The sequence below is a fragment of the Tasmannia lanceolata genome, unplaced genomic scaffold (assembly GCF_043159265.1).
Source record: "Tasmannia lanceolata isolate RefF3 unplaced genomic scaffold, GAP_Taslan_0.1 ptg000054l, whole genome shotgun sequence".
In the NCBI taxonomy this organism is placed as follows: Eukaryota; Viridiplantae; Streptophyta; class Magnoliopsida; order Canellales; family Winteraceae; genus Tasmannia; species Tasmannia lanceolata.
This window is the reverse complement of record NW_027518731.1, coordinates 95,647-216,646: the sequence shown is the minus strand read 5'-3', so window position 1 is coordinate 216,646 and position 121,000 is coordinate 95,647. Positions and strand designations below refer to the sequence as shown.

The window sequence follows — 121,000 nt, the reverse complement described above, 5'->3', positions numbered from 1 at the left end:
AGTTTCATGATTACGAATTTTTTGATTTAATTCAACCTGATTTCCTACAAATCGACCCAAGTTGCACTCAAAAATCAACAACAAACAATACACATTATTTGGACGTGGGAGTTACAAAGCAATTTCAAGCAAATGAATGGTTCGGGTCAACCAAAGGGGTGTTGTATCAGGTTTTGGTTGTGCTGCAGCATGGGTGCCCCACATTACATCAATGCATGCCTCCCGATGGGTGCAATTATAAAAACTAGGGGTGTGGGAAGATAGTAGTATCTCACATATGGTTTTAAATTCCGACCGGAACAAAATTTCGGATTTCAGTGAAGATCGACACTGAAACAGACGAAATTTACCAAATTTCGATCAAAATTTCGGAAATTTCAGGAATTTCGGCGAAATTTGCTATAAAATATTTTTATTTTTATTCTGTTAGAGAATTTCATAACCAAAATTCTGGTAATTTCAGTCGAAATTTCGTTCCAAAAAAACGGCATTTCATTATCTAGTAAGGAATTTCGGCTGAAATTTAGGTTTCGGATAAGTCCGAAACAATAGCAGAAACTGAAATTTAAAACCATGATCCCACATCAGTGAAGAATGAGAGTGCCGAAGTGCAGAATGAAAACAGTACATGTAGGGACAAAATTATATGAGTTGAAGAAATGGATTGACGTGGCTCTATTTGGATTGCAAGAAAAACTTTTATTTTGGAAATTTTTTTTCTCTAGAAACTTTGTTCGTTCCACAATTTAGAGGGAAATAATATGATTATGGTTAATTTAGAGGAATATCATCTTTAATTGAAGGTCCCTCTAAATAAAAGTTGAAAGTTATATCTTTCATGGGTAAAAGGAGTTGGCAATTTTACAAATTTTCTTTCCAAACTTTTCCACAAGATTCCAGAAATCCAGAGGGGTGGGAATATCATAATGCCACCACAGTACTCTTTAAATAAAGAGTATTTATGTCTTTTTCTAACTAAAATAATCTGCGGTTTCAATTCCTTGAAATTACCGTCGAATTTACTCCATTTGCGCCAAATGCCACGACTCGTTTTGCAAAACGTCAAACTTGACGACTCTATTTGCAAATAATCAATATGAGAAGACTCTTTTTGCAAAAACCCCTTATTTTAATTACCTTTTTCACGGGTTCTACAAACACCCACATGATATCAGCATCCTAGAAGAAAAGTTTAAAACAAAGTGGGTAGTGCCATTATCAAAATATGATGGTGCAGATATCAATCAATTTATCTTCTTTCTTAAGGGGTTGGAAAATATCCACTGGAGGGAAGGAAAATATCACTTCCCAGAAATTAAGATGAAAGTCAGTCTCAATCAGTCAACCGTACGATCAGTTTTTGGGTCCCACATGAGGACATACATGTGCAATTGAAATTTCTGATCTAGAAGGCTGTGGTCACGGTTTCACACGGAATAGACACTTCATATGTGAGATAAAAGTTGCCAAAAATCAACACCTTTTCAGTGGAACCTTAACCAAGGCCTAGGATCATTGCACTGAGCCAAACTTTTGATCAAAGTTGGGTTCCAATCACTTATAAACGACAAATGTGGGGCCTAATAGTTTACCTTATCTCCTTGTCAAAAGGACAATTTTGTCATTTAGTCATTTTCCATCACATATGGGTGTTTTGTTCATCTTTCATATGATATGGTATTTCGTTATTTTCCACGAAAAATGGGTATTTTTATTATTTTTTATGAGATTTATCCTTTTTTCATGAAATAAGATCTCTTTGTTCATTTTTATGAGGAGAAAAGGGTTGCTGCGTTGCGCACGAGCACATAAACAGGGGGTGGGGCCATTAGGGGGTGATCCTAACCATTCATTTGAAAGGCCTCATCATGGATGAGGGGCCTACAAAAAATCAGCTCTGTTGGATCACCAATGAGTGTCCATTTTTGAGGCAAAAAATGGACAGATACTGTTGACAACCTACGCATGAAAGGGCCCATCAAATGAATGCTTTGGATCTCACCCAAAATGTGGCCCCACCCTGTTTCTGCTCTCAAGCGCAGCTAAGCTTTGTTGCGTTCGAGCGCAGCAACTCTATCCTCTTTTATGAGATATCTGTACTCTAGTAATTTTAATGGGCAAGGATATTTGCATTACTTTTTATAAGATAAAGAGGATCTTGGTTATTTTTCTAGTAGATAGGATTACCGTGGTCACTTTTAAGAGACATGGGTATTTTTATTATTTTTCATGAGATAAAGGAAATTTTAGGAGCGGATCCAGGAATTTACACTGGGGGGGGGGACTAATTTACCCTTCGCGTGTGTGTGTGTGCGCTTGTTGTGGGGGGGTGGTCTACACTTGGGGGACCGGAATTTACCCCTGCAAACAAGGGATCTTGCAAATCATTGGCTGCCGTGGCCACCCCCACACTATATGTGGCTCCACCCCTGGGTATTTTGGTTATATTTTTGAGATACAGGTGCTCTGGTGATCAATTCTCACGGGATAAGGGTATTTTAGTATTTTTTCATGAAATATCCTGGTCCATTTTCATGAAATATAGGTATTTTTGTCATTCTCTACGAGATATGGATTTTTTGTTGATAAAATTTTATGAGATGGGGTTGAGCCTCTAGATCAATTGGTTAAGGCTCTAGGCTTCAACCTTGAGGTCAAAGGTTCAATCCCAGCTTACCTACCAAAAAATTTCCCTGACATAAGGGTTGGGCAATTATTCTACACCTTGCATAGCAGGGGCCATGAATGCTAGTAAAATTATATGCAAATAACATTCCCTGAGTATTGTCCTGGAATTAATACTATTCGATCATGAGTCTATTACGAATTTCAGAGTTGAACATTGAATCTTGCAACCACTTCATGTGTGGCAATGTAAATTGAATACAGTGAGGATTCATTGCTCTGTACCAAAAACGAGCTGAAAAGATAGTTGTACTTGACCATGGTGGGTCATGCATCCAAGTTTAACCATTTATCTTTTAGGCCTTGCATGATGGGCCTCACACCTCTCACACCCCATCAAGGTGAACCGACGTAAAAAAAGCGTTAAAAAGGCTAATGCTTTTTAAGTCAATTCACCTTAAAGGGGCGTGAACCATCCTGCAGCGGGCGGGAATTTATCATCACCCAAATAAAAATACAACATGCATCATATACGAACCCGTGGATACGAGCCAAATCGTGCACCTGATGAACTTCATCGTAGTTAGTTCATAGCCCAAAAATCACAAAAATCAAGTTATTATAACCAATGGATAACATTCAAAAGGCAAATGTTCCCTTATTTAATGGTTAGGATCAACATGACCCAAAGGCAGATCATCAAATCAATATCATTTGCAATGGGCGCTAGATTAGGAGTCACTGACAGCAAAAAAAATGATAACACCATACGTTTGTCTTATTTTTCTTTAAGATACCATACCATTATTACCGTCTAAGGCAGAAAGTCACTATCGGGATCAGTCTTAGCGTGGGCTTGATCCCGTATTAGATTTGAAAGGTCCTTCTTGTGGCAACACAGCTCATACTCCTCTACAAAGGAAACCCCATCTGAGGTCGTCTACGAAGACCCCCTCAACATTGCCAATAATCTAAGAAGGAGATGATGTTATTTTTTCCATTCCCAAATGCAGCGACATAAAGACGTACTAGCAAAGACTTTCTCTGACATAAGCTACTTTTAAGAGTTGAAGGCTTGATTTTCGGATCTTGCTATTGAGGGGAATAACAATTTCAGGCGCAGGGGGACTTATTACGTGCATGAGGATGTATTTGAGACAAGTGGTATGCTAGGAATAGTCATGTTGGTCTTGGGTAGATTTTCTCCTTAGTTAATAGGAGTTACATTAGGAGGTTTATTGTTATAAGTTTGTTAAGTTATAGTTATTTAAGAGTTTGTTTGGGGTAAAATTCGCCGCCAATCGGGAGTGGACACATGGCATCAATTGGAGATGGGCAAGTGGTGGGCATCCAACCAATAGCAAGCAAGGACTATAATCTCTCTTATAAATAGAGGCACAATCTCTAAAGTATGACACTTTTTACCATTTTTTGCATTCAGACAGTTCAAGAGTTATCGTCATAGAACTCATACTATGCTGCCGATTATGACTTAAGCATCGAAGAGCCTCCCGCGTGGTTTATTGATCTGTTCATGAGCGCGCATCATCTCTTGAGGAATGCTTCCAGCCAAAACCACATTCAACCTCAGGTCAGATTTCTACGGCAACAAAGTCATTGAAGGTTAGGAAGTCTGTTGCTATTATGCTGGAGGTTTTAGAGTCTTATAAATGTAATGTGTTGATTGTATGATTAATGAGAATACCTTTGAAGTCTGGTTTTTCTCAGATTAAACTAACAAATCATCTCTTTTCTTATCCGTACGTGTGTTCTCTTGTTTATATTCTTTAACCTTTCAATACTCAACCAATGTAGTGTGAAAAATGGAAGAACAGAGTCATTGCTAAGGAAGTAGCACAGGCGTATGGAGGAAAAAATGGGGACAAATTTATCACCTCTAATGGGAAAATGTATTGAAAGACTTTTCTAGGAAGATGATGTATGGGGTTGGGCCTGTAGCTCAATGGTTGCGGCTTTTGTTTCTCAGCCTTGAGGTTGCAAGTTCAATCCCAGCTTGCCTAAAAAAAAAAGATGATATCTTTGCCCCCTAACATTTTGTTTCAATTGAACTATTTTGAGTTCGGGTACTACGGAAACGATATTCACTTGGATTTGAAAAAATAAGGATTTTTCCTGAAATTTCAAGACTTCGTTAATATTTCGTTTGAAATTTGTGAAACATGCAACTTTTCAGATAAAAAATGAAGTATCTGCAACGGGATTTCTTTAAGATATTTCTAAAGAAATAAAATAAAAAGAAAAATCAGTGGAGAAGAATCTTACCTCAATCTTTTTCTGTGATTTCGTACCTAAATGTTCCAAACCAAAATGCATTTCGCTAACGACTGAAACCTATACTGAAATTTGAAACCTCGTGCATGACTACTTTTTTTACACAAAACAGGGAAGAAAAGAAGAAAACAGATATTACTTCCTCTTTTCTAATTGCAAAAGCCAGTACATATGATTGCCAAAGGCTCCCAGCGGGCTCTAGGCTTTAGGCTTTACCAAGTTGTAGAAGTAGCATTTTTCCATGGGAAGTGATATATTTGCCCCTTTGTTTTAGTTCGGACAGCCCCTCTAGTGTATTTATGGTTACTCATTTTTAGTTGGGACAGCCCCTTCTGTGTATTCATGAGTTCTTGGCTACTCTTTTAGGCTAGGGGGCTCTCCCAAGGAAAAAGGGGGCAAATATATCATGGGAAATGTCATCACCACTACTGTATTTTGATGAGGGCACTCCTCACTTTATTGAAAGTACGGTATGGCCCACACCATAGGATTATCCAAACCGTCCATTAGATGGGCCACAACCTAGATAGGTTGTGCCCCAAAAATTATTTCCATAGGTTGATCTTAAACATTTGATTTGAATGTTAAAGGGTTGGGACCCTCTATAGATCGGAGGGTTAGGATCATCCTATGGAAATAATTTTTGGGGCACAACCTATTTTGGCTGTGGCCCATCTAATTGACCGTTTGGATTATCCTATGGTGCGGGTCATACCGTACTTTTAATAAGGTGAGGAGTGCCCTCATCAAAATAGAGTAGTTCTGATAACAGAGTTTTTATATGATGCTCGACCGTGAAAATTACATTTGGTTTTTGATTGGAGGAAGTCAAAAAAGGTGGTTTGACCAGATCAAAAATCATAGGGCAGGGTTTTGACGTCATCGCTTGTAATTTTGACGGTGGGTCACCATATAAATTCTCTTGATAACATTTCCCTATGGCTCTGTTCACTTCTTTTCCCTGGTGCTGTTTTCCCTAGAAAACAACCCTCTTTTTCCCTGACAAGACCTTGACAAGAAATTTTTTTTGTGGTCACTTCTTCTCCAGAGAAAACTATTATCATATGTGGAATTTCTTATTTAAAAGCTAAAAATGACGTGGAAATTGACTTTTTCCTTATTACTTGAGATTTGCTTTCCGATTAAATATATCGGAAAGAAACTTTACAGGGAAAACGAAGCCTCTTCCTCTTGATTCCTTTTGCCTTGTCACCCGGAAAGGGAAGGAAAACGAAATTCTTTCCTTTCATTTCAGGGGAAAAGAAGTGAACAGAGCCTATATCATTTCCCCCTTTTCCGCATAAATTATGATAATTTCCACCCCCGGTAATTAGCTCCTTCCACCCACATTTTCTTAAACCTAGCAAGGGGCCACCATCTACGAGCGGGGGGAAATATCTATTGCCCACCACACCACACCTAGGAAGAAGAGGAAGAAGAAGAAGAAGAAGAAGTAGAGGGAGGAGATGATATTCTCTGCAAATTCCTCCATCTTGGCCAGTCCTTGTGTCCTTATAAGCCATCCTCGAACCAGTCCTACTTCAGCTTCTGTCTCTTATTCCTCCCCTTGTTTTATTTCAGTTTCCATCCCAAATCACCCCACAAAAACCCTTATCCGATGCCCTTCATACTTCCAAGCCGCAGCCAAGCAGCAAAGCGGATCAGTCAAGAAGAAAAGCACGGGAAAAAAGAAAGGGAACCGCCTGGCCGAGGAGGAGGCGCTGGAAGCTTCAGTTTCTTCACACCCTTCTCCCCTCCCAAAACCCCCAGCTGGGTTTTTACTCGATTCTCATGGAAGGGTTCTTAAGGTGTCTTCCAAACGTATTGCTACCATAGTAAGTAGTACACACTTCATAATCACATACAAATTCTATTCAGAAAACCCTCGAATTTCGTTACTGTGAAACAACCAATTACTCCAAAAGCTTATGATTTTAAAGTTGGTGTTATTTAATTATTTATACTTCAGATTTTTAAATATCAAAGAGTTTTTGGTTTTTGAACCCAGTATCTGCCTTGAGGCAATAACTATGATATCATGTGAAACGACCCATTAATCCATAAGGTTAAGCTGTTAGAGTTGGTATTGTTTAATTCTTTATACTTCAATAGTTATGTGCCTAGATGAGTTCCACTTTAGGGTGGAATAAATTAGTTTATATTTTGTGGAATTTTCACATTGGTTGTTTGGTTTGGATAGGAATCTTAGATATAAGGACTGGCCAATCGGGTTTTCTATAAGTAACGTGTAAGTAGTCTTTTTCAAGGGAATGGGGAATTTCAAACTGAAAACCTTGTTTTTGCTCACAAAGTAGGATTGATCCTTTCCTCGAAGGGCGTCAAGAGGCTAATCTTCCCTCTAAGAAGATCAATCGTGTTGCGAACTGATTTGGGCTTGTAATAAATTTTCACTTGATATGCTTGTATTCGATGAGCCTTGGTGCAACGGTATTAAGATTGCTCCATTGTGACCTGGTGGTCACGGGTTCGAGTCACAGAAACAGCCTCTTTGCAAAGCAGGGGTAAGGCTGCGTACAACTAGCCCTCCCCATACCCCGCAATGGCGGGAGCCTCGCGCACTGGGCCGCCCATGCTTGTATTTGATGAATACCATCACTGGGATGTTCCTTTTCGGGTTGTCATAGCAGAGTTGAATTTTAAATCAGATTTTTTTGCTCTTGTTAAATCAAATGAATGGAAAGTTAAGGGGAGGCCTGATCTCAATAAAATACTTTTACTTGTTGCACATACACAAATTACTATTTATTGCAAGAACGATCAATTTTAGGTATTCTCTTGTTGCAAACCTTCACAATGAATTTGTTTATGCAATACTTTTCCATGCAATGTATTATATTTCAAGTGTGTGGGAGAAAGGAGTATTCAACTCAACTCAACTCAACTAAGACCTTGTCCCAAACTAGTTGGGGTCGGCTAATGAATCCTTTAGAAAGGAGTATGTTGTAAAAATTAAGAAAAAGAAACTTATTGTGCATATTCAGGTCCAATTATTAGGTTATATAGCACACAGTACCATACTCTAGTTCCATTTTTTCATGTATGTGTATTCTAAACCATAAGTAGACATTTTCTTTAATGTCTTGCCTTCATTCTCTGTGGATATGAAAGATGGCTTATAGAATGGGGGAGGAAGATTTCTCCTATTATTGGGAATTTGGGTAGAAGTTAGAAAGGATGGGAATCCGGCGTTAAGCCAACAAACGATGTTCAGTGCATAACATTCATAAAAAAAAAGATGTTTAGTGCATCCCTATCAATCCCTAGCGGGGTAAGTGACTCACTCTGAGAAGCCAAATGCAAGTGTACAGGATTTAGTCTCCATGGCATTCAAGGAAGAAACCACTTGGCTTCGTCATTTAGCGACACCTAAGTTGTCAATTTTGTTTCGTTTTGGTCGAAATGGCGAAACATTCCGGTTTCATTCGAAAATGGGAATGAAACGACCAAAATTTCGTTTCGTTTGATTTTGGGGATTTTGGACGAAATCCCGAATTTAAGGAATTTCAGACACTTGAAATCCGGGATTTCATCCTATAAGTAAATGTCTTTACTATTTTTATTATCGTCCATTTACTTAAGATCTACATGTAAATAACGGAATACCCCCCATTTGGATCTATTAAAAATATTTTCAAGACCCAAATAAAAAAGGATAAAACGTTATTTTTCAAAAAAAATAAAAAAGGATAAAATGTCAACTCTCCAGTTCTAGTACAAAATTCGAAAAAACGGGTCGGGTCAAAATCTTAACTTCCAAATGGTGGGGTATTTTTCCAATTTAAAAAGTCATAAATTCTATCATGCCCAAACATTATTAAACCCCAAAAGTCTGGTAAAAAAATCTCATAATTTGTTCTCCTAAAATTTTTCATTTTGTCAAGCACTGGTCAACAATCAATACAGGCATTTCATCTGACTGATAGTGATTTTTATTTAAGTAAATGTTGGATCTTTTATTATTTGGTTCATTTAGTTGTTTCTTATATTTTTCTAACAATTTTTTATTTTTTGGGAATTTTTCCATATTTTTTACTATTTAAAAAAAAATTTCATCCTCATAGTGGAACGAAAAGTTTCAAACGAAATCGGGCCGAAATGGCCGAGATGACTGAAATGTACCGTCCCGGTGACCAAAACAAAATGGTCACCGGAACAAAATTGACAACTTAGGGTGACACACTTTCAAACCTAGTCTGGTTTGTATTGCCTTTTCTGTTGCGGTCAAAGTTTAATTACAATCGGGACTCGCACTCCAAAGTCCAAACATCCTCAGTCTTAACATTAGGTGGTAGCAAATAGCCATTGATTCCAATGTCATTTAGAACAGCAATGTACTGTGGAAACAAAGATGTGATTGAGCTATTTCCAGCATTTGTAGGATTTTCCTTGAATCATTGCCCTTGCAAAATATGCATGAACACATAAGGAGAATCTGGCTTTACGCTTATGCTGTTTTGCTATTGCAGAGGAAAAAATTTACCACAAGTGGTCACATGGATGCGATTCATTGTTTCTTGAACTTTTCTTGTAATTATAGTTGATTTGTTATTTCATTGAGTATTCTATGTGGTTGTTCAACTATGAACTATCTTCTGTATTTTCATTTTTTAAGGTTCTCTTAAAACTCTGTGCAGGTGGATTCTACCAATAATTTACCCTTAGAATGCGTAATCAGGAGAGTTTTCAGAAGTTCTCGAGGAGATGAGTGTATGCTGCTCTGCCCAGTTGATACGTAAGTGATTATGTTCCTAAATCACATACTTTTCTGGAAATATGACCCTTTTCAAACGGGTAGCGTTTCTGTTGCAGGCCTGTTCAAATATTGAAGAGCACAAATTTTGATGGATGGGCTGCTGTATGTCTCACACTTCTATTTGTTTTTTCACTTTTGTGATCGTGAACGTGCATTATAATTAAGAACTTCCACTGAAACTACTGAATTTCTATTTTATCTCTTAATGCTTGCCTAGTTTTTGTAGCTATGCTGTAGACATTTTGTTGGTTTTTTGCCCATAACCTCAACAGATGATGGTATCTTTACCCAAATATTTTCTCATTTAGTAGTTGCTAAATGCTTTGTGAATATTTTTTGTTTGTGTCTTTGCCTTAAGGCCTCAGTGCGGTTGTAAAAAGACTAACTCTGATGAGATTCTGTGACTGTGTGGTTAGTTTATCCCTGTTGACAATGATGAATATTAACCTTTTTTTAGTGGAAAGTCTTCATCATATCCTTAACCATTTATTTTTTATCCAAGAATTATTAGTGAATGAGGTCAAAAGTCATGTCTTAAATCAATAGGGTGAATCGATGCACAGTTACACATTTCTATCAGACGAACTTGTTTTGTCAGATATTTTCAGCTTTTACAAACTTCATTAAGAACACCTTCTTGAATGGATGAAACTTTCAATTTCTCTGAGGATGATTTTAGCCAAACCGGTTCTTAATTAGTATTCCCTCTGAAATTTACTAGTGGATTAATTTCTGCAGCACCGTTTTCTGTGCCAATGACCATCCTGAAAATCCTACTGTCATTTTGACCTAAAAACTAACTCCCTCTCAGCGATTGTAGAAAAATTGATGAATCATGAGCTCTCATCAATCTGCTGAAGGCCGAAGATCAATCTGTCAAGGTACCCCCAGTGTCAGGAGTCTGCTTCTGTTTAAGTATTCTTGGACATAGTTTGCTTTCCGGATTCCTTCATAAGAATTATTGTCCCGAGCACGGGTGGGTAAATAAGTATTAACGAACTTCGTTTATATGGGCTTCTTATAAATGTTTTTCATTTGTATAATACAATAGGTGTTAAATTAAAACTTGAGTGGTATCTGGAAAGGTGCCTATCAATCTTCAGATGAACTGACTCCATGGTTTTGGTATCTCAAGATGATAAAATTAGATATTATTTTGGAGGAAAAATGAGAATTCTCTTCTCAGATTTTCTTACTTTACTAAAAAACCAGTTGACTCTCCCTGCACTCGTGGAAATCAGAGGAATGAAGATCTTCTTGAAGAATTAATGTCTGTATATAAATTTAAACCTGAGGACCGACCTCCTTTGACTTCATGCATAGAAAGCAGCAGATTAAAAAAGCGGAGAACAAGTTTATGGAGTCTCATTCAGCTCCTTGCCACATAAAATAGTGTCTACAACTTGAGGCACAAAGACTAAAACATCCCTTCAAGTATTGTCATTAATTAAATAATAAAGAATTATGGTAGTGGCTTTATAAAATCTGTATACAGTCTATGTCGCTTTAGACATGGAAATGTATTTATCTACTGAACATAGATACACGATGTCAACCACAGAGAGCTTGCAAGACAGGAATGCTGACATGTTCATACATTTGTATATTTATATTATATTGGAAAGTACATTATATATGGATTTTTGCTTATAAAAGCCTAAGACACAGGAACTCTATCCTAATAATTAAAATTACTTCAGAACTATATAACTAATCTAACATAATGCTCAGCTAAACTACATAAAGGAAGATAAATTGATATTTTTTGCTCTTAATAATTGGACTTATGTTGGACCTGTGTACTCAATCGATTCTTTAGAAAATGGTGTCCTTGTTAAATGACATAAATATGTCTGCTAGCTGCTTGTAGCTTTAATAGACATACTAAAAACAGCTAAGTGTCAATGACAAAGTTAGATCTTTACTATGTTACATTGAGGATTATACTTTCATCCCCTGGTTTTTAGTGCTATTATTGTAACTCCCCTCTACCCAATTCCAAACTTAGGTCCAAATAGGTAGATAATGCTAATCTACAGAAGTGGAATCCTATGATTTATGGAATGGGTGGAAGGAGTTATGTCTTAGCGCAGAGCATCGGCATGTGACAGAACAGGGGTGGAAGCCTCCTGGTCACGGATTCTTAAAGCTTAACTTTGTCGGGTCCAGCATGGGTAACCCTGCCCCAGCCGGATTGGAGGTGTCCTGAGAAATGAGGTAGGGGCTGTGATTTGGGCTTATGCAGGCCTCATAGGGGTCACGGATTCTAGCGAGGCAGAGGTGAGGGTGGTCCACTAGAGGGTAAAACTATTGGATTCAGATAGCTTTGATAAGGTGGCGGTGGAAGGGGACTCTCTCAATGTCATTCAATGGCTTCAAGGCTCCCAACCAGTGTTTAAAAACTCGTTGACTCGATTCGGGACTCCCTCGAGTCGAATCCCTTTTACCTTGGCCACGTTCCGTGTTGCACCGCATCTGCATTCCGCGTTTTGCCCTACAGAGTCAATAAAACTCCTTTGACTCTCCCGAGTTATGACCGCGTCAACCGCGTTCTTGGCCGCGTTGACAAGGATTTTTCTTGGCCGCATTCTGCGTTACATCCGCGTTTTTAAACACTGCTTCCAACCATGCCCTTGGAGATTCACACAGTTTTTTGATGAGATCCAAGATTAGGTGGGTGCATCAGTGATTTCCTTCCACCATGCCCGTCGGTCTGCCAATGGGATGGCAGATGGAGTGCTCAAGGAAGGTATGAAGATATTCGATTATTTTCCTTTTTGGTTTTCTTTCATTTCCGATCTTCTTGTGGTTTCTATGTAGTTTTCCTTTCTTCGCTTGTCTTTTGATTTTGCACTGACCATCTCGGTCCTTTCTGTTTTCTCCCTAATAAAATCTCTACCATTCAAAATAAAATAAATGCTAAACTGCAGAAATATTTTTTGCTCTTAGTAATTCAACTTATGTTAGACCTGTGTGCTCAATCGATTCTTTAGAAAATGGTGTGTCCTTGGTAAATTACATAAATACGGATGCTAGCGGCTTGTAGCTTTAATAGACATACTAAAAACAGCTAAGTTTCAATAACAAAGTTAGATCTTTGCTATGTTACATTGAGGATCATGCATTCATACTTTCACATTTTCCCTGATATTGTAGTGCTATTTCTTTAATTCCACCATACCCAATTCCAAACTTAGGTCCAAATGAGTAGCATGAAATAAATCAATGACTGCTTGCTTTGGAGAAATATCTCATCCCTTTCTCAAGTGTAGGACTATAATCTAGTCCAACCGGTTTCAAATGGTTCAAAAAGTTATCAAATGATTTCTCAATGTCGCCAGAGTTATCTTTAAATTAATTCAGGATTTACTTGTACCTGATTTTAACAGAATTATCTTATTGACATTTATCCACCTATCACTAAAAAATGACAATCTTATTCAATTATATCTGTTCGTAACAATTTGCGTATTTCTGTGTTTCAGGTCAATGATGAGGAAGTTGAAGCGCTCATTCCTACCGCTGCTTATGCACTTGCCAAAATACATATGCATCTGGTACTTAGCGGGTAATGATCATCATGGTCGTAGGGTTTTGAAGTTTTTTTTTTGAATGGCTAAGAAAATTTTATTAAATGGGACGCAAAAGCTGGAGACCGAGGTGGCCCCAGTACAAGATAGCAGTACAAAGCGCAAAGAAAAGAGTACTTCTTCAGATGGATAGAGACGGGGAAGATACAAATAAGTTGTAATCAAATCGCACTAGCTCCTCCTTAGACACCCCTTCCCTTCAAAGAGCGGGACAAATCTCCAAGGAAAGGGAAGAGATCCCTTAAGCCAACAGATTACGTTGAGGGTGTCCCCTTCCGCCACCATTCTACGGAAGGAATCTTTATGGAGGAGCTTGATCCCCTGATGGACTGCCCACACCTCTGCCTCACTAGAGTCAGCTTGTCCAATGGGGCCCGAATACGCCTATCTAACCTACATCTCCGCATCCCTTAGCACCCCCTCTATCTCTGTTGGGCCTGAGTTGCCCAAGCTGGAGCCATCAAAATTGATCTTTAAGAAGCCATGGCCTGCTGGCTTCCATTCGTGTTTGAGAATACTCCTACGAGCTGAGCTGGAGCATACTTCTCTCCATCCATTCCATAAGTTAAAAGCAGAGACGAACTGGAAAGATGGGATGATTCACACCCATGAAATAGTCAAGGCGATCACTTTCAAAATCACATATGGGGAGCTCTTCACCATACCCTTAAACACTCGAGCATTTTCTCTTTTTAGATAACCCACAGAGTAGCTAGAAGAGAGACGTTCCATAAGATCTTGCCTTTCTTTTTCCAGGGGCTAGAAACCAACCCTCTAGAAGATCAATAAGCCTTGCTGGAAATACCCATGAGAGACCAAACGTTCCCAACAACTTGCTCCATAGCTCCCACGCCAATTTACAATGGATGAAAATATGGTCCACTGATTCCCTTGCCTCAACACAGAGCGCAATGGTCAATGATAAGTCTGCTTACTCCGCAGTAGATCTACCGTATGAATCATGTTGAGAAGAGCTTTCCGCAGAAGATCTCCTTTAGTATGTCTATGTACATCCTAGTTGTTATCTACTTGATCATTCTACCCATTTGCAACAATCTTCCTTTTTGCAATGCTTTCCCGAACCTCTATAGATCAGCTAGAGAGAAGCGAGCTCGGGTAGCAGATCAAATTGAGAGAGTGAGGGGAATAATTTGTGATTAGGTGCTCCATCGGAATCTCAAGGACAACGAGTTTGTTTGGCTCATTCAGCCTTATGTTCCCTTCTGATGTATGGTCTTTAAAGGAGATTTTTGTGGTTTTAGTGGAGAATCAAAGAGTTCGGGGGTTGGACTGTGTGTCCCAAGGTGCGGTGCTGGTCTTGCACCTCGTCTATGGGACACACATCAGTATTGCCTTTGATATCATGTTTGAGATTAATAGCTGACAATTGATTCATTTCACTTTAAATGTCCTTTTAGTTTACTTTATTTTCAAATTATATTCTGTATGTTTTTTATGACTTTTTCCAAGGAATCAATTTCATTTAATCAGTATATGTTTTCTATCAGATTTTGTTATACAGCACGAGGGGGATTTTGCTATTCTGAAGAAGACATACTTGAATTTCGGACAGGCAATGCCTTTTTCCTCCTTTTATTTTGTCCTGCATATTGTGGAATTAATTTTGATTCTTGTTCTTCTCCATCCTCATGAATTCATTTATGCAATGTTCAGCTCGTGATGGGATTTTCTTTTAAAAAATAAATTTGTAGGATGAGGTCCCTCAACGATTGGCTTGAGGATACTCCTACTAACCCAGAAAATTAATACACATTTTATACCAGTAGCTTATTCCATGTGGTTTTTATAAAGCTTGCTATCAAACATGTTCTTCTCTCATTGTGTGTAACGACCCAAATCCGCATCGGGTCGCTACGGAAAAAGAAAGACAATTAAAAACACAAAGGATTTTTTTTTAAAACAACAAAAACGATACATGAGAGAAATCCAAATAAAAGAAAATAATTTGAGGAATCTTATTTCATTGAAGTAAAAGTCTATTACATCATTCAAAATCAACCTACTAATATCCATGTCCATGAACTAAAATAAAACTGTAACAAAAAACTCAAACTAAATACTCAAAGTCTGTAAATCAAAGGGAATAAAATATCCCTCTACTGGATATGACAACCGACACTCCAAACTCTATGATTGCTCTTTCCCCATCCAAAGGTGTTTCTCATGTTCGTTCGCAAAAGCATCTTCCTCATCACCTACAAAACCTGTGCATGGTAACTGAGTCAGAACGAGCTGAACAAGATCCCATAGTGGCTCACATAATAAGAGTGCACAATAATGAAATTGCATTATAACAATGGTCTTTATGTCAATTATCAGATAGGCAATAGAACGAGAATAAGAATATGAGAATCGCAATAAGAGAGTATGAGAACGATAGCCAAAAGATATAAGAATAGGCAAAGGAAGTATGACTAGATCATGGTAGAGAAAATGACGCAAAAAAGCAAAACATCGTATAGGTGGAAAGATAGAGATAGATACAGTAAAAAAATCACATTGTATACAAAACTATACGATTCTTCAGATTCATAATATGTACATACACCGGTCAACATACATCACATACCAAAACATGCGGATCAAAGTCATCACACACACACACACACACACACACACACACACACACACATATATATATAGGTCAAACATCGCAATACCGAAGTAAGGCGGCTCATAGCATGGTGGGAACCCACCATTTTACACATCATTTTTTGATGAGATGGGTCCCACCATCTCCACCAAACTCTTGCATAAGGTGGGGCCCACAATTCACACCTCATATTTTGATGTGGTGGGGTCCGCTATTTTACACCATGTTTTGATTGTGTGGGCCCCAGTATTTTACACGCATGCATAGCATGGGCCAAGAATGCTAGTAGTCCTATAACCATGGTATGCTAACATTTTGTGGAAAGTGTTGGTATTCAAGTATATTTTTTTGGGGTTTGCTAAGGGCCATCGCAGAAGTCATTTCACGGACGGTTTGTTGCATGAGAGAGCAGCCACATCATGAATAAAGACAATCTTTTGAAAAGTGAGCGCCAAACTCTGTTGAAAAGTGAGCCTATGGCTGCTCTCTCATGCAATAGACCATCCGCGAAATGCCTTCTGCGATGGTCCCTAGCAAATCCCCATTTATTTATATATTTAGCATATAGCTTCATAAAGCATTGGGGTCATACTGTGACAATAATCCATGCCTTCTCATACAATGTAACATAAAAACGATAATAACTAGCACTGTAAATAATTACACGAACATGCTTATTAGTGTTTATGATTTGTGATACTTTTTACTGCTTTAGATCATCTAACATTTAGAAACAGATGATGATAAATCTCTTCCACAATTATGCAGATGATGGTCAAGAAATTGATGGCTTACCTGGTGAAGGTGTAGAGATAACTTGCTTCCATCTGGTGAGTTTTCCTTTATGATCTTCCACTCTTATGTCATATATTGTGTAGGATGAACATTTTTTAATTAACTTTATATGAAATAAGACTTATTTCTTGTACAGTAGTTAGATTGTATTTGGGGGGTGTATTCTGTGTAATATATGATTTTATCATTAATGTACAGGAATAGCCTCGAGTGGGAACTATTCCATTCACTCCTCTGTCTCTTCCCCCGGGTTTTCTGAGGCAGTAGTTGTTCCTAAGTGGTAGGAAGCTATGGAAGACGAAATGCAGGCCCTGGTAAAAATTGGAAGTTGAGAATTAGTGGGCTTGCCAAAAGGAAAGAAGCCTGAGGGTAGCAAGTGGGTATACACAGTTAAACACAAGGCCTATGGGTCAATTGAACAGTACAATGTCCCGACTGGTTGTAAAAGGATTTACACAGAAGTAAAGGATAGACTACAAAGAAACCTTTACTCCGGTTACCTTCTTTTTCTGCAAATGTGTCTTGGAAGCTTCATCGACTAGATATAACAAATGTTATGTTTTACATGATGATTTACAAGAAGTCTGCTTGTCTCCTCCTCTGGTGTTAAAGTTCCCGAATGTAGAGAACAAAGTATGCAAACTAAAAAGGTCCATATAAGGGTTGAAGCAATTTCCCTGGATATGGTTTGATCGATTTAGCCAGGCCGTAAAGATATTTGGGTATTCACAAAGCCATGCTGACCATACCCTCTTTATTAAAAGGAGGGTTCCTCTAATCACGGTCCTCATAGTGTATGTAGATGATACTGTGGTGGCTGGAGAAATAATTCCTCATAATTTCGGCAGTTGAAGGCTGTTTTAGCAACTGAGTTTGAGTTCAAGGATCTAGGTGAACTCAAGTACTTTCTTGGAATTGAAGTAGCAAGGTCCAATAAGGGTGTTTTTATTTCTCAATGGAAATGCGCCTTGGATTTACTCATCAATTAGGTCCAATTTTGAAACCGAATATAGAGCTATCTATGATTAGATCCAATGGCGGATTTTTCTTTGATGGTGCAACTTATGATTCTCCTATAGCTACTCCTTATGTTTGAATTATTATGCTATATATATATATATATATTCATCATAATATTTGGCATCCGTATCTTGTAGGTTTTTTCATTGATCGTACATGTTATAACTTATAATTCTTCTATAGCTAATCCTTGTGTTTGAATTTTTCTTCTACTATTATTAGTAGGTGATGGGGATTCATGGGCATCATTTGTTGTTCTTACTTCTGCATCGTATTTCCATATAGTGGTATACATTACCTTTGCAAAACATAATTTCCTTCTGTGCTTTTCTAGGTTGAAAACCATAACCTAGTGCTGTTACATTGAATGATACACCATTGATATTTAACATGTATTCAAAACTATAATTTGGAGCTCAAGTTTTCAATTCTAATCTTGTATCAATTTTGAGATTTATTTTTCAGGATGGTTCACAATTTATGATTTATACACCATCCGATCCACTTCTGTTTGTTGCTGTTAAGGTACATGTCTTTTCTTTTACTTATTGGAACAACCTAGTGTTGATACTGTTAAGTATATACTGCTCTTGCTTTCTAATCGTAGTTCTAAAATTCGGCGAGCAACTCGTTCGAGCTCTAAGTTTATTTGATCCATTGACAAAATGAATTGGCTTGCCAATGATTCGGTCGCTATGGTGAAATTAAATACATGACCATAGAGTCAATCCCACAACCTAATTTCTATTAATATCATAGTTTTAAAACTCCCCCGCATCATCGTCGACTCGCTTGAGTCGACTCCATATTACCTTGGTCGCATCCTGGTCCAAGTCCATGTTTTGCCCTATAAAGTCCATCAAAACTACTCTGACTCTTCCGTGTTTTGATCGCTCAACAGAGTACTTAGCCACGTCAACCGAATACTTGGCTGCGCCGCACCGAGTTGACTAGGATTTACTTTGGCCGCACTTTGGCCTGCATCCGCATTTTAAAACAGAGATTAATATACATTCTCTCTCTCTCTCTCTCTATATATATATATATATATATATATATATATATATATATATAGAGAGAGAGAGAGAGAGAGAGAGAGAGAGAGAGAGAGAGAGAGTCTTAATAAAAAATTATACCGTATTATTTATTGACCGGTCGAGTTTACCTGATCCAATCCACTTTCGAATTGAATCGACCTTTTGAGTTTTTTTTTTAACTATGCTTCTAATTGGATTCACTATAAATGCAATTCCTTTGCTAGTACTCTTTGTAGATTGTTTTCCCAAAGGCCCATTTGCGAAATATTTTTTCCATCCTTTTGCTAACTTTTTTGATTTTTTTATAAGTCAAAGGTTTCAACGTCGCTGGGGATGCATCAGCAATTATTAGTTGCGCTATACTGATGATCCTCTAAGCAATGCAACACACTCTTTCTCAAAAATAAAATAAAATAAAAATACTGATGATCCTCTATTTTGCATTTTCAGGATGAAAATGGCCTATTGAAAATCGCTGATGATGTAAGCAGTCTCATTGGTTTCCACATTTTTGTTTCTGCTGTAAAATTATATGTGTTTTGATTAAATTGCACTTTTTCTGTTTGTGTTGACACTTCATTTAGTCTATACCTCAAATCTAATAATTTCGGAAGCATTTCTTAAATGGTGACACGCTATCAATTATTCAATCCATGAGTAATGTCACACACATGTATACTTTCTCTGGACTAGGTTATTTTATATGTATTGTCACATTTTTGTGTGGTTATTGATGTTGTGGCAGAATTGGGATCCCCTTTGAGAAAGGAGAGTGGGTGGGGGGTGGGTTGCCTGTGTTGTAGTCATAGATGATCTCTGACACTGAAATGAAAGAATTCTTAGAATCTTCAATGGTATGCCTGGGTTGCCTTGGTAATTTAACTTCGCTCATCAACCTATCCATCAACTTGTTGCATACACGGAAAGTGTTTTGAAAATTCCGGTGGGAGGCTTTTTTGTGATTGGAAGAAGATTTCTATGAGCTGTCATTAGTCGGATAGGACTCTGCCCAGGTGGGATCTTCCTTTGTTAAGCTTCATCTAGCTTTTTCATTAATCTAGGTTTAGTCGATCCCGAGTGTTTAGAAACAAGTTGGTGGTGAAGGTGACCATCAAGTTATCTTCCTGACCTAATGATGTCACGGATTCTAGTGGTGTGGAAGCAGGATTCTTCTTACTACACCACATCTTCAAGGCAGAATTTTTGGGGACTTTAAGAGTGGAGCAAAAACTTTTCAAATATTATCACTAGGGTATAGAGATCATGCATGTTTAATTTGGTCTCACAATAGGCAAGGAGATGAAGAAATAACATCTGTCATAGTCTCTTATTTTCATAGCTTTTGTTTATCTTTTCTCCCCTCGTCTGGAAAATGATACGGGGATGTCCCTTCTAGAACCACCCTCTAGTAGGATGACCAACAACAAAGGGTCTTGGGTGTGGGGGGTCCACTAGGCATGAATGTGGGCCCACTTGTCAAGCAATCTAATGATCTGTAGTTCTTAAAAAAAGGGGAAAGCCATTTTCTTACGTACTTCTTATCTCTGCCTGACCCTCTCCTTGTGCGTCCAAAGTCAACACTGATCACCTTGAAACCAACGTCGACATTGAGAAGCTCGTCCCTGTCATTGTGCAACCAATGTCGACACCGAGAAGCTCGACCCTCTTGTCGTGCGGCCAACGTCATACCCTTCCAGGGCATATCAACCTCTTCAAATGCTTCTTTTATCATTTATTTGTTCTCTCATCCATTCCAAATAATTTAAGTTTGAGACACCTGAAGAAAAGAAAGAAATACAGTGAACAAAGGATATAGACCTTAGTGTTAAAAGCGGTCTAAAAGTTTATCAGGGGTATTTTGGTCATATGACCATCTATACCATATACTGTTCCCATACAAATTGAATGAAACAAGGAATTGATATTTAAGTATTCATATTATAACCATTATTTACATACTATGAAAGGAATCACACATCTAGATCGAGTTACATCCAATCCCCCCACCCAAAAAACAAACGACATTTAGTTCATATGCATCACAAAAGTTTTTCCTCCCATTCTCCCTCCACTCTTCATCCTTCTCTTTCTTGCAGTAGTGAATTCTTCACTTTCTTTTCCCAGTCTCGTCACTTTTTTCCCTTTTTTTTTTTTTCATACACCCCAATTTATCTAGGGTTTCCCTCCAAATCTCATGATCCCCTTAAGGTTTCTCACCCTGCTTTCACTCTCTTCCTTTTTGCCGACTTATGTGAGTTGCAAGGTAGCAACTCAATTAAGTTCTTTATTTAATACACAAAGAGATCCGTCCCTTTCACTCAAGTTGGTGCATTTTAGCACAAAACTAATTGGAAAATAGGTACATGTGCAAAAATCAAATCCCATAAACATCTCTCTTTTCCCTATCCATTTTCACATGCTTGTAGTTTTTTATTTTGAAAATTATTGCCCATTGGTTTGGGCACATTACCTTTATCGCTTTCCAATTTAGCTTCCACCATATATGCTAATGTTATTCAAACATTTTTTGAAACAGGATCTCTTGGAGGACCCTGCCATTATTGATGCCATAGATGAGGAGACAGAGTTCAATGCTTTGGTGGTACGTACCCAGCCTTTGCGCTTGTAAAACATGCTATAATACTACTGGCTACACTGGGTTTCTGATCATCGTTATTTCGCAATGTTCGAAACATCGGTAGGAAGAGGAGGCAGCACTTCTTGAATCATTGTTAGGAGAAAGATAGCCCTTTTAATGCTGAGCGGAAGTCAAGCGCTTTTAAGCGCTTATCATATTCAGAGGAAGCTAATTCACAAGGCAACTGTTGATGCATTTTGTAGTTCTTTGTTTCTCTGTATATGTGAATGTACTTGTATTGCTTATATGCTTACATATACAAGCATGTGTATATGTGTTTGAGTTCATAGGACACATTCTCATATAGAGCCGATATTCAATCTGTTCTTTGCACAATTTAGATGGAAATGATATGATTTTGGTTAATTTAGAGGGATATTATTATAAATTGAAGATCCCTCTATGTAAAAATTGTATAGGTTTGGTTCAAGTTATCTTTGTTCATATGTACCCATCAAAAAAAATAAATCTTTGTTCATATGTCAAAAAGGTAGGAAGTTTTAGAATTATTTTCCTTTCCAAACTTTCCCAGAAAATTCCTGCAATCCAAAGAGAGCCTCTATAATAATTGAAGATCCCCTCTATATAAATCATAAATTGAAAATCCATCGATGTAAAAATTGTATAGGGTTAGTTCAAGTTATCTTTTTTTAGAAATATTTTCCCTCTCCAACTTTCCTAATAATTTCCTGCAATCCAAACAGGTCCTTATTGGAAGAAATCCAATTTGGTAATATGTGGATTCCATGAATGAAGCCATTGGACCCTCTTGTTTTCAGTTGGGAACCCATGCAAATACAGGGCTTCTCAACATTTCAGGCAGGGTTCCTGCTATTTCAGCCAAAGGAAGCCTATGCTTTACAATACCTTTCTCTTGGTTGGGGTCATTCGCTTTGGTTTGTCTTTTGCAGCATTACCCCACCCTTAAATTACAAAGTACAAGTAGCGACCATTTGCTCAAAATCCACCCCATTGGATGATTCTAACCCTCCATTTCGTAGCCACTAAATGGGTGGTGAGAAAATAAAAAAGCAAGGGCGTGTATTTATCAAGAAAGCCACCGAACAATGGAGGGTCAGATCGTCAAATTGGGTTTTAAATTTCAACCGAAACCCTTGAAACTCGAAATTTCGGGTTTTGGTGGAGAACGAAACCAAAATCGTATATACCCGAAACAGGTTGCAATCATCCTATGGAAATGATTATTTTCGGCACAACCTATTTACGTTGTGGCCCATAAAATGGACAGTTTGGATCATCCTATGATGTGGGCCGTACAGTGAATTTTGTGAAACATGGGGCCCGTCAACCGTTTTGCATCTTTTGTTTTTGTCTACTGTTGCATTATTTCTTTATGCACGATCAGTTCGGATTTTGCCTGGTGAATTTTCCCACAAGGGGTTGTTAACTTACCAACTTCTCCAATAGCTCAAGCTGTTGGAGAAAGGCAGTATTTAATCTTTTATACTTTAACACTCCCCCTCACGTGTGGCCCCACTTTCTAGGGTTGGCCTACACGTGGCACATGTGGCCCCACTTTTGGGTTTAGCCATTGCATGTGGATTTTGCTATCAAGGAGGTTTGAACCCAGGCATTTGCTCTGATACCATGTTAACTTACCAACTTCTCCAATAGCTCAAGCTGTTGGAGAAAGGCAGTATTTAATCTTTTATACTTTAACAGGGGTCGGCATTATTCCGAACTCTTTTTGTAATGGTAGACCACCTTATGTAACAAGAAACGTGTAGCAGGACTGAACCCATAACACATTTTTACTCCCGTTCTTCAGTTGGGTTCGTAAACAAAATGCTATTGGTTGTCTTGTTACTACAGTGAGATGGGCGTGCCCGTATCATTTCTCTGCTCACCCAAAACATCTCAAGTCATATGAGTGGACCCACTTAGAAGAGAAACAAAGACAGCACACATCGTATAAGTGGGTCCACTGATGAGTAGAGGGGTGTTCATATCAATGGTGACACCTGGATAAGTTTAAAGAAGCTAAAACAGAGGAGGATGTGTGAGCTCTCTCTAGCTCTCAGCCGCTGCCTAAGCCCAAGCTTCGCATCATTTGCACAGTCCCTCCATGCCCACACTCTCAAACTAGGCAACCTATCCAACCTCCATCTCGCAACCCGCCTAATAGTTGCCTACTCCAAATGCGGGTCAATCAAATATGCACTCCAACTGTTCGACGATATGACTCTCTACCCATCTTCACTAGACACCATATCTTGGAACGCAATAATAGCAGGCTGCATCCAGAACGCAAGGGACAAAGATGCTTTCCAATACTTTAAAAAAATGCAATTCCATGACTATTGTAATAATGGCTTCTTTGGGCCTGACTCTTACACCATTTCAAGCCTACTTTCTTCCACCCATTGCTTGGAAAATCAAGTAACAATCGGCGAACAGCTACATGTGTATGCCACCAAGGCTGGAATTCTGTCTAATCTTTCAGTAGGCAATGCTCTAATCACCCTTTACGCTGTGTGGGGCCGGGTTCAAGAATCAAGGCTAGTTTTCGAATCGATGACTTGGCAGAATGTGGTGACTTGGACTGCGTTGATCTCGGGGCATGCCCGGTGGCCGGGCCACGAGGAAGAGTGCTTGAGACTATTCTTGATTATGATGAGAGAGGACGGTGGGGAGAGACCCAATCAATTCACTTTGGCTTTGATGTTCAGTTTATGTGGGAGACTTGCCTGGCTCTCTCAGGGGACTTACTTGATGGCATTGGCTTTGAAAATCGGCCAATTTTCTGATATCCATGTTCAGAATTCTCTCGTCGGATTTTACTCGGAATGTGGTTGTTTAGAAGATGCCATGGCCGTTTTTAACGCCATAATTAAACCAGACATTGTGTCATGGAACTCTCTTCTGAAGGGATACTCCCAACAAGGGAGAGGCAAAGAGGCACTTAAAGTTTTCAAAGAGATGCATTTGAGGGGCACAAAGCCAGATTCCATCAGCTTCCTTTCAGTCCTTTCTGCGTGTAGTCACTCTGGTATTGTGAAACAACCAATTACTCCAAAAGCTTAAGCTGTTAAGAGTTGGTGTGATGTATTTAATCATTTATAAAACAGTCCTCACGTGTGGCCGCTCTTTTTTGGGCTAGCCATACAAGTGGATTTTTAATATCAAGGAGTTGCTGGGTTTTGAACTCAGGACCTGCCGTAAGGCAATAACTCAGATACTATGTGAAACAACCAACTACTCCAAAATCTTAAGCTGTTAGAGTTGGTGTTATATGTTTAATCATTTATACTTAAACAGGTATGACGTCCGAAGGGCTCGGATTGTTCTGGAGCATGGAGAGAGATCATGGGATTGAGCCAGGAATGGAGCATGTCTCCTGCCTTGTCAATCTATTGGGACGTGCCGGTCAGCTTCGCGAAGCAGAGGAGTTCATTGATGGGATCAGATTCGAGCTTGGTCCTTCCGTATGGAAGACGCTGCTCGGAGCTTGCCGGGTCCATGGTAATGAGGAGCTTGCAGAGTTGGCAGTGGCCCAGCTTCTTAAGGTAGAGCCCCGCAATTCGGAAGCTCATGTAGTCCTCACCCACATATATGCTGCAAGTGGGAGATGGGATATGGTGGGCAATCTGCGGCGTTCAATGAAGGAGAAGGGAGTAGAAAAGGAACCTGGGTTTAGCTGGATTGAAGTTAGTAATAAGGTCCATTCATTTGTTGCAGCGGACCGAAACCATCCCCAGATGGATTTGATTATGAAGAGGTTAATAGAGCTTACCAACATCATCAAGGACGAAACCATGTTACACTAATTCTGTTTAGTTATCTACAAAACAGGAAAAGAATCAAGGAAAAAAGAATGACAGAAGAGATAGCCCCTAATTCTTGTAAATAAATACAAAGACAACACATTGAAACCTCAATTCTTTATGATTTTGATGGTCTTGACAGCGAGATTAAAAGGGGTATAGAGCTGACACCGGTACCTCGAGATAGTTGGCCTTTTCTTTCATCAACAGAAAGCACCAATGTCACCATTTCTATAGGGATTGAATGCACAAGCATGGTGTCTCTCCACAGTATGCTATTATAAACAGTTCAAGCAACAAATACCACATGTTGCTCAGGATGTTGGCTCTCCAGTTGTCTTAGCAGAACTATTGTGAAATGTTCATCATGGGGCTTGTGTTTATTTTTACTTTTTTGTTTATATGTGCACGATGGTTTGCCCGGTGGTTTTTCTCAACAGATTACATTTGGGTGTGATTTTCTCAACAGATTACATTTGGGTCTGAACATGTGATTTCTACCTCATGCATCACCCACTCTTCAGCTATCATTGGTTTAAAGATGGCTCTTTTCTGGCACATTCCATTGAAGCAATTTCGGATATGGACAACTCAAAATTTGGGAGCAAAATTTGCTGGTTGTCGGACAAATGAAATTTTATAAATAACATTTATGGAGTTATAAATAACATGCGGAGATCAAAACTATGCAAGAGATTTCCGCAAGAGTTAAATGCTAAACAATGTGTATGATGACCGATTGGGCACACAGCTGTATAATAGATGTAATAGAAAATTTTCCTTAAACTAAGGAAAGGAAGTTGATGGAATGTATCTATGGAAAATACACCATGAGCCGAATACGATGGAAATACTTAAGGGCCCGTTTGGATACCTCAGATTTTATATTTGGATTTGGAATTGAGTTTTTAGTACAAAATAAATAGATCTGCGTATTTATTCTTTCCGGGCCCGCATTCTCTGGGTGATCCAAACTGTTAATTTGTTGGGCTACATTAGGGTGTGCCCCAAAAAATCTTCTCCAAACCGTTCATCCTAACCCTCTCTTATGTGCAGATTTCAACATTGTACTGTCAATTTTAAAACTCCATGAAATGGAGGGTTAAGATCATCCTATGGAGAAGATTCTTTGGGGCACATCCTATCTACATTAGGGCCCAACAAATGAACGGTTTGGATCACCCAAATAGTGTGGGCCCATAGTGATTTTGGGTTGCACGTGCATATATGGCCGGCCACCATACTCTCTCTTTCTCTCTGGAATGACGTCTCTCAAGGTCTCAAGTGTTCATGTTTCTCGGGTTTCGGGTCGCGCCGGGTCTACAATCCAAAAGCCCCCATGAATCTGGGGTCGAGCCGGGTTTTAAGGGCCCGACCCAACCCGAGTTACTTAAGTTATATTATGTATTTTTTTTCTAAAACTTGGTTACTTTAAAAGTGAAAACTTAAAAGTAAAACTCACGTGCACACAATCACAGGGACTTCCTGTTCGTTTCCCCCTTTAGCTCTATGATGGGGTTTCAAGTTTCAACTAAATAGTTAATGTACTAAATAGTTTATTGTTTATCTCATATGAGTATAATGACAACTGATTGGGGAGTCCCCAACCAATTATTGGACTCAAATTTAGTGTAATTTTTGGTCCAATAATAGGTTGGGGACTCCACAATCAGTTTTCATAATCTAAAACAAACGCCTTAGTTATAGTTAATTGATGCCGATTGAAAGAAGCCTCATGGGTTTGCCAGATAGGAAACCGACTCCTAAGAAACCGCACTAATGGCAACATTAAGAGTCCCGAGTAGCTTGAAGCGGCTTTTAACCGCTCGACGCTAGACTTCCTCTCCACAATTTATAAGAAACTAATACAGATAATTAGATGCGGGCTATTAATAGAGTTATCACTTAAATTGAAGCTCCCTCTAATTCCTCTCCACAATTTATAAGAAACTAATATAGATAATTAGATGCGGATTATTAGTAGAGATATCACTTAAATTGAAGCTCCCTCTAATTGAAACTTGAATTCTACTGATTCAACTCATTTCCTTTCCTGTGTAATTAAAGTGATGTGAGCAAATCCTTAATTTAAGGGAAATTTAGCATATTCTCATTGCAGGTGGAGTTTTACTAACTATGATTTGGACGGTTAAACCTTTCATTTGTAAGATGTTTGCCATAAAATCGATGGTACAAAAAGTTGAATAAAAACCGGTTACCGGTGTATCAAGTTGACAATTTGGAGGGTTCTAGATCGTAGGACCCACAAATATACCCCTAAGTCAAAAAGAAGGTTCTGAACATTGAATCTTAGCGAACAAGGAAACCCTCTCTGCAAAATAAAAGGAGCAGAAAGAAGAAGAAGAAACAGCCATGGCTTTCAACAGATATTTGCTCTGCAACTGGTGAAACCTCTCATTATGCCTGAACATCTCTTCCTCTTTATTATCTTACTAGTATTCCTCTTCTTTACTTCTCCTCTTCAATCACAATCTCCGATTCTCGAACCTTCTTTTTCTCCTTCCTCTGCCGAGGAGCAGCAAAATTACACATCAGATCTCCTCCTCGAGCTCAGAGCCCGTTCTTCAAACAGTGCCCTAACCATCACTCTCTACTGCTCTATTCACATTCTCCACTTTTCCTCTGATCAACGCCTTCACCGGATCCGCATCCTCAACGTCCGATTCAAACCCTTCGAAGCTTGATTCATCGATTCCTCTCATTTTTAATATGATTTTGAACCTTCATTCCTCTGATTTTGAACCTTATTTCCTCTGATTTCTCTCCAAGAGCTTCCTCAGCGTCCGATTCAAGCCTTTTGATCCTTGATTCCTTCGATTTTCCTCCAAAAGCTTCGTCAACCTCCGATTCAAGATTTTGGATGTTTGATTGATTTATCTCATTTTGAGCCTTCATTCCTCTGATTTTGAACCCTAATTCCTCTGTTTTTCCTCCAAGAGCTTCATCAAAATCCGATTCAAGCACTTTGATGCTTGATTCCTCTGATTTTGAAACTTGAGAGCTTCTTCAACCTCCGATTCAAGCTCCTTGAAGCTTGATTTGTCCGATCTCTCTTCTGCAATGAGTTTCTTCAAACTCTCTTCCTTCTGTCATTTTCTCACCTCCCGATGGATGCCCTGCAACGAGTTTCTCAACTCTCTCTCGTCTTCACTTCTCGATCGTGTGGTTATTTTTGCCAGTCAAAGCAACATCAAAAGGGAAAAACGTTGTTCGATTCTGCGGGGGCCGAATCGTGAGGCTCTTAAGTCTCTTCTTGCGTTGATGATGATTTGCTTAATGTTAGCAGAGATCTGGTTCATACCGTCCTCGTCCATGTATCCTACTCTTCGCATTGGGGATCGGATCATCGCAGAAAAGGTTTTTTTTTTTCTTATGTTCATTTCTTGTCATAGGTTTCTCCTTGAGAGTAGACCAGCTTATCAAAATAGGATCATTTTTTTTTTCCAGCAAGAAATGCATTTACAGAAATAATGACAGAAGGGAAATGGATCAATCAGTTGGCCAAATAAGGGCCTGTTTGTTTTAGGTTCTGTTCGTTCAAGATTGTCAACCAATTATGACTGCCAAACCAATTATTGGACTCAAATTTACGTTTAAATTTGAGTACAATAATCAGTTTGGCACTCACCATTGGTTGCCATAATCTTAAACGAACAGGGCATTAGGTTATGACAACCGATTTTGGAGTCCCCGACTGTTTGTTGGACTCAAATTCAGTGCAATTCTCTGTCCAATAATCGGGTTGGGGACTCCACAATCGGTTGTCAGAATCTAAAACAAACAGGGCCTCAGTATTTGGTGAAAAAAAATGGTCGACCAACAGAAATTCAGAACCAGGGTCACTCAATAAAGTCTTGTGACCAACTTTCAGAAAGGGTGTTGCTGCAAGCACTGGATAATAAATCAAGATTAGCATATAGAAATGATATACTACGGAGTTGTAAGACAACCACATTTAAAGTACATCTTTTCAGGGCACTTCTATTTTGACAACTTTTTAATGTTTTTCAGACAGCAGTATGTGGTGTCATATGCACAGTGGAATTAACATAAACACTAAAAATGTTTGTCTCCTCCCTATTGACTACTTATACCACCAATCTACAAGGTATATGCATCAAAACAGAGCCTTAGGGTTTGATGAGGTTGGAAAGCTATTTAATCCCCTTCGCCGTAAATTTTAATAGCTTTTTTAAAAATATTGGAATAAATTTTTTTTTTTTTTTTGGATTTGATAATTGGCATTCTTTTTGGTGTTATGTTGGAGAATTTTTTGCTGAATTTTTGCGTGAGAGCTCAAGTGGAAAAATTGGGAGTTAAGGTGAAAATTGCTTTTAAGTTGGCAATATATTACTGGTAATACTTTTTTCCTGCATCAATGGCCTTATAAGTTTTCATTTCATGTTTTGTGCTCCATGTAGCATGTTTAGATCTACCTAAGTGATGTCCCTATGAATATGTGTATGGCATTTTTGTTTTGTTATTATTTTGTTGTTGTTATTATTAAATTTCACAAGTGTAATTGCATTTTTGGCTTTAGCACCTTCAAAAGATTAATTTGGAATCTCTATTTTATTTAAAAAAAATATGAAATATGAACTAGTGGATGGTCTCATAATTATACAGATGTCCATAGGAAGTGTTTATTTTCAGTATTCAATTGTTTTGGACTTTAGAGCTCCACAAACTAGCTAGTTCTTACTTTGCAAGTTAATATGCCCCCCAAAGATGCAATTTTATTACTAGAAACCCTACAAAGTGACAAGTTTATCGGCTGAATTTGTTTTTTTTTTTTGGAACAAATTGTGGCATTTTTTGTTTTTTTATTTTTTAGACCAACTCAAAGGTAGTTATATTTTAAGCCTTTTTTACAAATTACAAAAATGCTACCTTGTGATTTTTCTCAAAATAGCTCACCAGCTATGATTTGTGATTTTTCTCATGAGCGTCGCGAGTTGACACAGACACGTAGTGTCGGACACCGCAAACCCTCAAAATTTAGAAACAGGGACACAACTAAAATAGAAAGTATATATAATCATGATATGTGGATACGGCTTCATGTGTCGAGTTTCCACACTTATACAAATTGTCTCGCATGGCAACATCTAAAAATCTAGAAATGGTGACACTCACACGCGTGTAAAAGTAAAACTACTGATTACTCATTATTTGTAACAATATAAATATGGTATTCATTTAACAAAGTAATAATTCTTAGAATTAATCAACTATAATCTAAAACAAACATGAAATAATCAAATAACAACGCCTTCATCAATTTAATCTAGTTCTCTTCCGCCTCCAATATACAACGAGAAAGAGAGACCAATATGATACCGTGAATATAGTATTGGAACAATAATTTGTTTAGGGTTTTAGGTTTAGGGGACGGGATATAAGAACAAATATTAGTTAAAGAAGAGTTTATAATAAAAGAGGTAAACTCAATATTTAATAGTAAAATAGAATGCCACACTTACAGGATACAAAAACGGGTCCACTAGCTATGATTTGTGATTTTTTCTCATGGCTGTTGCGTGTCGACACAGACACGTTGTGTCGGAGTTGGAAGCACGAAGCGGGTGCGGGAACGGGGACGGAGTCGAGAGTGGGTGCGGGGAAGCGTGGGGTCTAGAAGAGTCTAAGTTTGGGAGCGCCATGGGAGCGTGCATGCTATATTTTATTTCTTTATCTTTCAAAATTTAAGTACATCAAAAAATAATAGTTTCTAACCATTGTCATATGTATCTTTCAAAATTTAAGTACATCAAAAAGTAGTAATTTCTAACTATCTTCACCATCTTCATTTACGTGCACCTGTTCCTCGCGCCTTCTGAAGATGCACAAGCCTTTGTTGTTGCTCCTATGAAGTTCTTTGAAGAGTTGGAGAAGTTTGATGCAAGGAAGTTAGTGGTGTGACTTATGGAGTAATAGAAGCAGGTGGGAGTGTCATGAGAGCGGTTCTTGTCTCTTTGTGTTGCGCTCCCTTGAAGCTCCTTCCTAAGAAGCGCCGAATCGATGTTTTGAGGTGGGAGCGGCACCCCGAGGGAAGATTCCTGCTTCCAAGTGTCGGACACGGCAAAACCCCAAAATTTAATAAAAGAGGTAAACTCAATATTCAATAGTAGAACATAATGTCACACTTACACGATACAAAAACAGGTCCACAAGGCCCACATTAAGTCTAACACTTCTAGCAGTACATTTAAAAGTGTCCAAAGGAGTGTGGACACGTGTGGACACTTGTGTCGCGTTGGACACGGCAGGACACTTGTGCCAAGAATAAATTCAAAGTGTAGGCTAAATCATAGCTCACCAATAAGTTGTTATAAGTTGTAGCAGTATATTAGAAACGAGAGTAATGAGAAATGATCTCGCATTCCTTTTATGAAGTCATCTGTGCCAACTTATGTGGAGCTCAACAAGTTAGTGTTGTTTCAGGTTGGGGTTGATAGGGAAGGGGTCGTAGAATAAATGCTGTCACATGGTGCTCTTTAATCAGCATTTACAGTAGGCTCGAATTTCTGCCTTTTATTTCGGTAAGTATGTTGGGATCATTCAGGGCTGTGAAATAGCACCATTCAATTTCAGTACAGGTCCTGCCCTTAATTATCTAGACTTAATAGGAGAAAAAGAAGCCTTAGAAGTATCTTTAGAAGAAAGAAAAGAGACATTGTCTGAAGTTGCATAATGAGTTAATCTATAAACTCCCAGCAGTTATAATATATGGAATTTGGTAAAGAATTTCATCTCAGTGAGAGTATATCAAAATTTCCTCGTGTTTTGATATTTGTATGTCAGACTTGAGTAATGATGTATTTGGCATATACATATGATGCAAATGTGTTGTATATCTCCACGCGGCCTCCAAAGACATAAAAAAGCTAACATGTTCTCATTTCATACTTCTGGGAGGTAAGTCATAAGAATAACATGTCAAATCCCATTCAAAAAAGAGAAAAAAAAGGAATAACATGTCAAACCTAGGTGCTGCTATGTACATGAAACCATATCAGCACTTAGGGATGATCATGGATTTAAATTTCGGTCGAAATCCGGTAATAAAAAAAGGTGTTATTTTATTAAATTCCAAATTTCGGCCGAAATTACCAAAATTATGGCCGAAATTTGGAATAATAATATTTAGAAGTTAAAAAAATCATTTTTTTGAAATTTCGGCTGAAATTACCGAAAATTTGGCCGAAATTTGGGATTCGCGAAATTTGGAATTTCGGCAGATTTCGGTTTCAGTCCCAACTGAAATCCGGATTTCGGACGAAATTTAAAACCATGGGGATGATGGGAGCAATATTTGACTGAATTTCATGTTCAGCTGACTTCTTGTCTTGATGATGCAATTCAACTCAAATTACATAGTTGCAGATGTTTTCATGCAATGTTAATGGTAGCATTAGGCGGAGCTATTTTTCTATTGTCTGGAAATCAATGGTTCTTTTAGAGGGGTTTGTACATAAGAGGATATAAAGTTCATGATTCAGATACATTTTATAGATATCTTTGTTATAGTTATATTTGTCTACAAAAGGTTGTTTCTCCTCTCGGTATTGATTGTCTGTCTTGGGGCGCATGCTGCTTTCTCATTATCAGAATTCTACCATAAACATATTGAGTTTGGGTTCTCTCTCTCTCTCTGTTGATCGTCTGCCTGAGGGCATATGCAGCTATCAGTATTCCACCACGCCTTTGTTGATTTTGGGATGGTTTTGTGGAGCTATGATCTCTTTGGTGGTTGTATAACTTGTTCCAAAGCTATACCTGTAATAGTTACTGCTTAAATTGTGCGAGCAGCTTCTAATTTGCCAAAGGAAATACCGAAATACTATCTGCATTGGTAGTCATTGATCCAACTTAATTGCTTATGTAATTTTACAATGCCGATGCATTTGTTCTTTATCAAATTCTAAAACCTTGATTTCATTTTCGATTTTCTTTCAGGTCTCTTATTACATTAAGAGTCCTGCTGTACATGATATTGTGCTTTTCAGAGCACCCAAGAATTTACAGGTGGGGCTGGTATATGCGTTGTTAAAAAATTCACATGGTTGACTTGGAACTCAGCCAAGTTGACTTGGATGGGTCAATGCAAAACTCCATGTTCTCTATTTTTCTTCTTTTATTTTGGAATTTACAGACATTTTCTATGGTTCTCATTGACTCATCCAAGTTGTCTCTCCCAGAATCTGTTCAACATTGAGACTGAGTTTTTATGCATGCTCAAACTTTTAATCTTATTATTGACTTTATGTTACCATTCCGATCCTTTTGCTGTGAAATCCATAGGAAATGGGAATCAGCAGGGAAGTTGTATTCATTAAAAGAATTGTAGCCAAGGCTGGAGACTTGGTTGAGGTATGCCTTCTGATAAAATTATTTTCTTATTCTTTTGTCTTTATGTTCTTGCTATTTACTTAGGATATTTGGTTAATGTCATATCTGCAGCAATTACAGTCATAATCATGAAAAGTTACATATTCTATTTTTTTCTTCTCCTGCTAGGGGTACGAGGCATATGAAAAGTTAGAACAATACCTTTAGAATTTTCCCTGTTAAAGTCGAAATGTCCTAACTTGTTTGCCCTATAATTTTCAGCAACAAAGTTATAAGATGTAGTTAGTGCATTTATATGTTTTGTTTTAGTTGACATTGAAGTGATTTTATGAACTAGAACCTTCTAAGAAACTGTCTATTTACTTCCAAAATTGGAAACTAACGCAGCTCTGCATTTGTTTTTGTTAATTTATTGGTATATCGGGCTTCATCGTAGAGTTTTGGTTGATGGATGTTTTCCTTTTAGTTGGTTGATTATTTTGTTACTACCGGCCTGAGAAGGTTTTTTGTAGGGTTTTCGCAGTAAATCATGTGTTACTGCATTATTTGCATTATTGTCATGAGATTAATGAAGTGGAAATCTTGTATTAAGGTTTTATTGAGGATATGGTGTAAACTTCTGAAGCATTTTACTTTACTACTAGGATATGATCATCCTTGTGGTGCATAACTTTGGTTATGCTATATTGAGTTGTTGAATTTCAGATTTATGCAATATCATTTGAAGAGTCTCTGTAAATCAGTTGCAACGTCCACTTGTTCTTTCTTCTTCCCTCCTTTTATTTTCTATTCTGCTCCCCCTTTATTGCTCTCTTGAAGCTTTAGATCAGCCATCTACTGTTAGTTTCTCTGGCTATCTCTCTTTTTTCTCCCCTCTTTAAGGAAGCACCAGTCATCTCTCTTTTCCCCCTTTCTTTCCTTCGACTCTCTTTCAGAAAAGTAATCAGTGAACCCTGGGTTTGCATCGATTTGGTATCAGAGCCTAGGTTCGAATGACTTATAGGAATAGCGAATTATGATAGAAGATTCAATATAGTGCAATATGATTAATGGGCCAGTACTACATGCAATGAGCATTGCAAACATACTGCTTTGTGTAACCATTAAGAAAAGAACATACTGCTGTGTGTAATACTAAAATTATCTTTCTTCTTCTAGGTTTTAAGTTTTAAGTACATGCTGCTTCTGCATCTGGGTTTCCTTTTCTTTTCTTTTATTTTGTTTGACTATTTTTTTAAACCCATGGCCCTAGCATTTCTTTTCTTCTATTTATTCTTTTTAATCTCTTAACATATTACATCACTGAATCATTAAAGTAGTAGTCTTTATATTTCAGTTTTTTATGCCTAAATGTTTCCTTTTGAACTGTCAATTAGGTTCACCACGGATTACTTCACATCAATGGAGTTGCTCAGATGGAAGCTTTTATTGCGGAACCGCCAACATACACAATGATTCCAACTGTGTGCCTCTATTACCACCCTGACTGCATTTTTTTCTACAAAAATCTTCCAAATTTTTCATGTACCAGCAGAGCGTGTTCTTGAACAACATTTGGGAGTATGCATCACCATGGAATGGTTCCAGGCAGTTCTCCTGAAGGGTATTGGGAGAGAGATGGAGTGTGGAACAAGAAGAGAAAGAATTGGCCTGGTTGGCTCCATGTTGTTGACATCTGAGTGCTTTTCATGATATCATTTGGAGCTATCATGGAGCCTCAGACGGTACACAGTCTGCTTGGTCTCTTCCTTATTTGCTAATTGTTATCATCTCATGTCACTGGATGTGCAGTATGTTCCAAAGGGTCATGTTTACGTAATGGGTGACAATCGTAATAGTAGCTACGACTCCCATTTTTGGTGAGTACTCTCTAGAGAAACTTTGTATCTTTAGTTACTCATCATTTCATGTTTATTTGAAGATGAAACTCTGTCTTTTTGGCTTCTGATTGCAGGGGATCTCTTCCTGTTGAGAACATTATAGGAAGATATGTAATGTGTTGTTCGAGGCCGTCCTACCAGTGATTCAAAACTGGCAGTTTTTTCAGAACTCTTGGTTAGCGATGAAGGTATTTGGGCTCTTCATTTATTTTTATTAACTAAATCAAAAATAATATAAATATAAAAATGGAAGATGCTTCTCATGTGCTAGATTATAGTCTTGTTAATTGTGCCTACATTCCAGCACATGAGTCGCTCTACAAATGAAGATGCGGATAAGCTAGCTAAACAAGAAGTGGATAAGGAGGGGATGATGATAGTTCTCTCTGAACAGGGGCCGCTTGGATACATGGATTTTATAATCCAGGCTTGTAAAATCCAGACTAAAACCTTGATCTTATAAGCTAAAACCTGGATTTTACAATCATGGATTACAAAATCCTGGTTTTAGCTTGTAAAATCCTTGATTATAAAATGCATGTATCCAAACAGTAAAGCATGCAGAAAGCTTGCTCATCAAAAGAAAGAAAAAAAAGCATGCAGAAAGCCTGGTCTAGGATTTGGGAAAGATTGATGGGAGTGAAGTGCTTTTTGCTCTCTGCTGTATCTTTGGTTTTTCGTTGCGGATGTTAGCTTTTGGGACACCATGTCCCCCGGCCGTTTTCTTGTTTTTATTTCTGATCTACTTAATAAAATTGTTAACTTTCAAAAAAAATTATCTTTTATTACCGAGTGATTGGATGGCCAATAATGGATTAGTGTGTATTTATGATGCCGAGTTGTTTAACCTTTCCTTTTTTCGTGTGATGTATATGATGCAGGAATCTTAGTTGCCTTCTGCTGTTGGAAAAGCATTGGATTCCTTCAGGTAGTAGTACACTTCTCTGCTTTGTATGTGGTCGTACAGTTCTCTTAAATGGCAGGCAAGACCATTGGTGTGTGTATGTATATGTACTCCTTACTATGTTTTCCTACTGTCCTGTGGATGATGTGTTGTAGATAGTCCCTTATTTTCCTGCCTGTGGTGTGTTACAACTTGAAAATAATACCTATTTGAAATCCAAGAAGCCATTGTTGCTTCATGTAGCTGAGGAACATTGTAGTTTGCATTATTACTATTGAAATCCAAGAAGCCATTGCTGCTTCATGTAGGTGAGGAAAATTGTAGTCCCACCATGTTAGTTTGTCTTATTATTTTTTTTGTTACTTAGTTTGTCTTATTTAATATGCCTAAATAGCATTATTACTATTTACTATTTATATAAATTTCCATCTTTGCATACCTCTTTATGAGGAATATTAGATGCAAGGGACTTGAGGCTGTGTGGACTTGCAAACTGTTGGGGACCTGCGTCTTGGGACTTTGAAGATAAACTTCGGCCATGTCTGGAACCATGAAAAGTTTTTCACAATAAATTAGTTCCTCCTAGGCCATGTCTGGCTGTCAGGATTTTGTTTTTCATGATAAATCAGTGTGTCTCCAAGTGGTAAGAGAGCGCAGTGGGAGGAGAGAGAGATTTTAGAGGGCACGATTGTGATGCATCTGATAAGTGGGTAATGATCAGGAAAAGGTCGATCCGATCTTGAGTATAGTGTTTTGTTTCCTGATTTTTAGGTAGTTCTAGTCACTTGGAGACACTAGTTTCCTGTGTTTTTTTTTCTTGTTTTTTAGCTGCTTCACCCTCTTCTCCAAATGTAGACGCCAATTTATTGTGAAATAGGCTGTGTTTTTTGTTTCCAGGTTTCTCACCGTCCTTAATCAATTCATATCTATTCCTGTCCCAGCCTCCCTCACCATTGGGTAAGCTAATATTCCAGGACAACAAAATTTATGGCAGCCAAACATGCCCTAAATGTAGAAAATCTCGGCATTTTCCTCCATTTTTTAAGAAGTTTTGGGGGATATGGCAGGCCTGCCACCTTGACCGAAGTCCCTGAAAATGCCTGGGATTTCTCCTTTCAAAGGCCAACCAAATGGCCAAATGGGGCATTTTGATGACGTGGCACCCAAAACCCCTACAAAATTGGGTCTCATGTAGCAAGATCCCTTGTTTATTTGTCAATATAGCATGACATTGCAGGAGACTACTGGGGATGTCAAACGTCCCATCCCTATGAAATCCATGCCAAGATCCACTAAAAGGTATAATTTTGCTTGGATTTCTTGGTAACGACACCACATACTACTACTCTACATTGACAACCAATCACTACTACCGCTATTCTACTAGGCAAGTTCCAAGTAAATCCAATGCTTGTTTCCTCCCTGTTGACTACTTGCACCTCTAATCTGAATTTGGATTGCAATAACTAGGCACTGAAATTGGTATCTTATTCTGATTCCGTAGGTGGTACAAAAAAAATGAATGGCATGAAGGGGTGGAGATGGAACCGGGTTGGAATTAAAGGGGGGAATGTTGGAATCTGTTTCTCGGCCAAGAGGTGGTTATTAAAAAAAAATTGAATTAATTTTTCCATTCCATTTGAAAGGTAATTGGAACAGAATACTGATTCTGATTTCTAATTCCACCAATCTGAATGCAGCCTTAAAATTTGTGTTGATTTTTGGGGGTTCGCAGGGACTTTAAAGTCTGTAAAATGAGGAATGGAATGATCAATTGCATCTGCTAATCAAAAACTGAAAGCAAAAGTCATTCCACATCTGAACAAGTCAGAGAACAAAACCTTTCTTATTGTATGTAAATTCTCGGAAGTAGAAATGTAATTGAATCATGTGTATGCTTTTGTTATAATAATGAACTGGCTAGATACATCAACCTCTAAAAAGGCAATGAACGCTTCCAAACATTAGCAATGAATACACCATCTTTCCTAAATCTCTGAAAGATTTAAGGAAATGGGCACACCCCATTTAGCAGAAACTCATACAGCTGATGTTTGAAGTCAGGAAATCATTTAGAATGAAAAGGAATATCTCAGGTAGAACAACAAACCCTCTAACGAGAGTAAATTTGTAGCATGTACATAAAAATTTGACAAAAATAAGTTTTCTATCTCAAGTCACAAACTCAGGGCATCCCAAAACCATATCTCATTTTGTGCTCACCTATAGTGACCAACAGGTGAAGCAGTTCCGAGATTTAAAATAAATAAATAAAGGCTTTCACATGCATGAATCAAGGATTGCAAGAATTCAATTTGTAGGTAAAATAAAGGTTCAAAAATAACAGAAAAATCAAGCTTACAATGAAAAAAAATCTCCATATACATGCAGAAGGTTGAAGAATAATGACAGATGTACTTACAAAGAAAAAAATTTTGGTCTAATCCCCACCCCTTCATAAAGAATTCTGGTCAAATTGAAGAACACAGCATGAAATTGAAAGCAAAGATGGCTGGTAGAATAAATTCTCCAACACATCAAACCTGGCTCCTCTCCGTTCATCAGTTGAACAAGATTAGCCATTCCATCCATCCCAACTAGCCCAAAAGAGTCAAGAAACAGTAACTGTACACTGGTATACACATTGTGCTGTTAGCCGCTCAGCCTACTGTCAGTGTTTTGTTTGGGTTAAAAAGGAGAAAGTGTTCGCATTAGAACGTCCACCATCCATCCATGAAGAAACTTTTTATTTGGAACATCCACGATCCATGCCTATTCCATTGCACAGAAAAGGAATTAGATGTTCATGGACCAAAGATAGAGGTGCAACTTAGGTTGATTTTTGGGAATCCGGGTTGAAAATTTACCATAAAATCAGGTCGGTATCGAGTTGATTCCAATTCATTTTTTAGCAAAAGATCAACCGGATCCGACCAAGTTGCACCCTTACCAGAATTCCCAAACTGACCTGACTTTATGGTAAAAGCTCAATTCGAGTTCCCAAAAATCTACACAAGTTGCAAACCTACCGGAATAGAATATAAGGCCATGTTTGGATACCCACAAGATTTATATTTGGATTTCTCACATTTGACAGTTGAGATTTGGATCTGGATCAAATCCTTAAATTTCCAAATCAGCTACAACAGTGAAAAAAGAAATGATTTTCAAATCTGTTCTACAAGTCATTATTTGGAAATCCACATTTGTGGCAAGTACCTTCACCCTTGCTGCTCCTCGACCTTGCTGCAGCAGTAGCAAGACGTCCCTCCCTCCCTCCCTCCCTCTCGTACAACATGAGCATATTTTGTATCCAAAACTCAAATCCAAATCCAAATACAAAAACATGAGGTATCCAAACGTGGCCTAAGGGTTTTGCTCATCAACACAAACCTGTTTGCAAACATCCCTTTGTCACAAGGGTCTTGAGACCTATTCTTTGGTAGGGTTTCCTTTCGGGTCCACATCGGTAGCATTGAGGATGCTGGTATTAGGTAGTATATGGTCAATCGACGACTTGGCTGCTATTGAATTTGTTCCTGATCCACCATCAAGTTGGAGGTTTTTCATGCTATCTATGAGAATATTCTGACTAGGGCTTGTTGGGCTCACTGAGCCACTTGGTGAAATCCAGGTATTCCAATCACCACGTCTGCGCATCTTATTCCCCTGGGGAACAACTGGTATTAATTAACTCATAAAAATCTGGTGAAAATGCGTGAGGCCAAAGAGACTTACCTGTACTTCTACTAGGGCTGAGGGGCGTAAGGCATCAAGAATCAAGTTAATATCGCTTGTCAAGTGTTTCACCTGTAAGATATTATGAAGCAGTATAGATTAACCAAAGTTCATCTAAGAGGAAACAAAACTACTGTAAAATGCAGCCCAATGATTTATGGTTCAATTTTTTTCTGTAATTTTTTATTTTTTGAAAATATTGAAGTGAGTGAAAGTAAAAAGAGGACAGCCTGTTTAAATCAGCACTTGAGCCTCCTCACAATGCATGCCGACAGACCATTAATTTGGTAAAGAAGGGACTTATAAGTTGTAACTGTCTGCTTCTCCAGTTTGAAGCTATAAAGATTCTTTGTTTCCACAGTATTTCAAATAGCCTCAATTTCAGAGGAATTTCTTCGAAAGGGAATTTGAATCTGTTGCCGGCTTGTTGCAATTGTTGACGGAGATTTATATCAGTCAGAACGGAACAGACAAAATGGTATGGATTTGGGATTCTTCAGGCGAGTTCTTTGTCAAATCTTTTTACTAAAATCTAGTGGCTAGCCCTGCATCTTCCAAGGTAGCTAAGATTGTGGTCATTCCAGGCTCCTCCAAGAGTGAGTATTTTCTCTTGGGCGGCTCTGTTAAGAACCATTCAAACAGTGGATTTCTTGAGAGAGAGATTCTCATAGTAGATCATTGCGCATTATGTATTGAGGATGGGGAGTCAGTAGATCACTTGTTTTTGCATTGCAAAACCACCAGGGTCGTTTGGAGCAAGCTTCTAAGTAGATTTGGGATAGAATGAGTGTTTTCACCTAGCCTCATGGATCTTTTCCAAGCATGGTCTCATGTTCCATAGAAGAAAAAAGGAAGAATTCTTTGGAATATGTCCTTTGCTGCAATCTCGTGCGGCTTTGGAGAGAAAGAAACGCAATAATCTTCAAAGGGGTGTCTAAAAGCCCATCATCTCTCTTCATTAAAGCAATGGCGTTAACTATAGCATAAGTTAAGATACTTTCCTGCTTTAGATTTGTATCCGCTTATGATCTTTAGGAAGGGTGTAGAGAAGTTTGTTTCAGTGTGGAGGCTAAACAAAAGGTGGTTCAAGTATGGGAGCCACCTCCTCCGGACTTCCTAAAACTGAACTTTGATGGTTCTAGTTTGGGAAATCCGGGCCTGGTCGGCATTGGGGGAGTCTTGAGAAATGACATGGGGGAGGCATTATGGGCCTATGTCAAACCCATTGGGGTAGCAGACACGTCGGAAGCGGAAGTTCGAGTAGTTCACCAAGGGATAAAACTAGTTGATCGACATCATTTGGGTTCCTTGGTTGTAGAAGGTGACTCCTTAAATGTGATCCGATGGTTGAAAAGATCGCAAAATCAACTCTGGAGATTCGACAGTTTTTTGATGAAATTTTTGATAGGATTGGTTCATCTCCCATTCCATTTTTGCATGTAAGACGATTTGCGGATTTGGTGGCGGATGGATTAGTCAGGGAGGGTGTATCCAAAGATTCTTTAGCTTTTTTTGACTCCCTCCCTCCTTGATTTGTTGTCTTTTGGAATAGTTGTTTTTCTTTATTTCCTCCTTTGTAATCTGACCATCTCGGTCTTCTCTTTTTAATTTATTCTTGGCTACCATTCAAAAAAAAAAAAAAACAGTATTTCAAATAGCCAAAAAGTGATATTGAACTTAGAAAAAGAATATAAAATAGGGAAAATTACATTTACACCCCCTCTAGTTTCTGACACATCCACTTCCACGCCTATAGTTTAAAATGTGACAAATACACCCCTGTAGTTTTAATTTGTTTAAGGTAGGCCCCCTCAGCTGAAGGTTCGTCCATAGATTGAAGGGTTAGGATGATCCGATGGAGCTGATTTTTTGGGCACACCCTATCTATGTCAGGACCCATCAAATGAACGCTTTGGATCATCCAAATAATGTGGGCCCATACCCATCAAAGCGTTCATTTGATGGGTCCTGACATAGATAGGGTGTGCCCAAAAAATCAGCTCCATCGGATCATCCTAACCCTTCAATCTATGGACGAACCTTCAGCTGAGGGGGCAAACCTTAAACAAATTGAAACTATAGGGGTGTATTTGTCACGTTTTAAACTAGAGGGGTGGAAGTGGATATGTCAGAAACTAGAGGGAGTGTAAATGTAATTATCTAAGAGAAAAAGTATTCCTACACCAACAAGTTAATGCTTTCCAGTTTACTGCTAGCCTTAAGCCAAACAATAAACAAATGAAACCAGATCTTTTCAATCTATAATATCCTGCGAACGTCTCCAGGTTTCTCCAAAGTAATCAACCATAGTGTATACGCAACTACAAATATTATTCTTCATCCATGTAGGCCGGTTTTCATGTCAGTGATTAAGAACCCTACCTCCCACGGTGTTTCTCCCACATTGTAACTAAAACAACAAACCTCTTTACTAACTTGTTCTCCTATATTTGCTGAGCAACACATTAAATTAACATGTTTGGTATCTTCTTCTCAACAATGGGGTAGATTGATAACCTGATGCATGTATTAAATTGGTGGCTGTCACAATCTCCTTAGCACGTGTGGCAGAATAGTTTTGGTGAAGGAGTTAATGGTACAAAAGTGTGCTTGTTTACTAGTTGGCAGATTGTAAAGCAAGGTTCGCATACAGATGGTTTTTATGAACTATGATGCTTTTAGCAAGCCATACAGTGAGGGAGAAAGTACACTTTCAGCATGCTCTTCGTGATGCCAATGACTGCAGGTTCGCTCACTAGCTAAAAGTGATGTTATTAGGGATCATTTTGTTGAGGAGCAACATGTGCCCCTACAATGATCTCATGCTGTTATTGTTTAGTTTCTGTATCTCTGCACCTTTTATTTCTTTCTGCAATAAAACATTATCTCTCAGGAAAAAGCAAGCAATGTCCCCAATCATGGTATGGAATAAGTCTGTAGAATTGTCTTCTTGATGGATCTATGGAATACCCTTATCATTCCAAAGCTTCTTAAAATAGCTCCCTAAATCCTTTAAGCAAACGGGCAAAGCAAGAGAACATGATCAAGGAATTCCTCTTCCATTTTGCATAAAATGCACCAACTCACCATGTAGAAAGAAAGAGTGATTGGATCTTTTGCTGTGATACCAAATTGATGTGGCCCAGGGGAGGGGAGGTAGAAGAAAGAGGAAAAAAGAGAAGTAAGAGGGGTAGAGAAGAAGAATATAAGAAAAGAATGGGAAGAGATTAGAAGAAAGAAGAGGGAGGACCAGAAGTTGGGGGGGGGGGGGGGGGGGAGAATAGGAGAAGAAGAACAGAAGAAGAGAAGGGAAGAAGAGGAAGAGGGATAGGGGAGAATCTCTGCTCTCAATTCATTCATTCATCATCAAAATCTGAAAAGTTTCTAATACATGTGGCCTATTATATAGGCAATGAAATTCCTTTTCGCATTCGGAGTTCGTTTCAAGGTCTATGTGGGGGATAGAATTCGGTTTTGGCTGGATCCTTGGTGCTCGGCGGCGCCTCTTAAGGAGCTTTTTCCTGACTTATTTATGGTGTCATCTCAGAAAGAGGCTTGGGTCATGGATTGCTTTGAAAGAGCACTCGCGAAAGTGGTTTGGTCTCCCAAGTTTCGAAGACCCTTTTTTGACAGAGAGTTAAATCATCTCCAAGAACTCCTGTCGCTATTAGAATCTTGCTATATCAAGAAATCGGGCGCAGATAGACGAGTTTGGAAGTGGAGCCCTTCGAGCTTATTCTCAGTCAAATCATTTTATCATCAAAATGATCCCTAGTTTAGCGGAGCCTTTATTATCCTCAGTTTGGAAGTTCTCTTGTCCGCTGAGAGTTGCCTTCTTTGGGTGGTCAGTTTGCTGTGGTCGTATTCAGACAATGGATTTTTTGAGGAATAGAGGAATGTGGTTGGTCGATTATTGCCCTCTCAGAAGAAGAACAGAAGAAGAGAAGGGAAGAAGAGGAAGAGGGATAGGGGAGAATCTCTGCTCTCAATTCATTCATTCATCATCAAAATCTGAAAAGTTTCTAATACATGTGGCCTATTATATAGGCAATGAAGTTCCTTTTCGCATCCGGAGTTCGTTTCAAGGTCTATGTGGGGGATAGAATTCGGTTTTGGCTGGATCCTTGGTGCTCGATGGCGCCTCTTATGGAGCTTTTTCCTGACTTATTTATGGTGTCATCTCAGAAAGAGGCTTGGGTCATGGATTGCTTTGAAAGAGCACTCGCGAAAGTGGTTTGGTCTCCCAAGTTTCGAAGACCCTTTTTTGACAGAGTTAATCATCTCCAAGAACTCCTGTCGCTATTAGAATCTTGCTATATCAAGAAATCGGGCGCAGATAGACGAGTTTGGAAGTGGAGCCCTTCGGGCTTATTCTTAGTCAAATCCTTTTATCATCAAATGATCCCTAGTTTAGCGGAGCCTTTATTATCCTTAGTTTGGAAGTTCTCTTGTCCGCTGAGAGTTGCCATCTTTGGGTGGTCAGTTTGCTGTGGTCGTATTCAGACAATGGATTTTTTGAGGAATAGAGGAATGTGGTTGGTCGATTATTGCCCTCTCTGTTTAGCCGCTGGCGAATCAATTGATCACCTTTTCATCCACTGCAAGGTTGCTAGAGTTATTTGGGGTCTCATTTTCACTCGCTTTGGAATCTGTTGGGTACCATCCAAATCTATGGCTGATTTCATTAGGAGTTGGGAATTGAGTCCTTGGAGAAAGAAAGGTAGGATCCTTTGGAAGATGTGCCTTCTGGCTGCGTGGTGGTTTTTGTGGAAAGAGAGGAATGCGCGAGTCATTGAAGGAGAGGCTCGGTCTCCCTATTGGATTTACATAAAGCTGATAGCTGCGGTTATATCTTGGGCTCGAAGTCTTCATTTGTTTCGTTTTGTTTCAGCTTTTGACCTCTGGGAAGGATGGGCAATCATCTGTATGGAAGGGGTCAGCAAAGTGAAAGTCTCACACTCCTGGAATCCTCGTTCGCAGGGGCTACTGAAGCTTAATTTTGATGGTTCATCCCTTGGTAACCCGGGCGAGGAAGGAATTGGGGGTCTATGCAGAAATAACAAGGGGGAAGTCCTTTGGGCTTACTCGGGTCCTATTGGAGTCGCAGACTCGAATGAAGCTGAGGTCAGAGCCGTTCATAGAGAGATTAAGTTACTGGATTGTCAGGCTTTCGACAAAATTATAGTTGAAGGGGATTCCTTAAATGTAATTAGATGGCTTGCGGGTAAGGCGATTCCTCCCTGGAGATTTTTGCCTTTCTTTGAGGAAATCGAGGACCTGACTCAGGGCTCTTCCATTGTGTTCGGCCATGTTAGAAGGTCAGCCAATGCTGAAGCAGAATCCCTAGCCAAAGGAGGTGTCTTTAGGACAGCTTTAGAGTGTTTTGATTATCTTCCTCCTTGATTTATTGTAATTTTTTCTCTTTGTTTCTTTAGGACCACCTCGGTTCTGTTTTTCACATATATAATATTCTGCCCTTTTCAAAAAAAAAATTATATAGGCAATGAAAGTAAAAATTCCATGGAAAATAAAAGCCTTAAAAAACTTAACTATGGAAATAATAGTCTTAAAAAAATGTTTGGTAGCCACCTGCCACAACAAATATTTTGTTATATACATCATAATATGTATTTTTCAATAAAAAATAATCCTAAAAATAAATGACATGGAAATAAAAACCCTAAAAGTTCTAACGGGCAAATATGCCACTTATTGGGCCTGAAATACGCATCATCAATCCTGTGAACGGCTCGCCTAATGGCTTCTTTAAATCCTCAAGGGGTCTAAGGCAACGAGATCCCCTTTCTCCTTTTTTGTTTATAATCGTGGCATAGACACTTAGCAGAATTATTGATATTGATCTATAGAACGTATAGCCATTAAAAAAAAAAGAGGTCTTATAGAAGGTTGCAAGATTGAAACAACAGGAGAGAGGTGTCATTTTCAGAGCAATACATCCATGTAATTCAAACTGTAGATCTTTTGCGAAGCTGGCATATGTTGATTTTTTACCACCGTGCTCTTTGCATAGAGGATGGAGAGTCCGTGGACCATTTGTTTATTCACTGTAAAGTAGCAAGGGAGGTTTGGAGTAGACTATTGAGGAGGCTTGGCATATCTTGGGTATTCCCGGCGAAGGTTGTTGATCTCCTAGAGTCTTGGGCGGCGATTCGTTAGAGAAAAAAATAGAAAGATCTTCGTGTTTCTCCGCTTGCTACTATTTGGGTTCTCTAGAAGTAGCGTAATGCACGATCATTTAAGGGCTATAGTCGGTGTCCTACTATTTGACCATTGTGCTCTTTGCATAGAGAATGGAGAGTCAATGGACCATTTATTTATTCACTGTAAAGTAGCAAGGGAGGTTTGGAGTATGGGTATTCCCGGAGGAGGTTTGGCATATGTAGGGTATTCCCGGAGAAGCTTGTTAATCTCCTAGAGTCTTGGACGACGATTCCTTAGAGAAAAAAAGTAAAGATCCTTTGGCGATTTGGGGGGTAAAGATTTTACCATGCTTTAAATTTATATCCGCCTTTGAATTATGGAATGGGTGGATGGATTTTTGCTTTAGCTTAGAGCAAGAAACTATAATCACTTAGAACTGGATTCCTACACCAATTGGCTTCTTAAAGCTTAATTTCGATGGTTCGAGTTTTGGAAATCCGTGACCGGTAGGAATCGGTGGGGTCTTCAGGCATGACTCGGGAACTGTGAGGTGGGCGTTTTCGGGTCCTATTGGAACTGCTGATTCTTCTGAGGTGGAGGTGAGAGGAATTCATTAGGGGGGATCAAGTATCTGGAGAGAGGCATAATGGACAAAGTGATAGTGGAAGGAGACTCCTTAAATACTATTAAGTGGTTAAGGGTCCACATGCTTTTTCTTGGAGGTTTGCTCCTCTCTTTGATGAGATTCAGGATCGGGTGGGCAATTCTCACATTTCAATCTAGCATGTGAGAAGATCAGCCAATAGGGAGGGATGCTGATTGATTAGCTAGAGCGGCGGTGACTAAGGAGGATCTAGAAATGTTTGATTTTCATCCCCCTTAAGCCCTCTTCTTTGTTTTTTGCCTATCTTTTTCGGGTGGAAGGTCTTTATTTTTTGTATTTTCTTTTCTCTATTCAGCTCCTTTGCAGTTGTATTGACCATCTTGGTCTTCTTCTCTGTTGTCTTAATTAAGCTTGCCACCATTAAAAAAAATATATAGTATAGCAGTGACTCACATAGGGTTTTGGTTCCGGAATGCATTTAAATTTAAATTTTGATTGGATGGAAATGGAAGCATTTCGGTCGTTTTGTATATGTTGCAGTGGAAATTTAAAACGATGCTAAAAACCATGAAAGAACTTTTGGAAATATTGATCTTTAACTTGGAATTGGCTTCAAACCATTGAGAATTGAGCAGGACTTGAAGTTCCTATATGTAGCTCCGAGAGAAAATAAGCACATCATCCACATATTGTATACGTGTAATCGAAATTTTTTAAACCTATTTAATAAACCAACATGTTTGATTTTCTAAATAAGATTGGTTTTGATGCTGGAATCTGTGTCCTATTTCTATTCCACTCGATTGCAGTGTTGGGTTCCAATAAATGAATGGAATAAGGGGTCGAAATTGAAACGTGGCAGAATAGATGGGGAAAAGTACCAGAATATATTTTCGGCCCAAGGAGGTGGTGTTATCTATTATGATTTCACGTCATTCAACCAACTCTGCTGCGGATGCATTGGCAAAGGAAAGAGCTTGGCTTGCTGAATCCCAGATTATTTATCCCTATCCTGCTGTATTGCCCCCTTGATTTAGATTTTCCATATTTTTATGTTTTTGGTGGTTCTCTGGGTGGTGGGAATTGATCTGTAATGGTGGGACATCTTGTCCGCTTTTTTTGAGACTAATAAAGTTATTTGTTTTTTTGAAAGATTTTTTTTAATCAGACACTAATAAAGTTATTTGTTACCTTTCAAAAAAAAATTTGTTGGATTTTTTTCATTATATTTGCAGGGGAATCATAATAGGATGCCGATTTCCTAATTCCATCAATCCAAAGGCACCCTACATGGTCATATGCTTTTTCGAAATCGATTTTGTACATAATACCTACAGCCTTTTCATGATGCAGCGTATCCACACTTTTTTTTTAAAGAAAAGGTAAAACTATTAAACTACAAAGCTCGAATACAAGCAGGGACGAAGAGTCCCAATGCTCGAAAGAGCAAAACCAAATAAAAAATTAAGAATGGGATATATATATTTGATATGATTAAACTATCTCTAAAAACACTCTTTTTAGAAAGGTCGTCTACATAGCTATTAGTTGATCAGGGAATGATACTGATTCTGTGGTCGATTCTTGCGAGAAACTCTCTGATCTGTAAGAATTCATTTGTCGGCCCTTTGCTTTTACCAAACACTCAAGAAATGGCATTCACCCAATCACTCTCAATTCATACTCACAAGTAACGCCTTCACTTCGGCTACATTAGAAGCCGAACTGACCAGTTGGACAGGAGAAGACATTAAAAATCTCCCTTTTATCATCTCTCAATGTGCAAACTACTCCTTCATTCGAGCTTACAGGACGAAGGGTTGATTTGGGATAATATATCCTTCGAGGTGAGGTCAACTTTTCTATTTCTAACTTCCCATTCAAGTAGGGGAAAGGGTGAGCAACTGAATCCTCTTCTCTCAAAAAAGCCTGAATAACAGGAACAGAATCATTCTATTCAATAAACAAAGCAAATTGGAGGATCTGACTTACCCAAATTACCTACTGAACTTCCATTGAAATTTAGCTTGTTAGACGATTCCATCTTGCAACTATCTTCTTCGGATTCAAGTATCCCAACTGATTTCTTTCAATTTTCCAATGGTCACCACTGAATTGAAAAGCCACTTAGGATCGGTGGCCCTCACAGAAATGACGATCTCCACTTTGATATTAATAATAATAGTTCCGATACCTTTGGATTTTCCCTTCGAAAATTCTATATTATTGCTACCCTTCCATAATTTCCAAATAACAGCATAAGACATCACACCATTAAAAAAAAAAAAAGCCATAGCATAAGACATCATTCTCCATAGAGTTTTACATTTTCTTCCAAGTTTTTCCATTCTCCATCTAGACAATGGGGTTGCCAAATTATCTGGGAATACCCAATTCACCCCAAAGCATTTGAACGACGCAGTACACGACATTATTATGAACTGAGATTTAGTCCACTCCCTCATCTTTCAGAAGTTTCAGTTTCATACAGAATTGGCAACCTTTTCACCTACCCACTTAAAAACCCTTCCATCATTCCTCAACTTTCTCTTTAAAATCCACAACTTCAAAATAAGTTTGGTTAAATCGGAAAGGCTGATTCTTTATCTGTTGAACTTCCGTAGACAATAACAAGGGGCTATGATTGGTCGCAGCTCTTGGAAGTATCGATGCTCCTATGTAGGGAAAGTGTTCTTCCCTCCTTTGAAACCAAGAATCTGAACAACTTCCTCATAAAAGGAGGGGGCTGCTTATTCGTTCAAATGAATCTAGCACCCGATATAGGCAAGTCGATTAACTCCATATCTTGGACGAGGTTGGAGAGCTTTCAGGTGAAATTTCTTTAATAAAGAGATTGATGGGATTGACCAGCTCTAAGACATTCTGAAGACTCTCTACATCAAGAAGACCTGAGCGATAAAAGGGTTTGAATTTTGAACACCTCTGAAACTTTTAGAGTAAAGTCCTTCTATCAACACATTGCTTCTAATCTGCTTTCACCTATATAGAGTTTGGAGCATTCCTGCACCGCTTAGCGTTTGCATTTTTGTGCGCACTGCCTTTCAAGATGACGGTTGATCACTTGTGGAACCGTAAGATTGTCATTGTGGATCATTGCGCTTTGTGTGTGAATGTAGGAGAATCGGTTGACCACTTCTTCATTGTATGGTTGCTAGAGAAGTGTGGTGTCGTATCCTTGGGAGATTTGAGATGGTTTTGGTCTTCCCTCTCCAATTGATTGATCTTCCGCATAGCTAATTCTCTATTTCATAGACTAGGAGAGGGAGGATCCTTTGGAGGGTTGCGATGCTAGCCAGTATTTGGATTCTCCGGAAGGAGAAAACACTGACATTATAAAAAATGCTACAAAAGGCTCATAATTTATATATACAAAGATCGTTTTGAGTATTATCTCTTAGGTGAGGTCTCTACGTTGTTTTCAGTTATACTCTAGCACTGACCTTCAAAGATGCTGGAAGGACATTTGCTCTATCAAGGATAGTGTGGAGATGGCCACCCCCAGATGAACCCTTTTAGAACCAGGGCGGCTGAGGCTAAGCATTGATAGTTCTAGCATTGGTAATAATGGGCTGATTGGTATAAGTAGAATCCTTAGAGATGATAGAAATTATACCAGGTGGGCGTTTTCAATTAGGGTCTAATATTCTAATGAGATTGAAGAGAGGACGATGATGCAGGAAGTCAGGACCACTAATAGCAGAGATTTGGGTAGATTCAACGCGAAGGGAGATTCCCTTAATGTTATTAGGTGGATGGATGCAAGACATCCCTATCCGTGAAGGTATGATTTGATCGATGAGATTTAGGATCGAGTAGAGGGTCATCCGGTTCAGTTTCAACATGTGCTGAGATCGGAAAACAGTGAGGCAGATCGACTTGCCCGATCAAAAGTAACCAGGGCAAGGGAGAGCTATATGAAACCCTCCCTCCTTGACTCCTTTTGTTTGTTGTTTTACTTTTCTTGCTTTGTGCCTTTCTGTATTCCCGACCACCTTGATTTGGGGTTCTCCCCTTCTCTTTAGTAAGTTATTTACTATTCTCAACTCAACTCAACAAAGCCTTTGTCCCAAACTAGTTGGGGTCGGCTAAATGAATCCTTTAGAAAAAATTCATGAAGAAATTATTTGCTATTCAAAAAAATAATTAAAAAGTATGCCTTGCAGTGTTGAAATCCCCTCCCAAGCAACAAAGGAGATGCTATCTATTTCCAATACCCTTCAATTCATCCCAAAATCTATTCCTTCTAAGCAGATTGGTAGGACCATACACACTGATAAGCATCCAAACAAGCACCAATGGAGATGCCATCGATTTCTGACACCCTTCAATTCCTACAAAAATCCATTCCTTCTGAGCGGATTGGTAGGACCGTACATACTGATAAGCATCCAAACAAAACCATACTCAACTTTTCTAAATGTGAAAGTAATTGAAAACAAACCGACTGATTGATCCAGAAATTCGAACACCTCCTCATCCCATAAGAGTATAATCCCTCCCGTAGTTCCAATTAACGACAGGTACGATATTTCTGGTTGGTCATTTCTCCAAGGTATGGATTTGATCTCCCTGTCCACCACCTCCAACTTAGATTCCATCAGCATCATAATATTCATATTTCTTTGAATTTTAAACTCCCTCACTGCCCTAAACTTATCGTCTAATCTCAATTCTCTAATGTTCAAGCAACTGATCTTCGTGGAATTAGATATAGATGCTCACCCTCCCTTGCTGATCCTGCATAGCTTTGATCTTCTTATCATAGTTGGTATTGAATATCAAATGTTTGAATTCTACCTTACTTGTTTTATTCATCTTTGCGACTCGAATTGTGCTCAATCTGACAGCCTTTACCACATTGTTCTAATTTTCTAACAGTTGTTTAGAGTTTGATAGATCCTTCCCAATATTCATGCCGATTCTTTCTCTGAACAATAACATCCTTTCAATGTGGTCCTCCAAAGAATTCTAAGAGCCACAACCAGATTGATTCTTAGTATAAATATTACACTCAGAAGTAGTGGTAGAATAGGGTACCAAAACTCCTAGTCTATTTGTATTACTTGCCTCGGTACTATCTCTGCCCAGGTCACCGAGAATCCTTTTAATCACTACAATCACTTCTTTGTATTTCTACTTCCTTTCTTTAGAGTTGATTTACACTCCTTTAACAAATGTCTTGTACATGATATATATAGTATCACTGCTTCTTATTAGTTTATACTCCATCAATCAATTCGCAGTCTACTCGTTTTAAAGGGTTTGTGAATTTAATCATTCAAAAAAGGGTTTACAAATTTATCGCGAGTCCGATAAATTCGTGAATTATAAAACACCTTAATTTATATGAAAAACTCATGAAACATGAATATTCTTAAAAAAAAAAAAAAACACACGAATAAATTCCAGATTTTTTGAATATTTCACGAATTTTATAATTATGGAACCTGGCACACGAAAAGTAGCATGCACCAGCTGCACGCATTATGTTTTCCTTTAAATGAATGGAATTATTTGAAAACTGAACAAAAAGATTCATGTAAAGCTACATGCCTACATCCTACTTAGAAAGTATAAAACATGCGTACATACACTACATTGTATGACACACGTAAACATGTAGTCAACCATTTTGCACTATGCCCTAGCTATTAGAGCTGACTTGAGGTTTGAGAAGAAGAAGAAATAAATGACTCAGTTTTTTTTTTTGAAAGGTAAAATAAATAAATGAATAAGTTGAGAACACACGAATAAATTCGTGAATTATAAAACACCTCAATTTATATGAAAAACTCATGAAACATGAATATTCTTAAAAAAAAAAAAAACACACGAATAAATTCCAGATTTTTTGAATATTTCACGAATTTTATAATTATGGAACCTGGCACACGAAAAGTAGCATGCACCAGCTGCACGCATTATGTTTTCCTTTAAATGAATGGAATTATTTGAAAACTGAACAAAAAGATTCATGTAAAGCTACATGCCTACATCCTACTTAGAAAGTATAAAACATGCGTACATACACTACATTGTATGACACACGTAAACATGTAGTCAACCATTTTGCACTATGCCCTAGCTATTAGAGCTGACTTGAGGTTTGAGAAGAAGAAGAAATAAATGACTCAGTTTTTTTTTTTGAAAGGTAAAATAAATAAATGAATAAGTTGAGAACATAAAAGGAGGGACCCATCAAATTCCACACCTTAGTCACATGAATATGTTCCTAAGGCATGTTCCCCTTCTTGAATTTGACTTTGCTTTCTCCTCAATACCTCCCTTAATTGAATGTTTTAATATCACCGTTTATCCATTCTAACGCCCACACCATGCAAGTATACAACTACACTCCTCCCTTCTAAGGGAATGAGATTTTCTCATTACTAAGTCAATTTCTTTTCCTCCTAAACCCCCTTTCACAAACATCGTGTACATGATATATAGCATCAATGATTCTCAGTTCTTCTACTAATGGTCAATTCTCACTTAACTCATTTTAATGGGTTTATGAATCTACCATGAGATATTAATAGAATCCTTAGTTATTTGATAAATTTGTGCATTATCCCAAAAACTCTAAATTTATTCAAAAAAATGTGAATATATGTTCTCAATTAAAATCCACAAATAAACTGCGGAGTTTTAGAATACTTCACGAATTTGATAATTATGGTACCTAGCACATGGTAAATAGCATGCGCCAGCTTCACAAATACCTTTCTTTCAAATTAATGGAACCATTTGCAAACTGTCAACAAAAAGATAAGAAAACACATGATGAACTCACTGTTTGAAAACTGCACACCATTCTCTTACAAGATCGTGAAAGATCAAGATCCTGAAGTTATCCACAATGCATCATGAAATTTTTAAATTCCCCAAGAAAGAAGGATTTGAGGTGGTTAGCAGACACGCTAAAGCATGTAAATATGAATTCTATTTACTCACCCTTTTGAACTCTGAAATAAGATGAACAGAGACCCAGCCTTGGTTGTCCATCTGGCCTTTCAAGTACGAGTCTTCCATTAAGTTTCTGTCACTGCACGGTTGCAAATAGAACATAACAATAACAAAATAATGAGCTAATGGCATGGTTAGAAAAATTACGAAGTATCTACTAGTCTAGAAAAAAAATATCATCGAAGCAAAAACTTCTGAAAAATTACCTGAAATAGTATTCTATCTGTGCTAGTAAAGAATTGCACAACTCAAGATCAACTTCTGGCACATACATTGGGAAAGGTTGAGGATTCATGGACACCCCTCTCATCATATCGACATATGGAGTCGTAAAACAATACCACTGGGCAGATACATCTGTGTCAGCCAAACATAATGATCAGTAAAAAAAAAAAAGAAAAAAAGAAAAAAAAAAAAGATACTCCCACTACAAAGGGTGATGATTGCAAAAGAGGAGAATTTTGTAAACGTGTCACCTGAAAAATAGGGCTCGCCGTAATAGCTGTAGGGAATCATATACTCTGGGGCAGGAGAAGGTGCATTGATGTAGGGAGAGCTAATGGGGACAGTACTAGAGTTGAGATGAGAATAAGGCTGTGGTCCAAGAAAGCTTGTGGTGCCAATAGTAAATTCTTGTGGTTGATTATCCAAAGGTCTGGGGCTGAAACCACGATTAGAATGCGAGTCATGGTAGCGGGGCTGGTGACGCCTATTAAAATTGTGGTTATTATTATTGCTACTATGAAAAAATTCTCCTCTTCCACCAACACCACCACTTGAACCATCACCTCTACCTCCACCACGTCCACGTCCACCTCCACCTCTGCCTCCTCCTCGTCCCACAACGCGAACACCAACACCACCTCTACCACGGGCATTGAAACTGTTTCCTCTTCGGTGTGAGGTGAATTGGGTATTGTGAGTATTGTGATTGTGTTGGTCAGAGGTTCTTGAGGTGAATTGGGTATTGTGATTATTGTGATTGTGTTGGTTAGAGTTTCTTGATGGTCGAGACGATGCGGGTTTTGAATAGGTTGAGGAAGAAGGGTTTTTCTTCTGGTCAGTGTTTGTTAAGGTGGGTGGAGAGAGCTCTGTTGGATTCTGAATAGGATTGGAATAATCTGTGCTATGGGTGATAGACTCCGATTCAGGCGATGATTGGGTCATTGAGATCCCGGAGGGAGATGCAGGGAAAGCTTCCTGCCAAAAAGGTATTAAAAAAAAAGAAAGAAAGAAAGAAAACCAACGCAATCAGATCAAATCAGTGAAAAAGGAGAGATCTAGGGTTAAAAAAGAAAAAAAGAAAAAAACCCAATGTGGCCAAATTAAATCAAAGAAAAACAAGAGAGAGAGAGAGAGCCCAACGGCATCAAATCAAATCAAAGGAAAAAAAGAAAGAGAACTAGGGTTTAAAACAAAAGAGAGAGAAAACCCAATGTGGGCAAATGAAATCAAAGAAAGACCCAATGCGGCCAAATGAAATCAAAGAAAAGAATAAGAAGAGAGAGAGAGAAAGAGAGAGAGGGAGGGAGGGACCTGGTGATGTGGGATCTTATTGACTGAATGAGACAGAGAAGGCCATGAAGATGCACCCATTACAGAGACAAATTGTGAAGCTTCTTCCAATTTATTCCATGGGCTACCGTTGCTCTTTTCAACCCCTGCATTAGAATTCGAACAAGGGAGCTCGTGTTCCATCATCATGCTATATAAATCAATAATGAAAGGGGGACAGAGGAAAGAATGTGGTTTTCAAAACCCCAATTCCGGACCCCCCCTTTCTTTTTCTTCTCGTGTCCCTGTCTATTTCTTTCCGTCCTTGTCACTCTGGATTATATATCGGCAATTGTCCTCTGCTGTATTTATGACTTAAGGGGGCTGTCTTCTGGAAAAATGGGGCACGAATGTATCATTTCCCTTATACGTGTACTTGTATTCCGGGCCATGGTGTAAAATTATTACCAATCAGAGATAATGACCCCACGCATAAATAATTTGCTACTGGGAAAATTGGTGGGCCCACCCTAAAAAAAATGAGGTATATTATACTTCTGGCCCTTCCCATGAATAACATGAGATGTGAAATGGTGGCCCCACTATGTGCACGCGTTTGGGTGAAGATGGTGGGCCCACCACAATCATCTGGTGTAAAATGGTGGGCCAAGAAATAGTCTACAATAGCTTGCTCCACTGTCAAGGCTGAGTATCTATCCATAGTCTCTACAATAGCCGAACTTAGTTGTCCTTCATACACTTCAATTTTGGTGTTCATCTTCAACAAACCCCCTTGCTAAGAAGCCTTTTTGTGCTTTTAATGTTGCCTTGTAAATACATTTGGCCATGTATTGCCAGGTGATTGGTCGTCTAGTGGGGACATCCTATAGGGGCATCTTCCTGACATCTCTTTTTTTTTTTGAATTTCATCATTTTATACCTTAATATAGAAGTTTGGATGTACATAATAAAGAAGTAGAAGGAAAGGAAAACTAATGTGGGTGTTTAAGAGAAAAGAAGAAGAAATTAACGTACAAGAACACACAAGAATACAACCAAGATAAGAAGAATGAAACGCGAGCCGTGCTCGACAAAATTGATATATTATTAATAATATAAGTTTGTCCAAACTCCCATCCCCCTCTCATACAACACATTTTGTAGAATCCTTTCAAAGAAATTTCTATACAACATTAACTACATATAGGACATTAACTACTACAATTCTCAACACCATGACTTACTAGGCTTAAACAAACACAACTTACTAGACTTAAGTAATGCAACTCAACTTAGACACTAGTTAATTAAACTCAACTTACTAGACCGCTTAATGAAATACAACTTACTAGGACTAATAAATGAGGTAGTTGTAGAAAAAGTCTTCCAAGCATTCGTTACAAAACAACCAAGTCTTCCAAGCATTCGTTACAAAACAACCTTGGACACTCCACCCAAGCCACCTAGACGTGACATGGCTTCCAAGTTGACACTTCATCAAAGGCAGATACCCATTTTTTTACTTCCCTTTTTCTCTTTATTTGAAAGGAAAGGCAATAAAAAACGGCTTGCATTTGGAAAATTTACAGGTGAGAAGGATTGTCACGTGAAAAGTAAATGACAACCAAACAATGCTAGGAACATGAAATATCTCCTTTTATTTTGATTTTCCCTATTTTCACTTCAACCAATCGGACCTGGGGGTTGTTTGCATGTAGGGAATTCTTGCAGAGGTTTTTCCATTGAAAATGAATTTATAGTGTTTGGTAAACTCATTTTCATAGATTTTTTTTTCCAAAATAAAAAATTCTCCGTGTTTGATAAGGAAAAGTGTGAACCTACTAGAACCAAGGTTTCAAATTTCGGTTTCGGGGGTAATTTTGGTCCTCACCGAAACCGAAAATTTAGCCGAAATCCCAAAATTTCGGCCGAAATTCGGTAGACGCGCTTGAAATGTCGTTTTCTTGGGCCGAAATTTCGGCTGAAATTTTGTGAAGGAATAAAAAAATTAATATTTTATCATGAATTTTGCCGAAATTTCCAAAATTTCGGTTTCGGTCCCCACTGAAATTCAAAATTTTGGATTTAGGCCGAAATTTAAAACCTTGACCAGGACCTAGATTTTTTTTCCCATGGAAAATGCTATATTCCATAATTTTCTTTTCCTAAGTCTAAAAATAGGATTAATCTTAAAGTCCCTATTTTTTAGGCTTTGGTCGGTGACTCGGTGGGTTGAAGGTGTTTCAAAAAAAGTTTTATTGATGTGGAAGTTCCCTTCTTCGAGCTTTCCAACCTACTTTAAAAACATGATTAATTTATTATTTTGTATTTTTTTTCCAATGAATGTAAACCTTCGATGATTTCTTGTTTGAACTATCCATTTTTAAACCATGGATTGGACGATTATGATCATCTCATTGGTAGGGCCAACAAGAGAGGAACACAAAACAAATAAATGTTTTTCTTCTTCTAGCTTAAATTACTCCTTTACAGTAGTGTAAAACAAGTGTGAGGATGATACTTTCACTACTTCCCCGAGGTCTTCTTTATTTAGAACTTATCGGATCCTCGAGTTGATCACACGTTCTATCACTTGATGTCTATTCGGGAAGTGGGATTTCGGAGAGGTCCTCTCTGTAGGGAACTTCATCCATTCCATGGTCAATGGTAGTGCCATGGAAGGAGCCTTTCTCCATTTGCGTTTGCGTCGAAGATTCAAGATGAGGGGTTGTGTCTACGAAGGTGACAACTTTGTCTTTCCTAAAGGTTAAGTAAAGTATAGAGAGAATGTAGATAGCCATGAGAGGAAACACAATAATGGAGATGAACACATTGGCCCCTTTAGGGAGGGTACTTTGGATGAGCCAACCGACGTAAGCAGTGCTCAAATAATAGATATTGGTACCAACAAGGCCTACGCCAAGGATCCAAGAGATCACAATGATCTGCACACATCAAAGCAAATTGACCGAGTCAGAAATTATAAAATCCGACGATTTTTTCTAAAATGTTCATGTTTCAACCACATTACTACAACTAGTCGGGTCAACTCAAAATTGAAAAAAAAAAAACCCACAAGTTCATATCTAGTGTAAAATGACCCACACTGCTAAAGCTTTGATCCTTTTCACTTTAAAATGTCAGAAATATATTGATATAAAAAATTTGCTCCAGTTTAATGACCTTTCAAAGACATATTACTCTTCCGAAAAACCTCTCAAAAGTCAAATAGAAAAGAAAAGAGAAGGTGAGTTTCTGCAATTATCAAAACACGAGATTGTCAATATCAACCACTACTGCAGCAAGAAAACAACAACGACAAGAGCTTTGTTAAGTGGGGTTGAGGATTGTGTAGTAAGAACTCACATAGATTGAGTTCTTGTGTGGTCCCATCTTGGTTCGACCGCTACTGAACTTGAGAAGGGGGATGAGAGCAAATGGAAGCTCAAATGACAATATCATCTGTATATGTGCAGAAAAAGGGTTTAGGAGATGAGTAGGAATACAAATGTAGAAATCAGTCATAGTGTATTTTAATTAACGGAATAAAGAGATACCGAGGCAATGATGATTAGACTGCCGGAACCCGCTGATCCACCGATGATGGAGACGATGAGGCTCGGAATAATGGCAATGGACCGTGTCATTAAATTCCGCAACCATGCCTTCATCTTGAGATCCAAGAAGCCCTATTTTTTATTTTAGTTTTGACAAAAAAATTTAATTAAAGAGTAAGATGGTAATATTTTTTTCAGTCACACTAATTGCACCCAAAATGCAATTCCCATACAGAAATATAAGAATGAAAATCAGTCAATCCTCTGACCTGCATGATAAATTGTCCTGCGTAAGTGCCCGTAATGGCGGAGCTCTGTCCAGAAGCCAGTAGAGCTATGCCGTACACTATAGAACTCGATCGCCCCAACACATTCTGCAAAAAAGATAAAATGAAAATAAAAATAATAAAATAAAGGGAAATGATTTCAGTGCTCCAATGTTTTGATAAGGATGCGAAGCATATTGTCGTATAGTGTTTAAAGGGCTTGTAAGAGCTTTTTGAGAACCGTAGTGTTCTTCTGAGTCTCTGACAGACCTTTAAATACTACACACCAAGATGCTTTCCGCATCTTTATCAAAACATGGAGTGCTGAAATCATTTCCCTAAAATAAAATGTTGTTCATATTATCTTGAGCACAGCTAGGAGAACAGGAATCCATTTTGTAAAAAAAACGGACACGAATCATTGGCCGCCGTGTCCACTAAAAGACAAAAGAAGAGAGTTCAAATCCCCATAAAAGCAATAAATACATTTTGAAATGGGTCTAATCAATAGTCATGTCACTCCTGTTTTAATTTTCCACACGGAATCCCGTTTTCAGAGTGTTTTCCTCTTATCTTTCCTAACTACTATTGTTCATGTAATAGTACATGAGATCTCTCTGCTGGATTGTCTTATAAAGATCTTCTACATTAGGTTTTCATTCTTCATTAAGAATATGAGAAGAAAACGAAAAAGAAAAAGAAAAAGGAAAAAAGGGCTTGGTAAAATCGATCAACTTTGCTTCACCTTGAGCAAGAATGATGCATTATCCAGTGTGAGATTGTTGCATCTATTAGTGTTCTCATCCGATAGCTTTTCCTTGAAGCAGATAGTGGCAGTCACAGATATTACAGCAACATTGATGAGGAATGCTATGAATAGAGCAAAACCACTCTCTATAAGAAAATACCTACACGCGTCCTGAAATCACAACATGTGAAACAAGAGTGTCATGATGGAATTTGTTAATCAAAATTAATGTGTCCCAGAAAGTGAAGTGTCATTGTACTCTTCTAGTTTATTAATGATATATTGAAATAGAAAAAAAGTTTTTTTATGTTCCCTAGAGTTCATTATGTTATGCTACTTTATCTAAGAGTCATATAACTATAAGGAGTTCTACATAGTTGGTTGTATATATAAAAGTCACATAGGGACTACACCAAAGTGATTAATGTTGTTAAGGATGTTAAAGAGTTGTTTCAGTCTCAGAAACCGTTTCCTGTATATACATGGGGGCGAGGTTTCTGAGCTATAGCTCAGCCTAAGCAAGACACTATAAATACACCATCTCCATGTAGTTTGACTCATCCAACCCATGCATTTCATAGAACCATACCACATAGATAGGGTGTTCCGAACAAACCATCTCCATACAATCATCCTAACCATTCGATCTATAGAAGCCTAGTTTCTAGCCATCCATTTTAAAACCTCCACAAATCAACGCTTACCATGATCCTATGGAGATGATTTCTTAGGGAAACCCTACCTACGTTAAGTCCTATAGAATGAATGGGTTGGATGAGTGAAACAACATAGGACATGTTGTATTTAGTGCGTTGCTTAGGCTGAGCAATACCTCAGAAACCTTTTCCTGTATATACATATGTATATATGAGAATTTATATGATGGGTGGCCGTGAAAACACGTGAAGTCTGAAAAAAGTAGGTACGACCCACTTTTTTCGATGATCCAAACCGTTCATCTGTTTGGGCACAACGTAAATAGGTTGTGCCCCAAAAATCATTTCCATAGGATGATCCTAATCCTCCGATCTGTAGAAGATTCCATAAATAATTTTTGGAAATCTCCATTTTCAGATCAATTCAGATCGGAGGGTAAGGATCATCCTATGGATATGATTTTGGGACACATCCTATTTAGGTTGTGCCCAAACAGATGAACGGTTTGGATAATAAAAAAAAAGTGGGCCGTACCTACTTTTTTAGACTTCACGTGTTTTCACGGCCACCCATCGTATAAATTCTCTGTATATATATATATATATATATATATATGTATGTATGTAGTTCATTTGTGTCAAAAAGGAAAAAGGAAAGGAGAGGTTGTAACTAAGTTTTCTTGTAAGTCATTTTGTTATATATAAAATGCTGGGCCTCTCACCAACAAAACTTGAGGTGTACATAGGGCTGGCAATTTCACCCAGGAAAGTGGGGATCCGCCCCGCCCCGCCCCGCTTGGGGAGGGGATTCCCCGATTTGAGTGGGGAAGGGGAAGGGGATTTAAAAAATTCCCCGGTGCGGGGAAGGGGAGGAGAAAGGGATGGAGTTGGCCCTGCCCCGCCCCGCATTAATGCCATTTTTTTCTTGTTTTTTTAAGTGTTTTTTTTTTGGGGAAAACTACTAGAAACCCCTTTGAATCAAAACATATCTACAAGATTCTCCCATAATTTTCATAATTTCCATTACTACAGTTTTGTCCCTGAAATAGCTTTTTATGTTTTCTTTTACCCATAATCCATTGGGCATTGTCCTCATTATATTAGTATATTACCCTTAGAAATCCCTAAAATCTCTCCATTGAACCATCACTGTAAGGCAACACTAAATTCTTTGAAAATCTCCCTCCCCCGAATAAAGGCAACATCTCTCTGATGAGTGATGAGATTTTATATGGTGTGCGCTCGTATAGTCCATTATTTTTCAAAAAGTAATGTATGAGCTACGCCATAGGATGATCCAAACCGTCCATTTGATAGGCTACAATTTAAAAGTACTTTACAGGCCACACCATAGATCATCCAAACCGTCCATTTGATGGGCCACAACGTAAATAAATTGCGGCCCAAAAATCATTTCCATAGGATGATTGCAACCCTCCGATCTATAGAAGGTACCATAATATGGAATTCCTCTATAGATCAGAGGGTTGGGATTATCCTATGGAAATGATTTTTGGGCTACAACCTATTTACCTTGCGGCCCATCAAATGGACAGTTTGGATCATCCTACAATGTGCCCATCAAGTGGAAGGTTTGGATCATCCTATGCCTATGGTAGTATGGTGTGCCCATCAAATGGACGGTTTGGATCTACCTATGGTGTGGCACGTACAGTACTTTTTGGCAAGTGGGGTTGGGAATTAGGGATCTGCTAGGGACTATTGATCAATTAAATGAATCTGAGAGCAACCACCTTTGTCCCCAGGTTAATAAAATGAATATGACAAAATCTTAGCCTATGTGTGGGTTGTGTGGCTACTCTCACATGCAATAGCCAAGCCACAACATGCCTGAAGTGATTGTCCCTAGCAAATCTTTAGTTTTAAACCTAACATTTAACAAAGTAAAGTGATTGTCCCCGAAGGATGCGGGGCGGGGAAGGGGAGGGGATGGGGATTAGATATTCCCCGTGGGGAGGGGAGGGGGATTCCCCACCATCCCCGCAGTGGGGAGGGGAAGGGGAGGGAGAAAATTCCCCGCAGAGGGGAAGGAGTAGGGGACCCCAACATCCGGCCCGGCCTGGCCCCGCCCCGTTGCCAGCCCTAGGTGTACACGGTGTGCCCCACGCCCCCTCCACCCTCCCCCAAAAAAAAAAGAAGAATAAAAATAAAAAGTGTGGTATAAAGTAGTAGGCACTACCCCATAAAAACGTTGTGTCCCCATCCCATTAATAAAATTAGCTGTAAAATGGTGGATGCCACACTATGCATGGGTTTGGGTGGAGGTGGGTCCTCCACATCAAAACATCATGTGTAAAATGGTCGTCCCACCATATTCATGGGTTGGATAGAGAGAGTGGGCCAACCAGATTAGGTGTAAAATGGTGGCCCACCCATGATAAAAAAAAAGTTGGCCCACTCCATCAAAAAAAAAAAATTGAGGTACAAAGAAAAGGTTTTCCAATAAAAAAATTTCTTGGAAAGAAAACAAATGACAATGGAAATAAGCATGTCAGCGTGTGTCGGGAAATGATATCAGCACTGCAATGTTTTAGTAAGATGCGCGAGGCATCCTATCGTTTAGTATTTAAAGGTTTGTAAGAGCTTTTTGAAAACTGTAATATCCTTTTGACAGCCCTTTAGTATTTAAAGGTTTGTAAGAGCTTTTTGAAAACTGTAATATCCTTTTGACAGCCCTTTAAATACTAAACGATAGGATGCTTTCACGTAGGGCTGCAACTCGGGTCGGGCTTTGGAGAACCCAACCCAACCCGAGAAATATCTCGGGTCGGGTCGGGTCGGGTTTTTTTCCGGAAAACCCACGATCCCAAACCCGGCCCTACCCATGATAAATCTCGGGTCGGTTCGGGTCGGGTCGGGTTTTTTCACGTTGACGCAATTTTTTAAGGAAAATTCTTGTTTGGCAAGGCAACTCAACTCATAGAAGCAGAAATTACACTTGAATCAAACAATGATGTAATTACACTCACATCACACTTGAATCAAACAATGCTGTAATCAAACAATGTTGTAATTACAATCAAACACTTGAATCAACTCAACTCATAGAAGCAGAAATTACACTCACATACAGTAACAGTGGGTGCGTGGGTTTTCACTTTTAACTTTTAACTAATAATAGAAAAAAATGTACATACTATAACTTATGTAACTCGGGTCGGGTCGGGTCGAGCCCCTCCAAACCAGGCTCGACCCGAGATTCATGCAGGCTTTTAAATGCTCAACCCGGCTCGACCCGAAACCCATGAAACCTGAACCCAACCCAGGCTATTTTCGGGTCGGGTCGATGCGGGTCGGGTAAAACCCGGCTCAAGTTGCAGCCCTACTTTCACGCATCTTATTAAAACATTGCAATGTTGATATCATTTCCCTATATATATGTGTACTATTTTGCTGTCTTTCCTTGTATTTTGTAGAGCTCTCCATGGGCTTCTTAGCCGTGTACCAGAGCAGCTCCTACATATAATTTTATATATTAGAAAATTAAATATTTTAGCCAACATGTCATTCAACTTGAATTGGGTCTTATCTTGATTCATCTTTTACTATAATAGAAAAGATATGACTCTAGCCCACATATTCATGAGTTGAATTCGAAACACATCTAACTGTAATGTTTGAATTCAAAACTCATGATGACTTTAAATGACATTGAATTCAAACCAGTTTCCTTGTTTCCTCTAGAGGCTTACATTGATCCCAGGAACAGATTGAGGTATCTTTCTTGATAGAACAAGAGCGGAATGCAAAAAAAGATTGTGCCTGTAGTTAGAAAAAAAAGAAGTAATTGTCATACCAAAAAAGGAACGATAGAAAAAATAATAAACTTATATAGAGAATTTATATGATGGGTGGCCGTAAAAAAATGTGAAGTCTAAAAAAAGTAGGTACGCCCCTTTTTTTCTTATGATCCAAACCGTTCATCTGTTTGGGCACAACGTAAATAGGTTGTGCCCAAAAAATCATTTCCATAGGATGATTCTAGCCCTCCGATCTGTAGAAGATTCCATAAATGATTTTTGGAAATCTCCATTTTCAGATCAGTTCAGATCGGAGGGCTAGGATCATCCTATGGAAATGATTTTTGGGGCACAACCTATTTACGTTGTGCCCAAACAGATGAACGGTTTGGATCATCAAAAAAAGTGAGCAGTACCTACTTTTTTAGACTTCACGTGTTTTCACGGCCACCCACCATATAAATTCTCACTTATATATACTAAGCGGAAGTCTAAACTGAAGGGAGCCCTTGCAAAAAGGAGGTGAAAGGGCTCCCCCATTGGCTGCAAATCACCATCATGTCTGACTTTTCGGCAGTTATTAATGCATGATGGTGATGTGCAGCCAATGGGAGAGCCCTTTCACCTCTTTTTTGCAAGGGCTCCCTTCAGTCTAGAATTCCTCATATACTAATGATCGAATTATCAAAGATTCTTACGGCATGACAAGCGCACCCAAGAGTGCGATCGCATCTGCAGTGGCGCTATTGCCGCTGAGCTTTGGTATGAACATCCCCTCGAAAACCCCTGATGCAGGGGGCTTAACAAAACTCATTTCCCCAAAATAACAGCCAGCCAAGATAAACACCATAACTGCTACAAAGAGCTCTAGTTTTCGAGCCTACAAAAAAAAAAAAAAAATCTTTTGTCAGCTCTAAAATCCAGTCATTTCATAACTGATAGAAACTTGCCAACAAAATGAGTTGACTCACTAAAAACTCACAGCAGTGAAAAGTTGGAAAAAAACCAACACAAAGAACCAAACGAATTGCCTCATAATCAAATTAAAAAGACCTCAATCAGCACTCCCACATGTAAAACTGTAATAAATATAAGTGGTCATATGAAAGATATGTACATCATTAGAAAAATATGCTCGGGTTGTCAATGACTCATTCCTGTTTACTTAATTAGACTCACTTCTGAGTTGACTCAAATATCTGAGCTATGATTTAAATACATTCCTTTAGGGCCCGTTTGGATACTTCATATTTTGTATTTGGATTTGGAATTGAGTTTTGAATACAAAATGAATAGATCCGCCAGCTCATGTTGAGGGAGACAGAGAGGGAAGGGGGCACTTCGAGCAGAGTGGTTGAGGAGCAAAGAGGGTGAAGGAAACTGCCAGATCTGTGGATTTTCAATTGTTATTTCTACAGCATATTTGGAAATCTGAATTTTTTCACTGCCAGTCGCTGACTTGGAAATCTAAGGATTTGATCCAGATCCAAATCACAACACAAAAAGTGCTGCAAATGTGAGAAATCCAAATCAAAATCTTCTCGGCATCCAAATGGGCCCTTACTGAAGTTAATGACTTTGTTGCATTCAGATTGGGGGAATCAAGAATACAAATTGGCATCTTATTTCAGTGCCTCGCTCTTTATCATCTACAAGTCTACAACCAAACACAAAAGAAAAAAAAAGAGAGAAAGGAAACTACCCCGTATCTTTGCAATCCTAGAAGCAACAGTGTACTCAATCCAGTTAAGAGAACTCCAATCCAAAGAGGGATGTGAAAGAGTATGTTCAGAGCAAAGGCCGTCCCAATCACTGCAAAATAATAAAAAAATTTCAATACCCAAATCAAGAGAAAGAAGGATGAACAAAGAAGTAATAAAAAAAGAAGAAGATAAACCAAGAAAGATGAAAGAAGAACCCTAGAGACCTTCGGGGATATCGGTGGCAATAACCGCAACCTCTGAGAGCAAATATAGGCTATATTTGATAAATTTTGGGTATTCGGCTTTACAGTGCTCAGCCAGATGCTTCCCTGCAAAGATCCTAATTTCAAACTACAAGAAAAATAACTTATCACAATGGAAAAAATAAAATAAAAAATCTTCCACTATTGTTTCGTCGCTATAAACTATTTATAGTGACGGATTTTTTTGTACATTGCTATTTGAAACTCTTTGGCGACAGTTTTTTGTAAATATTATTTACTTCTTTTCTTAAATAATTTGGATTTCCATACCTGTTGTAGCACCAAGATTTGCTGCAAGAGATTGAATTATGAGAGCGAAGATCAATCCAATAAGAATCACCCAGAGGAGCTGTGGATTAGAAGTTGGGTTTTTGTTATTTGATATTTTTAGTATATTTTTCATGTATGAATGAATATATAAAATAATATTTCCATCCCCTTTCGGATCATTTCCATCACCTTTTGTTTTTCTTCTTTGGGAATTGACTTCATTTTCATTTTTCAACAAAATAGATATAGGAAAAGACAAAGAAAGGGGGTGTAAATATTATTTCTCTAGGAATATATGGATACATGCACTCTCACCTCGAATCTTTCACTTGCTCCTGCTTGGAGATCCGTTTCCACTGTATCATTTCCACATTAAAAACTTACAGTTATTATTCAAAAGAAGAAAAAGGAGGGAGAGAGAGAGAGAGAGAGAGAGAGAGAGAGAGAGAGAGAGAGAGAGATTGATTTACGGTTGGCGGGATCGATATAAGCCAAGGAGACAAGAAAGCCAGGGCCAACGAAGGAGAGGAAGTTTCTCCATGCGGGTATCTAATCACAAGAAACATATTGAAATGTAAGAAGATTTTTGAACATTCCAAAGCAAAAGACATGTTATGAAAGGTGGGGTAAGAAAACAAAAAGACACACTTTGTGATCCTCTTCTACTTTATGTTGATCATGCTGCTTGTCTTCATTTGCAATTGTATGCACTTCGAGAGACTGATCTATGCGATTGCTTCCTCTCCACGAAGCAGGGTCCTTTCGAATTGCTCCCTCTCGTTGGCTTGCCATCTCTCTCTCTCTCTCTCTCTCTGTGTGTTTTACTAAGAATCCAGTCCTTCACTTCCCTCTATTTATAGATAAAACATATGTAAAGCATGTAACTTGAACATCAACCAAATAGGTCATCATTCTTTCAAAGCCAATTTGCAGAGAGAGAGAGAGAGCGAGAGAGAGAGAGAGGATTTATCAATTTTCCAGCCATTTATCATGCCTTGATATAAAGTATGAATACTTTATTCATACATTGTATTTTATACTTGAATACCCATATATTTAGAATAGACTTTGTCCTATAATTATTTTTGCATTAAAAACAGCTTGTGCATATCCAAGATTCTACCGTTGTTTTTTTTATCTTCCTAGGATTTATCATGATTCCAGCCATTTATCATGCCTTGATATAAAGTATGAATACTTTATTCATACATTGTATTTTATACTTGAATACCCATATATTTGGAATAGACTTTGTCCTATAAATTTTTGAACCAATTACCAATGGGGGACAAACATTAGGCAAAATTATTTACAGACCCATGCTTTTTAAAAATTATCAATGGGGGACAAAAGAGGTCTTGTCAGTAAAAGCTAGACGAAAATGCCCTTTGGCATTTACAACACGTTTTGACCTTGGTTTTTCCTTCTTCCCTCTTCTTTTACTTTTCCATTATCACCTTTTTTATTTTTTACCTTATCAGTCATCTTCCTCCTTGTTCAGCCACCATTGTTATTGGTAAATCTTGAAAACTTGAATGTTGAGTTCTTACCATCTATTCTCTTGTATTTAGGTTTTGTTTTTAGGGTTTTGCACTATTTTTCATTCCTCTGTTTCTAATTTATCTTGTTTAGGGTTTAAGCTATTTTTTTAGGGTGAGTTCCGGAGATAATGCATGGATGGCTTCACTCACTTTTTTGGAAGACAAGTGATTGTATAAGAAAAAGTTGATGTAATACATGAATGGATGGCTACACATTTTTTTTATTTACTTAAATTTTTATTTGTAATACACAAATTGGGATGTAATACATGAAGCACATTTAATGAAAACAACATCAATTTCTTTTGTTATTTCTATCATGAGCAGAATTGTAATGGCATTAGAAGAGTTGCTATAGGCAGGGGTCTTGTAGCAGAAGGGGTTTATCAACTCTCTGGAAGGGGGTTAATAACTCTCAAAAGTAGGGTTACCAATTTCCGAATGAGCTTATCAAGTGCTTGAAAATTGGCCGAGAGTTCTGGAGTTTTGGAAGAGGGTTTTCAAGTCTCTAAGAATGGGGTTATCTAGTATAAAAAATGGGGTTACCAATTTCCGAATGGGCTTATCAAGTGCTTGAAAATTGGCCGAGAGTTCTAGAGTTTTGGAAGAGGGTTTTCAAGTATCTAGGAATGGGGTTATCTAGTATAAAAAATGGGGTTACTAATGTGGACCCCAATCCGAGAGAGGGGCGGGGGACGGGCCCCCACGCTAAGGTCTCAGGATCATCCACGTGAATGGAGAGCTCTACCAAGGAACTCTCGAAAGAATGTGCCCCTCACAGCATGAGTGGCGATAAAAGGTGAGATACCTCTCGATTCGGGGACTAGCCCAGATTCGAGGTGTACCTTAAACAAAAGAAGAGTTGCCATCCAAGGAAGTGGGCCAAGGATCCCATACTATGCTCTGTTACAACGGATAACCAGAGATATAAAAGAAGGTTCGTGCCTGGTTACGAATTCGGAAGGTCTAAAGAGCACCTCATCCACCCAAGTGCAAACAACTGGACTCTTATGCCATTTACTTAATAATTTTGAAGAGTTTTAGGCGAAAGTCATATGAAATGGGAACGAATATCTCCGAGAAAAACGTCTATCTAATCATGCATGTCTCGGAGATGAATAATAAGCACACATAAAAGAAATGAAAGAAGTGTCGCCTAATAATAGCTAGGTTATGAGTGTCATACCTAATTAGTGTCTGAGTTCTGGTGTGCAAACACATGCATACTACAGCTAAAGGTATAGGATCTGTACATGAAAGTAAGAAAACACAGCAAAACACACAACACAATTCAATTCTAAACATAACTGGATAAAATGAATCCTAAAACTCTAATGCATTGACTCGGACCAAGATGACCGTCTATCCCAGCTGCTCTACGTATCCCGGCCTCGGGAAGAATCGGAGTCAACGTAGTTCGATGACCTATTATAACTACGATGCCTAACCTTCTAGAACCGCTATCCTAGACTCGATCCGTTAGACTCGTCTGATTTTTAAAACTTTTTTGCATGATTGCTTAAGTTCAGGTGAATTGTAATTTTTAGGACTCTCTATATGCCCTAACTAATGCAAGTTGATTAGCCTTAAGCTAATGCAGGTGGGCCTTACATCCTATGTGTAACTAGGCTGTGCATCCCAAGGAAAACCATGGGCTAACTATATGCTTCCTAGTCTAGCCATCGGTTCAACTAAATGTCTAACCGACCGACTCGAGGCCTCCTAACTCTTAGGACACTCACACGACATGACACACCATATCAACAAATCAGGATAAACTCCTAACTCTAAAACACCCTAAATATCTAGGACAGATTCCTAACTTTAGAGGAAGATCTTTTTGAAAAAGGTTTTGAAGAGTTTTTGCATTTTTGAAAGATTTAAAATGTTTATTTTTAAAGGTTTGGCTGGACTTGGGATGTGAATCCCAAGCTGCACTACGTACCTCGTGGAAGAGGATCAAGCCAACGTAGTTCGGAACAGAATTTCCTAACTACTACTAAATGACTCAGATTTTGAGAAAGCTTTTGGTTTTTCAGATGTTTTTCAAGTTTTTAGAATTTTCAGATGTTTTTGATGTTTTTAGAATTTTCAGATGTTTTTGATGTTTTTTGACTCAAGAGGATAGCATCCTATCATCATAAGGGTAGGACAGACTCCTGATATCCCGCAAAGGTTGGACAGCATCCTATGCTTTGCGGGGGAAAGACAGAATCACGACTCTGCAAGGGTTGGACAGCATCCTATACCTTGCGAGAGTGGATAAAAATCACATGATTTGATGAGAGGTTGGAAAGAATCCTAACCCCTATGATGATAGGACTGACTCCTGAAAGAATGGCTGACTCTCTAGCTAAGGACAGACTCCTAGTGCACAACCCTAAGGGGGGAGTGCTGATGAGACTATGTTAGTCTCCTAAAAGAAGAAGAGATAAAGAAGGGTGATAGTGAGACTGGGCAAGTCTCCTAAACATCGAGGTAGACTCCAAGTATCCTTATCATTGCCTCTGCAATGAGGAAAGGATCAGGACAACTATCAGACCAAGTTGGTCTTCAACTAAGAAGAGAGTTTCTATTGATGAGGCTAAGCAAGCCTCCTACATGCGACTCACTAATGAGACAAAGCCTGTCTCTTAAAGAGTATGAATCTCTGTTGAGACATAGCTTGTCTCCCTAAAGAGAATTGACTATCTATTGAGATATAGCTTGTCTTCTTAAAGGTGGGCTTAGGCTACGAGACAAAGCATGTCTCTCTAAAAGAGTGTGATTTTCTATGAGACAGAGCATGTCTCCAAAGAATTTGAATTTTCCTACATGAGACATAGTCTGTCTCCTCAAAAAGGGGTAGGCTCCAGCTAGTGCTATCATTGTCCTTGCGATGATGGGAATGAATGCCATCTTCTCTTATTCTAATGTATATTCCTGTTTACCCCTTTCTTCTCCACCTGGGGTATGCCAGAATGCAGTAATTGAGCTGCTAAAAAATTCTTGGAACTAAAGTATTGATGCTTCATACTATGAGTTAAATATATATATTTTTTAGACAGATACGAAATCATTATTACGAAGTGTAGAGACTGTAAATAATAACTAGGTAATAATGGGTGGCTGCTGTATGCAATAATAGACAACAATCATGCACAACTATAGACAACAGTTATGTGCTTGTGAAATAAACCAATGGGCAACAATTTATATGAAATAATGGACATCAAGCAGTGAACAACAATGGGCAGCAACTATGTGCTTGTGAAACAAATCAATGGGCAGCAGTTTATATGAAATAATGGATATCAAACAGTGAACAACAATGGGCAGCAACTATGTGCTTGTGAAACAAACCAATGGGCAGCAATTTATATGAAATAATGGATATCAAACAGTGAACAACAATGGGCAGCAGTTTATATGAAATAATGGACAGTAAGTAGTGTTCTATATGCTCGAATCTATACAACAGGGCATACATTGACATTTAAAATGCACACTGCATTGGAAACATATTCAGCTTTTTTGCAATACAACCATAGTATCCTAAAGAAAATAAAGGTAATGAAAAGACTATAAGCCTATCATTAAGAGCTAAATGACCAAATAAACCATGGTAAAAGAATCTGCTACAACAATGAACAGAATAAGTTAGGAATAATCTATGATCAGTGAATGACTTTAAAATATTATTAGTATAAATTGGTGCCAATATCAATATCCAGATCATTTTTACCCCTTTTACGAAAGTCATCATCTGTACTGATTTATTCTTATGTATATGTGTGGACCCCGATCCGAGGACGGTGAGGGAACAAGTCCCTAACACCCTCTGGATCTCCACAAAGTGAAGGAGAGCTCTCCAAGGAACTCTCGAAATGGATGCCACCCTCACAGCATAGCATGCGTGGCGATATATATAAAGAAAGAGATACATCCTGATCCGGAGCCAGGGCTCGAAACCAAGATATATCTAAAAATAACTCAGAGTCGCCATCCATGGATGCGCCATGGAACCAAAAGAAATGCTCTGTTTGCAATGGATAACCAGAGATACAAAAGGTCCGTGCCTGATGACGAATGGAGAAGGTCCGAAGAGCGCCCCCAATTCGCCCGAGTGCGAACACTTGATCTCTTATGCCATTTTTCATTAACTTCGAAGAAGTTTGGGTAAAAATCATGTGAAATGGGAACAAATATCCCCGAGTGAACGTCTACCTAATCATGCATGACTCGGGGATGAAATAATAAGCACATATAAATAAATAAATAAATAAAAATGTGTCGCCTAATCACAACTAGGTTATGAGTGACATACCTAACTGGTGTCTAAGTTCTGGTGGACGAACACATGCATGCTACAGCTACAGGTATAAGGTCTGCACAAGAAAGCAAGAAAACACAACAAAATATACAACATAATAACACAACGAATCCTAAGACTCTAAACGATTTAGCCCGAGTCCTCGGATGGTCTGATGTTCATCCAAAGAAGCCTACGTATCCCCACCTCCACGAGAATCAAGGCAACGTAGTTCTTCGCATATATTCTAAACTATGATGCCTAAGACACCTAGACCTCTATCTTAGACTCGATCTAAAAGACCGGACTAGTTATTAAAGCTTTTTGAACGATTATTTAAATTCCAGTGGATTGTGGATTTTAGGACACCCTATATGCCCTAGCTAAATGCAGGTTAGCCCTAAGCTAATGCAGGTGGTTCCTACAACCTATGTGTAACTAGGCTGTGCATCCTAAGGAAAACAATGGGATCACTAACGCATCTTAGACCTAGTCATCAGTCGGCGATCTGAATCGCCAACTGACCGGACGGAGGCGTAACAGACTCCTAACTCTAACACAAACACAAACAAAACACGCAACAAATCAAAGACAAACTCCTAACTCTAAAACTCTCTATCTAGGACAAACTCCTAACTCTAGAGGAAGATCTTGTTGAAAACAAGGTTTTAAAGGTTTTTGAAGAATGTTTAAAATATTATTTACAAAAGTTTGGCTGGACTTGGGATATGGATCCGAAGCTGCACTATGTACCTCGTGAAAGAGGATCAAGCCAACGTAGTTCGAAAGCAAACTTTCTTAACTACGCACAAAATGTTTTAAATTTTCAAATGTTGTTAATGCTTTCAGATTTTAAAATGAGTTAACACCCTTTCAGCTAGAGGGGATCCGATAGAAGAGCCTCTATACCCACCATATCGCGGTAGAGTATTACAGAGGGAAACGGGATCCCTAAAGCCTAAGGGGGGAAGAAATCAAAACGGGGGAACTAAAGTCTCAAGGAAAAGAACAATCTCAAAGAGACGAAAATAAAACTAACGAGCCCTAATCAATCTCCAAAGGAGACGATATCTAACCCGCGAGGAAAAACCCTAAACAAACGATAGATGAAAAGCTTCTTAAACAAAAGGGGACCGACAAGAACTCTATAAGAAAATCTATTAAACGACCAGTCACTTAGAAAGGGTCCTAACTGGCTAAACACTATAAGAGGAGAGAATCCCTTAACCTACGAAAACTCTAAGGCAGGAAGGGAAGAGATTGGCTTAAGAAACGTTCCATCGTCGCCAGGGACCTGTGGAAAAGTTTCCGTAGATCGGTGGTGTCCCGAAAATCGATGCAGAACCTGAGGAACACTGAAAAACCTGATCAAACGTGCGTTTCAGCTCTAGGATTTATATGAAAGAAAAGAAACCTGAAGGGCAAGCTCATCCTTATGCACTGCATAGGTGCGACATTGTAACCCATAACATGATAATGCACATAGGGATATGCCCGAACGCCATTACCTATCCCAAAAGATTTTTGCAATTTGCTTCAGAAGAAGGGCATAAGTAAGAAAAATATATTCCTACTAGCACACGTCTACGCCCACATCACCAATCGAGAGACTTAGGACAAGGATTACTCTATTCTGATGAATGCAGATCAATCCCTGAAACAAGAGACAGGGTATCTACTCATGCTTGCATTTTTAAAAATGACCCAAATCAGCACAAACAAAGAAAGACATGGCCAGAGATAAATAGGAAATCACTGCTCCTTAACCCAAGATCTCTCCTGACAAGAATGAGTACATGACAGAGAACACCCATGAAAGTATATGGGCATGCATTCAATTACACCCAACTGGGCGTCCATAATGACAACTCCTGAGACCATGATCAATTTGAAAACAACATGACCAAATAATCTTTTTTCTATTGCTGGAAGAAGTATTTTAGTATTAGATGGAAGGTCCAGTTTGTGAAACACACTCCAATTTGGACAGAATGAAACTCAGAGGCTTTGTCACTATAGACCCGATTGCAATGCACAATTAGATAAACAACCTAAGACAGAAATAATGCATGTAAAGAAGAAGGATACTCAGTAAATAAGAAGATGAATGATTGTTACCATTTTATAAACATAAGGAGAGATTAGAAGGATTAGGATACCTGAAGTTAGCTTTTTCCCTCCACATACCTAATGGTGGTTGACTGGGTTTGGGAGGAATGGATGATGAAAAATGGGCAAAACGAAATAGGTTTGTATATATATATAAAAAAATAGAAAATGGTGGAAGTGGGTAGCCGGATGTGATGGTGGTGGTTGAGTTGCAGCCGCAACCTCCTCCTCTCTTTCTCATCGAATTTTCTTTTTTAGCTTTTTCAAGATGGAAAATCCTCCTCTCTATTTCTCTCTTCTCTGATAAAAATGAAAAATGGAAAGGAGTTAGGGATCGGTAGAGAAGAGGGTTTGAGATGGTGGAAATGGAGGTTGCTGTTGGAGTGGGGTCGGATTTGTGGGGTTTTGGTCGGATTCCGGCAAGGTGGCCGGAATCAATGGGAATGGATGTGGAACCGTGGTGGCTGCAAGGAGAGGCTGATGGTGATGAAGAGGTAGATGGAGGTGAAGATGGCCGGAGGGAGTGATGGTGGCGGTGGTAATGGGTTTTGGGGTGCAGAAATGGGTGGAAATGAAATGGGTTTGGGTAAAAAATGAGATGGGTTTGGTGGTGGTTGATGATGAAGATGGAGGAGGTGGGTGGTTGGAGGTGGTGGCGCTGATGGGTGGAGAAGATGGGTTTTCTCCTCTTCTCTCATCTACGTTTTCTGCAGCTAGGGTTTCCTCTCCCCAAAAAAATGAAAAATCATTCCCCCTCCTTTGCAACCCTAATTCGATGGGTTATGTAAGGCAAATGATATATTTGAGCCCCCCCTTTTTCGTTTGGACAGCCCCCTTCAAGGCATTTCTCACTATTTTTTTTTATATTAACAGGGGGGTCCAAGTAGAAAATGGGGGCAAGAAACTTCTCTTCTCTCTCTTAATCTAAACCCTTTGATTTGATCTAGTGGCCATAAAAGATTGCTTGTGAAGGAAGCAACGTAAAATTGCTAAGAGTGCCCTCTTTTCACATGGGAAATGACGTATTTAACCCCTCCCCCTTCTGAACTTGCACCAAGACACTGCCTTAGCTCGTTCGCTAGGCAAACGTGCACAGATCTTGACGAAATTTTACAGGGGCCCTGGTGGGACCCTAAGCTAGCCTAGGGTGTAATTTGGGGTCCATACACACTGATTTGAAAAAGTTATGCACAAAACAAGGAGGTGCAGGGCACGATCAAAATGGGATGTCTACAATATGTACTTAGAATCTTTATAATCATCATACATTACAGCCAGCATGCGTATTCATAATACCCACATATGCTCATATACACATATACATAGACACACACACACACACACACACACACACACATATATATATATATATATATATATATATATATATATATATATATAGAGAGAGAGAGAGAGAGAGAGAGAGAGAGGGAGAGAGAGAGAGAGAGAGAACATTTCCTACACACTTGTGTAGGTAAGTTACCTACACACTACCTTAAAATACAGTGGGGGCCCACATTGTTTGGGTGATCCAAACAATTCATTTGAATGGTCCTCACATAGATAGGGTCTCCACAAAAAATCAGATCCATAGGATCATCCCAACCCTACGATTTGTGGAGGTAAAATGGACGTGTATAAACCTTCACAAATTAGTCCATTTTTTGCCTCCATAGTTTGAATGGTTAGGATGATCCTATGGATCTGATTTTTTGTGGACACCCTATCTATGTGAGGATCATTCAAATGAATGGTTTGGATCACCCAAACAATGTGGGCCCCCACTGTATTTTAAGGTAGTGTGTAGGTAACTTACCTACACAAGTGTGTAGGAAATGTTCTCTCATATATATATATATATATATATATATATATATATATATATATATATTCACTCATACATGCGTACACTCATATACAGACCTAAGCACACATACCACATTTTATCAAGAAAAGCTCAATATCAGCAAGAAGATTTTATTCTATATAGATATGACATTAACAGTTAAATGAAAAGATGTAAAGAATTTTAGTTTTGCACATATGAATGCTACATTAGGTTTACACTGGTAACACACTCATAATACATAAGAATCAAATCCGTCAAAATTCAATTACTCATCCAGCAAATTAGAAAATCTCATCCAAGCCTTGTAGGTTATGCTCCATTCAAATGACCACATCTGGTTCATCTTATTCTCTTGTAGAGGAGAGTATGAGAATTATCATATCATAATTAATACTACCTCTTAAAAAATAATTGGTCAAATCAAAATAACCAACAGAAATTGAGTAACAAAAAGAATGAACCATGTGCGACTGTGACAGGATGAATAAAATCAAATTCCAAATATGCAGTTGACAGCGTACAAGAAGGGAAAAACACCCTAGAAATAGAAAATCGCCTAAACCTAATTAAGGCTAGCTCAAAGCTCTTTAATTTTTGGAACAATGGTGAAGCTAATCTAATGGACAGAAACAAACATTATGACAATATAATCATAACTAAATGAAGTCAACTTTGTACCATTATTACAACTAGACAAGATCCATCAATTAGAGTTTCAGATAACTATTTTCAAGAGATTAGTCATTGAAGAGAAATTTCACTTACTAAAAGTATTCAAGATTTTTGATTCAAATTATAAACTGAGTAAATGTAGAAAACAGTATCTGAATCTATTTTTATGTAAAGGTCTAATTAAGTAAATGAATTCATATTGGAAGGGATTTACGAGGAAAACTAAACTGAGAGATCATTCCAAATTATTTTAAAGTAGCTACTTGATAATGAAATATGTATATATATATATATATATATATATATATATGTGTGTGTGTGTGTGTGTGTGTGTGTGTGTGTGTGTGTTTTAAAACAAATGGCTCTCATTATAGAACTTCTCAAAATTAAGTATTTAAAAAAAAAAATTTGATATTTATATCACAAGATCAGCAGTAAATGGTATAGATCTATAAATCATTATCTCTTAAACAAATTTCAACCATTTTCAAGCTACTTATTCCAGCCTAAAAAAAAAAAAAAATACAAACTTAATGGATAAGTGTGAAAAGGGAATAAAATTAGTATAAATAGGGCCTTTAGATTTCCCTGACATGGATCACTAAAGCAGAATATTAAAAAAAAAAATTAGAAGGTTACAAATATCAAAAGGGCATGGCTGTTAAAGTGAAAAGAATAATGTCAAAACTGAAGCTGTAAGAGTGCTGCCATTACCAAAATGGGTTATGGGAGTATGGGTCGTCATTATTAAAGGGGTATGGGAGCTACAAATGTCATGAAGGAAATGACTACCAAAATCACAGTAGTGAATAGGTTCCAAATGTCATAGAGAAATGAACGAGACACCAAAACAATTCATCATAATATTAAACTACAATTATATTACATTAAACTTGCCTTCCACTACTAAAGGTGCTTCATAAAATCTTTATGACTTATAAGGACTCTTAAAATTCAATCAAAATAATGACAAACTGACAGACGTTATGCGTACAAGATATGTACTTATACTACAAATCCTTGCACAGATCACTGATTGACAGAATACATGACATTAAAGCCAATGGTAAACTCACATATTTACAACAATTATCTAATTCTTGATACAACAAACTCATGCACTGACACTAACAAGAATATAAAAATCGTTTGCCAAACATTGTCTACTGTGTCGTCCAATTAAGTGTACAAACTTAAAGCTTATTAGGTTAGTTACATATATCTGAATTCCAATCACACACATACCGAACAAGAGGAAAGACATCAAGACACACGACCATAAAATTAAGGAAAATCATATTTATATCTTCCAATTCAATCATTTTATCCTTAAAAAAAAATGTTGAAATGATTCCTAAAATCATAACTCAACAACAGTACAAGAAAAATTCTAAAGAATCATTTGATAAAGTAATAAAAACAATAAATTCGGGAATATAAAGGCTCTTGAACAAATTCCAGAATCTCAACATTTCTATTTTATTTTTATTTAAAAAAAAAATACATAACCTATAACCTGTTATTAAAATTCCAAATTTGTAATGACAAGAACTACATAACCTTTTCCATAGACTATTCTAAATAAAAAAATAGAAAAAGAAATTTTTTTTTTTTTTAGAACAAACCACAAGACTTTTGAAAAACATGTATTTGTAAAATCATATTATTCTAAAGAAAATCTAAGATACAGAACACAAGAAATCAACTATAATCTTCAGATGAATTAATGGATTAACTAATATATCTTATCAATGTACAATTTCCACATGCTTTTACCGATACAAATTATCCAGTAAAAAAAAAATCATTAAACTTGTAAAAATCAGGGATTCATACATTTAGAAAAACATCACAGGCCACACGATCGAAAAAATAATAATAATAATGAGAACGATGAAAGGACCTACCTCTTATTAGCTTCAATTCCTTCTTTAGGTAAATTTCTGAAGCTTCAACTGCTCTAAGTCTTTGAACTGCTTTCTTCTTTCTCTTAACTAAATTTCTTGACTCAAATTTTAGTAAAGAATGATAGAAACTATTTTAGGCACACAATCAGTTGTGAAACCAAAAGCAAAACACAGATCTTTCAACGAGGAACAGGTGATCAAAATTTCAGCATATAATGCTTAGATTTGAACTTTTTATTCTGTGAATTTGAACTTAAAATGAACAAATCTGAGTTTAGATTCTACAAATGGCTCTGTAGACACTAATCTATGATTTTAAAGAAAAGATGATATGGATCTAAGGTTTAGAGATGCTAGAAGATGAAAAGTAATGTTAGAAAAGACTAACGAAGAAAACAACGTAATGGCCGGCCGGAGCTCCAATATCCTTGTCGGAGAAGAATTGGAGAAGAATATAGAGTTAGGGTTCCAAGATCTAGATCTAAGGCCGAAATGTAAAGAAACCTGTGGAGAAGAAGGAGATCGGAGAGTATGACCAGAGTTTTGCGGACGATCGACCGGAAAAACACCACCGGAGAAGAAGAATAAGAACGAAGAGGGTTTGAAATCTCAGATCTGTTTTCTCTCTCCTTTTTTTCGTGTTTTTTTTTAACGAGAGAATACAGATATTTATATAAAAAATAGGGTGCGGATATTGGCACTCCTATTTGATGGGCGTGCGGAAAGTTGATATGGCGCGCCTGCATTTTTTGTCCTATTCGGCCCAGGTTCGGCCCTATTCAGGATAATCCACCCGCCTTTCGGTTTACGCTACTGCCCTCCCTCGGCTCGTTCGCTAGGCAAACGTGCACGAAATTTGATGAAATTTTGCGGGGAGCTAGATGAGACCCTAAGCTAGCTTAGGGTGAAGTTTGGGACCCTAGCTGATTGATTTGGTTGGGTTTTGCTCAAACTCGGAAGGATTAGGGCACGGTCAAAATGGGGTGTCTACAACTAATTTCTGAATGGGGTGATCAAGTCCCTGAAAATTGGCCAAGGATACTAGAGTTTTGGAAGGGGGTTTTCAAGTCTCTGGGATTGGGGTTATCTAGTATAAAAAATGGGGTTACCAATTTCTGAATGGGCTTATCAAGTCCTTGAAATTGGCCAAGGGTACTGGAGTTTTGAAAGGGGGTTTTCAAGTCTCTAGGATTGGGGTTATCAAGTATCAAAATGGGGTTACCAATTTTCGAATGGGCTTATCAAGTCCCTAAAAATTGGCTGAGGGCACTAGAGTTTTGGAAAGGGGTTTTCAAGTATTTGGGATTGGGGTTATCTAGTATCAAAATGGAGTTACCAATTTACGAATGGGCTTATCAAGTCCCTTAAAATTGCCCAAGGGTACTGGAGTTTTGGAAGGGGGTTTTCAAGTCTCTGGAGTTGGGGTTACCCAATATCAAAATGGGGTTAGTAAACTCCGAATGGGCTTATCAAGTCCCTTATGAACACGTTTTTACTTCCTGTTTTTTTTTTCACTCGTTTTTTTTTCACTTTTTTTTTCTTTCTACCGTACGATTCATCTTCCTCATCCTCCATTGAAAGGTAGAAGGAGAAAGACAAAACCCTAAAACAATTGAAAACAAAACCTAGATATAGAGAGAGATGGGAATGAACTCACATTTCAAGTTTTCGAGCTTTCCCTCCTTGAATGGTGGCTAAAATGATGAAGAAGATAACTGGTAGGGCAAAAAAAACAAGTTGAAAATGGAAAAGCAAAAAAAAAAAGAGGGAAAGAAGAGAGAAGAGGGAAAAGTGGAAAAACAAAATGTGTTGCTTAAGAAAAGGGCATTTTCGTCCAGCTTTTAAGACAAGACCTCTTTTGTCCCTCGTTGATAATTTCTGAAAAGCATAGGTCTTGTTGATAATTCCACCTAATTTTTGTCCCCCATTGGAAATTGATCCTAAATTTTTTTGCATTAAAAAACAGCTTGTGCATATCCAAGATTCTACCGTTGTTTTTTTTATCTTCCTACCCTTAACTCTGTTTGGATTGCATGAAAAATATTTCTGAAGAAATTTTTTTTCTTTGATTTTTTTTTCTTTCCACAATTTAGAGGGAAAGGATATTATTATGGTTAAGAAAACAAAAAGACACACTTTGTGATCCTCTTCTACTTTATGTTGATCATGCTGCTTGTCTTCATTTGCAATTGTATCCACTTCGAGAGACTCTATGCGATTGCTTCCTCTCCACGAAGCAGGGTCCTTCCGAATTGCTCCCTCTTGTTGGCTTGCCATCTCTCTCTCTCTCTCTCTCTCTCTCTCTCTCTCTGTGTGTTTTACTAAGAATCCAGTCCTTCACTTCCCTCTATTTATAGATAAAACATATGTAAAGCATGTAACTTGAACATCACCCAAATAGGTCATCATTCTTTCAAAGCCAATTTGCAGAGAGAGAGAGAGAGAGAGAGAGAGAGAGAGAGAGAGAGGATTTATCAATTTTCCAGCCATTTATCATGCCTTGATATAAAGTATGAATACTTTATTCATACATTGTATTTTATACTTGAATACCCATATATTTGGAATAGACTTTGTCCTATAATTTTTTTTGCATTAAAAACAGCTTGTGCATATCCAAGATTCTACCGTTGTTTTTTTTATCTTCCTAGGATTTATCATGATTCCAGCCATTTATCATGCCTTGATATAAAGTATGAATACTTTATTCATACATTGTATTTTATACTTGAATACCCATATATTTGGAATAGACTTTGTCCTATAATTTTTTTTGCATTAAAAAACAGCTTGTGCATATCCAAGATTCTACCATTGATTTTTTTATCTTCCTACCTTTAACTCGGTTTGGATTGCATGAAAAATATTTCTGAAGAAATTTTTTTTCTTGATTTTTTTTTCTTTCCACAATTTAGAGGGAAAGGATATTATTATGGTTAATTTAGAAGGGTATCATCATATGGACTTAGACGCATATCTATGCTCTTTGGGAGGAGTTTCTTCTTTGCCAAAATGTCCATGCCTTTTTCGCTCATGTGCCCAAGCCGCTTATGCCATAAATTCGATGAAGTGTCTTTAACGCTTGCATTCAACTCACCCTTGAGAACTTGCACTTGAGTCTTGCAAGGTGGAACACATTGTATATCTTGCAACAACAAGATACCCTTTGATAAGCTTTCATATCCCTTTAACAATGTAGTTTTCAAAACCTGTATCATCTACCACTACTCTTGAAATCAAGCTCAGTTGTAAGTCTGGAACATATCTCACGTCCTTGAACACTATCTTATGTCCAAGAATTGTCTTGTTCCATATATCGCCTTTCCTCTTAATCTTGAAAAAGTCATTGTTTTTCATCCTCATAATACTAAAATCATTTGCCTAGAATGAAGTGAAGTGATCCTTAAAAGGTGTAGCATGGAAAGATGCACTGGTATCTATCACCCAGTTAGTGTCAACACATCAAGCCGTGTTGTAGTTTACATTATATGAATCTAGAATACCCACATCATTTTCGGAAGCAACTAAGGTGATTTTCTTCTTATTCCCTTTTTCTTCACCATTCCTTTCATTCAACTCTCTCTAGAATTTACAACATTCTCTATTCACGTGTCCTTCCTTACCACAGTAATAGCATTTCATGCCCTTTCTTGATTTCAATATTTTTCCTGAATTTTCATATTCAAGGGATTGTTTAATTTGGCTTCTTTCCAAATCATCATGTTCTCTTAGTTCAAACTAACATTACTAAGTAGTTCTCGGCTTCATTTTAATTCACACACAACGAATAAAATACTATCCCAAATAACCTTCGGTCTCATACCCACTTGTTGGGACCCGGGTAGAACTCACCCTTAAAAGCTAGCTAGCCGTCAAGAGAAGTGACCAAGTCCTTATAAGCCCATCCACATTTCTTTCACTTTTCCGGTGTGGGATCTTTGCTTTCACGTGGAACCCGGAAGAGAAAGGGGAACTTTTTGAAATATTTTTCCTTTTCAAACTTTTCCAAAAACTTCCTAGAATCCAAAAGCAACATCACCCATGTTGTAATACCCATCAAATCAATGAAATCACCAGGGGTGCAACTCGAGTTGGGTTGAGACCAATCCTAACACAACCCGAGATAGCATTCCCTCAACCCTAACCCAAGCTGAGCCTCGGGTTGAGGATGGCCAACCCTAACCCAACCCGAAATTAAATCGGGCTGGCTTTTCCCAACCCTAACCCAGCCCAACCCAAGGAAATGCCAGCCCAACCGGTGCTAAAATGGGTTGAACTTGTCGGGTCAGGTTGAGCCCGACCCAAGTTACACCCGTAGAACTCACCCTCCCTCTCCATCTCATAGACAGATAATTATCTGTTAGGGAAATGATATAAGCACAACCATGTTTTGTTAATTGCACAAACTCAGCTTGTCTTATACTTTTTTAATGGCACGTGAGAGCTTTTTGGAACTGCAATAGCCTTTGGCAGCTCATAATAAAATCTTGGGAAAATTATTAAAAAAATGCCAAGTTTTACTTTTATTGTGAATCAAGGGTAGACATTTCAAATTCATAAAGTAGGGGCTGTCAGGTACGAAAATTTTGGTTTTGGGACAACTATACCCCCTTGCTTTTCCCACCCTTTTTAGAGGCTCAAATCCCTATGTTTCTCACATAGCCATATCACCTTTTCGTTTTCTTCTTCCCTAAGCCTTCCACAAGCCTTCCAAACATGAAACTTCATTGGCAACGTTTCAAAGCTCCATTGCCATTGTAGTTTTGAAAAAAAACTCCATTGCCAACGTTTCCAAGCTCCATTGCCATTGTAGTGTTGAAAAAAAAACTCCATTTGCAACGTGATAAAGCTCCATTGCCATTGTAGTTTTGAAAAAAAACTCCATTTGCAACATGATAAAGCTTCATTGCCATTGTAGTTTTGAAAAAAAACTCCATTGCCAACGTGATAAAGCTCCATTTCTATTGGTTTCCGTCGGATTTTCGACATTTGTTTCGGACTTCCGACTCGGAAGTTCGAACCAACCTTCGGATTTCCGACGGAAACTAGTAGATTTGCCATTTCTACTGGCTTCCATTCGGAAATTCGAAGATTGGTTCGGAAGTCCGAGCCGGATGTCTGAACCAAAAAGTGGTTCCTTAGTGGTTCCGGGGTATAAAATGTGGTTCCTTAGTGGTTCCGGGGTATAAGATGTGGTTCTTTAGTGGTTCCGGGGTATAAGATGTGGTTCCCTAGTGGTTTCGGGGTATAAGATGTGGTTCCCTAGTGGTTCCGTGGTATAAGATGTGGTTCCCTAGTGGTTTGGGGGTATAAGATGTGGTTCCCTAGTGGTTCTGTGGTATAAGATGTTGTTCCCTAGTGGTTCCGGGGTATAAAATGTGGTTCCCTAGTGGTTCCGGGGTATAATATGTGGTTCCCTAGTATAATATGTGGTTCCCTAGTGGTTCCAGGGTAGAAAATGTGGTTCCCTAGTGGTTCCGTGGTATAAGATGTGGTTCCCTAGTGGTTCCTGGTATAAGATGTGGTTCCCTAGTGGTTCCGGGGTAGAAAATGTGGTTCCCTAGTGGTTCTGATGTATAAAATGTGGTTCCCTAGTGGTTCCGTGGTATAAGATGTTGTTCCCTAGTGGTTCCATGGTATAAGATGTGGTTCCCTAGTGGTTTCGGGATATAAAATGTGGTTCCCTAGTGGTTCCGTGGTATAAGATGTGGTTCCCTAGTGGTTCCGGGGTATAAAATGTGGCTCCCTAGTGGTTTCGAGGTATTAAATATTGTTCCCTAGTGGTTCCGCGGTATAAAATGTGGTTCTCTAGTGGTTCAATGGTATAAGATGTGGTTCCCTAGTGGTTTCGGGGTATAAAATGTGGTTCTCTAGTGGTTCCGGGGTAGAAAATATGGTTCCCTAGTGGTTCTGTGGTATAAGATGTGGTTCCCTAGTGGTTCTGTGGTAGAAAATGTAGTTCCCTAGTGGTTCTGGGGTAAAAAATGTGGTTCCGGGGTAAAAAATGTGGTTCTGTGGTATAAGATGTGGTTCCCTAGGGGTTCCGGGGTATAAAATGTGGTTCCCTAGTGGTTATGGGGTATAAAATGTGGTTCCATAGTGGTTTCGGGGTATAAGATGTGGTTCCCTAGTAGTTCCGGGGTATAAAATGTGGTTCCCTAGCGGATTCGAGGTATGAAATGTGGTTCCCTAGCGGTTCCGGGGTATGAAATGTGGTTCCCTAGCAGTTCCGGGGTATAAAATGTGGTTCCCTAGTGGTTCCGGGTTATAAAATGTGGTTCCCTAGTGGTTTCGAGGTAGAAAATGTGGTTCCCTAGTGGTTCCGTGGTATAAGATGTGGTTCCCTAGTGGTTCTGGGGTATAAGATGTGATTCCCTAGTGGTTCCGGGGTATAAGATGTGATCTTTTTGGAACAAACTTAGATGAACTACTTGTTTGATCAAGGGTCTAAGCTAATCTAATCAAACTTATGGATCCCATATTTATTAGGTGGGACACAGGTGGGGTCCAGTGAACCTAAACCATTTATTTGTTTGGGCCCTGGTGTAGATCGATATGACATGCTTCCAAATTGGTCTCCATAGGATGATCTGAACCATTAAGATTATAGATGGTTAAAATGAATGGATCCCATAAAAACAGCCTTAAAAAATCAGAGGGTTATGATCATCCTGTAGAGAAGATTTTATGGCATTATATGAAAGGGCCCAGCAAGTAAATGTTTTAGATCATTCAAATAAGCAGGCCCCTCTATATTTTTTTCCCTCAGATCCTCCACCGTCTGTCTAACTATAATATGGGATTTGGTAGGGACTTTCGCATGGAGGCATTTTGTGGGTGGAGTTGCATGAGAGAGCAGCCTGTACTCACTTTTCAATAGATTTTGTCTTATTTATTTAATTCATATGATGTGTCTGCTAATGCAACAGGCAGTAGTGAAATTCCTTTATGCGAAAGTCCCTAGCAAATCCACTATATAGGGATTAGAGCCTCTAAAAAGGGTGGGAAAAGCAAGGAGGTATAGTTGTCCCAAAACCAAAATTTTCGTACCTGACAGCCCCTACTTTATGAATTTGAAATGTCTACCCTTGATTCACAATAAAAGTAAAACTTTGCATTTTTTTAATAATTTTTCCTAAAATCTTTAGATAATATAAGGCAAGAAGCGTCACTCCAATTGTCAAAACATGGTTGTGCTGGATTAATAAATGAAGTGAGAGAGAGAGCGGGAGAGAGACAATGTGATAACGTCACTTGCTAGTGTTATTTTCTTAGCAACGTCAACACGCGCACCTTGTAAGCATGAACCGTGCTTCTTGTCTTTTATATCTGTAGATCTGAATAATCCGATAATTCTAGCCCTCGATCACTTAAGCCTTGATTAAACCTCGTTTATGGTTCATCCAAGAAAATCTAAGCCTTGACTTTTTTGTATGACTTTATCTAAAGAAATAGATGCCTGCACCGGATGAAACAAACATCATATGCTTTTCATTTTTCATTATGATGTTCTACGAGATCAACGGTCGCTATCAAACAGAGGTGGGACCTAAAATTTTCCTTCAACCCTTGATGTTGTTCGTATCAGTGACTTCATTGACTTGTTTAGTCGTTCTCAAACTCAGCTATAAAATGTTCGTATCAGTGGGTCCGCGGTACCTGTAGAAAAAAAACACTGAACTTCACTAGGACACAACATATAATTTCTCCACAAATGTGATACAACTGGTGACGGAAATAAAATTCATTGCTAATTTTCTTAGGGGTGCAACTGGGGTAGGGTTGGATTGGGTTGAGGCCAACCTTAACAAAACCTGATATAACATTCCATCAACCCTAACCCAAGCCATACCAACCCGAGCCTCGCGTAGAGGATGGTCAACCCTAACACAATCTGCCTCTAAATCTCTCAACCCTAACCCAATCCATCTAACCCAAATCTCTCAACCCTAACCCAATCCATCTAACCCAAAATCAGGTTGGGTTCGGGTTCACCTTGGGCCAAACAAAAAAATACAATCACCCAAAGAAAATCAAGATAAAATTTGAGGACGGAGGTCGGGTTTGGGTCGGGTGGATTGCCAAGGGCTCAACCCTAGGTCCCTAACCCAACCTGAAATTAAATCAGGTTGGCTTTTCCCATTCCTAACTTGACCCAACCCAAGGAAATGGCAACCCAACCGGCGCAAAAATCGGGTTGAACCTGTCGGGTTCGGGTTGAGCCTTCTTTGCAGGTGTACGACGCTGCCATGTCTTGGGCCGTGTATACGGTCTGAGGGGCATGACAGAGCTTGAGCCAAGTTGCACCCCTATTTTTTCTTGGAGCTTACCATGACCGCCTGTAGACACCCCATTTTGACCGTACCATAAACCTCCCATGTTTGAGCAAAACCTAACCAAACCAATGTTTTAAAACTCCAAATTTCATCCCAAGGTAGGTTAGGGTCCCAGCAAGGCCCCTGCAAAATTTCATCAAAATCCGAACTCGTTTGCCTAGCGAACGAACCGAAGCAAGGTCGTAGTGCAAATACCTAGAAGGGGGGTGGATTATCCTGGAACGGTACCAAGCAGATTCTGAATGGGACACGATTCTTTTGTGCGCCTATCAAGTTTCGCGCAACCGCGCGCCAATCACAAGTTAGTAGTGCCAATATCATTCCCCAAGAACTGCTATAAATACCAAGCTAACCTCCTTATTAAAAAAAAATCAATTAAGTTTTTTTTTAATCTTCTAGACAGAGAGAGAGAGAGAGAGAGTGGGAAAACAAGAGAGAGAGTGGATCTCAAACCATTCCCTTTTTCCGATCGTCTTCTCCGGTAGATCTGGCCAGATTTTAGTTGTTCTTCAATCATTTTATGCGAGCTTCACCATTACATCTTGTTTATCTTTTATTTTTGTTCGTTTTGAACCCTAGAAAACCTAGAGAAGGAAAATATGGTTTCTTGCCTTAATCTTCTTCTCCGATCATTTCCGGCAGGATTGCGATCACGGTGTTACTGAAGCTTCATCTTACTACTTCACTGATATTTCATTTTCACTTCTTTTGAGTTAGAAACCCTCTTCTTATCTCTTCCAAGTTGAAAAACCTAAAATCTTTTGTTTTCTTCTTTAGAAACCTCGATCTATACATAAACTTTTAGATCCGATTATAGCTACCTGTAGGGATTTTTAGATCCATATTGCAATTGGTTTCTTTGTTTCAAAAATCTCATATCTGATTTTTTTTTTATTATTCAATCAAACCCTAGATCCAATCGTTCATACTTAAATTCTGCAAATTTCAAGTTCTGTCTGTAAGATTTTCTTCTCAGACGAAATTCTTTGAATCTCTGGTCATGATTTATTCGTTTGGAGCCTACAAGGGTGTATGAGATCAGATAAAGCACTCTCATAGAGGAGCTTGAAAACAGCGAGAAGGAGAAGGTGTCTATTGATCTCAGCAATTTTCCCGGAGAGGCGATTCCCGACAGGTACATCAACATAGATAAAAGGTATTTTCCTGTAGTTCTGTTATTTCTTTTGTTTTAACTCTTATTTAATTTCTGAGATGTAGATTATTATGTTGTTCATATTGTTGTCTCATGTGAATTTCTATTTGCTATGGTTGAGTTTTCTTTAGTTTATCGTTGGCTTGCACATTTGTAAGATAAAAAAATAAATATATGAGAACTCTGTATATCTCGTTCTGCTATATAATCTTGGATTTTTGTTATGAGAGTGCATAATTTGACTGATTCTAGGAAGGTTTTATGTAATTCATTTTCTTGTCATTTCAGAAATGCGCTGGTTAGCTATACAATATATTGAGAACTGTTATCCTTGACTAAAATGAATATTCTTCATGTGAGCTTGCTATTAGTTGCCAAATAGTTTTAGAAAAGTTTTTTTTTTTGTTTTTTTTTTGTTTTTAGTCTGTTGATGTGTGGAATTTTAGTTGTTTGTGTTTGCTGGTGTGATTTTTATTATGAAATTTGCTTCAAATTCCTTTTGTTGTCTAGGATAATTTATGAGCTGAAATTTATTCTGAAGTTGTCTTTCCCCTGTGTTACTGTCATTGAATAGTTCAATAGAAACAGGGTGAATTTGTATAATGGTAAGAATAAGATGCTAACAAGATCATTCCTTAACGAATTTACAGGTTTACTTCATCATGTGCTAGTCATTTTACAGCTATTATGTGTCGTTTTCTCTTAATTCTCAATGCTTACCTGAATATCATGAAAGAACCTGAATATATGAAAACCTTTTGATAGATCTTTACCCTTATGTATAGTTGTAGATGGGTGTATTTTTTTTTTATCATAGTATAGCTTCCTTATAGATGATTTCATAATAGTGTCAATATGAATAAATTTATGATTAGGTTTCTGAGTTATATATGTTTTATTTGTAATCATATGCTCATTGATTTTTATGAAAAAGAAAAAGAAAAGTACAGGTTCTTTCAGTTTTTCTTGAGAGGGTTTGTAGTGGATTCCATTCTTTAATTGCTATTCTAATTGGAATTCCTTTTTGAATTTTTGCGTGCATGCCCTGATGACATGAATATGCCATCATTTCTTGAATGGAGCCTTGTTTGGAAAACAGTTAGGGGCTTTCTCTTTCATGCTTTTGGAGTAAATGTCAATGCAACCACTTTTAGCAAGAATGTTTAATTTGAGGTCTAAGAGCTTTCCTTTAGTGATCCTTGAAACTTGTCAAAATGGAGAAATAGACAGGTTAAGCATGAGTAGAGTCTAGTAGTAGAGTTGTCATACCTTGCTAGACCTTTACATTAGTCTACTTCTTTGGCACCCTAGGGGAAATTCTCATATGCTTATTTGAGTAAAAGGGGCCAAGCAAAGGATTATAAATAATTATATACTCTTGCAATGTCAAAAAATTATTTGATTTTGATGTGATTCGATTTTCAAGAAGTTACACTAAAAAAAAAAGGGAAGGTAATCTTCTCCATTTCTATCTATTCTGTGGTTAAATTTCTATTTTCTAGGGTTAAAAATTCTTTGTGATTCTCTAAATCTCATGATGTTATTCCTTGGTTTTCTTAATGTTTCATCTTTCTCTGATTTTCTCGAGATGTCCTGTTTGTTTTGCTGATTTTTTTATAGAAAAATATATATAACAGTTGCTCCTAATTCATGGGGTTTGTCAGAAAAAGGATATGGGTATGGGCATAGTCTTGATTCACTAATTGTGTTGAACTGGATTTATCCTTATTTTGTTGCTTTCAAATTAATTACATTAAGTGTAAAGGAATTGAAATTATTCTCAGCTGACTAGTTGCAAAATAAGAAGTAAGATGATTTTTCATATTCAGGATAATGTTGGTTTTTCTTTAAACTCCAATACTTAACACTGTTTGGTTGTGTTCAACTAGTCGGTTCTGTTAGTTGTCTTGCTTTGGATCATTTGGGAAGTTGAGGTAGCTATGGAACTATGAATGTCCAACTCTGTATATTCACACCTTGTCCCTAATTTATAATGAGTTGTGAACCTAGTTCTTCCAAGAATATGTACATATGTCATTTGTTGGATCCCAAGTATGTACTCTGCTTATTCATTTTCATAGAATGCCTTATTTACTTGTGACTGCATTTTGCTTTCTTGTTGAGTTGAAACATTTCCATTGGAAATTTTGTTCTTTTGCTTTGACCCACTATTTCTGAAAGAGTCGAAAGTTTTGTTTCATGACTTGGGGAAAATACATCTCATTAGGTTACCAAAATTGATTTAGTAATACTCTGTTGGTTGTAATGGTCTAATTTGTTCCATAAGTTAAACAGATATCGTTGTGTGAATTGAGAATTGAATATGTGGGGATGTGTTGGACAGTTGAAATTATGTTTTCATGTCTGTTGGGTTAAAGGGAACCATAGCCTTGTTAAGGATTTTGGTGTTTCATGCAATTTTGGTTTACTCTAGTCATATCACAAGGCATTAATGCAGAAATATATTATCTGTAAGATGTGATTTGTTTAACTATGATTTGATTGCACTAGGGGTATTGTTGATAATCATAGTTATCCTTTGGCAAATTTTGAGCACATATTGGGAACATAGTTATATTGCTTTGATTATTCATTTTATTTTTCTATACAAATAGTTGGATGCTAAGTATTAATTTCGCTTTGGTTCAATAATTTGTGATGCAGTTGATTTCCTTACTCTCATGATCTCTGATTTCTTTGTAATAGTTATTAGTGTTGATTTATATTTTTAATGGGAGTTCATTGTAAAGGGCGATGAAGGTGTTAGCCCAAGCCCATCTTTTAAAGGACTTACCAAGTCCAAATAGCATTCTCTATCAATTAGAAGACTTGCTAAGTCTCTTTAGACGTGTTTACACATTAAGTTTTCCTCTTCATTGCAAGGGCAATGATAAGGATACTTGGAGCCCACCTATGTGTTTAGGAAACTTGCCCAGTCTCACTAGCACCCTCCTTATTCTTCTCTTCTTTTAGGAGACTAGCCTAGTCTCATTAGCACTCCGCTCTTAGGGTTGTACACTAGGAGTCAGTCCTTTCGTATACGAGTTAATCTTTAGCTAGAGAGTCCGTCCTTAGTTAGAGAGTCATTCTTTAGCATAGGAGTCAGTCCTTCAATTTCAGGAGTCTGTCTTATCATCATAGGGGTTAGGATTCTGTCCAACTTCTCATCAAGTCATGTGATTTTATCCAATCTTGCAAGGTATAGGATGCTGTCCAACCCTTGCAGAGTCGTGATTCTGTCTACCCCCTCGCAAAGTATAGGATGCTGTCCACCTTTGCGGGATATCAGGAGTCTGTCCTACCCTTATGATGATAGGATTCTGTCCTCTTGAGTCAAATACTTGAAAACCATTTGAAAAATCCAAAACTTTCTAAAAGTCAGGTCTTAGGAGTGTAGTTAGGAGAGTCTGTTTCCGAACTGCGTTGGCTTGATCCCTTTCCACGGGGTACGTAGTGCAGCTTGGGATCCACATCCCAGGTCCAGCCAAACCTTTAAAAATAAATATTTCAAACCTTTCAAAAAAACAAAAAACTTCAAAACCTTTTCAAAAAGATCTTCCCCTAGAGTTAGGAGTTTGTCCTAGCTGTTTAGGGTGTTTTAGAGTTAGGAGGTTGTCCGGTTTGTGTTGATATGGTGTGTCCTGTCGTGTGAGTGTCCTTAGAGTTAGGAGGCCTCGAGTCCTGGTCGATTAAACATTTAGTCGAACCGATGGCTAGACTAGGAAGCATATAGTCAGCCCATGGTTTTCTTTAGGATGCACAGCCTAGTTACACATAGGATGTAGGACCCACCTGCATTAGCTTAAGGCTAATCAACTTGCATTAGTTAGGGCATATAGAGAGTCCTAAAAATTACAATTCACATGAACTTATACAATTATACAAAAAGCTTTAAAAATCAGTCGAGTCTAATGGATCGAGTCTAGGATAGCGGTTCTATATGGTTAGGCATCATAGTTTAGAGTAGGTCATCGAACTACGTTGATTCTGATTCTTTACGAGGCCGGGATACGTAGAGCAGCTAGGGTGGATGGCCATTCTGGTCCGAGTCAAGTCTTGCATTAGAGTTTTAGGATTTGCCATGTCCAGTCATGTATAGAGTTGATTTGTGTTGTGTGTTTTGTTGTGTTTTCTTACTTTCATGTACAGATCCTATACTTTTAGCTGTAGCATGCATATGTTTGCACACCAGAACTTAGACACCAATTAGGTACGACATTCATAACCTAGTTATTCTCAGGTGACACGTCTTTCATTTCTTTTATGTGTGCTTATTAATCATCTCCGAGACATGCATGATTAGATAGACGCCTTCTCGGAGATATTTGTTCCCATTTCATATGACTTTCGCCCAAAACTCTTCAAAATCAATAAGTAAATGGCATAAGAGACCAGGTGTTTGCACTTGGGCGGATGAGGTGCTCTTCGGACCTTCCAAATTTGTACCCAGGCACGAACATTCTTTTTATATCTCTGGTTTTCCGTTGCAACAGAGCATAGTATGGGATCCAGGGCCCATTTCCTTGGATGTCGACTCTTCTTTGTTTAAAGTACGTCTCGAATCTGGGCTAGTCCCCGAATCGAGAGGTATCTCCCTTTGTATTGCCACTCATGCTGTGAGAGGCACTTCTTTCGAGAGTTCCTTGGTAGAGCTCTCCATTCACGTGGATGATCAAGAGAGACTTCTCTCGTGGGGGCTCGTCCTCCGCCTCTCTCGGATCGAGGTCCACAGGCTGACGACTCTGCTGGGGAGTTCTTAGAACATTGCCTAACTCTGTTAAAATGTCATTAATTACTAACTTTGAAGAATTTTGGGCTAAAATCATTATAAATGGGAATTTAATCGCTTAGAATCCAGGGGCACCAAATAGGTGTTTAAAACAAAGGATTCGCACACTGCACAGCATACATCATTTTATTTTTATTTTTATTTTTCTTTTATTGATTTTATTATTATTGGCTCCACGGGATAGATACAGTGCGTGCCAGATGGGATGTCATTACCCTGATGGTGCTGTTGTATCTATTTCCAAGCTATGCGCTAGTGCTGCAGTCGTAAACACTCGGTGTACTTGTGTTTACAGCAGTCGGTGAGCAATGAAGCATACTGTATATAACACTCGGTGTACTTGTGTTATACACTTAAAGTATGGATATATGCATAGTGCCCGATATATTGAGTCAAGAGCTCTACTTTCATTTTACATATATTATGTACATGGATCTATTTGTTGATTTAGTAAAACCCAATTAGGAGTCGCATGTGTTTATATGTGTATTACATTCATATAGGGACGAACATGTGTTGCTTACACATGTGGAACCTAGATTTAGGAGCCTTATCCTGTCTATAGATTACTGTAGTTCACTTTATGTGGCTACGACGTGGTCATAGTACACTCACATGTCTGTTTTGAGTCAAGCTTCTTGACTCTGAGGAATTATATTTAGGACTGGTGCCCCTGGTTAGGATATATATGTATATATTTTGATTATTAGATTAGAGCCTACTCATTAGTGAGGCTTCCTTATCTAATCAAATCAGTTATATCAGTCCGTTTTTCAGATCTAGACCCGACCAGTGGCTTTTGCTTGCCTCTCTCATGGTCGTGGCCTATCTTTTGTTCTATTCATTGAGATTTTTGTCCATATATCTCTTGATTATAAGATCAGGACCTACTTTCTAGTAGCGATTCCTGGCTTCAATCAATCAGTCGTGTATATTCATCTCTCAGATCTAAACCTGGCTAGTGGCTTCTACTTGTCACACTCATAGCTATGGTTTATTCCTTGACTCAATGATGATAAATTTTGCCTATTATTATCCTTCAAGTTCAAACTTCATTCATCCATTCTTTTGTTGTAGATTCATATTGTATATGTATTACTCAAATTGTTGTTTGTTTTTGTCTTAGATATGGTTGATAGCTTGTCCGCTGTCTCTATGACCATAGTCTATCATTATTGATCTTCTTGATCGTACATTTTTGTCGTCCATCTTCCAGATTTAGATCCGGTCTATGATATACTTTTGTCATTTTATGACCGTGGTCTCTTCCCTGAGTTTTTGATCATCTTTGATCATCAATGGAACATTTGATGTCGCCAATTATATCCTTCTTGTGATTAATTGCTAAGTTCATCCTTATTCTTTGTTTATTCCAAGTTATTCTCCATTCCCTAATTATCCCATCCTATTCTTTGTGTTTAGGTCAAATCATGGCGAACAATGTGTTGAAAGGCTGGATAAGTGAGACTATTAGGGCTCTTTCGCGAGAATCTTCGGAAAGGAGTATGGCTGATCGGTTCATCTGTACCTTCAATCATTTGAGTGTATCTGATATAAATTGAAAGTTTCTTCAAGCAGTCGCTGGATTTTGGGATCCTAATCTTCATGTTTTCGATTTGGATCCTTCGAGCTTTGTCCTATATTCAAGGATTGGTGTGCTTTATTAGAGCTCCCAACTGAGGGACGTTGGATACGATCTTCGAATATAAATTCCTCTCATTCTCTTTTTTGCAAGCTTTTCAAAAATCAAACCGTTGATGCTCTTCCATGCTTAATGGATACGTGTGTGCAAGTGCAAAACCTCATTACACTTTTTTCCGAAAACGTCGATCCTACTAACTCCTGTTTTCAGAGTTGTCGACGCAATGCTCTGATTTTTAGTGTCTTTGCACGATATGTCATTTGGAAAAACCCTTGTGTTGCTCCTTTAACCTTGTTAACCGTGGTAGACCAAATTAACGAAGGGAGGAATCCAATCCCCACCATGTTAGCAGAAACCTTCTTGGGACTAGATCTTATTGCTTCCCAAGAGATCAAAGATAATTTTTGTGGGTGTGTCAAGTTGTTGTATGTCTGGGTTGGTGAAAAACTTTAAATTCCTCAGCGATAAAACCAAAATCTGTATACCCTGAAGAATTTTCGTACATGGAAACCAATAGCCAATCAACCTCAGTCCATTGATGAATGGCGCAATTGGTTGCAGCATGTAGAGGAGAGCCAATTTCGTTGGGTAAGTCATTCATGCTTTCAAGTTTTTACTAGCACTTACCCACATCCGTTTGTTTACCTCATGGGTAACGAGAAATCTTCTTTTTATGCACCCATGCGATTTCTCCATCAGATTACGGGAATTCCATGTCCTCCCGGAATCATAGTCCCTCCTCTTTGTGAAGATCTCACTCCTGATCTCGTCCGATCCATTGTGGCTGCTTGGGGAAATAAAAATATGGAAAGGAGGTTCGGTTTATCATCCAAAATCCGACGTGGAGAAATATTGGAAGAGCCCGCAAGCAGGAGAGCTCGGATTGAGGAGCCTTGAAGATCCATATCATGTTTTATTATCTTCATTTTTGCATTTCCCATTATTGTCAGTCTGCTTATCCAGTTGTGATCAGAGATTAATATTTTCATCCATTGTAATCACAATTTGAATTCTATTAATGAAAGTGTGTTTACGTTTCTCTCGTCACTATTTGATTGAATATCTTATCTCATTTATCATTCATGTTAATCTAGTTTTTATACTTCTATTTCAGGATTCTGATATAGAGCAATCATAACTTCCCAGAAAACCCTCATTTCAAAACCAACCTGGTCCCGTCAGACATCTGATTCCGGGCTGAGTTGACAGTCTTTGTCACCACCCTCTTTTACTTCCCCGCTGTTACCCCTTTCAAATTTTTAGGAAACTCTTTCACCCATTCTACCCACACCTGAACCCATGGCGGAAAATGGACATAATACCCTGGACACCAATGAGATGATGAAGGCTATCCTGGCACAATTGGGCACTGTGGGACCCAATCCCGCGAGAGGGTCGAGAGCGCGCGAGGCGCCACGCTCTCTCTTGGTCTCTCGTACCCACGCGATTGACGTGTGGTTTTTATTATTGATTTTAATTATCCAACCAAGCAGGCAGCAATCAAGCCATAGGGTGCAAACAAACGTGCAACCCAGTACCCATAAGGGCAGGGGTAAGCCGCCGAGCCTAGCAAGGTGTGATTTAATTCATCTTTTCCGTGAACTTGGGATCACTAAGGCAATCCGAATTCCACGCAAAAGAGAGTGACAGAGTCGCCACCTAGATGAGGGGTCTATGACCCATAATTGACCAGAAATCTATACTCGTTATCTAGTTACGAGAATGGAAGGTATGGAGGGTTACCACCACATGCACCATTCCTGCCCGATAATCGGTCTTCAATTCCAAAAGTTAACTCTTTTGAATTTCTTTTAAATGGCTCATTTAACTCTATATTAATGTACGAACTACATGACATGCACCCTAAGATCTAATTTCAGTGTAATTCCTAAATATGTATCTTGATTTTCTTAATTTGTTTGAATTCAATCTAAGTGAAAGTTCTCCTAAAATTCTAATTTCATGGAAAGTTATAAGTGATTTAATTATTTTTAATTTAAGGATTAATGTACAAAACCCCACCACTTATGTGTGGAGCCGACTCGGGCTTGGTATGCCACTCAAGTATCCAAGTTGCCAACATATCCCAGCCTCACTAGAATTAGAGTCGATCGTAGTTCGGTGCACCTGAACTAAGCTACTTATGCCTAACTCATCTAGGACACCGATTTAGACCGGATTTACTGTTTTAATAGTTTAAGAGAAATTATTTAGTTCAAGTTGAAGATTTTATTATCCTAGGACTTCTCTAAGATACTATATGGTCCTATCTAAGTGCAAGACACCCCTTAGACTAATGCAGGTGAACCTACATCCTAGGTAACTAGGCTTGTCCTATGGGAAAAAAGGATAAGCAGTGTAACTAGATCTATGACTCAATTGCTAATAATAGCAATCGGTCGTGATGAGGCTGAACTCCCTAACTCTAGGACACCTTAAAACCTAGAATACAACATGACACAAGTGTTCCTAAATGGGGCTCTAATGGTTCCTACGATGGGAAGCCGTAATCTAACGGTTCCAAAGACATGGAGTGAGTTAGTTCAATTTGTTGAACTTGATGATTTTCAATTTCAAGGATTTTCGATTCCTAAATATCTAAGGAATACCTAAGGCTCTATGGTTCGCAAGTTTCGGCATCGAATCGCAACCATGGAAGGGAATCGTGCTCTCAACACTTGTATAATTTAGCACGTATATTATAGTATCTTATTGCCTGGCATATTTCTCAGGATTTCAGTGGACAGTGGACCTCGGAGCCAATATCATACTATAATTTACGCACTCCAATTATGCAGGATTAATCGCAATTAGTATACGATTACGGTTGCGATCTCGGCAGTTAGACTACCGCGGTATAGCGAATTTACAATGGAGATCTATGAACCCTAAGGTTTCAGTTTCAAACAAGTTAGGGATTAAATTCATGATGTAAAGTTAAGATTTGTTGGAGGTTTTTACTGACTTTTGTGTTGATTTACTATTAAATTATGATTTATTAACATTAAGACCAGATTGCTAGGATTACACAGAAACCCTAAGCAATCAAACCCCAAATCAGCTGAAACTTTTCCAGTAACAAGATATGGATGATTGTGGCTTACTAGAAAAATTTCATGAATTATCATTAAGACTTGATATCAATTTCCGATTTTCCAAAATTTAAATCAGATTATAGATTAACACAGCAACTTATAGCATATCAATTTCAAATTAATCCAAACTTTCACAGAATAGAGATATAGATTATTGTAGCTTATTGAAAAACTTATATGAATTGTCATTAAGATTTGATATCAATTTCCAATTTCTCAAAATTCAAATCAGTTCATAGGTTAACACAGTAACTTATAGCATATTAATTTCAAATTAATCCAAACTTTCACAGAAGAAAGATAATCATGAGATTAGAATACGGTATGACTTTCATGGACTTTTATTACTATTTGATGTCAATTGAAATTCACACAAAAATCGGATGAAACCAAAGAATTACTTAAAAAGCAAACATAATAGTATCCTAAAATCAAATAAAAAATTCCAGTAGATATAAAATAGACTATAAATTTTTTTATCAAAATTCTAAAACTTAAAAATTAAATCTCCTCCATAAAATCACGATCAGCAATGTACAATGATGGGTCAAAATATATTGAGCCCGGTCTCCATAGGTCATGCATGTCATGTAGTTTGTACATTAATATAGAGTTAAATGAGCCATTTAAAAGAAATTCAAAAGAGTTAACTTTTGGAATTGAAGACCGATTATCGGGCATGAATGGTGCATGTGGTGCTAACTCCCCATACCTTCCATTCTCGTAACTAGGTAACGAGTCTAGATTTCTGGTCAATTATGGGTCCTAGATCCCTCATCTAGGTGGCGACTCTGTCACTCTCTTTTGCGTGGAATTGGGATTGCCTTAGTGATCCCAAGTTCACGGAAAAGATGAATTAAATCACACCTTGCTAGGCTCGGCGGCTTACCCCTGTCCTTATGGGTACTGGGTTGCACGTTTGTTTGCACCCTATGGCTTAGTTGCTGCCTGCTTGGTTGGGTAATTAAAATCAATAATAAAAACCACACGCCAATCGCGTGGGTACGAGAGACCAAGAGAGAGCGTGGGGCCTCGTGCGCTCGCGACCCTCTCGCGGGATCGGGTCCCACAGTTTGGTGACTCTGCTGGGGATCACCTAACTTCATTAAAACTTCAAAGGATAACTCATTTGAATTTAATTTAACTGGCTCATAAAAACTCTATCTCTTATATGCTTGATAGATTAGTTTGTTTACTTTCTCATCACACAATACTCAAACTTAATCTAACAAAACCTGAAGGCATCATAGATTGCGCAAACATATTGCACACACTTACATCACTTGCATCTAAACCCTTGCATCTCACATGCACACACATCCTATTTTAGGAACCCGGAGTGTTATCTAGCATGGTTGACTGGGATTTCATCACCTGGTGCCTCTGTGCTAGAGAAGCATTCCACTCTTAGCCTAATACATTTATGGTGCGTAAACGGATCTCTTGTTCACGTACTGATACGCCGGACACTGGTACAATATATTGGGCACGGATTCGCGCTAAGGGAACTCTTGGCCTTACCCCTAGATTAACCCACACATGCATGTAGTATACGAACACACGTGCATCACGTGTGTGAGCCTAGTTTAGAATATCCTACCCATTTGTGTCTAGATTAGGCCGTAGTCCATCTTCCAATGGCTACGATCGGTCCTTAGGTACACAAACAAAGTCATGACTCGAGATTCTCTCTCCACTCCGCTAGATTAGGATTAGGGTTTGATGCCTTCAGGTAACACTGTTAAAATGTACGAAGATTAAAAAACTTTCCCTTTGGGGTTAGGATATAAATCCCACATTTCCTAAGATCTCATAGGATTAGTTATTCTTGATCTACCCGTTGAAAGTAACCTTATGTAATCTATCTAATCTTTTGATCATGTGTTTATCATTCGCCTCTTGTGTGATTCGATTATATCTTCATTCCCTTTCTCAATTGGTAGGAATTGTGTCCCAATCATTTGATTATGCAATCTTGATGATCTGATCGTACTTGTACCCTTAGTCTCTTCTTACTCTAAGGGCAACCTTTTTCAAGAATATTTTACTAAGTCCTTCAGAGTTCACTCTCATAATCCTTGAACTAGGGGCATTCCCCTATACGAATCTGTCATCATTGTCATGTCTTGGTCCTTAAGGATTCATTCTATTGTCCCAATTACTTGAATGTGTAATCTTTTTTTCAGTCATTGAGAATGAACACTCCTTGAATGTCAAACTCATATACCGTTCTTATTGTTTCCATGTTAGGACTGTTCACAACTGAAAATCCAGGAAAGCTTCTTGGGTTTGAATCTATTCACGGTCAGTGAGGAAGCTAATTCCCCATTTTCTTTGGAAGCGTCTCTAATCCTCTCATTCCATACTCATGGCAGACTTTATGAAAAATTCACAGCTCTCTTACATCATGGAAGCCTTGACCCAGCTCGTCCAACAGATGAAGGAATTGAAGGAAGAAAATCGATTCATCAAAGCTCAACTTACTGAGAAATTTGGTCCAACCACTATTGTTTCTAAGGGCAAAGATCCGAGCCTCTCCATGGTTATGGGTTCAGAAGAACTAATTATGAATCTCTCTAGACAAATGGCTGCGCTAACAGAAGAAGTTCATTAGATGAAGCAACAAATGCAAACCTGGTATTGTCAGTCCCAAAGTTCTGAACATTTCGCTGACAAAAATACCAAAGTCCAGGATGTTGTTACCAGGAACTCTGTCTCTCAGCACCAGCAGGATTCTGTTGGGCCCTTAATTCTTAAATATGACCAAGAACCACCATCTGAGATTCCTAAAAAAGAATTCACCGACTTGCCGATCTTGCGACCTGATGCTTTGAAATGGTTGCTCAAGGAAAGAATGATAATACTATTGGGACCAGAGCCTGTACCTAATCCTCTTCCCAGTCCCAGGACCTTCCAAATGAAAGAATTTTGTGATTACCATTTACGTCATGGTCATGCTACTGATAAATGCTTCAGTTTGAAATATGATATTCAAAACCTTATAGACATGGAGCTCCTCGACCCTCAAAATCTTTTGTCAAGCGGCGAAACTCCATCCTTTCCTGATGACCGCAAACCGTGGTTTGAGCAAATGAAGAGAAAGTCTCACGATAATCACGACCAGCAATGTATAATAATGGGTCGAAATATAATGAGCCCGGTCTCCATAGGTCACATGGGGCTTATAACAGAGGCAATTTTACTTCAAAAAAAATCAAGGAGCTACAAAATCCTATGGTATTCAAATACAATAAGTTAACGGCTACACCTAAGCAAGCGCTTAAGAATGAATTTACCCCTCTCTCGTTTCCACCATCAGTCATTTTGCAGCAAGGGTTAGCTTCAGGTCACATTACCCTACCCGGCATTAGGGCTCCTCCTAATCCTTTACCAGCAAATTGGAGAATGGACCAGTATTGTGAATACCATAGAGGCCCTGGCCACCTTACTGATAATTGCATTGCCTTAAAATTTAGGATCCAAAAGTTGATTGATGAAAGAAATTAGCCTACCCGAATCATGCAGTACTGCCGCCAACCGATCGCAATGCTTAGATAACTGAGGGTTCAAAGAATCACAGGTCTGGTTGCGATGAAAAGAATCAGAAGTTGAAAGTACCATTTATGAGCCAGCTTTCGTCCAGCCTCCAAAGCCGGACAGTTGCAGCAGTCTTAGTCCTTTTGTTATTTTAATTAAGTCCAGTCATGATGTCGAGTCCAGTGATCGAGTGCAGTCTTCTAAAAGTTTGAATAAATTCCTAGTCCAGTTGAGTCTTTTTCTTACTTTTATTTTTGAGTCAAGAATGTGAATCCTGAGTCTGTTCAGGATAAGTCTTATCAAATGTAGTCATTTTCAACTCAATAAAATTCGCTTTTTTCTATACATTCCAATGTGTGCTTCTGACTTTAATAAACAATGAGAATAATACTCCCTCCTCGAATGAGGAAAGATGCTGACGAAACTCCTCTTGAGTTGTAGCATATGCTCAAACAAGAGGAGGAGTGCCGAGCTCAGCCTCTCAAAGAGAAAATTGAAATGATAAATATTGGCACTGAAACTTTGATTCAGAAAATACCTATTGGAAATACATTGCCCTCTGAGGAATGTGAGGAATTGATAAACCTATTTCGAGAATAAAGAGATGGTCCAGTAAGAGCTACCATTAATGCCAGGAGAAAGACTCAGATAGAAGGTTCAAGAAAGAATGAAGTGAATATTACATGCTATACAAGGGGCATGGATTCAAAACAACTTCCATATCTCCAGTCAATGGCCCCGGTCACATGTTTCACCAGTGACAATGTAAAGCCATCAAATTCAATATGAAAAGTGCAAGAGCAATCATCTCAGAGCGATCGTTAGAATATCAAGAGCCACCGATTCAAGGATGAAATGATGTCCAAAAACCAGTATGCACTCTCAAAGTCAAATTACTTATCAATATCTAAAAGGAAGAAGAATCATGATCTCTTACCGGGAAATGCCGTCAAACTCCGTGAAAAAAAAAGAAAAAAAGAAAAGAAAAAATAAAAATAAATAATCAGTACCAGAGGGACTCTAGTAACCTAGATCGATTCCCAATTTGAACATCGGAAGGCCTCATTGGCCGAATAAATCCCAAACTCATAACCCAGTGTCAAAGAATACCAATTTGCAAACCCTTTGAGCCTGAATGAAATTTTCTTGAAAACCCATCAAACTAGGGGCATCCGCCCCGAACTACGTGAGACCTGATCCCTACACTGGGGTACGTAGGCAGCTCGGTTAAACCGAGTTCGGTCGATTAAAAAAAAGAAAATAAATTCAATCGTTCCAGAAAAGAAAGAGGGACAAGTTCCAAAAGAAGAAAAGTCAATCATTCCAGAAAGAAAGAAGAAAAGAAAAATCAATTAACCTTCAAACAATTTATCTTCAAACTAGGGGCATTCGCCCTGAACTACGCACGACCTGATTCTTACCCTGGGATACGTAGGCAACCTGTTCACAGGTTCGGTCGAAATCTTTGTTGAACCTTAAGCCATTCTTTGAAAAGCCCTATCATACCTATAAAGTCCTTCCGGTGTTCAGAATTAATGATCTAGGTCCCGAAACACAAAAAGTGAAAAAGAAAAAAAAGAACGGAGTTTGAAGATCTGCTAGACTGAAAACCTGAAAGGGTGGTCTAGGGAAAATTTAAGATCATTCCCCTGCTAAGTTGAAAACCCGAAAGGGCGGCTTAGGCAAAAGCTAAGGGGATAGCCTGTTGAGTTGAGAATCCGAAAGGACGATTCAGGCAAAAGTTAAGGCTAACACGGTCCGCCAAGTTAAAAATCCTGAAAAGGTGACTTGATCACAGTAAGAGAATCATTATAAGAATGCTACAGTCGGTATTAAGACTGAAGATCGAAAATAAGTTCAAGCGAGTTCAAGTGTCATCCTAGAAATTGGGGGCATTGAAACCAAGCAATCGAATGAGTTGTAATCAACTCCTTGAGGCTTTGCCGTTTTAAAGAAGAACTCCAGTGTTTATCGATTGAGAAACTACTCTTTGAAAGGCTAGACTTACCAAACAAAATGTTAATTAAGTCAGGAGCATCATTCTGTATCAGTCCAGTCAATCCATTCATGTTCGTTTTAGCTCATTCTTTCAGAAACTTCCCGTTCCTCCAAACAATGTCTTTACCATTTTTCCCTTTTGGGTAGAGTCGATCATTGTCTAGTTAGTCAAATGTTGCGACTGTCTTGGTGAAAGAGGCCCGGTGTAGCTAGCTCCCTATAACTACGCCAGAGTCATGCTAATCTTGAGAGAATGACTTCAGAAATCAAGTGAAAATGATCCAATTTAAGCAAAAATCAATTCAGAAAGAGTCCAGAAGCATAAACATCAGTAAGCCCACTTCCCATAAGAAGATCGTACCCTAGAAAGGCACCATAAGTTTGGAAGAGCCTTGGATGCAATGATGGTTGAGCCAGTGAGACTTTCTCTGTACTTGTCAAAAGAAGAATCCAATATCTAGTATTCCAATATTCCAGTTCTAGTATCCAGTATTATAGTATTCCAGTATTGCAGCATCCAGTATTCCAGTATTCCAGTTCCAGTTCCAGTATCTAGTATTCCAATATTCCAGTTCCAGTATCCAGTATTCTAGTATTCCAGTTCCAGTATCCAGTATTCCAATATTCCAGTTCCAGTATCCAGTATTCCAATATTCAAGTTCCAATATCCAGTATTCTAGTATTCCAGTTCCAGCATCCAGTATTCAGTTTCAATTCCAGTATTCCAGTTCCAGCATCCAGTATCCAGTTTCAATTCCAGTATTCTAGTATTTCACTATGCCAGTTCTAGTCTCCAGTTCCAGTATCCAATATTCCAGTATCACAGTTCTAATGTCCAGTATCCCTATCACCAGTATTCCAGTGTTCCATTTTCCAGTACTCGTATTCCTGTTCCCAGTATTTCGACACTCCAATTCCAACACCCAGTTCCAGTGTCCGAAAATCCAGTGTTTCAGTACTCTAATTCTAGTATCCAGTATGTCTTCGTTATAGATTCCCGGTTCCCGATGTTTAGATCAAGATTCCAGTTTCCAGTCCTAACATCCAGTGATCAAATTCCAATCCCAATTGAATCAATCAAAATGTCAATCCAATCTAATCCCTAGTTCATCAATTATCAATTTTTGACTCTCCAGTTTTCTAGTAATCAAGTTCTACAATTCCCAATGAACTAGCTCTTTAACTTCTCAGTTCTCTAATTCTTCAGTTATCTGACTATTGAGTCCCTTAATCATCCAGTTCTCCAATTTTCAGCTCTGCAAATATCCAGTCCCTAAATTTTCTACTTCTCCAGTTTTTCAATTCTTCAGTTCATCAAATCTTCAATTCTCAAGTTTCAAGTTATCCAGTCTTCCAATTCTCCAGTCCACCAATTGTTTGATTATTCGGTTTCTCAGTTCTCCGGTTCTTAAGTCCTTAAGCCTTTAATTCTCCGGTATTCGAGTCCGCCAGTTTTTAAATTGTCATTTCTAGTCTCATTCTCAATTGTCAAATCCGATCTTAAATCCATTAGCCCCCGTCTCACTCGCGAATAGGCTAATTCTCTGATTTCTCTGAGCCCGTTCAGGGAACTGTGCCTCCTTCCGTCGTTGCCCGTTTGAAAACGGCGCCACGTCTAGGTTGCATGATTTTTTACACCCAGATTGAATCCAATTCTTTATTATTCTGAACCACCAAGTTACGATGTTTAGAGTAAATGATCTTGATTATGTTCTAGGAATTCATCTAGAGTCTTGCATTAGGTTAGGTTGCATTGTCTAGTGAATCCATTGTTGATTAAAGCTACGCAAAACGGTTCTGTCACTTTTTCCTTTGGTATTCGATGACTACGTCGCCTCTACCAAAGATGGGCATCTGTAGACACCCCCATTTTGCTACGCTTTAAAAAGTAAAAGATTCGGTAGTATCATCGAGTTTTGAATCCGTAATCAGCATTAGATTAGGCATCCATGCATTTTAGGGTAGATTTCATTTCATTATGGGAGTTTTAAAGTTGATTCGCGATCCTGAAGGTCTCTAGAGGGTTCCTTTGGCCTCTGGAAGATGAAAGTTTAAGTTTCCAAGCAAATGAAAAAACCTGCTATTTTTAGAATTTTCAGGGTTTCCTTATTTTTGCCTATTTTGCACTGCAGGGGTATTTTGGTCATTCCCGATGTGTCTCGTTTGACCCCCGAGTTATATTTGAGAAATCTTGAGTGATTTTACAAATTTTGAAAAAGCTGCTATTTTTAGAAACTCATGGGGCTTCCACATTTTCATCATCTTATGGATATTTCAATCATTTCTCATATGTCCAAAACCATTTCGAGGGTACGGCTGATGGATTAGGAGTAATTTTGTAAGATTTGGGAAACCTGCTAAATTTAGATCTCTCAAGATTTTCTCTTAGTCTTGCACTTCGGGGGTATTTTAGACATTTCCAAACATGAGAAAACGGTTCCTACACATATGTGTAGAGAGTTCTCTACACACTAGCTTAAAATACAGTGGGGGCCCACATTGTTTGGGTGATCCAAGCCATCCATTTTAAAGGCCCTCACATAGATAGGGTGTCTACAAAAAATCAGATCCATAGGATCATCCCAACCCTACGATTTGTGGAGGTAAAATGGATGTCTTTAAACCTTCACAAATTAGTCCATTTTTTGCCTCCACAGTTCGAATGGTTAGGATGATCCTATGGATCTGATTTTTTGTGGACACCCTATCTATGTGAGGGCCTTAAAAATGAATGGTTTGGATCACCCAAATAATGTGGCCCCCATTGTATTTTAAGCTAGTGTGTAGATAACTTATCTACACATATGTGTAGGAACCGTTTTCTCTTCCAAACATATCATATTTGGTCCCTAAGTTGTGTCTAAGAAATCTTGAGTCCGTTCATAAATTTTTGAAAATCTGCTATTTTTAGAATTTCTCAGGGTTTTCCCTAGTCTCGCCAAATTCTAGCACCTCGGGGTAATTTGGTCTTTTCCTGTGTAATTCTTTTGATCCCCGAAATATGTCTGAGAGATTATGAATGATTTCCTAAATTTTGGAAAACCTGATAAATTTAGAATTTCTCAGGAGTTTCGCTTAGTTTGGAAATTCTAAGTGTTGAGGGCATTTTGGGTATTTTCAGGGGATACCAAATGATCCTGTTTAATATTGCTCACCGAAAGGACCCAATTTTAAAAGTTTCTATTTTTTAAGTTTGACCACAAAGACTTTTCATTTTTTATTTTTTCCTTTAGGGGTGAATCAATCTGAGGGTATTTTGGTTGCATTTGGATGTCTAACATTTAAATAGGGGCATTTTGGTTCGAAAAGTTATTTTCCAAAAAAGATGGTTCGATCATGTGTGAGGGATGCACCATAAATGTCAAATGGGTTGGGTCCATATATAGAATGTTGAATTTAGAAAGATATTATTGATTTTTTACGGAAAAACCCGAAACCCGTGTGAAATGGCCCATTGGGCTAAAGCCCGCAAATATGGAGCTCATGTGGGTTCATCCATATGGGTCAACCACCATGGTGGGCGGCCCACATGGTTGACCCACATGAGTTGAGCACCAACCTTGATGATGTCACAATGTGACATCATATTTGTTAAAAGAAAAATAAAAAGAATAAAAAATGAAAAGAAGGAAAGAAGGAAAAGAGGAATGATTGCTTAAAAAGGTTTTCTTCCAAAGAAGCAATGTGGAATGAGAATAGCATGTCTTGATTGACAAGAAATTAAGATTGGAATCAAATCCAATTTGGAAACAAGAAAGAAAGAAAGCAGGAGGGAAAAATTGGAAACAAGCCAAAAAGGGAGCTCTCACATTGGAAATTACTATTTCTCTCTTAACCCTAGCTGTTTTTGTATAAAAATCAAAGCAAACAATCATAGAAAAGATTGAAAAAAATCCAAATTCGTCATTTTTCTCGCTCCTCCCAAGAAAAAAAAAAAAACCTCTTCTCTCTTGAAGTGTGTTCATATCTCTCAAGGGTTCTTCACGAAAGGGATTCTTAAAATCCATTTTCTTCTTCAACAAATCACACATCAAGGATCTTTGGGGTGTTCTTTGGGTCTTCTTCATCATATAAAAGGGTGCGACAAAGCGTATACCTCGGATCTACGCACCCTAGAGACAAGGAGCGCGATCAACGGTAGGAACTTTATCTTTGTAATATCAAAAGTAGAAAAACATGCTAGGGTTTTACTTTTGATAGATCAAATCAATGAATTTTCCTTGAAATTCCAGTATGTTATAATATAGATTATAAGTTTTCAAAATTCAAAATTTCACCAAAAAATTAAATCTCCTCCATAAAATCAATTTTTAAATAGAAAATGAGAATTTGTTTCCCAGGAATTGAAACACATTTATTAAAATAAATTATAAAACCATATTAAAACTTTGCAAAACCAATTGAAATTTTTTTATCTAACGTTCCAGTAACCAAATTTACTGGTTTGTAAAGAAAAATTTTAAAAATTTACTAATTTAATACGAAAACGAATTACGGCACGTAAAACGATGAAGCGATTAGAAAACAAATAAAAAAACCTTTTTTCGAAAAAACAATTTCATGAGAAATTCAATTTATTATTGAACATTAATTCTGGAGAGTTTCATCAATTTGTAAAACATTCTGATATTTATTAAAAATGACCAAAATTTAAAATAATTTAAACCAGGATTAAACAAAATCAAAAAAATTTGAAAATTTTTGCGTGTTCTGGAAATCAAAACTTTGGTTTGGAAACAAAATTTCACAAATTTTGGACGTGGTTTGATATACTTTTGGAATCGTTCATCCCTTTCGGGGTTATTGTTTGAAAAATAGAATGAAAATTAAAACAGCCAAACCGCGATTGGAAATTAAGTTTCCAGTAGTATTTTATTTTATAGAAATCCCAAAAAATATCAGTTTTTAAAGACACCCACGTTTTCTAACACTTGCTTTGATAATCCGATTTAAATCCATATTGAATAAAAAACGAAAGAAAATCATTATTAAATGGAGAAAATTTAATTTTTTGCTGAAATTTTGAATTTTGAAAACTTATAATCTATATTATAACATACTGGAATTTCAAGGAAAAATTCAGTGATTTGATCTAGCAAAAGTAAACCCCTAGCATGGTTTTCTACTTTTGATATTACAAAGATAAAGTTCCTACCGTTGATCGCGCTCCTTGTCTCTAGGGTGCGTAGATCCGATGTATACGCTTTGTCGCACCCTTTTATATGATGAAGAAGACCCAAAGAACACCCCAAAGATCCTTGATGTGTGATTTGTTGAAGAAGAAAATGGATTTTAAGAATCCCTTTTGTGAAGAACCCTTGAGAGATATGAACACACTTCAAGAGAGAAGAGGGTTTTTTTTTTTTTTCTTGGAAGGAGAGAGAAAAAGGACGAATTTGGATTTTTTTCAATCTTTTCTAGGATTGTTTGCTTTGATTTTTAGCCAAAAAAAGCTAGGGTTAAGAGAGAAATAGTAATTTCTAATGTGAGAGCTCTCTTTTTGGCTTGTTTCCAATTTTTTCCTCTTGCTTTCTTTCTTTCTTATTTCCAAATTGGATTTGATTCCAATCTTAATTTCTTGTCAATCAAGACATGCTATTCTCATTCCACATTGCTTCTTTGGAAGAAAACATTTTTAAGCAATCATTCATCTTTTCCTTCCTTTCATTTTTTATTCTTTTTATTTTTATTTTAACAAATATGATGTCACCATTGTGACATCATCAAGGTTGGGTGCTCAACTCATGTGGGTCAACCATGTGGGCCGCCCATCATGGTGGTTGACCCATATGGGTGAACCCACATGAGCTCCATCTTTGCGGGCTTTAGCCCAATGGGCCATTTCACACGGGTTTAGGGTTTTTCGGTAAAAAATCAATAAAATCTTTCTAAATTGAACATTCTATATATGGACCCAACCCATTTGACATTTATGGTGCATCCCTCACACATGATCGGACCATTTTTTTTGGAAAATAACTTTTCGGACCAAAATGCCCCTATTTGACTGTTAGACATCCAAATGCGACCAAAATACCCTCAGATTGATTCACCCATAAAGGGAAAAATTAAAAATGAAAAATCTTTGTGGTCAAATTTAAAAAATAGAAACTTTTAAAATTGAGTCCTTTCGGTGAGCAATATTAAACAGGATCATTTGGTATCCCCTGAAAATACCCAAAATGCCCACAACACTTAGAATTTCCAAATTAAGCGAAACTCCTGAGAAATTCTAAATTTAGCAGGTTTTCCAAAATTTAGGAAATCATTCATAATCTCTCAGACATATTTCGGGGATCAAAAGAATTACACAGGAAAAAACCAAATTACCCCGAGGTGCTAGAATTTGGCGAGACTAGGGAAAACTCTGAGAAATTCTAAAAATAGCAGATTTTCAAAAATTTATGAACGGACTGAAGATTTCTTAGACACAACTTAGGGACCAAATATGATATGTTTGGAAATGTCTAAAATACCCCCGAAGTGCAAGACTAAGAGAAAATCTTGAGAGATCTAAATTTAGCAGGTTTCCCAAATCTTACGAAATTACTCCTAATCCATCAGCCGTACCCTCGAGATGGTTTTGGACATATGAGAAATGATTGAAATATCCATAAGATGATGAAAATGTGGAAGCCCCATGAGTTTCTAAAAATAGCAGCTTTTTCAAAATTTATAAAATCATTCAAGATTTCTCAAATATAACTCGGGGGTCAAACGAGACACATCGGGAATGACCAAAATACCCCTGCAGTGCAAAATAGGCAAAAATAGGGAAACCCTGAAAATTCTAAAAATAGCAGGTTTTTTCATTTGCTTGGAAACTTGAACTTTCATCTTCCAGAGGCCAAAGGAACCCCCTAGAGACATTCAAGATCGCGAATCAACTTTAAAACTCCCATAATGAAATGAAATCTACCATAAAATGCATGGATGCCTAATCTAATGCTGAATACGGATTCAAAACTTGATGATACTACCAAATCTTTTACTTTTTAAAGCGTAGCAAAATGGGGGTGTCTCCAGGCACCATTAATGAAGAAATTGCTCGCCTGAAAAATGATAGAAGTTCTACTTCTAGAGAGCATGCACCCCAGCATCCTTCAGTCATACCTCCTCCACCTCCTATGATGAACAGACCGGCAATGTTCGCTGTTGAGGATGAGCAGTATGCAGAAGAGAATTGTCACCCTCATCTGGATAGAACCGATAAGGGCAAGGTGATAACATATAGGTTGGACAGGCTGACCCAGGAGATGGAAAACCTAAAATTCCAAGGCCCGAAAAAGTTGAACATGACAGATTTTATGATATATCCAGGAGTCACACCGCCTCCTAGATTCAAAGTACCAGACATGGATAAATACGATGGGACAAGGTGTCCTAGAAGTCATTTGATGTCTGTTCTTCCGCTTTTACAGCAGCACGGTCTATCTCCAGAGCATGTTGCTCTCTTATTTCCTCGATCCCTGATCGGAGTGGCTAAGAAATGGTTATTGAGCCTGAAGTCTGAAGAGATCCGAACCTTGGAGGATATCGCCAATAGGTTCGTCGAACAGTTCTCCATGGAGGAGGGGATCGACCGAACCAAAAGAGATCTCAAAGCGTTGAAGCAGGGTCACAATGAAACTTTTACTTCCTTCATTCGCAGATGGAGAAGGAAAGCTGCGCAGATGACCCATCATCTGTCAGATGAGGAACAAATCAAAATTGTGGTGAAGAATCTGTCGCCGCAATACTATCATCAAATGGCCATCCAATACTTTCTTGATTTTAATCACCTCATCAAGACAGGAACCCAAATAGAAGATGCGTTGTCCAAGGGCCTGAGATATATGATTTCTTCTGATTCAAGAGAAGGAAAAAGACAAATGATCGCACCTAAGGAGGTTCACAATGTGAATATTGCCCCGCCAGCACGGAGGGTAAACTTTGGTGAAGGTTGCTCAGAGAGAAAAGAATCAAGACGATTTGATCCTTTGCCATATTCTCTTTCAGTGGCATTGAAAAAACTGTTGAAGGACAAGAAGAATGAGCTGCTAGAGCTTAGAGAGATTCCAAATCCTCTCCCAAGGTAGTGGAGGAAGGATTACTATTGCGAATACCATCAGAGTGTCGGACATCTGACTGATAGATGTATGGCATTGAAGTATAAGATTCAAGACATGATCGAGGCCAAGAAAATTACCATTGAGGCTCCTAATGTCACTCGCAATCCTTTGTCGACGCATGCAACCCCTCCACCAAATGTTTATGCAATCCTTACAGAGGAAGTTGTGTTGGATCATTCCCGTATCTGCACAGTAATCTCTGAGGAACCGTATGTTTTGAGATGGGAAGAAGGAGATGAAGATACTGAAAACGAGAAGCCTTATGTACTATCTGCTCGAAATGGGGAATTTGCAGAATCTGCAGAATGTTCATATGTCCTCAAATATGAAGAAGAAGAGAACAAAGAAGAAGTCCCGTATGTTTTAAGATTAGAGGAGGAAGACCTGTCACTTTTGGATGACCCATGTGATGAGCTCCGCCATGTTACACGTGGTGGACGTGTCTTTAAACCGGCAGAGCTGAGGGTTGAAAATCCTGCCGAAGTTGCAAGAGTTACAGAAAACCAAAAGTAAAAACAGAGTCTAGATGAAGAGGAGGACAATTTACTGAAGTAGCTGAAAAAGACGCAAGCCAATGTGTCCATATGGGGGCTACTACTGGCATCGCCAAAGCATAGACAAGTAGTACTCCGTGAGTTGAATGCGTCTCAGGTGTTAGTTGAAATCATCCCAGACGAGCTGGTCAGCTTAGTGGCCGTGGCCAAAGCTTCCAAAGTGTTGTCTTTTACTGACGAAGACCTACCTCCAGAAGGAAGAGACCATACCCGTTCTCTCAGGATTACCATAATTTGCAACAAGAAGAGAGTGCCTGAAGTGCTAGTGGATAACGGGTCAGCCTTGAACGTATATCCTTTGAGCACCGCTGTTACCTTGGGATTTGGGCCAGATAGCTTCATACCATCTCAACAAGGTATATTGGCATATGACGACACTAGAAGAGATGTGATCGGGATATTAGCCACAGAAGTCGAGATTGGGGGAGAGACTTTTGAAGTTGAATTCCAAGTGCTCGATATCAAAACATCTTTCTTTCTTCTCCTGGGCCGACCTTGGCTGCATAAGGTCGGAGTTATTCCTTCAACGCTACACCAGAAATTGAAATTCGTCCGGAATAACAGAGTGATTACAGTGCGAGGAGATCCAGAGCCTGAAATTGGACAGATAACTGCAGAATCAGTTGTCGAAAATGTTAAGGATGTCAGCTTGACCGGGTTTTCACTGGAGGTCTCAACTATTACTATGGAGGAAGCCATGAATGAGGAGATCATGTTTTTGACAAGTACTAATGTCCATATAGCAAGAATAATGCGGTGACATGGGTATGTCCCAGGAGCTGGTATGGGGAGAAATCTGCAAGGCCTGACTGAGTGGCCAATAATGAAGGCGATGAATGGATTATTCGGGTTAGGGTATCAGCCTACTCGAAAGGAAGTCCAAGAAATGAAAGCATACATGTTGAAATGGGCTGATTTCCTCCGCCGGGGTTTAGAGTTTCCGATGGGACCGTTCAGCATGGTCATGAATGGCATATTCAGAAAGGAAGGGGCTGATTGTCCGTTTTACGGTTTTTTGAGCCTTGGTATGATGAGACTGGGAAGAAGCTGCCGGGTCTAGAGATTTTCTTTACAGATGAACTGCCGAAGAACTTTTTCTTTGAGCAGATTGCAGAGACAGCTAAATCAGAGAAGCAAGACTCAGATTGGGTTGAGAACTTTGAATCAGAACTCCTAGACTCCTTGTTCCAAGTTGAGGCACCAGTCATTGCGATGATTGGAGGAGACACACCCTTCATTAACCCAAGAAATTCCATCACCCCAGCTGAGGGACCTCTGGATAACTGGACTTCACAGGTTATACCCCAAGTAGTAAAAGAGTCAGTCATCTCAAAATTTGTGTCAGTTTCTAAGTTCATCCCAGAGTATGTCATTTCTAACTTTTCTTTTGATGCAGGTACTGTAGAGGTCGGTTCTACTCCTGGAGTGGGTGACGAGTCTGTCCCTGGTGGCGTCGAGTCCGAGTCTGAGGACGTCTCCATTGATGTTTCGTCTGTACATATTTCTGATTGTGTCGATACTGATGTCGACTTGTCTTTTCATTCAATTTCAGAGTCTGTAACGCCTGATGTGGGCGAGTCATCTGATGTAATCATTCATTCTAATGAAATAAAAGACTCTTTTGTGTATATTCTTGTACTTGTCTCTTCTACTGATTCTGCTTCTAAACCTGATCAAGTAACTAATAATGATAATCAAGACTCCCCCTCTAATGAGGAAGCCGACAAAACTCCCCTTGAAATCAAACACATGATTCAACAAGAGGAGAGTCGCCGAGCAAAACCACTTGAAGAGGAAATTGAAACCGTAAATATCGGTGACGAATCCTTAATTCGGGAGATACGGATTGGCAAAATTTTATCTCCTGAGGAGCGCAAAGAATTAATCACCTTGTTAAAAGAGTTTAAGGAGGTTTTTGCTTGGTCTTACGATGACATGCCATGATTGAGTGAGGACATTGTCCAACACAAATTTCCTCTAATCCCTGGCATCAAGCCGAAGAAGCAAAAACTCCAGAAACTTAAAACAGAATGGGAGTTGAAAGTTCATGATGAGGTTAAGAAACTACTAGAAGTGAAGTTCATTGCAGTAGTTGAATACCACGAATGGCTTGCAAATATTGTACCGGTACCCAAGAAGGATGGGAAAGTCAGGATGTGTGTCGATTTCAGAGATTTGAACAAGGCAAGTCCGAAAGACGATTTTCCGCTTCCGAACATTGATCTCCTGGTTGACAATACCGTTGGACATGCACTCTTATCCTTTATGAATGGATTCTCAGACTATAACCAAATCAAAATGGCGCCTGAGGATATGATGAAGAAGGCATTTATTACTCAGTGGGGGACATATTGCTACAGAGTGATGCCGTTCGATCTCAAGAATGCTGGTGCCACCTATCAGAGGGCTGCGACTACTCTTCTTCGTGACATGATTCATAAAGAGGTCGAGGTCTATGTAGATGACATGATTGTCAAAGGCAAGACTCGGCCAAAGCATACAATCGCTTTGAGAAAGTTCTTCGAGCGAATCCAAAAGTTTCAACTTCGCTTGAACCCAAATAAATGTGTATTTGGGGTTACATCAGGAAAGTTGCTTGGATTCATGGTCAGCGAGAGAAGAATCGAAGTGGATCCTCAGAAGATCAAGGCTATCCAAGAAATGCAACCACCAAAGATAGAAAAGCAGATTCGTGGATTCCTTGGCAAAGTGCAATACTTGAGGAGATTCATATCTCATTTAACTATGACGTGTGAACCCATCTTCAAGTTATTGAAAAAGAATTCCTCCAAGAAATGGAATGAAGAATGTCAGGAAGCATTTGAAAAGGTCAAGCAGTGCTTGTCTTTGCCTCCTGTCTTATCCCCGGTCATTCCTGGTCAACCGTTGCTATTGTATTTATCCATCACGGATACAGCAATGGGTTGTATGCTTGCTCAGCAGGATGCAGGGTCTAAGAAAGAAAAGCCCATCTACTACATCAGCAAGAAAATGCTAGAATATGAAATCAAGTACACTATCTTGGAAAAGACGTGTCTAGCATTAGTTTGGGCGACTCAAAGGCTTAGACATTACCTGCTGTCGAATAAGATACTTTTGCTCTCACGGATGGATCCGTTGAAGTATTTGTTCGAGAAACCCGCTCTTATAGGAAGAACAGCTAGATGGTTACTATTGTTGTCTGAGTTTGACATCACTTATGTCACTCAGAAATCAATTAAGGGGCGGGTCATCCCTGAGCAGTTGGCTGATGCTCTTGTTGAGGAGAATGCTTTTCTGAAGGCAGACTTTCCTGATGAAGAGATCATGGATAGGGGTGTAAACGAGCCGAGCCGAGCCGAGCTTAGCCAGGCTTGGCTCGGCTCGTTAAGTTCAAAAGCTCGGCTCGGGCTCGGCTCGAGCTCGAACCAGGCTCGGGCTCAACTCGGCTCTGCCAGGCTCGCAAGCGGCTCGCGAGCCTTACCGAGCTCGGGTTATATTATGTTCACACCCCTCATCTTCCCTGGACAGCCCTATTAGTGTAATTTGACTACTTTTTTTACACTATGGGGGATGGTCTTAGTAACAAATGGGGTTCCAAAAATGAAGTGACATATTTTGCCCCCCCTTTCACTCCCTGGACAACCTTTTTAATGCATAAATTAATATATAATATATATATTTAAATATATTAAATTCTTAACGAGCCTTAATGAGCCGAGCCGAGCCTGGCCTAAATTGGGCTCGGCTCGTTAAGCTTAATGAGCCTGGAGAGCCGGCTCGGCTCGGCTCGTTAAGGATTCGAGCCGAGCTTTTTTCGAGTCGAGCTCGAGCGAGCCTCCGAGCCCGAGCCAAAATTGACACCCTTAATCATGGACATTGAAGAAGAGACTCTGAGTACCAAGTGGCTCATGTACTTTGATGGAGCTGTCAATAATCATGGTCAAGGAATAGGGGCAGTTTTGGTATCTCCAAAGAAAGAGTACATTCCAATATCCATCAAGTTGCAGTTTGAATGCACCAATAATATGGTAGAATATGAAGCATGCATCGCAAGACTTGAGGCAGCTTTGGCTTTGCGAATTCAAGACATAGATGTGTTCGGGGATTCAATCTTGATCATTTGTCAAAAAAATGGAGATTGGAAAACAAAAGAGGCGAGGTTGATCTCATATCACACTTATCTTGCATCTCTGGTCAAGAAGTTCAGGAATGTCACCTTTACTCATCTGTCGAGAACAAGGAATCATTTTGCTGATGCTTTAGCTACTCTGGCGTCAATGTTAGACATTTCTACGATGATGAAGGTTCAACCTTTAGCTGTAAGGTTGCAATGGGCTCCAGCACATGTGAATGCCATAGAGATATCAGCAAGATGTCCAGATGGAAAACCATGGTACAGACATTAGAAATCTCATTTCAGGCAGGGGACATCCACCTGAAGCTTCCAGCAAAGAGAGGAAAACTCTTCAGAAGTTTGCTGCCAACTTCATCATTTGTGGTGAAGAATTGTACAGAAGGTCATTTGACGGGATACAGCTTTTGTGTGTTGATGAAGATCAGGCTGCAGAGCTCATAGAACAAACACATGAAGGTGTTTGTGGCCCTCACATGAACGGTAAGAAGATCCTAAGACTTGGTTTCTATTGGCCCACAATGGAAGCAGACTGCTTCGCATTCGTGAAGAAATGTCACAAATGCTGAAGAAATGTCACAAATGCCAAGTCTATGCGAACCTTATTCATGTGCCTCCGTCAGAGTTACACTCTATGACGTCTCCATGGCCATTCTCAGTATGGGGGATTGATATCATTGGTAAAGTTTATCCAAAATCGTCAAGTGGACATGAATATATTCTAGTAGCTATCGATTACTTCACAAAGTGGATAGAAGCTGCTTCGTATGCTTCCATAACTTCCAATACAGTTGCGAAGTTCATCCGTGCAAATATCATTTGCAGATATGGAGTACCTCATGAGCTAATTTCTGACAATGGATCTCATTTCAAGAAAGAGGTAGTGCACCTGTGCGAAGAGTTTAAAATCAAGCATCACAAATCATCTCCTTACAGACCGCAGACAAACGGGGCTGTAGAGGCAGCAAACAAGAATATTAAGGTCATAATCAGTAAGATGACCGAGACTTATAAAGACTGGTCGAATAAACTTCCTTTTGCCTTATGGGCTTACAGGACATCGATTAGGTCTTCTACAGGTGTAACTCCGTATTCTCTAGTGTATGGAATGGAAGCAGTCCTACCTGTTGAGCTGAGAATCCCATCTTTAAGAGTTATGATGGAAGCGAATCTTCCAGAGTTTGAGTGGGCAAGAGCCAGACATCAGAAATTACAGATGATCGATGAAAAGAGGCTGAGAGCCTTATATCACATCCAAGGGTATCCGAGAAGAATCGAAAGAGCCTTCAACAAGAAAGTCAAGGTCCGAGACTTGAAACCAAGAGATCTTGTCCTGAAATCCTACAGGGCACCAATATTTGATCCCAGAGGAAAGTTCAGACCAAACTGGTCTGGTCCTTACATCGTCGATGAAGTCCTGCCTGGAAAAGCCGTAAGACTCCTCAATGAAAATGGAGAAAAATTAACAGAACCTACAAACCTGGACCAACTAAAGAAGTACTATGCTTAGATACACCAGGAGGCCGTCCTTGGTCGATCAGAGCTTAAAAGCCAACAACCTCAAAGTCAAAAACCATTTGCAAACCCTTTGAGCCTAAAAAAAAGAAGAGACAACCTTCTTTCTTTGATAAATTCAAACCAGGGGCATCTTTTATGACTTGCGTCATAAAAGATATTGAACCTGAACTACGTTCTGACCTGATTCCTTTCTACAGGATACGTAGGCAACCTGATCAATTCGGGTTCGGTCAAATCCTTCAAATATTTCAAATCCATAAAAAGAAAGAAAGAACAAAACAAACAATCCTCGAAACCCAAATGGGCGAACTACGCGGACCTGATTCCCATTTCTTTGGGGATACGTAGGCTGTTTGGAGGGCCAGATTCAAATGTTAACCTGTTTGAACCCAAGCCTACCTAAAAGTCCTTCTGGTGTACTTAGGCCCAGGTATGTAGAGAAACAGAAAGAAAAAAAAAGATGGAGTCTTAGACCCGCTAGACTGAAAACTCGCAAGGGCGGTCTAGGCAAAAGTTAGGGTCATTCACCCGCTAAGCCAAAAACCCGAAAGGGCGGCTTAGGCAAAAATTAGGGTGCAGAGCCTGCTGGATGGAAAACCTGCAAGGGTAGACAGTCCAGGCAAAAATTAAGGCATGCGGTCCGCCGAATCGAAAACCTGAAAAAGGCGATTTGGTCATGGCAATGACTTCATAAAGGGCAAAACCTCTGTAAGCCAGCAAGACTTTCATTTCTTCAGCGGCACTACTCCAAAGTCTGAGTAAGCGCCAGCAGAGATTCTTCTGATACTTTCTAAACTAAGGAGGTTAAGACTAAGAAATCCAAAGGGATAATAACCATGATGGAAATACCGGAAAAATGAATAAAACACCTTTAAATACGGTTTTTAAAAGATTCTAAGAGTGGTAGACTATACCATCTTAAAATACTTATCAGACTAAGAAGCAGATTCAGTCTCTCTTCGAGTCTAAGTCATTGTGTCCATCAAAGTCTTCATTTGTGGGTAGTCCAAGTCTTTTCTCTATCGAGTTGAGGTTAAGCTTCAGAGTCATGTGTGGGGAAGCCTGTGTAGTTTAATATGCCTCCCAAAGCTAGGGTAGCAAGAAGCAAGAAGACGAAGGTGGAAAATGATGAAGTTGTGTCTCCTCGAAAGTGATACCCAGCAGAACGAAGTTCAGAAGATGGTAGATTCTCATGTCCATCTGGCAGGCTTTCAAGCCCATCTAAAATGACAGAGATCATTGAAAATGAAAGGCGGTTGTCTGGCAGATACAGTCTGTTGTACATGTGAAAAGCTTTGTAACCTCAAACATTCATGAAATGAAAGCCTTTTATTGATCCCTGTTACTTTTTTGCTTTCTTATGAATTTGTCATGAAAGTAAAATCAAACTAGGGGCATCTTTTTTGCCCTGAACATAGCCTTTGAATTCAATCCCTCAGTAAAATTTCATTGAGAGTCTGTCTCAGCAATCTTTTGAAAGTTTTTCTCATCATTCCCTTGAGAGTCATTCTCATCATTTCATTGAGAGTCTGCCTCATTATCCTCGGCGGAGTTTCCTCTCGCAAACGAAGTTTGTAATCAAATCGAGTATTCGAGCCTAACCAAATCCTCCCAGAGAGCATCCACCCCGAGTGAAGAAACCAAATTATCCCAGAAAACATCAACACTGAGCAAAATATCTGAATTCTTCCTGAAAGCATTCGCTCCAAGCGTAGAACCCAAATTCTTCATGAAAGCATTCGCTCCAAGCGTAAAATCAATTTGTCTATTTGAAAAGCATTCGCTCTAAGCGTAGAACCAAAATTCTTCCCGAAAGCATTCGCTCCAAGTGTCGAACCCAATTTCATCCTGAAAGCATTCGCTCCAAGCGTAAAATCAATTTTTCTCTTTGAAAGCATTCGCTCCAAGCGTAGAACTCAATTCCTTCATGCAAGTATTTTGCTCCAAGCGTAAAATCGATTTGTCTCTTTGAAAGCATTCGCTCAAAGCGTAGAACCAAAATTCTCCCTGAGAGCATTCACTCCAAGCGTAAAGTCAAATTCTTCCTGAAAGCATTCGCTCCAAGCGTAAAATCAATTTTTCTTTCTAAAAGCATTCGCTCCAAGCGTAGAACCCAATCTTTCATTGGAAGCATTCGCTCCAAGTGTAAAACTAAATTCTTCTTGATAGTATTCGCTCCGAGCGTGGAAAGAACCAAGGTCTCTCTGAGAAAATTTACAGGTGAGAAGGATTGTCACGTGAAAAGTAAATGACAACCAAACAATGCTAGGAAAAGGAAATATCTCCTTTTATTTTGATTTTCCCTATTTTCACTTCAACCAATCGGACCTGGGGGTTGTTTGCATGTAGGGAATTCTTGCAGAGTTTTTTCCATTGAAAATGAATTTCTAGTGTTTGGTAAACTCATTTTCATAGATTTTTTTTTTCCAAAATAAAAAATTCTCCGTGTTTGATAAGGAAAAGTGTGAACCTACTAGAACCAAGGTCTCAAATTTCGGTTTCGGGGGTAATTTTGGTCCTCACCGAAACCGAAATTTTAGCCGAAATCCCAAAATTTCGGCCGAAATTCGGTAGACGCGCTTGAAATGTCGTTTTCTTGGGCCGAAATTTCGGCCGAAAAATTTCGGTAATTTCGGCTGAAATTTTGTGATGGAATAAAAAAATTAATAATTTATCATGAATTTTGCCGAAATTTCTGAAATTTCGGTTTCGGTCCTCACCGAAATTCGAAATTTTGACCGAAACCGAAATTTTGGATTTAGGCCGAAATTTAAAACCTTGACCAGGACCTAGAGTTTTTTTACCATGGAAAATGATATATTCCATAATTTTCTTTTCCTAAGTCTAAAAATAGGATTAATCTTAAAGTCCCTCTTTTTTAGGCTTTGGTCGGTGACTCGGTGGGTTGAAGGTGTTTCAAAAAAAGTTTTATTGATGTGGAAGTTCCCTTCTTCGAGCTTTCCAACCTACTTTAAATACATGATTAATTTATTATTTTGTATTTTTTTTCCAATGAATGTAAACCTTCGATGATTTCTTGTTTGAACTATCCATTTTTAAACCATGGATTGGACGATTTTGATCATCTCATTGGTAGGGCCAACAAGAGAGGAACACAAAACAAATAAATGTTTTTCTTCTTCAAGCTTATGAATTGCATTCAGTTCTATTCAGACGTTCTGCCTTCGAAGAGATTTACATAAAAGACAGTAGATACAACAAGAGAAGAACACAAAGTAAATAACTGC

General features: G+C 38.5%; 6 protein-coding genes across 11 annotated transcripts in view; 3 read left to right on the top strand and 3 right to left on the bottom strand.

The window, feature by feature from the left end:
• The first annotated feature begins 6,218 nt into the window (after positions 1-6,218).
• LOC143864857 (BTB/POZ domain protein TNFAIP protein) lies at positions 6,219-21,755 on the top strand. Its single transcript, XM_077375722.1, has 10 exons — positions 6,219-6,752; positions 9,573-9,670; positions 9,748-9,793; positions 13,177-13,259; positions 14,790-14,854; positions 16,664-16,725; positions 18,176-18,235; positions 19,198-19,230; positions 21,284-21,349; positions 21,450-21,755. The coding sequence occupies exons 1-10, from the start codon at positions 6,384-6,386 to the stop codon at positions 21,492-21,494; spliced, it is 927 nt and encodes a 308-aa protein (XP_077231837.1). The 5' UTR covers positions 6,219-6,383; the 3' UTR covers positions 21,495-21,755.
• Positions 21,756-23,072: 1,317 nt separating this feature from the next.
• On the top strand, positions 23,073-26,057 carry LOC143864703 (pentatricopeptide repeat-containing protein CRR2, chloroplastic-like). Its single transcript, XM_077375477.1, has 2 exons — positions 23,073-24,395; positions 24,665-26,057. The coding sequence occupies exons 1-2, from the start codon at positions 23,402-23,404 to the stop codon at positions 25,171-25,173; spliced, it is 1,503 nt and encodes a 500-aa protein (XP_077231592.1). The 5' UTR covers positions 23,073-23,401; the 3' UTR covers positions 25,174-26,057.
• Positions 26,058-27,478: 1,421 nt separating this feature from the next.
• On the top strand, positions 27,479-38,257 carry LOC143864706 (chloroplast processing peptidase-like). 4 transcript variants are annotated; one of them, XR_013241339.1, is made up of 9 exons: positions 27,479-28,548; positions 33,151-33,219; positions 33,496-33,564; positions 34,920-35,006; positions 35,335-35,402; positions 35,498-35,611; positions 36,305-36,351; positions 37,832-37,925; positions 38,063-38,251. XR_013241339.1 is itself a non-coding variant. In XM_077375482.1 (8 exons), exons 2-7 carry the CDS (start codon positions 29,450-29,452, stop codon positions 35,565-35,567), a joined length of 426 nt encoding a protein of 141 aa, XP_077231597.1. In that variant the 5' UTR covers positions 27,479-28,548; positions 29,203-29,449; the 3' UTR covers positions 35,568-35,611; positions 36,305-36,674. The 4 variants fall into 4 exon arrangements, 2 of the variants coding, with proteins under 2 accessions (XP_077231597.1, XP_077231596.1); XR_013241338.1 differs by having other exon boundaries at positions 37,832-38,257; XM_077375482.1 differs by lacking the exons at positions 37,832-37,925; positions 38,063-38,251 and adding an exon at positions 29,203-29,512 and having other exon boundaries at positions 36,305-36,674.
• Positions 38,258-38,612: 355 nt separating this feature from the next.
• LOC143864704 (uncharacterized) lies at positions 38,613-55,644 on the bottom strand. 3 transcript variants are annotated; one of them, XM_077375478.1, is made up of 7 exons: positions 55,355-55,644; positions 54,295-55,018; positions 54,025-54,175; positions 53,807-53,897; positions 40,066-40,137; positions 39,721-39,996; positions 38,613-39,099 (listed from the first exon to the last, which is right to left on the bottom strand). In XM_077375478.1, exons 1-6 carry the CDS (start codon positions 55,520-55,522, stop codon positions 39,760-39,762), a joined length of 1,443 nt encoding a protein of 480 aa, XP_077231593.1. In that variant the 5' UTR covers positions 55,523-55,644; the 3' UTR covers positions 38,613-39,099; positions 39,721-39,759. The 3 variants fall into 3 exon arrangements, with proteins under 3 accessions (XP_077231593.1, XP_077231594.1, XP_077231595.1); XM_077375479.1 differs by having other exon boundaries at positions 54,607-55,018; XM_077375480.1 differs by having other exon boundaries at positions 54,613-55,018.
• A 2,193-nt stretch (positions 55,645-57,837) lies between these two features.
• LOC143864782 (metal transporter Nramp7.2-like) lies at positions 57,838-67,344 on the bottom strand. The gene is made up of 13 exons (XM_077375611.1): positions 67,185-67,344; positions 67,007-67,085; positions 66,852-66,892; positions 66,537-66,615; positions 66,228-66,332; positions 66,003-66,112; positions 64,999-65,180; positions 64,253-64,322; positions 59,881-60,054; positions 59,139-59,243; positions 58,870-59,001; positions 58,679-58,774; positions 57,838-58,257 (listed from the first exon to the last, which is right to left on the bottom strand). Exons 1-13 carry the CDS (start codon positions 67,326-67,328, stop codon positions 57,913-57,915), a joined length of 1,662 nt encoding a protein of 553 aa, XP_077231726.1. The 5' UTR covers positions 67,329-67,344; the 3' UTR covers positions 57,838-57,912.
• Positions 67,345-120,892: 53,548 nt separating this feature from the next.
• LOC143864770 (metal transporter Nramp7.2-like) overlaps positions 120,893-121,000 on the bottom strand; it is a 7,200-nt gene continuing 7,092 nt past the window's right edge. The window contains exon 13 of the mRNA XM_077375587.1: positions 120,893-121,000. This exon is cut by the window's right edge and continues 459 nt beyond it. The gene's annotated coding sequence lies outside the window, so the exon portion shown is untranslated.

Excerpts from the sequence above, each read along its gene's own strand:
- LOC143864706 (XM_077375481.1), top strand. The coding sequence starts at position 28,252 with ATGAGTTTCTTCAAACTCTCTTCCTTCTGTCATTTTCTCACCTCCCGA. Across the intron at positions 33,220-33,495 it reads GAGCACCCAAGAATTTACAG|GAAATGGGAATCAGCAGGGA; the intron begins GTGGGGCTGGTA and ends TGAAATCCATAG. Across the intron at positions 33,565-34,919 it reads AGGCTGGAGACTTGGTTGAG|GTTCACCACGGATTACTTCA; the intron begins GTATGCCTTCTG and ends ACTGTCAATTAG.
- LOC143864782 (XM_077375611.1), bottom strand. The coding sequence starts at position 67,328 with ATGGCAAGCCAACGAGAGGGAGCAATTCGAAAGGACCCTGCTTCGTGG. Across the intron at positions 66,113-66,227 it reads TGCCACCGATATCCCCGAAG|TGATTGGGACGGCCTTTGCT; the intron begins GTCTCTAGGGTT and ends ATTATTTTGCAG. Across the intron at positions 59,002-59,138 it reads CAGGACAATTTATCATGCAG|GGCTTCTTGGATCTCAAGAT; the intron begins GTCAGAGGATTG and ends AATAAAAAATAG.
- LOC143864703 (XM_077375477.1), top strand. The coding sequence starts at position 23,402 with ATGTGTGAGCTCTCTCTAGCTCTCAGCCGCTGCCTAAGCCCAAGCTTC. Across the intron at positions 24,396-24,664 it reads TTCTGCGTGTAGTCACTCTG|GTATGACGTCCGAAGGGCTC; the intron begins GTATTGTGAAAC and ends ATACTTAAACAG.
- LOC143864857 (XM_077375722.1), top strand. The coding sequence starts at position 6,384 with ATGATATTCTCTGCAAATTCCTCCATCTTGGCCAGTCCTTGTGTCCTT. Across the intron at positions 14,855-16,663 it reads CATACTTGAATTTCGGACAG|ATGATGGTCAAGAAATTGAT; the intron begins GCAATGCCTTTT and ends ACAATTATGCAG. Across the intron at positions 18,236-19,197 it reads TTCTGTTTGTTGCTGTTAAG|GATGAAAATGGCCTATTGAA; the intron begins GTACATGTCTTT and ends TTGCATTTTCAG.
- LOC143864704 (XM_077375478.1), bottom strand. The coding sequence starts at position 55,522 with ATGATGATGGAACACGAGCTCCCTTGTTCGAATTCTAATGCAGGGGTT. Across the intron at positions 40,138-53,806 it reads TTATTTCAGAGTTCAAAAGG|GTGAAACACTTGACAAGCGA; the intron begins GTGAGTAAATAG and ends AATATCTTACAG. Across the intron at positions 39,997-40,065 it reads CAGCCCTAGTAGAAGTACAG|GGGAATAAGATGCGCAGACG; the intron begins GTAAGTCTCTTT and ends GTTGTTCCCCAG.